The sequence below is a fragment of the Lytechinus pictus genome, chromosome 7, assembly GCF_037042905.1.
Source record: "Lytechinus pictus isolate F3 Inbred chromosome 7, Lp3.0, whole genome shotgun sequence".
In the NCBI taxonomy this organism is placed as follows: domain Eukaryota; kingdom Metazoa; phylum Echinodermata; class Echinoidea; order Temnopleuroida; family Toxopneustidae; genus Lytechinus; species Lytechinus pictus.
In genome coordinates this window covers 25870028-26014206 of record NC_087251.1, presented here as the reverse complement: position 1 = coordinate 26014206, position 144179 = coordinate 25870028, and the positions used below count along the sequence as shown (strand labels likewise).

General features: G+C 36.4%; 5 protein-coding genes and 1 non-coding gene across 7 annotated transcripts; 2 read left to right on the top strand and 4 right to left on the bottom strand.

Moving 5' to 3' along the window:
* Nucleotides 1-3408: 3408 nt before the first annotated feature.
* On the bottom strand, nt 3409-19783 carry LOC129264659 (uncharacterized). 2 transcript variants are annotated; one of them, XM_064102352.1, is made up of 14 exons: nt 19526-19783; nt 18469-18811; nt 13611-13735; nt 12784-12942; nt 11549-11837; nt 10858-11101; nt 10080-10199; nt 8915-9102; nt 8187-8325; nt 7703-7760; nt 7164-7255; nt 6682-6736; nt 6037-6134; nt 3409-5534 (listed from the first exon to the last, which is right to left on the bottom strand). In XM_064102352.1, exons 3-14 carry the CDS (start codon nt 13688-13690, stop codon nt 5302-5304), a joined length of 1755 nt encoding a protein of 584 aa, XP_063958422.1. In that variant the 5' UTR covers nt 13691-13735; nt 18469-18811; nt 19526-19783; the 3' UTR covers nt 3409-5301. The 2 variants fall into 2 exon arrangements, with proteins under 2 accessions (XP_063958422.1, XP_063958421.1); XM_064102351.1 differs by lacking the exon at nt 19526-19783 and adding an exon at nt 19082-19327.
* A 28717-nt stretch (nt 19784-48500) lies between these two features.
* On the top strand, nt 48501-76678 carry LOC129264660 (putative ATP-dependent RNA helicase DHX57). Its single transcript, XM_054902575.2, has 25 exons — nt 48501-49004; nt 49438-49629; nt 50784-50972; nt 51209-51330; nt 53477-54333; nt 54622-54743; nt 55524-55719; nt 56291-56415; nt 57429-57562; nt 58133-58187; nt 58783-58997; nt 59530-59636; nt 60077-60183; nt 60676-60849; nt 61409-61572; nt 61802-61878; nt 62214-62309; nt 64704-64844; nt 65319-65414; nt 68006-68089; nt 68540-68677; nt 70958-71134; nt 71400-71489; nt 72051-72194; nt 72470-76678. Exons 1-25 carry the CDS (start codon nt 48586-48588, stop codon nt 72611-72613), a joined length of 4365 nt encoding a protein of 1454 aa, XP_054758550.2. The 5' UTR covers nt 48501-48585; the 3' UTR covers nt 72614-76678.
* LOC129266075 (U12 minor spliceosomal RNA) lies at nt 49835-49988 on the bottom strand. The gene has a single exon (XR_008585041.2). It is a non-coding gene; the product is annotated as a U12 minor spliceosomal RNA (small nuclear RNA).
* A 5238-nt stretch (nt 76679-81916) lies between the features above and the next one.
* Nucleotides 81917-87258, top strand: LOC129265879 (UDP-glucuronosyltransferase 2C1-like). Its single transcript, XM_054903795.2, has one exon. The coding sequence runs from the start codon at nt 82646-82648 to the stop codon at nt 83702-83704; it is 1059 nt and encodes a 352-aa protein (XP_054759770.2). The 5' UTR covers nt 81917-82645; the 3' UTR covers nt 83705-87258.
* LOC129264661 (gem-associated protein 6-like) lies at nt 86553-91413 on the bottom strand. The gene is made up of 2 exons (XM_054902577.2): nt 91213-91413; nt 86553-89460 (listed from the first exon to the last, which is right to left on the bottom strand). The coding sequence occupies exons 1-2, from the start codon at nt 91383-91385 to the stop codon at nt 89076-89078; spliced, it is 558 nt and encodes a 185-aa protein (XP_054758552.2). The 5' UTR covers nt 91386-91413; the 3' UTR covers nt 86553-89075.
* An 824-nt stretch (nt 91414-92237) lies between these two features.
* Nucleotides 92238-119664, bottom strand: LOC129264662 (uncharacterized). The gene is made up of 16 exons (XM_054902578.2): nt 119508-119664; nt 116956-117100; nt 107842-108084; nt 107058-107273; nt 106373-106582; nt 105340-105576; nt 104973-105148; nt 102181-102370; nt 101604-101813; nt 100573-100782; nt 100133-100346; nt 98998-99146; nt 98294-98430; nt 97078-97258; nt 96545-96756; nt 92238-95943 (listed from the first exon to the last, which is right to left on the bottom strand). The coding sequence occupies exons 1-16, from the start codon at nt 119661-119663 to the stop codon at nt 95857-95859; spliced, it is 2973 nt and encodes a 990-aa protein (XP_054758553.2). The 5' UTR covers nt 119664; the 3' UTR covers nt 92238-95856.
* Between the last annotated feature and the right edge of the window lie 24515 nt (nt 119665-144179).

Here is a 144179-nt window from a genome sequence, read left to right as displayed (position 1 = left end):
GCTCTAAATAGGTGATTTTTTAGGTAAATCTGATAAATATATGTGTCGATATCATGATTTTAACGTTAGGTGGTCGATAAGGGGTAGGTCCAACCATACCTCTAGTCCCATCCCCTACCTTTTGCTGTTTGGCAAATGGTCGGGGATGACGAGTGGGCTTACCTAGACCTTTTAGAATCCAAATGTCATGAACTGATGCCTCGTTCTACACTGTTCTAACACTACTACAGACAGTACAGTGTGCATCCATGCTCCCATAATCGATTATGACATTGGATTGTAAAGTTACTCCAAAATCAGATTCCGATAGACCTAGGCTAAGTAATGATCTAATCATTTTGTCAAAATTGAAAACGTGGTAATTTATTGATCATAATTATTTTCACATGTTACTTAGATCTAACATCGGCCATGTCGGCAGGAAATGGTGTTCCAAACTTCCAACCGAGTTTGCATGCAGTCATTCCTTGGACCTTGGCTTGTGCGATTGATACAAACAAATAAACCTCCTAAACGTATCAGTCGTCAGGTGCAGGTGGATCGGTCCGTGGCTGTGCATCTCTATGTGAGGGTGGTACTTTCTGCTGGCGGAGCTCATCGTCACCTTCCCCGAAGCGCAGGCGACGATGAAAGGTGTGCTCCGCCAAAAATGTACGGATCGACTCGGGGATAGACTTCACGCAGCAGCCGGTCTAATTAAACTCGATTTAAACACATTACAGTCTATTCGCGCAGAATTCTTACCCTGAGTGAATACTGCTGATCCATCTGGTTTAGATATACAACTCTGTGACGATCCAATCGGTCGAGTTTCGATCAAAGATTTATCTTCTTGATTGGAAGTCATTTTTGTGGATTTTCCTCTCCGGCTCCGTCATTCACGTGCGTTCAATCATCATATCGAAATCACTGAATGTTATGGAATGCCATATGTGAATGTTACCAACTCAAACTGGATCTAGATGATATAGATATTACTCTCTATGATCTAGATCTATACAACGACGACGACAACGATCTAGTGACTCAATTGTAAAAATAAAAGATGCACTAACAATTTCTATATACTTTCAGAGTTTTCCAATTTTTTTGATAATGTAAAATTGAAAAGTTACCTGAATAACTTGATTCATTCAAGATCAAAATTTTGATCTCCACCAAATATTCTGTATGATGACACTGACAGCTCTATAAAAAAATAACTTCTGATCATTGCTGTTTTAATAGGCAAACCAGTCAGTGTTTGCTGTTATTGCCTTAATATATATATATATATATATATATATATATATATATATATATATATATATATATATATATATATATATATATATATATATATATATACAAGGGGATACAACATCCAAGTTTGTCTTGCATTATCATCAAGTTGAATATATTCCAGAATCTCATTAGACAGATGAATGAATAAATAAATTCATCATCATTCATTCATCTGTCTGAGATTATGGCATATATTCAACATTCATTCACCATTAATTCATCTGTCTAATAAGATTATGGAATATATTCAACTTGATAATTCATTGATGTGCAAGACAAACTTGGATGTATCCCCTTGTATTTTTCACACCGCTTCTGACGAAGTTTTAATAAAGACGAAAGCTAAGAATGGTTTCCTGCGTCATCTTTTGAGTTGTCCTCATCTCATTATGTTTCATACGCACACCTCAAGGGTGTTAAATGTATATATATATATATATATAGGCATCTTGGTTTTCCACGTATTGGCAATAATAATAATAAGACATCAGAAATGCGAAACAAATTCACGAGTAATGCAGTTTTTGAAGTGCCAACAGTTAAGTTCTTTTATTCAATCTCCAAATTTTCGGTAGACATCTACCTTCTTCAGGGAAGATTCGTGAATATATATATATATATATATATATATATAGGTTCATCAGATTTATTGCAACTCAGAGTTTCACGCAACCTACATGAGTTGCGATCATCAGACAACTGATAAAGCTTTTCATCAATACCATCGAACAACGCATTGAATTGGCATGCCAAGCACGTAACACCATAGCAGCATATGAAATTTTTCAATTAATCAAAAACCACCCATCGCGGAGTATTAATTATTTGAAAAGCATTCAAAATTGATGGAAAAAAAACCTCAGCGTGCACTGGTCACCTGCGCCCACTATGTGCGTTCTATGATGTTACGCACCCATGCTTTGAGCACGCCAATTGATTTGATTTATTTTATTTCCACATTTCAAAACAAAAACAAAGTATATACAAGTATAATAATTTTTTTTTCAATATTACATAATAGGCAAATATTTTTTTAAACAGAATGAATAATGTACATAAATCATTATAAAATATCAACTGTACTGTGAAAATTATATCTATATATACATTTTCTTTAATTACTGAACATATATATAGAGAAATGGTATTGAAAAGCTTTATCAGTTGCCTGATGATTGCACCTCATGTAGGTTGCGTGAAACTGAATAGCAATAAATCTGATGAACCTACAGTCAACCGTGGGAACTTGTATTATTCAAAGCTCTCCCTGCGAAGGACATCGAGCACTCTGTGTATATACACAGTGCTCGATGTCCTTCTGAGACCTTAAAATATATATATATATATATATTTAAAAAAAAAATAAAGATCCATCCACTCACAAAATAATGTGTTTGGATGTATTTTCTTCTATACATTCAAATGAGAGGGCAAGACAACATTATGCTGGATTGTCATCCAAATCCTACATCCACTTTTCTGACAAATCTACTGGTGATTCTATATCCCAAGAGGTGCTTTTATATTTTATTCTGATTCAATGCATTAGATATTTGCAACTTATTTTTCAACATATTAGGGAAACATATCATTTACATATGTATGGAAAATTGAAATGATTTCATGTAATAACACAAGAAAAAGGAAAGTGGGGAAAAGATATCATAAGCCAATCTAATGAATATTCATGATGTGCATATGACTTAAAAAAAAACCCATTGCTTAACTTTAAATTCAATAACTTTGTTAGTTGTTACCAGATTTTGATGACATTTCCAAAATTTTGCTTGGTGAGTTTTACTCCATTTATTTAGATATAATTATTTTCACCCCTTTAAACTGGAACACAAAGTGATCAAGGAAAATAAACCCTTTGAGAACATTCATAAAGTGTTTATAGGTTTTCTGCATGTCTTTAGACTGAAAAGTGTATTGTGCATCAAAAGTTTCAGTAAATTACTTGACTGTTAGGTGGGATATCGCTCTTTTCTTCGTCTCAACTCACTCAAGCCAGAAAATATTATTCTGGCAACAACATGTGACATATCTGGCAACTCGATATCATAGAAAACGTGCTATATGATTGACTCGATACTACAATGAGCACATGGAATATATCACACATTTATTCATCAGTCATTTTATTATTTGCCAAAACCCAATCACAGTTATACAATAAATATACAAAACTATGTCTAAGACATTTTCTTCTGAAAATTTTACAGAGAAAATCGTAACAAACGATTACAAGGATAGTGTGACCAACCACTAATTACATACGACTATTTACAATCTGTGGCAGATATTTACCTCCACAAATAAATAATACCAATGTGGCACTCAATAGTAAATGTGATTTCATTAGAATTATAATTTCATCTGATTCATAATGCTAGATATTAGTTATTACAAACACTTGACATGGAAACTAATGGAATGGTAGATTGCTATAAAATATGTCACCATCTACGGGGGGGGGGGGGGGGGGGGGGATTAGATCTTATGTAATCTGGTGACCTTTTCTTGGTGCCAAATCTAAATCACTTTGAATCTGATATTTCTGTATTGGAATTCTTTCATTTAAAGGCCTGGTCCCACTGGCCGACGGACACGAAACGTATGCATAAAGGATACAATGGACAAGCAAAATTTTGGGCTGGCTCAATCCGTTTTCATCCGCTCCACAAATGGAAAACATTTGGCGAATAATGAAATCACAGTGGACGGATGCTCGATGGATATAGAGCATATGTAACACATATGCAATGAGTACACAACGGATGCATAGCGTTTTCCAACGGATGGCAAGATTTAAAAAAATTTGCATTGCTTTTGCTTTGCATCCGTAAGTGAAGTGGGACCAAGCCTTTAGGGTACATCATTTAGCATAAGAAAAGATCACTATATGTGTAACTTACTAATAGCTTTATGAAACCCTGGGTGCAAGCGTGAATTTCTGATGACAAAGTTGGGGGAGTTTATAAAAAATATATTAAGGTTTACATTTTATTTGTATCATGTAATAATCACTATTACGGATTGATTGGTTGAATAGATATATTAATCTAATCACACAACATATGTACATATTATTTAATGACAACACACATAATGAGGTAAAAACACACAAAACACAATTAGTCAATGCCTGAGTATATACTGATCAAAGTAATGAATATTCATGAATCCGTTTCAATGTGAAAATCTTTGATCATTTTCAAACGAAGGTAGCTACCATTTCACACTTTATAGGCAGGTTATTCTACTCATATGGAATATCACAGCTGTGATGATTCCATACATCTCTCAATGAAGACATACACATAGACAGGTCAATATTAATCACACCAAGCTCATGTCATCCATTCAATGATGCATTGTGGGACATGGTAACTGACACATCAGCATAAAGTGAACAGTATAGGGCAGCATACCTAAATCCAACTGACAGTACTCCTCTATTCTGAGCCTGTACGATATCGCTTTAATAGCACTTGATAGTAGGGTTACCTTTTATGCTTGATAACATTTGTCACTGTTTGCAATCAAACCTGCAAATCATCTGAGTTTTTTTGTATTACAGGCCCAAGATGAGCATTCAATTTTTCTAGACCCAAATCCATGAGAAAAGGCTCATTAAGGCACAAATAGTAGAATAGTACCAATGAATCGACAGCCAATAACAAATCAAGATTTCCAAGGTTAATACTTTACTAATAATGAAAAGTAAATAGTGAAGCTACTTTGATTAAAGTTTTATACAAACTAAATAGTAACACCAGTAAATAATATACAAATGCACAAGTGTAGAATAAGGAAACCACCCATGACTCAAAGAATAACAAAACACTTAATGGAATGTGACAGACAAGGAAAATAGAAAAATCATATACATAACAATGGTAACCAAAACATATGTTGAAAGAGAATGACATTTCAGATGATCAAAAAATAAAAAGGAAAGAAAAAACAAGCAGTTAACAGTGAAATAAACCTGAAAGGTAGACAATAAAGTATTTAGAAATCTAAGAAATTTGAATATGTCCAGCTGAATGGGACCAGATCACCAAAGAAATTATCCTCATTATCACCTCCACCAAAGATAGCAAGAGACTCCACCAAGGGCATATGGTTTTCCTTTTCGTCTTTTGATGCACTCTTGTTACCATGGTAACATGTGATGGCATGGCCTGCTCTGATCCCTACTGGCACACGGGAGTGCAGCTTCACCTCGCTCCAAGTATAGGTATCTTGAAATGGAAAAAGAAAAGGGATATTTCATTAAAAATTTACCTTCAAATGACAATTGAATCCTGAGGTAAAGTCAATTAAAATTACTATAAGGATTACTAGAATCCCTAAAATTACTTGAAATTTTAGGTGATGCCTGGGTACCCAATACTTGAATTATGCAACATTATTTAAGTGCAATTAAGACCCCAAATTGCTTTAAAAACAATGTGATTTCATATACAAATCCAAGGCAAATTCCGGTCCTAGCTCAAATTCATAACTGTTTCATTTTTATTCTTTTACAGATTATAATGAATGAATGTCATGTCATTTATGACATAAACCTTTTCTAAAAGTGTCAATGACAATTCCTAAGGAAAATGTTGATACCAATTATTTCCTTATGTGCATTTTGATCAAAATAACACAAAGACTCTCTATACAAAGGATTAGCAGCTCGGACTTTATTCATGCAAACTGAATTTATATTAATAAGGATAAGGGTGGGTATGTACTCACCAAGGTGAAAGATGAATGAATCAGATAAGGCTTCATTTCCATTGTATCCTCCATGAATAAGAACCTTATTACCAGGTAAAGCAATGGAGGCATGCCAACTTGAAGAGAAAAGAAAGAAAATAATTATTTTTATAACTTACATGTTGATTCATGACACAGAACATAATGTAATAACAAACAAAATTGACTTATGTGTAAATCATACCATAATGATGTACTCCCTTTTATGCTTAACAAAAAAAAAAGGAAACAAAATATAAAGAACCATATTTCTATTATCTATTTATTGGAAATGTGTTGTGCTTTACTATGTCCATATCTCAATAATAAGTCTTGTTGCTGTTACAGAGACAGATATATATAAAAGACAAGAATAGAAAAATTGGAGGCACTCCACAAGGCTTTCAAATATTACAATATACTATCATTTAAATGATACAAAGTCATACTCCATATTTCTGTGAAATTTTCTTTAAATCCTTTTAACAGTGTGGAACAAAAGGATGTCATAATCATCATCTGACTTTATCAAAGTGCTTTATAGACCTATGTACCCCAGTCATTGGATTCAGGCTTGTCTGTACATAGGGAATGCACATTCTCCACCCCCTGTGGAATCATATATTTCTATTTCTATATACTTACCTCCTTGGGGAAGGTGGTGTGCCAATCATCTTTGGGGATGTAAATTCCATTAGACCTGCAAGAAAGAAAGATGCCAACAATGAAGAACTATGCAATCAATGACTGTTGCAATACAATACAAAATGGGTCCATCTCACATAGAATTATTTGATTTGAAAAAATATATATAATACTCTTAAATAGACTTAATCCAATGACAACTAAGTAATTTAATTTGCCAGACTGTGTCAAATGAGGATCCATTTCTTGCCAAAGAACACAAGTGTTATGATAAGGATTGTAACCAGGTCAAATGAGACCCCTTTTATGCTAAATCAAATCTTGAATGTGTCCATTCATGCCAACAATTAGGGTACTGGTATTAAAGACAATGAGCTTTATTTTCAAAGAGTATAAATTCATTAACGGTAAATCATATATCTAAAAGTTCCAAAATAATATACCATCTCATGTTTTAAAATAATCTAGATAAGGGTACTCACAGAGGTCCAATATATGAAGATCATTGTAGCATATAGGAGCATCCCAGCCTCCAAAGATAACCAGCTGATCTCCAAGTAGTGTGGCAGAATGGCTGAAAATAAATTCATATACAAATATAGCTCAAATAAAAAGGAAGGTAAAATGCTATGACATTTTCTTAATTGGGAGCTCTCAGGAGTTCCATATAAAGTAGGCTAATGCATAGAGCATTTTTATTTTATTTAAATACCTTATTAGAAAATAAGGTGTGTGTAATACAATGATGGTTACTTGATCTTTGGGAAAAATGCTATGATGCATACAATGATACTTTTGTTCTGTTGCATATCATCAGTTGTAAATAGTAGAAAAATTCATCATCCAAGAGGGCATTAGACTACACGATACAAAATGTTAGATTCAGGGAAAAGGGTCTGGACCGGTAAGAGTAGTTTCGGAGTGCAAAAAGATGTTGGTATTCAAGATGATTGTGCCATCTTAAAAAAAATTAAAGATGGCATCTGCTTCTGTATGAAATGACAATATGATCTAAACTCACCCTGATCTCTGTTTAGGTTTGGTTCCCATGGTTACTGGCTTATACCAACTCTTTGATTCTACAAAGGAAAAAAAAGACAAACATAAAATTGTAAAATACATCCAACTACAACTCTTATAGCAGGATGTATAATATACAGTGTGTTTGACAAGAATAAAGGGATACCAGAATTTCTGGTTCCTGTTGCATGTGTCTCTCTCTTCTCTTTCACATTGACACTACTTCTCTCTTTATACTCCTCTCTCTATCCACTTTTTATTTTCATTTTACTTAGTATCCTCCCAAACCAAAATCCTTTTCAGGCCTAACCCCACAATATAGTCCATAAACCTCCTTGGCCCTTTGACTACTGAATTCTCATATCGCAATAGGCTTTGAACAGGGACCACTTGGATCTTGTAGGCAGCAGGTTTACATCCTCAGCTTTAAACCTGACAATGATGACAAAAACATTTGTATTCTTTCGTAGTTCTTGTTGAATCACCTGGATTGAAGATGACAACATCATTACTACATCCATCAGGTTGTGGGTCAGGGTTAGGATATACACCGCCAAAGACATAGAGCTCATTGCGGAAGAACGTTGCAGAGTGATATGCTCTGGTAGGGGCTTCACCAGCAGCCTGAGGTAGAGGAGGAAAAGAAGGTATAATTATCAGTTATGGTTCACAACTACATAATTTATACCCTATCCATTTAAAAATAATCCGCTTTTATTTAGCGCTTACTACATCGGAACGACGTGTCTAAGCGCTTTACAGATATATTATTATATTTGTGCAATTTTCAAATTAAAAAAAAAGAACTTGTCTGTCCTGACATATCATTTTAAAACAAAAAGGCTGTTATTAGCATAATATTTGAAACGCGAGGTAAAATATATCTATTCAAAGTAAATATTACTCAATTATCTAATCTATGGATTGGGGAAAAGAGCTATTTTTCACATATTTATGATCTTTCCAATGCACTCAGGCAAGGGATGTCTTGGTTTTCAAGTTCAAGTCACTAATTTATCATAATTTGAGCTTACCTTGACGTCGTAAACAAAAAGAGTAAGGCCCTTACTTTTCTCATAATAATGTGTTCACATTTTAATCATGCAACACCAAAACAGTCAATAAAAGGAATTTTTATGTTGAGCTCTCTGAAGAACAGAATGGATCATTGAAAGTATACATAGTATCATTTAGGCCTTGATTCAAAATGTACCTCAACAAGTGACCACTTCATCGTTGCAAGGTCCAAGATGTGCATGTCACTGAACCACCGAAGGTTCTTGGATCCCCCAAAGACAAACACACTGTTAAGGTCACGGTCAAAGGTCGCAGTGTGACCCATGCGGGAGGGGAACTTGTCAGAAGATGATTCTATCTCTGGCACGGTCCAGCCACCAGTTTCTGTTGGGAAGTAGGTATGAAAATTAGGGATTTGAGGGTCATGCAACACTCATACTATTACATTAATATTAATGGTTTATCGGGCAAATGAAATAAAACACAATATAACAAAGAGGAATCAATCAATCATTTTTAAAATACATAAGTATACATTTCAGAACAATAGTAGGTAATATTATTTCTGCCAAAGCTGCAAGGTATGAACAAATTCAACTTAATAACTGTGGTCTACAGACTTTTTCTCTCACCTGATCAGATTCACTTTGTAATGATAAAATAAAGATTTATACAAAGACAATGGAACAGAAAGAAACAAAAATATTGATAAAAATTAATATATTCAATATATAATCTGAATTTTATGTTAGTTACCATGTGAATAATTATTGTATTACTATTGTTATGACCACTTGGAACATTGCACACACTTATGATTTTTACAATTATCTTACTAATATCATTACTATCATCATCATCATAATCACAATTATATGATTCTGAACTTAAGTTTAGAATACTCAGATATCATTCTTTGTCAAATTCTGAACTCAATTTGTGGCAATGACATAGAGTGTATTTTTTTACTAAATAGTGTAACAATGTTACCACAGTTATTATATTTCAAGTGTGGTTGACAAAAGGCATCACTACAAGGTCATGGGATCAGATGCACTTGAAACTGAGCAAGACACAGCTGCAAAAAATAGGCTTAAATCTTACTATATCTTGTTTACTGCATGGCTATAAAAAAGAAACTGTTTTGGAAATTTAGACTAAAGGTTTTCTGCAACATAATTATGCTCTCTAAATGAAGGAAGACTGTTACCTTTTGGAACCACATTAACTCACTGGTTATAATTCTGGTAAATTTCCCATGGACTCTGACACAAGGATCTCTGTAAGAATTCACCATTTAATCTTAAAATATATTTCTGAATTCACCATTTAATCTTGAAATATATTTCTGTAATAATTACCTGTATTGAGCATCCATATTGCATCCCTGCTGATGGTCTGTCTGTGCCCTTGACCACCAATCAACAAGCACTTGTGGTTGCCTATGTTACACAGGGTATGACCCCATCGGGAACTAGGCTCTGAATAAGGGAAATAATGAATGTGATTAACCCTTTGCGCGCTGATGTTGCAATCTTGCACATTTGTACAATTAAATTCAACAATCGTAATAATTAGTTTTCTCCCCTACCTTCAAATTAAATAAGCTAATAAAAGACAATACTAGTAGTTCTTGGGATAACATTTACATAATAAGTATCAATGGTGCAATATGGAAATCTTGAATTAAAAAAAATAACATGGCAACAATTGTCATTATTATTATCCCCCAAAAATTAATTCAGCATGCAAAGAGTTAACTTGTCAATTACTGAATTGTGCAATTACCCTAGACTTTGTAGTGGGAACACCCAGTTCCAGTAAATGTAGGCGATGCACCCTAACAGAGTAAGCTGGGTCATCCACGCAACAGTTCATGAATGACAATTTTTTTTCAATTTACATCTATTTCATTTTCCATTTGAAAAGTACATATAACAAAATATAAGAAATCATTTATAAGCAAAAGTAAAAAGAAATGCAGTAACTGCACTTTGAAACAATTCCAGGTACAGAAATATTGTAGATATATGGTAGAAATAATGGTGTATTACTACTTGTTCTAAAACGAATTTACCAATTCGGTTCATTATTAAACTTTATAAATAACTTGTGTCATGTGAAAAGATTGAGAAATACCTGTATCACTTTCTTTCTTCACTCCTGGATTCTGAGGACGTTTTGGGTTTGCTGAATTTTGTTTGTCAACTTTAGACGATAGTGGTGATGACATGGGCAGTAATGGCCTCTGCCTTGATGACTGTCGCTTCCTGGTGCTAGGTGGGGTGCCCACATCACTGTCCTCTCCATGTTTTGTTTTCCTCTTCTTGCTAGCGGAGTGGGAGAGGTGAGGAGGGCGGTGTGGAGTTCCTTGAACTTGGAGCTGTTTGGAGTATTAATAAGAGCGCATTAAACCATTGATCACTGAATTCTGTAACTCCCATAGGCCTTTTAAACAAACTTGCTGGTTCCAGGAAGCAATGGGTCAGGAAATAAACGTGAAAATCAGATAAAAAAGAAATTGCAGCCTATCCTAAAATACACTCCAACATGTTTCTCTTAATAGGTTGTGGTGCAAGAAAATACAACTGCAAAAAGAAAATGAAGCATAAGAAATGTAGTGCGAGAAGAATACAATATGATATTGATAGACTGATTGGATTCACAAAATGCCACATGCTTTTCCATAGTTAATTCCTTCACATAATATACATTTATTTAAATATGAATAAAGCAACAATACAAATACAAACAAGAGATGAAAGTAATAAGGGAAAGAAATGAAGTACACTTTCAAGGGCATATATTTTTAAACAGTTTATGCAGTTACCTGAGGAGTCTCCTCATTTTGTTTGGGGTCTTTTAATGATCTTTCAACAAAAGGACTTGAAGATGTTGCCACTGTGGAACACAATCTTTCTGCTTCTGGTTGTGAGTCTGTGACTTCCTGAGATTCTGTAATGTCTTGAGAATCTGTCTGTGAAGACTCCATCTCGGTTTCTTCCTGATCGACTCTCTGATCGGCTTCCTGTTTGGCTGTATCAAGGTGGAGGTGGTAGCTGTGTTCTTCCAGTGGAACGGTGAAGTCTTTGGCTTGGTGTGGTTGCCAGCAGAATGCTCTGAATTGGGTAAACATGGGAGGAAATAAAACCCAAATGAGACCAAAATATTCGCACCAGTAATCTTGATTTCATAAGTCTGGCTATGTTTTTCAAACTAAAGTTAAAATAATTGTAAGGTGGTGGATATGTGTTTAATAACTTTTTTCCCCCCTCACCCCTAGCGGATTTACAATACTAGTTACACCATATATATATATATATATATATATATATATAATTTTTTTTCATATACATTCCTTTTTGGATATATTTATATACATATATACTTATAGATATATATTTACACTTACATTCATCTTTTAGTTTGTATAATGCTTTATCATATATACTTATGTCTTTTGCACTTTATCAGTTGTTCCCCATTCCTTCCCTTTTTTCCCCACTCTTGTGCACCAGTTTATTATGCCTTTCTTTGTAACCTGTTTGACCCACCTCTCACTAATTCTCTTGTTATTCATCTCTTCCTCATACCCCTTTCACTATTTTGTTCCAGATCCTTTTTGCTCTTAGCTTTAGGTCTTTCACTGGCCTTACTTACACTAACTTCCCTTTGTGTCTGCCTACTCCTTTGCTTTTATCCCCTTCTCTAACCTGATTGGTCATCACTACTCTCTAATGCCCTTTTTGTCTCCTTGTTTCTAGTGTTGCTGCTGCATGTCTGTGGTCTATATTTTGGTTGTTCCACTTTGTTTGTCATTTTGCTAGAATCGAAAGCTTAGGCCCCTTTTGACTCTCTAATATCTTAGTCATTAAAAGTTTTTTAAAAAAAACACAAACAACAAAAAGCTTCTTTTTTTTAAATGGGCAGATTGGGGAAACCATTGCTGAAAGTACAAAAAATAAGAAACATTCTCTTTCAGTGTGGCAACAGCTATATAAGCACTCTCAAAAGAAAGAAAAAAAGGGAAAAAACTCAGGGACTCTACCCTTCCTTTATATTTACCTGCTATCCTGTGTGATTGATCCCAGATCAAAACTGTCTGCCGTATTGGCATGATTTACAATTGTTGCCTTTAGGGATAGATCTTCATGCGTTGATTCTGAAGAGATAACAAACACTGCCACCATTTCAGGAAATGGAGAAGGGAGGAGAAGTGCCGAGCTGCATTGAAAATGGGTCAATGGTTAAAATCAACCATAAGCCTAAATGTATTTTTCACAAACAACAAAAATAATATGACATCTACTGTATAAATTGCTCAAAGCACATAGTGAGTTATGAGGAAAATAGAAGTCTTTTTAAGACTCTAAAGGAATCAAAAGAGTTACAACTTATCATGTCTTTCTTCAGGACGAAATTGCACAAAATTATTACTTGTGTCTTTTCCCAAAGCTTACAATATACAGGTAGTTGCGAGTCAACAGGTACATGTACTCGTGTATATACAGGTGTTGCCAATAGTAAAAAGAAATTCATGAATTGCATATTTGGGACCAGTTTATCAACAGATGTACTGAGGTGATGTGTTGTTCTAATGATTCACCATAACCACAATTTATTCAGCTTAGGTAAACATAAGGATGGAACTGGAAGAAAAATAAGTTGGTCAGACTAAAAACTTTTATGATTACTTCGAATGGACTCAGGTGAAATTAGATTTATCATTTTACCCAGTTTCAACAGTCATTTTCATTCAAGCTTGGAATTCATGGAAACAACAAAATAGGCCATGGGGTATTATTAATATTTTTTTATATTAATTTAAAGTAAAATTCTATTTGTTGGAAGTTAGCTTTGAGATATTCCACAACTAAAGTACAGTAGATCACCTTAGATTCACAGGAACTGGCAGGCTCGTAGGTGAATACACTGCAAAACACTCCATCTTTTCGCTTTCAGACTCCATCATCAAGAGCACTGCACTGACTTACAATCACTTGAGCATCAAGAAAATCTGGCAGAAAATAATAATACATACATTTATACTATAGTAAAAATAGCAATCATAGTATTACTACTAATAACAATAATGATAATAAATTAATAATTAAGTACATGTATAATGATATCAACAAAATAATGTGATAATAATAATTAGATCATCATCATCATCGAGCACTTTTAGAAAGGTACGTCGACATAGAGGACTTGTACGAGATGACGTCATTTTTTGGCCTGCCATATGCCTCAGGTCCTCACACACGTCCACTATCAGAATCGAGAACCTCGCCACATCCATTTTGCGGTTCTCCTAAATCATAGTGGACGTGTACGTGAGTGACGTCATTTTAACCGTTCAAGCCCAGCATGAAGATCAACCTTTCCCTTTTAAAACACAGTTTTCAGTGACTTTTCACAAAATTAATGTAAGTTGTACGATGCACTATGTTTATCATATTTGGAATCGCTTTCTGACCTCCAAAATATATATCCTAACTCGCGTAAAAAATAATCAAAGCAAGTGAAAGGGCACGTGCACGTGTGCACAAGTTGCACCTTTGCATCACCCGACCGGGTCGCCAGGCGATAGTACGCCAGATCTTCCGGGTCGGGCAGCGTGTCATGACCTGCTGGTTATCGCGCTGTTTCACGTGGACGTACGTACACGTACAATTAAGTCGAGTGAAATCTTATGTATTCGCATCTGTAGTGAACAAGGGCAGACGACGACGTTGACACAAACGATCAGAAGACTGCTACGTCATTCTCGTTCACTGCTCCTAAAACTCTCCAATATCTCATACAGGATGAACATGAAGGTGTGACTGAGCCTGTAACTCTGACTCAGCTTCTTGTGGGATTATTGCTGCTGAAAATTACTACTTCATGAGCCTGCATGAGGAGTTAAGGAATGGAAGTACTGTACAACTGTATCAATCTCTATATCTTTGAATTTGTCTGTTGACATTGTATCAAGTTTTCAGATAGCTCCTATTCCAGCCATTAATTACTCTCCTACTGAAGGTTCTATCTATATCTAACATCTAATTGGCTATGGGATTTCAGTATTTTCATGGAGTGACCTCTCATTGAGCTACCTACCACTACCAGCTTTAAGTCAGTCAAGGTGCTGGTCTGAGAATTGGGATTGTCCCAGAAAACAAGGATATCCCAATAAACGGAAACAAATCATGTCTTGATAAATTGAGATTATTCTTGTTTATGAGAACAGTTTTTTATCCCTTCTCCGGTGGGACATAGACGTCAATTACTGTGATTAAGAGTGCTTAAAATAAATTAAAAGACCTTAATTCCCAATCCTCCCTCCCCTCAGTTCAAAGTCTAATTTTTTTACTTTCCATCTTCCAACAATCTTTGTGATATGTTTACATATCAGGTTTAATTAGAACTACCTCAGTAGTGTTCTGCTGAATGGATGCATAAGTTCCCCATTCAATATTATTCTAGTAGTTCAACAACTCTCTACAAAGTTTTAATCGACGGTCTCATCAAGAAGTTGCGAGAAGCTAGCCTTGGATGCTCATTAAGAGGACTTTATATGGGAGCCATATAAAGTTTTAACCGATGATGTGGCATTGGTCAGCACCTTCAGGCTATGCTTAATCTCACCTATGAATACTTGTGCGCCTGGCATTACAAGATCGATCCAGACAAAAGTGCTATTGTAGAGAAGGAAGAAGCTGAGATTACACAGTGGAAGTTGGGGGACACTCAAATCAAGGAATGCTCAAACCATCCCCACCTTGGAATCATCATGAATTGTATTTCTCGCATTGACAGTTGACCCCACCAATGACATAATATCTAAAGGCTACAGCGCCTTCTTCCCACTGACAGGAACCAAACAGGGCTCTCAAAGTCTTCTTCCATATATATCTCATTCTGCTCCCATCTGTGGAAAACATTTTGTATTTATAGAATGCTATATGGAGTGCAAGTTCATCGCCTCACCGGTTATACGTTAAATCGTCTAGATCATGCACAAAATCTCTTTTAAGCTGGTCCTAGGCTTGCCCAAAAGATGCTCAAATGAAGCTGTGTACTTACTCCTGGACTTAATTCCTATCAGCAGACAAATAGATCTGGAGATTCTATTTACACTTGGGCAATACCAATGTCTATCATTGGATAGAATGGAAAGAAGGACTGAAGGACACTTGTCAATGCTCTTCCTAGTGGCACTCCCCTTACTGGAAGTTTAACCATGAACTGGACTGTGGGAGAAAACTCTGCAAAAATAATCTTCTAAACCTGAGCATGTGCACAAGTGCCATACCCAGGTTGGAAGGAACAACTTGGCCTATATCAAGTAACTAGGCCAAGTTGTTTCTTCCAACCTGGGTATGGCACTATGAGATATCAGCACTTAGGAGGGTGCACATGCACAGGTTTGGAAGTGGCATCTACAAACAACATCTCTCTTGAAAATGCTAATTGCTGTGGCAAGTAAATCTACTCTGAATCACTAGAGTGGAAGGATTCTGCAAAACAAAACAGATATCATCCTATAATCAGCATAGATGCTGATTAGGAGCCTACTACTAAAAGAGAAGCTGTCTATGATTAATGTTAGATTCTAAGTCCTGTCAAACGTTATACCCAACTAAAGAAAGACTATTTACCAATAGATCTACATGTACCGGTACATCAATTTGGTGAAAATAGTCAAATTGACTGGTTGCGAAATAAAAAGACCACCCCCCCCCATCTGTTTCGCCTTTCATTTCGGACTGTATGTACTAGAATCTACTAATATTGTTAGGCTACTATTAGAAAGCTTATTCTGAATTTCTGGATTTGATCTAATTGTTGTTAATACATGTAAGTCGTTAGTTAGTCAAACCAAGGCCAAGGCTACTGTATATCCAGTTGTGTGTCCGAATTAGGGTATCAATTTTAGTAAGTCATTTGGAAAAATTTAAATGTAAGAAGTTTCATCAATTTTTAGTATAGTGAGACCACCACATATCGACCACCTCTTTTGAAACTGACCACCTTGCGCGCATTAAAATTATTGCGTATTACAAACGATACGCGCAGGAGAGTAGGCGATTATACGAGACAAAAAGAAGGGGAAAAAGGTAAAAATTTAGTAGAATTTATCAAAATTGTTTTGACTAGACCCGAACCCCACCGAAAAACAGTTGTTCATACCAAGAAATCCCATAGGAAACGGCTTTAGAACAAATATCCGTCGAATCATGTGCCGGAGCTCGAAGTGGTAGTGAGACGATCATTTAGCATGTTAAAATCATAGAACTGATTTGGAAGAGTTAAAACATTTCGCCACCACGACAAGAATCGGCCGTAAACTTAGTGTATGGCAGTGTATCCTATTGCCGGACACCTTTATTTCAGTGCTTTAAAAATGACAACTAGAGGAAATACAATCAAGAAAAATTCGCACTTGCTATTCCAAATATTATGAAAATTATTAATATGATAAAATTATTTTATATTTACCAACCATTTTCTTTGCATCGCACTTGCCACATACCCCTCCACGAAAAACAATTATTTTCGTGCGCGACAAATTACATCATGATTCCGGACGCGCCGGACGGGTAAAGATATCCTTGATTATAATGATGTAAGAATAAATTTCTGTGATTTTTTTCTTCTTATATCATATCATGAATAAATTCTAACTTTTTGTTTGCTTTTTTTATATCGAATTTGAGCAGATGTTGGTAATAAATTCGTGTTTGATAACTTAATTTATTTTTTATTTTTTGGTTAGCTGCATGTTTCATGGCACTTTCCAGTGCTCGTTCGTATCGTGACGCTCATCAAGTTCTATCGATGCGCAGCCGATCGTCGACGGCTCTACTCACTGTAAACCTCGCGCACGGTACCTTGAGAACTAGCCGTCGACGATCACCCACAATACACCTCCCCTCATCATTCGATCGAAGGAGCCGACGAGATTGAAATTCGGCAAATCAGGCCCATATTTCCGTTAGAAAATATATCAATTCATTCAATTGTTAATGCAAAACTATGTTATATGATATTTTAAGCATTTTCTGTCATTTTAGAGATAAATAAGGAAGAAATTTGATTTTTTCGCCTTGTTTTTGCAATCTTGTTCTATGTATTGATCTGTGAAAATGAATTGCGGAAGTCTTACGGTACGAAATTGTTTTCGAACGCATTTATATGCGCGTCCGGAATCACAATAGTGTCCGGTAATACAATACGTGACTATATCACGGGTGGTCGGTTTCAAAAGAAGGGTGCAAATGTTAAATGGTTGTATTCGTTGTTCGCTGATATACGCGAATTTAATTGGAGTCACCGATCGAAACATGGGAATCTGATCTGCTCAATTTTCTGCACAAATGAGACGAAAAATAGGTAAAAATGATAAATATTTTCACAGATACGATGCTTAGAAAATCCTAGTTTGGTACTTGGTAAGGGGTTCGGTAGTTCCAACCATACAAAATATTATAAAAACTTATATAGAACAAAATAGAAGATGATTTCAACCACTCATCCCATGAACGAGGTTATACTTCATTACTTGTATTTGTAACTAGGCCCCCTATTGAATTAATAATATTTTTAGTGTGATCCAAAGACAAAACAGAAGGCTTCAAAAATAAAGTGTCCGAACACCCGACCATTGATGCCGACCCCCCCATCCTACACATACTAATAGATCCTAATCAACATGATCAAAGTTCAACATGTTGAGTTAGTTAAAATTGTGAGTTTTCTTACATAATACCGGACGGTATAAACCACAGACTGACGACTGAGCTGAGTGAGATAAGTCTGTTGATGCAGCATGCAGCTGTGTGTGACTGAGTGAGTCTGACTCTGACTGAGGCTCAGAGTCTGAGCTGTGAAACTGGGACGAACACGAACTACGAAGAATGGTTTTGTCAGACTTTGTGACTTGTCTGTCTTTATCTTGAATCGATGACTGTTCTCGGGCTCGACTTTCATCAGCAAATTTAGCTTTTAATTCTGCAGAGCTGACCAGAGCAGAGGCAATGACCAGTGCGGTATAGATCTCCCTCTACTTAGTAGATTTCGACTGAGAGCGCCGGCGAGATGGGACCTGTATATTTTTGTAAGGAGAAAAATAATGGATCATCACAAGATCTCACACGTACGTACGTACGTACACATATTATCACTTTTGTACTTATAACGTTTTTTGGATAGCGCGCGCTAGCGCTACGTTAAACTATTTATACTGTTTTATTAATAAGTGACTTGTAAATAAGTTTAAATATTTTGCGGATATATTTCTATAAAAAATATTTTTTATTACTTTTTTAATATTAAATAAAAAATTTAAAAGATGTCACTGTGAAGTATTATATACTTTAGTTGATAATAAATTTGTCGCATAAGATCGGCAATGCATGACATTACAGTCCCATATGTATGATTTTTTGTGGGTCAACGCTAAATTTGATTGACCGATCGATCAAGCAAGCAACGCTATAGCCTCTTGTCGAGGCCCTGTCGGCTGCTTTCCGAGCAAACATGCAATGCACGGGAGAGAGAGCGAAGCAGAGCGCCGCGAGACAGGGCCTCTGGACATCTGTACCGAATTTCACCGACTTTCTTTTGTTTTTTATTGTTTTTACCAATTCACTGACCAAAAACTGGTCGGTGAAAATCATCCAATGAGAGCGCGAGCTGCTATTACGTCATATTAAATATTCATGAGCTAATTTTGAATGGCGACCCTTAGATTCTTGGCGAAGAGTGACGACGAAATATCAAAGAGCACTGATATGCCTCTAAAATGCTGAATACTGACCGATTTGAGGATTTGCAAGTCGATGAAATTAACTCTGCACTGAAAGGACGAGATGTCTTTGTAAATCTACGGTAGGCACTTATGATCCAAGTTTGAAAGGAGACTCGTAAAATGACGTCAGTCTCGCCGATGAATATTCATTAGATCGTGGTCGTGCGTGTTCAATACACACTGCGTGCATGCAGGCATGCAGATAGTTATATGCGAGGAACTTTGGCTCCAGAGACAAGTTGTCAAATAACGTGTGTGTGTGTGTGCGTGTGTGTACCATCGGCTGGTAGTATGCCATGCTGTCTAAGACTTCAAACGCGTCGGAGAGAGTGCATGGCAATTCGGTAAAACGAAGTTTCCGATATAAAGAGATAATAAAATAACACTATGTACAGTACGCCCGGGGGGGCCACTTATATTGACGAGTGGATACCATGCGCGACCAAAAAAACACGTAAAAAGGATGTCTTTTTCAAGAGAGGGCACGTTACGTATAACGTGATAAGGGTGTCAAAAACACAAAAATATTGAAAAAAGGGTATCTATTTCCAGTACGTTGAGAGGCAAATGTCAGATCAGGGGAGGCAGGAGTACAATCAGGTTTTTTTAAAGGGAAGAATAGTGTAGAATAAAAGGTATTATATATAGCCAAATGATCTAGGTGAGGGAAGTGAACAATGATGTTTTTAAAAAAAAGAATGAATATACCTTATATACCTGAATATTATGGTGAAGCCAATTTAAAAGGAGGTGAGACAAGTTTCAATGGAGGTTTAAAAAAAGAATAAACTGTATTATGGTGAAGCCAGTTTAAAAGGAGGTGAGGCAAGTTTTAATGGAGGTTTTTAAAAAGAATAAACTGTATTATGGTGAAGCCAGTTTAAAAGGAGGTGAGGCAAGTTTCAATGGAGGTTTTTTAAAAGAATAAACTGTACTACAAAATTATGGTGAAGCCAATTCAAAAGGAGGTGAGGCAAGTTTCAATGGAAGTTTTTAAAAAAGAATAAACTGTACTACAAATTTAAAAGGAGGCGACGCAAGTGTCAATGGAGGTTTTTAAAAAGAATAAACTGTACTACAATTATGGTGAAGCCAATTTAAAAGGAGGTGAGGCAAGTTTCAATGGAGGTTTTTAAAAAGAATAAACTGTATTATGGTGAAGCCAATTTAAAAGGAGGTGAGGCAAGTTTCAATGGAGGTTTTTAAAAAGAATAAACTGTACTACAAATTATGGTGAAGCCAATTTAAAAGGAGGTGAGGCAAGTTTCAATTGAGGTTTTTAAAAAGAATAAACTGTACTACAAATTTAAAAGGAGGCGAGGCAAGTTTCAATGGAGGTTTTTAAAAAAGAATAAACTGTACTATAAATTATGGTGAAGCCAATTCAAAAGGAGGTGAGGCAAGTTTCAATGGAGGTTTTAAAAAAAGAATAAACTGTACTACAAATTATGGTGAAGCCGATTTAAAAGAAGGTGAGGCAAGTTTCAATGGAGGTTTTTAAAAAAGAATAAACTGTACTACAACCTATGGTGAAGCCAATTCAAAAGGAGGTGAGGCAAGTTTCAATGGAGGTTTAAAAAAATAAACTGTATTATGGTGAAGCCAATTTAAAAGGAGGTGAGGCAAGTTTCAATTGAGGTTTTTTAAAAGAATAAACTGTACTACAAATTTAAAAGGAGGCGAGGCAAGTTTCAATGGAGGTTTTTAAAAAAGAATGAACTGTACTATAAATTATGGTGAAGCCAATTCAAAAGGAGGTGAGGCAAGTTTCAATGGAGGTTTTAAAAAAAGAATAAACTGTACTACAATGGTGAAGCCGATTTAAAAGGAGGTGAGGCAAGTTTCAATGGAGGTTTTTAAAAAAGAATAAACTGTACTACAAATTATGGTGAAGCCAATTCAAAAGGAGGTGAGGCAAGTTTCAATCGAGGTTTAAAAAAATAAACTGTATTATGGTGAAGCCAATTTAAAAGGAGGTGAGGCAAGTTTCAATTGAGGTTTTTTAAAAGAATAAACTGTACTACAAATTTGAAAGGAGGTGAGGCAAGTTTCAATGGAGGTTTTTTAAAAGAATAAACTGTACTACAAATTTAAAAGGAGGTGAGGCAAGCCTCAATGGAGGTTTTTGAAAAGAATAAACTGTATTATGGTGAAGCCAATTTAAAAGGAGGTGAGGCAAGTTTCAATGGAGGTTTAAAAAAAAAATAAACTGTACTACAAATTTAAAAGGAGGTGAGGCAAGTTTCAATGGAGGTTTATAAATAGAATAAACTGTACTACATCGGGCATCAAAAGTGCGAATCGGCGCATCGGCATGCTCATGGATAATTCATAGCAAGCAGTAAAAGCAAAAATTTATAAGGCTTCGCAACTGAAGTTGCTTGATCTCGCATGTGTCCGCGGGTTTTGCCATTTCTCTTCTTCGTCAAACTAACCTTATTTTAGCCACTACTTGAAGAAGTCATGCTGCCTTGTCAAAAGGCTAGATCTAATAAATAAAGCATTATCTCCTTTGATGATGCGTCACCATTCACATTATGCAAATCCAGGTGAAGATCAATGCTGTGCTGTTTCTTTTTCATATTATAAACAATTTATTTTTTATGTGATAGCAAGATTGGTATTTTTACAAGCATTCTTTATTTTCTTCTTATGAAATTAATTTATACCCTGGGACACTGTTTGTGACTTTTTCTAGTAAATATTCAATGACTATGCAATTTGTGTAAAACAGGTATTTCTTTAAGGCAGTTGGCAGCTTAAAGGTCAAGTCCACCCCAGGAAAATGCTGACTTGAATAAATAGAGAAAATTCAAACTTGCATAATGCTGAAAATTTCATCAAAATCAAACGTAGAATAAGAAAGTTTTGACATTTTAAAGTTTCGCTTATTTTTGACAAAACAGTGATATACACAACAAGGTGAGTCAGTCGATGATGTCAATCACTCACTATTTCGTTTGTTTTTTACTGTTTGAATTATACAATATTTCATTTTCTATAAATTTGACAATAAGGACCAACTTGACTGAACCATATAGTATTAAACAAAGCTAATTCCACATGTTCAGGGAGGAATTAATCGTTGTATCACTTAAAAAATGAGGAGAAAATTAGAATATTTCATATTTCCTATAATAAAATACAAAAGAAATAGTGAGAGGATGACGTCATCAGTCTCCTCAGGTGCATACAGACCAGGATGTGCATATAACTGTTTTTTTTTAATTAAGCAAAACTTTAAAATGTCATAACTTTCTTATTTTACATCCGATTTTGATGAAAATTTCAGTGTTATGCTTGTTGATTTTTTCTCTTTTTATTCAAATCAACTTTTTGTTGGGGTGGACTTGTCCTTTAATGTAATTGTTGCAAAACAGTACTAAATTACTCCATAACAGTATCTCTTGTGAAAAAAATATTTGATTTGTATTAGGTCTACTCTGTGATTGTGTAGTTATACCTTGTTTCAATAAGTTCATTACAAGTTGAACATTAAACTACATCACACCAATGACAAAAGGGGTAGAAGCATAGTTTTGCAACCTTTACTTAAAAGTTCAGCTCTTTCAAGAAAAAGCTAATCTTCACCATACAAAATGTGAATATGGATTGTTTAACAACTATATACAAGATTATGTTCTGCCTTCTTGAAATGGTTGCAGGAGGCTTATTCCAGCTTGTGTGGCTAATTTTATCTCCCGACAACTTAACCTTAACTAGGCCGGGCTTTTAGGGCTGTTCAGTGGCCAGGGGGGGGGGGGGGGGTTGATTCCACCCCCCCCCCCCCAAGACCTCGGTCGCCGATGGCGCGAGTGCCGCAAAAATTTGCACGCTGGTAGTGTGCGATGTGATCTACAAGCCTGTATGATAAAATTTTCAAAAATAATGAGATTTTATTTGATATGAGTTAATTATGCTAATTTATGCATAAATCATACTTTTTGTTCTAATTCACTAAATAAAGCTCCTAGAATGCAAATTTTTTGTAAATTTATTCTTTGTAGCATTCTTAACAATCTCAATTGAAAAAAAATTGTTTTGGAAATCAATTTCTTATGTATTTCATTGTTTTATAAATTTCTTATGAATTTCTTTGTTTTTCAACCTTTTGTTTTTCTTTGTTTTTTTTCACCAGATTTATTGCACAACCTTTTTGAAGCATAATTATGCTAAAATCAATTGATTTCAGCTGTTTAAAGTAAAAATAATCATATCTTTATGACTAAGATGAGAAAACTCAATTCGCATTGACTTTGTATATAAAATCACGTTTAGGAACAATTTTTGGTCAGATATGCACTTACAAAATGTTGCGTAATTTCAGAACCGTGTACATGGGGTCGTAAATTTGGTCTCAAAAGATGCGCAAGACTTTTTTTTGCAAGTGGTGCAGTCAAAAAAATTTGCGCGGCGGAATGATCGCAGAAAATGTTGAGGGGGGAGTTGATTCAACCCCCCCCCCCCCGGCCTGTTTAGGGTTAAGAATAGTTGGTCTAATCAACTTTAGACTTGGTCTAAGTGTGTATAATTGAGTAGAGACGATCTGATCAGATTTTGGGGTTAAAAGTCAATGACTCATCAAATACATAATATATCCTGTTCTTGCCGTAACTCAGTAAAGAATCATGGATGGGATCAACTTCATATTCAAAGTTTAGCTAAGGATCTGATTATATTGCAAGATTACAGATATGCAGTCGTTATATAAATTCAAATAGTTCATTTTCATATTAACTGTACAGTTGTCAATAGGGTGAAATTCAAGCTTGGTTCCTGAATGCACATTTAAGGCAGATAATCTCAGTAAATAGTAGTAGTTCAAGTTCATAGGTCACAGACATCAATATACATGTATACCCAAAATATCTCCTATTCCCAAGTCTTATAGAATCATTTGAGGGTTCTACTTCCAATATGGCTTATCTGTGCATATGACTGGTGAAATGTTAGCCCATGAGGTCAAAGTGCATGGTATAACAGTATGTCCTCAAAAAGCGTATTCTTTCTTCCAAGTGATATTTGTGACTACAGATGTTTTGCATATGTAATGAGCTTGATGAAGACCAAAACACAAGCCACGAGAGGATTAGGATGAATCTGCACTCTGACTGATAACTTTTTAATCTCCTGAATTCTTTGAAAGGATCAATTTGAAAATTACCTCTTGTGTGAGTGAAGATTTTTAGTCAAATTTCTATTGTCAGCAAGGTCATGTTAAAAATGTAAATATATAATATATTCTTGGTCTAGCAAAGGCAGTGCCATAAATTTTGACTGCATGTAGTTGAGAATCCATCTAGTTAGTCATAAAACATCAACGGCTAATTGTATCCATTCAACTTAGGGTTTCTTATTCCTACGATACTTGCTAATGTTAAATCATGGAGAATCACCTGTGTAAATAATGATACATTGTTTGTTAGCATTAATCGGCATTGAGGCTGATAAATTTCTTTGATAACTATTTGATGCAAGATTATATGACCTTTGTGTTTTATTCAGTATTTTTAGACTGTCTCATATCATTTTGAACATAATTTGCGACCATTTTTGCTGCCCACTCAACAGTCTTTGTAGATGTTTGTGCAAAAACTTGATTAGAATGCATGCCGTTATCACACAGTACTTGCTAACTTTTATTATCTTTTATCATGATCCTAGGCCTGCCAGTACTGAAAATAAACGTATTTTAAACTGTATTATAGCGTATATTTTTATTTACTCAAGCTGCAGTTGCTTTCCATGATCATGAATTGGTTTTATAATACTTGCTGTTAACTAATGTAATTGTCACTTGTTTTTTCTAACAGCGAGAATATATTGCTATATGTGTCCAGCCACCCCTATACCAACAATAAATTGATTTAAAGATTATCATTGATCTTGAGCGATCACATCCTAAGCTGTAAAATTATTTATCTTGTTAATATTGATCAATAATATCCCTCGCTAGTACTTCATTGAATGCAGAAGAAGTTTGGTGAGAGCTTCAACAAATAAGAGAACAAGATTTGGGGTTCACTTAAGCATGCGATGTGTAATATGTAGTTCAACTACTTAGCAGTGAGCAAAACACGGATATCAAAGTCTTGTATTTTGTCTTCAACTTTTACAACCTCACATTTTGACAGTATGAAGAAATTTCTTTTTTTTTCGGATAAACCAATATTCTAAATATGCGTTTGGAAAACTGAATTACTATTTTGGTTATTTTCTACGAACCTTCCCTGGCAACTTATTGTTGATATTTGGGTGGCTGGCCACATTTGTTTTGAGAAAAAATATCAAAGAGTATATGAAAAAAATATTTATGTAAAAAAGCTTGCCTAGCTGTTGGTATTTTCTTCTATTGTACTTTGTCATGTAACTCTGGTAGATTTCATTTCGTTACACAAAATGGGGTTCAGTATTCAGAAAAACCATTAACCTTGCCTCAACCACAACAGTACTTGCCAAACTGGATAAATCAACATTATATCAAGCTGTGTAGAAGAACTTAATGATCATGTAGATACCATTAAGTGCATACATATATAATGTCTTTCAAGCTGTATGACAAAGATATTCTTTTCCATCCAACATCGGCTTCTACTATTTTTTAAGGTTAGTTTTTATTGTCATGTTGGCAAATTGTGAAATAGTTCATGTTGAAATATGTTGTATTACCTGTCATGCATTTGTAATGTTATTTTTTAAGAATATATTCTGTCATCATTTTCAGTACATAAAAGTTTATTCAATGTATGCCTTTACCAAAGTTGGCCATAAGCACAGTGGGTACCAACTATCACTGAAGACAACACAACAATTACTCAAAATATATGCATAGCCTTATGAATGTACAAGTCAATAAAATCTACTATGACTACATAGCTTTTTTTTGTGCAACACAGTCATATTTCATTTGGATCAATTCAAAATTGAGTGGTGTTTTGGGGGTAATGCTATGGTAACTGCAGTTCTGTTGTCCCCTGACAGTTGGTGTTGTAAGGATGTGATTGGCAGTGTGTGGACGTCATGTTATAAGAGAAAAAAGAAAGTTAAAGTGAGAGTGTTGGCTTTGAAATGGACTCAACCTATGAAAGTTAAAGTTTGTGCTGCAGAAACTGGTGTGGTAGTGGGATGATAATGATGATGAGGAACAGGGCCGGTATTCAATGCTACTCTTAAAGCCACAATTTCAAGTATATTTTACTCAGTATTTTGCAAAAGTAAAATACTTATCAATCTTTGGTATTCAATTGCATTTTTTTTTGGCTAAATATTTTGCTTAAATGTAAGTCAGCCATCTACTAGACTTAAGTCTACATATACAAAAATGATACGCACAGAAATACATTCACACATTTGGCACTATTTGGCTCAAAATTTATAACATCACAATGGGTATTAGTATTTAGTTCAATTTGGATAAGGTAAATTCTGAGATCTGATCTGCATACAAGTTTAAGCATTTTGATAAGCCAGCCAAATTGCTAAGTAAAATACTTACAAAATAAAAACTTAGAATTTAATAGGCGGCCGAGGTATTATTTTCTTCCAGAGGACATGTACAGATTTCTTGTTGACAAAGGATGACATGATGATTATTTTGCAAATATGGCTTATTAAAAAATATATTATGTATATTCCATTTCAGTGACAATTGCATTTTTGGGGAGGGGATATTACGTATTTGGGAATGGAAAAGTTCAAAATTAATGCAAACTTAACCTATTTACGCAGGGGGGGGGGGGGGGCTCTGAGCTCTGCGATTTAAAAAAAAAGTCTTTTGCATGTTTTGAGACCAGTTTTGCGAAGCCCGGGTACTGGGTTCTGAAAATTACCAAACAATTTGTAAGTGCATATCAGACAAAAATGGCTCAAAATTGTGATATTTGTGTACCACGTCAATGGAATATGCGTTTTCAACCAAAATTCATGAATGCCTAATTGTTTTTAGTTTTGTTGAACTAAACTGATTTATTTTATGCTGTTACGAGAGTCCGAGCATCGTTGAAAAAAAACAATGCAATACAAAGGTAAAAACACAAGAAATACATTATCGAAGAACACCACAAAGAGTTTCTAAACCAAAAATTAGAACATTTGGAGCTTTATTTAGGGAGTTAGAGGAATAGGTATAGTATACTAATTATGCACAAATGAGCATAATCAATTAATAGCAATTTGCATGAAATAAATAACTACACAATTTTGTGGATTATTAAAAGCAATTGCGATCTTTTTCTTCACTATTCATTGTTTTTAGAAACCTCATTGTAGACTTGCCTCATGCACCTCTCAAGATGGCTTCATCATTTGAATTATATTCTACACTTATCATTCTTTAAAAAAATCATTGTAGACATGCCTCACCTCCTCTCAAATTGCCTTCACCATAACTTGTAATACAGTTTATTCTTTTTAAAAACCTCCATTAACTAATTGCCTCACCTCCTTTTAAATTGGCTTCACCATAATTTGTAATACAGTTTATTCTTTTTAAAAACCTCTATTGAAACTTGCGTCGCCTCCTTTTAAATTTGTAATACAGTTTATTCTTTTTTAAAAACCTCCATTGAAACTTGCCTCACCTCCTTTTAAATTGGCTTCACCATAATACAGTTTATTCTTTTTTAAAAACTTCCATTGAAACTTGCCTCACCTCCTTTTAAACTGGCTTCACCATAATACAGTTTATTCTTTTTAAAAACCTCCATTGAAACTTGCCTCACCTCCTTTTAAATTGGCTTCACCATAATTTGTAGTACAGTTTATTCTTTTTAAAAACCTCTATTGAAACTTGCGTCGCCTCCTTTTAAATTTGTAATACAGTTTATTCTTTTTTAAAAACCTCCATTGAAACTTGCCTCACCTCCTTTTAAACTGGCTTCACCATAATACAGTTTATTCTTTTTAAAAACCTCCATTAAAACTTGCCTCACCTCCTTTTAAATTGGCTTCACCATAATACAGTTTATTCTTTTTAAAAACCTCCATTGAAACTTGCCTCACCTCCTTTTAAATTGGCTTCACCATATACAGTAATTTATTCTTTTTAAAAACCTCCATTGAAACTTGCCTCACCTCCTTTCAAATTTGTAGTACAGTTTATTCTTTTTAAAAACCTCCATTGAAATTTGCCTCACCTCCTTTTAAATTGGCTTCACCATAATACAGTTTATTCTTTTTAAAAACCTCCATTGAAACTTGCCTCACCTCCTTTTAAATTGGCTTCACCATATTTATAGTTTATTCTTTTTAAAAACCTCCATTAAAACTTGCCTCACCTCCTTTTAAATTGGCTTCACCATAATACAGTTTATTCTTTTTAAAAACCTCCATTGAAACTTGCCTCACCTCCTTTTAAATTGGCTTCACCATATACAGTAATTTATTCTTTTTAAAAACCTCCATTGAAACTTGCCTCACCTCCTTTCAAATTTGTAGTACAGTTTATTCTTTTTAAAAACCTCCATTGAAATTTGCCTCACCTCCTTTTAAATTGGCTTCACCATAATACAGTTTATTCTTTTTAAAAACCTCCATTGAAACTTGCCTCACCTCCTTTTAAATTGGCTTCACCATATTTATAGTTTATTCTTTTTAAAAACCTCCATTGAAACTTGCCTCACCTCCTTTTAAATTGGCTTCACCATAATACAGTTTATTCTTTTTAAAAACCTCCATTAAAACTTGCCTCACCTCCTTTTAAATTGGCTTCACCATTAAGGTATATTCATTCTTTTTTTAAAAAACATCATTGTTCACTTCCCTCACCTAGATCATTTGGGTATATATAATACCTTTTATTCTACACTATTCTTCCCTTAAAAAAAACCTGATTGTACTCCTGCCTCCCCTGATCTGACATTTGCCTCTCAACGTACTGGAAATAGATACCCTTTTTTCAATATTTTTGTGTTTTTGACACCCTTATCACGTTACGTACGTAACGTGCCCTCTCTTGAAAAAGACATCCTTTTTACGTGTTTTTTTGGTCGCGCATGGTATCCACTCGTCAATGTAAGTGGCACCCCCGGGCGTACTGTACATAGTGTTATTTTATTATCTCTTTATATCGGAAACTTCGTTTTACCGAATTGCCATGCACTCTCTCCGACGCGTTTGAAGTCTTAGACAGCATGGCATACTACCAGCCGATGGTACACACACACGCACACACACACACGTTATTTGAAAACTTGTCTCTGGAGCCAAAGTTCCTCGCATATAACTATCTGCATGCCTGCACGCAGTGTGTATTGAACACGCACGACCACGATCTAATGAATATTCATCGGCGAGACTGACGTCATTTTACGAGTCTCCTTTCAAACTTGGATCATAAGTGCCTACCTAAATCTACCCACAGGATATGGAAAAAATGTAATATTTCATGCGATTCCACCTGTCGATCAGGGGCGTCGATTATCGATCTCCGCTGTGCAGTGCAGTGAGGGAAGCTGGGGTGGAGTTGCTGGGAGTTGACTCGAGTCTGACCAGCGGCTGAGCAGTATCTCCCGGGAAGTTTCGGGGCGGTGATGGGTCTGTTACGGCCAGTAGTAATAGTAGTAGTAGTATATAGTAGTTAGTACCACTAGTTAGTTGTAGCATTTTGCTGGTTATATCCCCTTTAGTGTCCCGCAATTAAATGAATCCCCTGCAGAATAGTGGACTACTACAGTATATAGTATTCCGAACCCAAGACGAAACAGCTCTGACATTTCATTGGTTTACTCGGTGACCGGTAATAATAACTCATGTATATTCATTAGAAAGACGTTCCTCATGAATATATAATTCAGTTCAGATGTCAAGAGGCCCTGGCTCGCGCCAGGCCTAATTCGCTTCGCGAATTAGGAAAGCCCTCGCTTCGCTCGGGAAGCAGCCGCCAGGGCCTCGACAAGAGGCTAGCAACGCTACGGATAGCGAGCGTCTGCCTCGCCGAAACTCCGGGGGTATGGAACGCGGAAAGGCTAAAATTTGATCACTGTCACTTTTGATTTGATGGACCTCCGTACCAGCCATCATCAAATCAAGTGCAGCCATCAGTAAATCAAAAGTGGCCATCATCATATCAATTTTAAGCATCATATCCCTCTGTACCAGCCATCATCAAATCAGTTTCTAACATCAAATCAATGTTGTCCTTTCGGCGTTCCTGATGTGCGCGCCAAAAGGACACCTGTAAGTTGATGGCAGCCACTTTTTATTTGATGACGGTTACTTTTGACTTGATGACGGCCACTTTTTATTTGATGACGGTTACTTTTGACTTGATGACGGCCACTTTTTACTTGCTTTTTATTTGATGACGGTTACTTTTGACTTCATGACGGCCACTTTTGACTTGATGGCGGCTGCTTTTGATTCGATGATGGCTGCTTTTGATTTGATGATGGCTGCTTTTGATTCGATAGTGGCCACTTTTGATTTGATGATGGCTGCTTCTGATTTGATGATGGTTGCTTTTGATTCGATAGTGGCCACTTTTGAACTGATGATGGCCACTTTAGATTTGATGATGGTCACTTTCAATTTTTTTATCGCTTTTCATTTGATGGTCACTTTTTGTTTGATGGTCACTTTTTATTTGATCACTTAATTTGATGGTCACTTTTTATTTGATGGTCACTTTTTATTTGATGGTCACTTTTCATTTGATGGTCACTTTTCATTTGATGGTCGCTTTTAATTTGATGGGCACCTTTTATTTGATGATCACTTATTTGATGGTCACTTTTAATTTGATGGTCACTTTTAATTTGATGGTCACTTTTAATTTGATCATCAATTCTTATTTGATGGTCACTTTTAATTTGATGGTCGCTTTTTATTTAATGGTCACTTTTTATTTGATGGTCACTTTAAATTTGATGGTCACTTTTTATTTGATGGTCATTTTTAATTTGATGCTCAGTTTTTATTTGATGGTCACTTTTAATTTGATGGTCGCTTTTTTGTTGCTCACTTTTTATTTGATGGTCACTTTTAATTTGATGGTCACTTTTTATTTGATCATCACTTTTTATCTGATCATCACTTCTTTGACGGTCACTTTTTATTTGATGGTCACTTTTTATTTGATGCTCACTTTTCATTTTATGCTCATTTTTCATTTGATGCTCACTTTTAATTTGATGATAGATTTTTATTTGATGGTCACTTTTTATTTGATGGTCGCTTTTAATTTGATGGGCACCTTTTATTTGATGATCACTTATTTGATGGTCACTTTTTATTTGATGGTCACTTTTTATTTGATCATCACTTTTTATCTGATCATCACTTCTTTGACAGTCACTTTTTATTTGATGGTCACTTTTTATTTGATGCTCACTTTTCATTTGATGCTCACTTTTTATTTGATGGTCGCTTTTTATTTGATGGTCACTTTTTATTTGATGGTCACTTTTAATTTGATGGTCACTTTTTTGTTGGTCACTTTTTATTTGATGGTCACTTTTTATTTGTTGGTCACTTTTTATTTGATGGTCACTTTTTATTTGATGGTTACTTTATATTTGATGCTCATTTTTTATTTGATGATCACTTTTTATTAGATGATCACTTTTTATTTGATCATCACTTCTTTGACGGTCACTTTTTATTTGATGGTCACTTTTTATTTGATGCTAACTTTTTATTTGATGCTCACTTTTAATTTGATGGTCGCTTTTTATTTGATGGTTATTTTTTATTTGATGGCTACTTTAAATTTGATGATCACTTTTTATTTGATGGTTACTTTTTATTTGATCGTCACTTCTTCTTTGATGGTCACTTTTCTTTTGATCGTCGCTTTTCATTTGATCATCACAATTTAAGTTGATGGTTTCGGCATTCCATACATGGTCGCTTTATATTTGATGGTCGCTTTTCATTTGATCGTCGCTTTTATTTGATCGGCACTTTTCATTTGGTCGTCGCTTTTCATTTGATCATCACTTTTTACAGTACGTGCGCATAAACGTGTCGCAGTGAGCATGCACTGAGCAAATCCTCATGTACGTATAGCTAGCGCGCTCTTTTTGCTTCCGAGAATTGAAGTGCAGGTGCATATATATGAATCTATTGATCGTGAAAAAATAAATCTGGAAAATGGAGGGTATACTTAATAGTTTAGGGATGCCTCAATCAGTTATTAACAACTTTCAACGGGAAGGGGTAAGTTGAAGTTAGAATTTACTTAGATCTAGACCTACGCTTTAGATCTAACTTTGTTTGTCTATTTTGTTGGTGTGAAACGGTACTATAGGCCTTGGCCTAGGCCCTACTCCCTCACAACATTGTCACTGGGGCGTTGCACTGGGGCCTATGCTCTAGTATAGACCGGCTAGGCTAGGGCCCTATATATAAGTGTCACTAGGCCTAGTCACTAATAAGCCTAGACCAACCTGACTCCATTGTTGAGAACTGTGCTAGTAACTTAGTGTTAGAGCCAGAGCTACACACGAAACCCATGCAAATGCAGAAAAAATACAGTTAGTGTTCAGTTCTTAAATATTTTCAGATCTCTAGACCCTAATAATATTAATTTTAGCTGATGATTGGCATTGCCCATTTTGCAAATGCAGCGCGGCGGGGGCAGAGGGAGGGGGTAACACTAACGAGTAACGTTGAGTCTTATCCATTGTAGTTATACACTCAAGCCTAGCGCCTATAACATACAGTTCAATTGTTACTGTTAACCCCCTACCCTCTACTCCTGCCCCCGTTGTGTTGAAGAAAACCTTTTTTTTTTTTTTTTTTTTTTTGCTATAGGCTATTCATATTTATATATATATATATAAACAAGGCCATAGATATGAATAACAACAAACCGAGTCGCCCTTTTCCAAAACTCCCAACCCCCCTCCCCCCAGAAAATTTGTTGCGTCTATTATTGGGCTTATTTTCTTTTTACCCAAAATTAAGGGGGGGGGGGGGGCTGCGTGCGCAACCTCCCAACCCCCTTGGCGACGGTCATGCAGTTGACCCACAGAAATTTAGAAAATTTATATTTTTCTTGCAAAAATGCATAAAATTTACAAAAAATTGTGCAACAAATCCTTCAAGTTCTGCTCGATTGCTTCGCTCCCTCACTTTCGAATAGGGTCTATTTTTGAAAATTGCAAGAGTTTTTAACAATGATGGGATGAGGATGTTTTAAACACTCTATCAAAAGTAGGTTCAATTTTGCACCTTTACCAATGTCACACATGGAACACATTTAATGATGCAAATTTGCACCTTTCAGAAAAATAGGTGCAATTAAGCTGTACCTTTTAAGGTGATTTCTTTTCTGAAAGGTGCAAATTTGCATCATTAAATGTGTTCCATGTGTGACATTGGTAAAGGTGCAAAATTGAACCTACTTTTGATAGAGTGTTTAAAACATCCTCATCCCATCATTGTTAAAAACTCTTGCAATTTTCAAAAATAGACCCTATTCGAAAGTGAGGGAGCGAAGCAATCGAGCAGAACTTGAAGGATTTGTTGCACAATTTTTTGTAAATTTTATGCATTTTTGCAAGAAAAATATAAATTTTCTAAATTTCTGTGGGTCAACTGCATGACCGTCGCCAAGGGGGTTGGGAGGTTGCGCACGCAGCCCCCCCCCTTAATTTTGGGTAAAAAGAAAATAAGCCCAATAATAGACGCAACAAATTTTTATGGGGGGAGGGGGGTTGGGAGTTTTGGAAAAGGGCGACTCGGTTTGTTGTTATTCATATCTATGGCCTTGTTTATATATATATATATAAATATGAATAGCCTATAGCAAAAAAAAAAAAAAAAAAAAAAAGGTTTTCTTCAACACAACGGGGGCAGGAGTAGAGGGTAGGGGGTTAACAGTAACAATTGAACTGTATGTTATAGGCGCTAGGCTTGAGTGTATAACTACAATGGATAAGACTCAACGTTACTCGTTAGTGTTACCCCCTCCCTCTGCCCCCGCCGCGCTGCATTTGCAAAATGGGCAATGCCAATCATCAGCTAAAATTAATATTATTAGGGTCTAGAGATCTGAAAATATTTAAGAACTGAACACTAACTGTATTTTTTCTGCATTTGCATGGGTTTCGTGTGTAGCTCTGGCTCTAACACTAAGTTACTAGCACAGTTCTCAACAATGGAGTCAGGTTGGTCTAGGCTTATTAGTGACTAGGCCTAGTGACACTTATATATAGGGCCCTAGCCTAGCCGGTCTATACTAGAGCATAGGCCCCAGTGCAACGCCCCAGTGACAATGTTGTGAGGGAGTAGGGCCTAGGCCAAGGCCTATAGTACCGTTTCACACCAACAAAATAGACAAACAAAGTTAGATCTAAAGCGTAGGTCTAGATCTAAGTAAATTCTAACTTCAACTTACCCCTTCCCGTTGAAAGTTGTTAATAACTGATTGAGGCATCCCTAAACTATTAAGTATACCCTCCATTTTCCAGATTTATTTTTTCACGATCAATAGATTCATATATATGCACCTGCACTTCAATTCTCGGAAGCAAAAAGAGCGCGCTAGCTATACGTACATGAGGATTTGCTCAGTGCATGCTCACTGCGACACGTTTATGCGCACGTACTGTAAAAAGTGATGATCAAATGAAAAGCGACGACCAAATGAAAAGTGCCGATCAAATAAAAGCGACGATCAAATGAAAAGCGACCATCAAATATAAAGCGACCATGTATGGAATGCCGAAACCATCAACTTAAATTGTGATGATCAAATGAAAAGCGACGATCAAAAGAAAAGTGACCATCAAAGAAGAAGTGACGATCAAATAAAAAGTAACCATCAAATAAAAAGTGATCATCAAATTTAAAGTAGCCATCAAATAAAAAATAACCATCAAATAAAAAGCGACCATCAAATTAAAAGTGAGCATCAAATAAAAAGTTAGCATCAAATAATAAGTGACCATCAAATAAAAAGTGACCGTCAAAGAAGTGATGATCAAATAAAAAGTGATCATCTAATAAAAAGTGATCATCAAATAAAAAATGAGCATCAAATATAAAGTAACCATCAAATAAAAAGTGACCATCAAATAAAAAGTGACCAACAAATAAAAAGTGACCATCAAATAAAAAGTGACCAACAAAAAAGTGACCATCAAATTAAAAGTGACCATCAAATAAAAAGTGACCATCAAATAAAAAGCGACCATCAAATAAAAAGTGAGCATCAAATGAAAAGTGAGCATCAAATAAAAAGTGACCATCAAATAAAAAGTGACTGTCAAAGAAGTGATGATCAGATAAAAAGTGATGATCAAATAAAAAGTGACCATCAAATAAAAAGTGACCATCAAATAAGTGATCATCAAATAAAAGGTGCCCATCAAATTAAAAGCGACCATCAAATAAAAAGTGACCATCAAATAAAAATCTATCATCAAATTAAAAGTGAGCATCAAATGAAAAATGAGCATAAAATGAAAAGTGAGCATCAAATAAAAAGTGACCATCAAATAAAAAGTGACCGTCAAAGAAGTGATGATCAGATAAAAAGTGATGATCAAATAAAAAGTGACCATCAAATTAAAAGTGACCATCAAATAAAAAGTGAGCAACAAAAAAGCGACCATCAAATTAAAAGTGACCATCAAATAAAAACTGAGCATCAAATTAAAAATGACCATCAAATAAAAAGTGACCATCAAATTTAAAGTGACCATCAAATAAAAAGTGACCATTAAATAAAAAGCGACCATCAAATTAAAAGTGACCATCAAATAAGAATTGATGATCAAATTAAAAGTGACCATCAAATTAAAAGTGACCATCAAATTAAAAGTGACCATCAAATAAGTGATCATCAAATAAAAGGTGCCCATCAAATTAAAAGCGACCATCAAATGAAAAGTGACCATCAAATGAAAAGTGACCATCAAATAAAAAGTGACCATCAAATAAAAAGTGACCATCAAATTAAGTGATCAAATAAAAAGTGACCATCAAACAAAAAGTGACCATCAAATGAAAAGCGATAAAAAAATTGAAAGTGACCATCATCAAATCTAAAGTGGCCATCATCAGTTCAAAAGTGGCCACTATCGAATCAAAAGCAACCATCATCAAATCAGAAGCAGCCATCATCAAATCAAAAGTGGCCACTATCGAATCAAAAGCAGCCATCATCAAATCAAAAGCAGCCATCATCGAATCAAAAGCAGCCGCCATCAAGTCAAAAGTGGCCGTCATGAAGTCAAAAGTAACCGTCATCAAATAAAAAGCAAGTAAAAAGTGGCCGTCATCAAGTCAAAAGTAACCGTCATCAAATAAAAAGTGGCCGTCATCAAGTCAAAAGTAACCGTCATCAAATAAAAAGTGGCTGCCATCAACTTACAGGTGTCCTTTTGGCGCGCACATCAGGAACGCCGAAAGGACAACATTGATTTGATGTTAGAAACTGATTTGATGATGGCTGGTACAGAGGGATATGATGCTTAAAATTGATATGATGATGGCCACTTTTGATTTACTGATGGCTGCACTTGATTTGATGATGGCTGGTACGGAGGTCCATCAAATCAAAAGTGACAGTGATCAAATTTTAGCCTTTCCGCGTTCCATACGGGGGCAGCAGATGTGGTGGGGAGGTTAATGGGTATAGCGCAATGGCAATCGGCTGTGTGCGTGTGAAGTTAAGTTAGGCGCTGTTGCAATAACGTCATCAGGGACGCGCAGGGGAGACAGAAATTTAGAAAAAATTAGAAAGGCACCAAGTTAGATCGTAACGTTTAATAATAGACTCTAGTCTAGATCCAAGTCCAGCAAGTACAGTCAGGTACCGACCGTACCGGTAAGTCTAACGTTAGACAGCTGGCAGCCGTCTGTTTCAACTTTCATGTAGTTTTTTTTTTTATTAAAATCATTTTCATTTATTTTTTATTTCTCCCTATCTCCTGACCTTGACATACCGGTACCGGTATGTCATAGGCGGATCCAGGGGGGGCCCGAGGGGCCCGCCCCCCCCTATTGGTGGAGCAAAAAAAAGAAAAAAGGAAAGAAAAAAAAAGGAAAAAGGAGGGAAAAGAGAGGAGAAAAAAGAAGCTCTGCATGGAGGAAGATGAGTAAATAAAACAAGAATTAAGATGAGGGGAAGACTTGGAAAATAAAAAGAATCTTTCATGTCACTATAATATGTAAAATTTTGCTCGAGCTTGGCGCTCGTATTGCCTGTTACTAGTGTTAGGTGATTTTTATATCTTGTTCAATATGGATTATCAGTAGAGGCGCACGGCCAATATGGGAGACTCTCTCCAATAGGGGAGACAATCTCCCTCATTGGAGACTTGCTTTGCAAGAGGACAAAAGAAACAACACCAACAAAAGCATGATTTTTTCCACCCAAAATTTTGTCTCACTGAGGTCAGAAGCCCATTTGTTTTGTGTGTGATTGACAACAAAAATCCTTATCAAAACAAAAGTAGACGGTGAATTTTTAAAGTAGACGGTGAAAAGGGGTAATTTTTTATGAGGAATCTGCTTATCACATTTTTATTTGCCGCCAAGCGGCCAAGGTAATCCTTTTGCAGCAAATGTAAACAAAGGAAATTGGACTCCAAAACTGGAGACTGTCTCTAAAATTGGATACCAAAATTCTTTACAAAAAGTCTCTGATATTGGAGATAATCTCCCACATTGGAGATAGTCTCCAATATTGGCCGTGCGCCTCTACTGATTATAGAGTTTGGAAGTCAATATACAAAACATATTTCATCTCGGAAATCGAACTTTCATTATTTTGTGTGATTTTTAAAAAGTGCTCTGTAAAAATCACTCTAGGCGACACCCCAATACTTACCCGTGCTAATAAACTGGGACTCCACTCACGCGCGTTTGGGCCTCCCTAGCTTAGAACTAAGCACTAATATCACCTTAAAAACTAAATCTACAAGGTATGTATAATCTATTTACAAATTTAATAATGTTTAATCGGTACTCACCGGTTCTTTTGTTGCATTTTCAGACCATTTCTCACAATTCTTCGTAAATATTTGCGGCAAATTTTGTCGCCATAGACAGCTTAGCGTCCATCTTTATTGATAAATGGAGCGCCCTTTACGATAGTTGTTAATGCCGCGGAGAAATCGTTAGGCATTTTGGCCTGTGTTCAAGGCGTTCTTTCTGTTTTATTTTTTATATTGAAGATTGTGCATTTGTTGAATAGCGCCGTCTACGTCAGGTATGAGATCGAGTGTATAAATACACTCTTCCAAAATAATTATGATTCCGACCTGGCGCTGTTTAACTTCAATCTCTTCCACCTAAATTAGCGATGAATGCTAGCATTATAAACGTCTGACGAAAAGAATAACCAACCGATCAGCTGACGAGAACGCGAATCACGTGATCTTCATATCAGCTTCGATCGCGAGTCAGAAGAGAAGAGCAGCTGCCCAGAAAATCAGGAAAAAGCCGTGAAAATGGGGAAATTATAAGATGGCAAATATAGCGATCTTAAACGCTTATATATAAGCGTCGAAATTTGTAGCCATCTCCTTGTATTAGTGTATATTATACGACGTGTCAAATTGTAGCGAACTAGTTCGCTATTTCCAGATCTCCTCTATATATATATACACGACGGGAAATTGTAGCGAACTAGTTCGCTATTTTCCAGATCTCCTGTATATACATACGATGGGAAATTGTAGCGAACTAGTTCGCTATTTTCCAGATCTCCTCTTAACGACGGGAAATTGTAGCGAACTAGTTCGCTATTTCCAAATCTGCTCTATATATATATATACGACGGGAAATTGTAGCGAACTAGTTCGCTATTTTCCAGATCTCCTGTATATACACGACGGGCGGAAATTGTAGCGAACTAGTTCGCTATTTTCCAGATCTCCTGTATATACACGACGGGCGGAAATGGTAGCGAACTAGTTCGCTATTTCCAGATCTCCTCGATATATACACCAGTGGGAATTGTAGCGAACTAGTTCGCTATTTCGGATCTCCTCGATTATAGACGAGGGGCAGGGGCGGATCCAGCTTTCGCCAATAGGGGGGGGCCGAAAAATATTTTTATCAACGTTTTTCTCGATTGGCCGCTATAATCTGATTTTTTCGGTTTTTTAGGGGGTAGTCCTAACGAGAGACTGAAGTTTTAAGTATATGTTAATTTTATTATTATAAACAAGATAAGGTATCTCGTGTGGTCTTAATATATAATGCGAGCGCGAAGCGCGAGCTCAAATTCTTTGATATTTCATGTCCTTAGACCTGAAGATTCTGAGGAGGCGAGAGAGCTCAGTCGGTAGAGCGGGGGACTCGTATTCCGGTAACCCGGGTTCGATTCCCACTTGGTGCGCTAGTGCCCTTTGGTAAGGCATTAATCCTCAGTACCAGGTCCTTCGGAGGGGACCTTAAGCCGTCGGTCCTCTGGTTGCTTGCTTACAAGCATTCATGCTTTCTTAGCAATCAGGTAAAAAAATCACCACCAAAAAAATCACCACCAAGATAATTATAATTATGAAAAAAGATAAGTATCCAACTAAACAACGCGAGCGCGAAGCGCGAGCCTAAATTTTATCATAGTAACGTGAAAAGGGACTCAATTAGGACTGTTTTTAGTGATTAATGAAAAGGATACAAGTATCACCAATTAAATAATGAGAGTGCGAAGTGCGAGCTCAAAATTTTTGATATTCCGACCTGAAAACTGGACAGTCTAAGCGCGTTTTTATTTAAATACAGAAAAAGCTGTGTTTCTCAAATAATTAAATGCGAGCGCGAAGCACGAGCTCATTTTCTTTTATAAACTGACATGATAAAGGAGAATTTTGACATATTTTGGTAAGAATTTCCAGAGGATAGGTACACTGGCGTAAATCCCGGGGGGGATGGGGGGGATATATCCCCCCCACTTTTCGAGGAGGGGGGGATGGCCTGTACAAACATCCCCCCCACTTTTTACGAAAGAAATTAAAAAAAAATCACAAGAGATAATTATTTTATTGGTGAAAATTCTTCCTAAAATACCGCTTAACAAATAAAACAATATTATTGAATCATAAAATGCAAATAAAGAGCCAGTTCACCATTTCCAAACGAAATACTTATGTCCTTATTATAACATTGAAGAGAAACCCCTGTTTCTTCCAATTCATCAATGTTGGGGTCTTTGGGAAGGGATTAAGATGGAATGTCAACATTTTTTTAATGTAATCTCTAATAAAACCATTAAACCATCATGGGGTAAAAAAGATAATAATATTGGAGGGGTATTTGCCATATGGACATACAGTGGCGTAACTACGGGGGGCATGGGGGGCACATCCCCCCCCCCCCCCATCGGCTGACCAAAAAAACAAAACGGGGAAAGGGGAAAGGAGAAAAGAGGGAGAAAGGAAGAGAAATGTAGTGGGAAAGAAGAAAATATTATTCATTATAATGTTATATTATATTATAATTATGTTATGTTACATTACATAAGAAACATATTTATCATAACTTTATGAAACATAATTTGCCCAGGGCCTACGTCTTCATTGTTCCTGGTGCTCGCATTGTCTGTTTAACGTAATATATAATCCTGTTGTACTAAAACATCCCGTTTTCAACTCAATATAAACCAAATATATTTCCTAGCACTTGAGTTATCATTGTTTTATGTAGTGACATATGCTTCTTTTTCACGACTCAAAAAGTGATTGCCCCATGTTAAGGTCTTCGTATATATGAAACATTTCATGTCCGTGATTACGTTCGCATTAGTGGATTGGTGAGATATGTCTGCTTTTCATAAATTCCTTTAAAATCAGCCCTTAAAATGTCCCTTCTGATCGGAATATCAAAAATTTTCAGCTCGCGCTTCGCGCTCGCATCATTTGGTTAATGAAATACGTATGGTCCTAGTTAATTCTTACAAAAAACCTTAGAATGCCCCACTTCAGGTCTGAATTATCTAAATTTTCAACTCGCGCTTCGCGCTCGCATTGTTTACCGAGACAGGTACCTATCATGATTACACAAATTTGATTATAATGTCCCTTTTTAGGTGTGAATATGAAAAAATTTCAGCTCGCGCTTCGCGCTCGCATTATTTGATCAGTGAGATACATATCAATTTAATGACATTGTCCTTAAAATGTCTCTATTAGGTCAGTATAACTGGCAACTGAGCGCGCTCACTAGCGCACTCACTCAGTGATTCAAAATTTTTGCTGGTGCCCCCCCCATGCCGTGACCCATGGTACGCCACCGTGGACATATCAATGGCAATTCCTTGCATATCTAAAAACATGATTGCAAAAAAAATGCCAAAATATTTCAGTCATCCCCCCCTCCCATCAACACGGATTTACGCCAGTGGATAGGTAACTCACAAATCAAACAATGCCAGCGCGCAGCGCGAGCTGAAAACTTTGATATAAACAATTTGTGTAAAACAGACAAAATAATAAAGCTTGATGTGCGAGCTAAAATATTGTGTGCAAAATTGATTTCAGATCTGGATGTATAAGTGCCATTTAATCCTCTTGAATGGGATTCATTACACAATCAATGCGAGCGCGAAGCGCGAGCGAAATTTTTTATATAAAGTTTATTTTCTAATTCTCCCCTTCACCCTTTTATTGTTTCCTTTCGGGGTTGGCCGGCCGTTACGAGGTTGTAAATTACACATCATGGGTATGATACCTCTTTCTTACTTTTCTTTCTGTTTTTCATAGTTTCTATCAAGTTAAAGAGTACACTTTTTCTGCAGGTTGTCAAAAAATAGGGGGGGCCGGGGCCGGCTCGGCCCCCTCCTGGATCCGCGCCTGAGGGGAAATTGTAGCGAACTAGTTCGCTATATCCAGATCTCCTCGATATATACACCAGTGGGAATTGTAGCGAACTAGTTCGCTATTTTTCGGATCTCCTCGATATATACGATTGGAATTTTAGCGAACTAGTTCGCTATTTTGGATCTCCTCGATATATAGACGAGGGGAAATTGTAGCGAACTAGTTCGCTATTTCCAGATCTCCTCGATATATACACCAGTGGGAATTGTAGCGAACTAGTTCGCTATTTTTCGGATCTCCTCGATATATACGATTGGAATTGTAGCGAACTAGTTCGCTATTTTCCAGATCTCCTCTAGGGCCTATATATACGATGGGAATTGTAGCGAACTAGTTCGCTATTTTTTCGGATCCCCCCGATATATAGACGAGGGGGAATTGTAGCGAACTAGTTTGCTATTTTCCAGATCTCCTCTAACAATACGATTGGAATTGTAGCGAACTAGTTCGCTACAATTCCCCATCGTGTATATATCGAGGAGATCCGAAAAATAGCGAACTAGTTCGCTACAATTTCCCGTCGTATGTATATAGAGGAGATCTGGAAAATAGCGAACTAGTTCGCTACAAATTCCCGTCGTATATATCGAGGATATCCGAAAAATAGCGAACTAGTTCGCTACAATTTCCCGTCGTATATATATAGAGGAGATCTGGAAAATAGCGAACTAGTTCGCTACAATTTCCCGTCGTATATATCGAGGATATCCGAAAAATAGCGAACTAGTTCGCTACAATTTCCCGTCGTATATATATAGAGGAGATCTGGAAAATAGCGAACTAGTTCGCTACAATTTCCCATCGTATGTATATAGAGGAGATCTGGAAAATAGCGAACTAGTTCGCTACAATTTCCCGTCGTTAAGAGGAGATCTGGAAAATAGCGAACTAGTTCGCTACAATTTCCCATCGTATGTATATACAGGAGATCTGGAAAATAGCGAACTAGTTCGCTACAATTTCCCGTCGTGTATATATATATAGAGGAGATCTGGAAAATAGCGAACTAGTTCGCTACAATTTCCCATCGTATACATAGAGGAGAATTGGAAAATAGCGATAGGAGATCTGGAAAATAGCGAACTAGTTCGCTACAATTTCCCGTCGTGTATATATATATAGAGGAGATCTGGAAAATAGCGAACTAGTTCGCTACAATTTCCCATCGTATGTATATACAGGAGATCTGGAAAATAGCGAACTAGTTCGCTACAATTTCCCGTCGTGTATATATATATAGAGGAGATCTGGAAAATAGCGAACTAGTTCGCTACAATTTCCCATCGTATACATAGAGGAGAATTGGAAAATAGCGAACTATAGTTCGCTACAATTTCCCATCGTATGTATATAGAGGAGATCTGGAAAATAGCGAACTAGTTCGCTACAATTTCCCGTCGTTAAGAGGAGATCTGGAAAATAGCGAACTAGTTCGCTACAATTTCCCATCGTATGTATATACAGGAGATCTGGAAAATAGCGAACTAGTTCGCTACAATTTCCCGTCGTGTATATATATATAGAGGAGATCTGGAAATAGCGAACTAGTTCGCTACAATTTGACACGTCGTATAATATAGACTAATACAAGGAGATGGCTGTATATAGAGGAGATCTGGAAAATAGCGAACTAGTTCGCTACAATTTCCCGTCGTTAAGAGGAGATCTGGAAAATAGCGAACTAGTTCGCTACAATTTCCCATCGTATGTATATACAGGAGATCTGGAAAATAGCGAACTAGTTCGCTACAATTTCCCGTCGTGTATATATATATAGAGGAGATCTGGAAATAGCGAACTAGTTCGCTACAATTTGACACGTCGTATAATATAGACTAATACAAGGAGATGGCTACAAATTTCGACGCTTATATATAAGCGTTGAAGATCGCTATATTTGCCATCTATAAAATACCGGTGAAAATGTAAGTTCCCCTTCATTTCTTTCATTTTTTGTTGTTGCTAACGATGCATTTACACTATAAAATTATAATTTAAATAAGAGAAAGGAATTATAGCTTGTACTTGTGATATAATGTTTAAATATCCTGTTCTCAGAGATTTCTAACCAAAAATACTACTGATGTCGCCTATGAGGTCCATACATGTAATGTTGGACCTCATTGGTACTAGGAGTGGTAAAAATGTCAGTTTTATGGTCTGAATATTAAAGTTTCTGCTCGCGCTGCGCGCTCGCAAATTTTGATTTATCTTGCAGGTATGGCAGTGAGTCCAAACTTCGCGCGTGTCCATACTTCGCGGACGGTCATTATCTAAAAAACTAGCCAATATCCTTAAAATCTGACATCAACGTGAAAAGCGACCTAAAATTACCCTTTGGTGTAATTTTCTTTAGGATGAGTTCAGTATTCATGAAAAGATCGTCAAATTTGTCACGTTTAGCGCCCGTTTTGAAGAAATCTGATATTCTCAACAAGCATCACGATATCACCATTTTGCAAGCAGAAATCATCAAAAATGTGAGTTAAAATGTGGTACTAACCGATTCTATAGCATTTTGCCATCAATCTGATATAAATATTTCACTTTTTTAGCTTGAGTTTTTGTTTAAATGTCCGCAAAAACTTTGGTCCGCGAAGTTAGGTCACACTTTTTCTGAACGGTTATCCAGCACAGCGCGCATTCGCCGATCGGAATAGAATTTTGAGATCGCGATACTGGCGAATCCCCTTGACCTACTTTACGTTTTCGTCCATGATTTTATAGTTTACGATCTTGCCGTCAATGTGGTAACTATTTTTTTAATTGGTTTTGTATAAATTATGAATATTTTGTGAAAAAAATTTAAGCCTGATGAATATTTTTGAAAAGTGCGCGAAGTTTGGACACCCCATCATACCTTTTATTTTCGTGTATTCCCTAAAATTTTCAAAATATCGCTCTTCAGGTCTCATTGTAAAAACGTATCAGCTCGCGCTGCACGCTTGCATTTTGATTGGCGAGTTGTCAGGTTGTGTTGTCTCAATATTGATTATACAACAAACTACTTAAAGGACAAGTCCACCCCAACAAAAAGTTGATTTATATAAAAAGAGAAAAATCCAACAAGCATAACACTGAAAATTTCATCAAAATCGGATGTAAAAAAAGAAAGTTCTGACATTTTAAAGTTTTGCTTAATTTCACAAAACAGTTATATGCACATCCTGGCTGGTATGCAAATGAGGAGACTATGACGTCATCCACTCACTATTTCTTTTGTATTTTATTGTATGAAATATGATATATTCTAATTTTCTCCTCATTGTCAAGTGATACAACGATTAATTACTCCCTGAACATGTAGAATTAGCATTGTTTTATACTATATGGTTCAGTCAAGTTGGTCCTTATTGTTAAATCTATAAAAAATGAAATATTGTATAATTTCAACAATAAAAAACAAAAGAAATAGTGAGTGATGGACATCATTGACTGACTCACCTAGTCGTGCATATCACTGTTTTGTGAAAAATAAGCGAAACTTTAAAATGTCATAACTTTCTTATTTTACATCCGATTTTGATGAAATTTTCAGCATTATGCTAGTTTGATTTTTCTCTATTTGTTCAAGTCAGCATTTTCCTGGGGTGGACTTGACCTTTAAAATCCCCTTTTCATGACAGTGTATAAAAAAATAGGCTCACAATTTGCGCTCGCTTTAATGATTTAAATATATTAACTTGCATCCTATTTATAATTACAAAAGTGCTTGGAATGTCCAGTTTTCAGGCCATAATATCATCAGATTTCGTGCCCTCATTAGGCATTAATGAATAAGATATCAATTAAATAATCAAATTGTCCCTTTTAATTGTTTCATCTCGCGCTTAGCAAGAGGAATAGGAAGACAGTCAATATTTTCATAAGATGACATGTCCTAAGGATGTCCCAGTCCTATAAAAAACTCTTTTCAGATCGGAATATCAAATAGTTTAAGCTCGCGCTCACTTTGATTTTCATGATAAAAGATTATTTAGAATGCCTAGATTTTAGGTCTAAATATGAAACACGCGCGTATGTTTATTCAGATACTCAACTTGTTCTCTTAATTTAAATCATTTTCCAGTTTAAAATCACAATATCAAAAATTTTCTGCTCGCGCTTTGTGCTCGCATTATTAATGTACGAAGATCCCCTATTACTCATTCTTTTCATGATTTACAAAACGTGAATAGAGTGTCCCGTTTTTAGGTCTAAATCTCGATTTTTTTTCCGCTCGCGCTTCGCGCTCGCATCGCGCTCGCATCAAATTATACATGGTTTAGTTATATAGCTATCCTGTTCACGATTACGAAAATTGATTAAAATTTCCATTCTTTACGTAGAAATGTCCACAAAATCAGCCATTTTGAAGCATGTTTGCCAATTTGAGAATCCCCATATCCATATAGGCATAGAAAGTATACCCAGTCTGCCAGTTGTGTGTCCGGACAGGTTGTGTGTTCGGACGATCAATTTTAGAAAGTCATTTGGAAAAATTTACAAGCAAAGTTTCATCATTTTTTAGTACAAAATGTTAGGAAATTAGAGAACAAAATAGAAGATGATTACAACTATTGAATTCTTTTTTTTTTCATGTAATCCAAAGACAAAAAAAGGCTTCAAAAATATAAAGTGTCCGGACACCCGACCCCCCATCCTACAAGTAGATTTTTCAAAATTCCATAACTAGCTGATTTCATAACCGATTTTGATGAACTCATTTTACTATTTCCAATAAGATTGCTTCTCTTCTTGGGTTTTGGTTTCCTTTAAAAGGGAAGTTCATGGTTAACCCTGATAAAAAGTTTATTGTAAAACTATAAAATCAAAGAAAAAGTAATGAAAAATATTGGTGAAGGTTTAAGTTAAATCCATCAACAGATCAAAAAAAGTTATTGTCTCACCTGCATAGCAGAGTAAGACTATATGCGCCGCTTTTCCGACGGCGGCGGCGTCAACACCAAATCTTAACCGAAGGTTAAGTTTTTGAAATGACAGCATAACTTAGAAAGTATATGGACCTAGTTCATGAAACTTGGCCATAAGGTTAATCAAGTATTACTAAACATCCTGCCTGAGTTTCAAGTCACATGACAAAGGTCATTTAGGGTCAATGAACTTTGGCCAAATTGGGGGTATCTGTTGAATTACCATCATAACTTTAAAAGTTTATGGATCTGATTCATGAAACTTAGACATAAGAGTAATCAAGTATCACTGAACATCCTGTGTGAGTTTCAGGTCACATGATCAAGGTCAAAGGTCATGTAAGGTCAATGAACTTTGGCCAAGTTGGGGGTATTTGTTTAATTACCATCATAACTTTGAAAGTTTATTGGTCTAGTTCATAAAACTTGGACATAAGAGTAATCAAGTATCACTGAACATCCTTTGCGAATTTCAGGTCACATGACCAACGTCAAATGTCAATGAACTTTGGCAATATGGGGGGTATCTGATGAATTACCATAATAACTTTGAAAGTTTATGGATTTGATTCATGAAACTTGGACATAAGAGAAATCAAGATCCCATCAAAGTTTCAGGTCACATGACCAATGTCAAAGGTCATTTAAGTTCATTGAACTTTGGCCATTTTAGAGGTAATCATTAGATTGCTGTCATAACTTTCAGAGTTTATAGATATAGTGTATAAAATGTGGATATAGGGGTAATCAAGTATCACTGACAAGTTTTAGGTCACATGATCAAGGTCAAATGTCAATGAACGTAGTATTGTATCATTATATGAATGGTGTTTTTTGTGAATAATTATTTTATAGTAGTTTTGAAAGTCAGCACTGCTAATATATTGAATCGAGTGATGCAGGTCAGGTGAGACCGCCAGAGGCATTCCACTTGTTTTATAAGTTTTTAAAGTTAAAATGAGTGATGTGCAGATGGGGGGGGGGGTGCTTGCCCCCTCCTCAATTTTTTCTCGACCAAGAAAAAGGAACAGGAAAGAGAGAAGGGTGAAATATGATATTATTCTTAAAATATTATGTCAACATCTGTTACAAAATTGGATTTTTGTAATTAAAATGTTAGATATCTTCGCTCGCTCACTTCATTCACTTGTAAGTTTTCAATAATTTTTCCCGATACACCATATCTGGCCCCCTCAAGATTTTTTGCACATTACACCACTGGTTAAATTCATAAGGGAATGTATTTTTTTTCTGAATTCTGATTAATTATTAATATATCTTTATATTACATAGATTCGCCTTGTCAAGGATATACTAGATGATCATGCACCCTAAACTCTCTACAGTGCTTTGACTTCAGTAAGCCTAACACGGTTACACCATGAGCCAACCATCAGGAGCAGTGAGAAGGGGTGGCAAGCCGAACAGGGGAGGAGGCAGGGCCAACCGTGGAGGAAGGGGAGGAAGAGGCGGAGGAGAAGGGAGAGGAGGAGAAGGGAGAGGAGGAGAAGGGAGAGGAGGAGAAGGGAGAGGAGGAGGAGGGAGAGGAGGAGGAAGAGGTAGAGGAGGAGGAGGTAGAGGTGGAGAAGGGAGAGGACGAGGAGGAAGAGGTAGTGGCCGTGGTGGAAGAGGAGGAGGAGCTAGAGGTGGTGGAGGCCAGCAGCCAGGGTCAAACCTAAAGCCCTATGGACCGGTGGCAGACACAGGAGCCAGGAAGTGCAAGAGTGTATCCATGTCCTATGACTATGATGATGATGACTTTGTACTCATGCCCAAACAGGACAAGCAGAAGACATCCAGGTAGTGTTGGAAAATATTATCCAATAGTTGTTTTGCAATACATGTATAAACTTGATTGACAATTGCTATTTGATTGAGTGATCTATCTTATATTTTAAATGAATTTCATCTAATTTTGGAGGTTTATTAGAATAATATGAAGATTCATATTGATTGTTTGAAATTTTGTGAAACAACTTTGATTGGACGTTAAACATTCAATATTAAAACAATTATATACAAAAATGAGATTGGATAGAATACAAAAATGAGATTGGATAGAATTTTGGATAGAATAAGTGAAGTTACTTTTTTGTGTATGTTTGATTATTTCTTATGCAGATCTGCAATTTCAACTTAAAATAATTCAGTCAATTTCAAATTAAATAAATGAAATTGAAGTGATTCATTACAATTTACACATTACTTCCATTGTGTTTTTCTTTTGTCACAGCTACCAGGCACCTCAAACTCACCAACCAAAGGCCTACCAATCTTATCAATCCAATGCTCCTAGTCGCAGGAGAGGCAACTATCAACCCTCCAAGGTCAAGATGCAGTCCCTCCATATGAGTGATGAAAACCAGGAACTAGTCAAGGATATCTTGAGGGAACTACATGGAGCAGACCTGGACCTAGACATGGGGTAGGATTACAGGCTAGGTGTGCGTGATACCTGGTCCCGATTAGAGCTATGCTGTGCCCCCACTACACTCATTGGAGTGTAGTGGGGCACAGTACACCATGTATTATTTTGTGGGCATATGATTGTCTATTACACCCTTCTTTTACACTATGGAAACCTTAAGAGTTTACAACCTATCCTGACTTTTGATTATATTTTGGGGACGAGGGAAGATCACCAATCATGGGCATCCCACCGAAGTATGGTAGGCCACACCAAGGGCAACCTGTCCCCTTAAAGAAATTCCTCACAGACTAATAAGCTGTGGAACCTAGGGCTACCTAGGCTCGTTATTTTCCTTACTCATTAGTTTAAGGCATGGTACATGAAGGGATGCCTCACATCTATGAAATTTCACCATATTTTTGTGTGGTGGTTAGTGAAATATAAATCACTATTTTTTGCTTGATTTATATGAATAAAAAAACAAAATCATCTTTATGTCCATTTTAGATAACTTTTGAAGATAGTGAGATCAGTTCTGTAATGGGATGTGTTTCTAAAGTGTCCATATCATGTAAAAAATTGAAGTTTGCATACATAATGAGATATGCAAATGAGGTGATGCATATTCATGATGTGTAGTTTGTGCACACAGAAAACTTGTTGTTGTTGTTTTTTAGGGGGATGGGGGATCTTATTAAATTTTTGTCTAGGTGATAAGTGAGATATTTGAGATGTGCCAATTTATTGTTCTGCAAATTTGAGGATAATAACAATAGAACTAAGACAAAAAACATAAACATCCAATAAATTGGAAGTTTCTAGCAACGCTCCAATATTTTTTATTCCCATTCTTTTTCTTATTTTTCTTTCCGTCTATGTTTATTTTGTTGACAAATCCTATTGAGAGGGGGAGAGGACGAGGAAGAAAGGGGAAGGAAGAGGGAGGAGGGTAATACATTTTAATGATATCACAGGGTATGTAAGATTAGTTATACTCGGTGACAGCCTGGCATTGTTAGCAACTACAATGTTTCTCGATGGAGAACACTCTGTAGAATGTATGAAAATCAAGGATGCAATATCCATGATCTAAGTACCCTGTTTACACACAGTCAGTAGAATATCCTGTACTTGAAATAATCACTGTCCCTTAATCTCATGCTTTGCAGACTAGAAGACTACGAAGAGCTTGATTATGATACCAATCGTCACTTCTGGACTGATGACAACTCCCTGAAGGTAGAGGCATCTGGTTCAAGCTTTACCCCTCTCGGTGTCTGGCATGAGGAAGAGGATGATAGAGAAAACAAAGATGATACCCAAAAGATCAGTAAATATGCTGTGGAGAAACTTATCAGGTTAGTTTATCATAGCAACACGACTCTTCTAATACCACTACATTTAACTTTATCTTCTGTGTACCAATCAGAGGTCAGAGTTCATGCTGTTTGTTCCTTTTAGCTTCTGTATACTTGTATTTGATTTGGTTAATTCTGGTCTTTGCTTCTTAATACATGTAGATGCAAGTAAAAAAAAATCAAGCATGTCTTTACTTGGCAACATTTGATATCTTTTATTTGTTGTTGGTGTTTAGGTGTGGATACCCTAAGAAAGACAGTCTGCAAGCATTAGAGGATAATGATGCAGATGCAGGTTTAGCATTGGAACAACTCTACAAAGATTTTTTGAAAAATCACTCGATATTGTCAGAACAAGGTGAGTCTGAAGAAATTCACTTGTGAGATTGTGGAAATGAATAAATCTTTAGTATTTCTTATCCTTTCAATATTCTTAATGATACATGCATGAGTTTCAATGTACGATTTGCTGTTTTGTTCAGGGTGCTACATAACTTTTTAGAAGCACTTGCCCGGTCGGGCAAGTGAATTTCTAAATAGTTGGAAAATACTTGCCCGAAAATACATTTACCGCTGCAAAAGAGAGTAATATGATTTTATATACCATTGCCCCTTTCCTCTCTTTAAACGTGAACTATTGTACTTTGTAATTTTTTTTTCAAGGAAGGAAGAAAGAAAGAAAGATAAAGGGAAGGTGAAAGAATGGGTGAAGGAAAGATTGAAGGAGAGAAAAAAATGAAAAACAAGAGATGAATGGAGAAAAAAGGAAGAATAAAGGAAAGAAAAAAAGGTTTCCTTCATTCTTTGAATTAATAAAGAAAAAGGGAAAGAAAAGAACAGGAAAGGAAGGGAAAATTAATTAATGGGTGAAAGAAAGAATGGAAAGAAATAAAAAAGGGGGTAAGAAAGTAAGAAAAAGGAATGAAAGAGAGAATGAAGGAAAAAAGATTTTCTTCATTTTTTTAAAGAAAGAAAGAAAAGGAAGAAGGAAGGAAGGACGGACGGAAAGAAAGAAAGGGGAAAACAGGAAGGAAATAGAAAAAAAGGAGAGAAAGAATAAGGAAAAAGAGAAGGAAAGAAGAAAATAAAGATTGAAAGAAAGGATGAAAAGAATGAAGTGAAGAGAGAATAAAAAAAAGAAAAATAATGGAAGAAGGAAGGAAAGAAAGAAAAAAAAAGGAACAAAGTCAGGAAGGGAGAAGGAAGCAAAGAAAAAATAGAGGAAAGAAAAATGAAGAAATTTTTTTAAAAGAAGGAAAGTACATGTACATACATGTAAGAAAATGAAGGACAGAGAAAAATGAACAGAGAGAGAGAAAAAAAAGATCAGGAAAGAAAGCTAGGAAAGATTAAAAAGAAAGATAGATGGAACAAAAAAGGCAAGCGGGAAAGATAGAAGAAAGGATGAAGAAAGGATAGAAAAGAAAGAAAGAAAGAAAGAAGGAAGGTAGCAAGTAAGGATTACTTACGGAAGGAAGGAAGAAAAAGAAAGAAAGAAAGAGGAAGAAAGCTCAAATTTTGAAACAAAACAAAAATGCAATCATCTAACAAAAATCTTGCTGATATTTCTTTTTTGTTTAAAATATATTTTAAAAATTGTTGGAAAAATAAACGTTTTAGAAATGAATAAAATTTCACAGAGAAACATTGACAAACTTAAAAATCAAATGAATCATTGTGGCATCGTGGACTTGCACGCATCTTTTTTCCCACTACACTGATCACAACAACACTCAAAACAACGACTAAAACAAGTAATGAAAACTCAATAACTTGCTCCTCCGATCACATCACCAAATCAGTAATCTGAGAATCCATATAAGTATAAAAAATTTCCCGCCGATTTTGTGATTATTTTGTTGGAAAAACTATTTTTCATGTGAGCTTGTTCACTTTGATTCGGAGTTTGATCGAGGATAGTACAGGTATGCACAGCAGCACGGAGATCCATGCATGCCTGTCACACAGGCTGGAGGCTGGGCGCACCAGCCACATGTATGTATGCTGACTGTGTGTGTGTTTTTGTGTGTAGATCACAAAAAATGTCGCAAACTGGCTTGCAATTTGAATTGAGGGAAGTTGTTAACTTCGTTTTTTTTTCTCTCTCTCCTTTATTTTTACATGTGAAGTATGGGGAAACTTTGTAAAATTTCATTTCACAGTGAGAATGTTGCTTGCCCGATTCGGGCAAGTAGTTTTTGTCTTTACTTCAAAACACTTGCCCGACTCTAACTTTTACTTGCCCCGGGCAATCGGGCAAGCGCTTATGTCGCACCCTGTTGTTATCCTGTGTGTGGAACATGTCTGGAAAGTTTGATTTTTATTTCAAGTTGAAAAAAATTCTGATTTATCAATTTGAGAAAACAATTTAAATGTGCAGTGTAAGAAAAAAAAACAGTTGTTAGATAATTTCATCCCGTTCTTCACATATAAATTAGGCTGTATACTTAAGTTTTACTTAAATTTATTTGCTTTTGGTTGGATTTATATTCCTTTCACCCCAGATGCTGCTGATGACAGTGTCACTAAAGAGTCTCTCATAGACCAGAGACAGGAAGAAGCTTTTGCTTTGAGCTCAATATATGAATCAGACTTCTCTGAGCGAATACCTAATCACGTCTGGACATTGAGACTAAAGCTCTCTCACATCGATAAATCCCTCAAGGAAGCACAAAAGAATGAAAAGAAGAAGTCAGCTGAGAAGGAGAGGGAAAATCGTAGGAGAAAACAGAATCTTTGCCATTTCTATCAGGAAGGTAGCTGTAGGTTTGGATCTCGATGCAAGTTCGTTCACGAGGCCCCTTGGGACACTGAGGATACAGAGTTTGATAAGTTTATGGATGAGGACAACACCAAGTGGTACCAGTTGGAGGTGCGGTTTCCTAGTGATAACTTGTACCCATGGCAACCACCGATTATCGCATTTTCATCCACCCATCCCGACTTCCAGTCAGCGAAGTGCCTGAACGTGACCAAGCGGCTGGCCGAGGAGTCCTTGGAGCATGCATCGAGTGGGAGCCCAGCTGTGTTTAGCCTTGTTGGTGTCCTGGAGGATGAACAGGAGATGAGGATATTACTAGATGGCAAGCCTCTGCCGTTTCAGGCTAGGAAACTGCCTGCAAGGAGTAAACTTGTTGTAGAGGATATAGAAGAAGAATCTCCTGATGGAGAAACACTGCTCAATGAACAGTCTGACTCGGCTTCAGGAGCTACAGCGGGTGATGCAAAGGAAGCAGAGGTGTTGACTGGAAGAGAAGGAGCTAAGAATCTTGGAAGAACTTTGTATGTTCCACCAAAGAGGAGTAAACGAGATGAAGAAAGAGACAATAGAAGGCTGAAGGAGCAATTCAAGAAGGCCCAAGTAATATATAATTTATTGAAAATGTTTTCTTTTCAATACTATATCACTTGAATTAGATAGGGTTTGGGAGCTTTATGAGGAGTGTTTATATATTTTCCTATGAACCAGTAATAAAATTCTGGGTCCTGTATCACAATAACTTGTGATCAGTCACAAATACTCATTGATTGATTGTAGGTATATCTCACATCATAGTTTTGCATGTTCAGAATTCTTTTTTCTCTGGATGAAGTATCCTTGGTCCCCCATATATTTCTTGAATGTGTCTTTACTTATATTCATGTACAGACAAGCAATGCTTACAAGTCAATGCTGGAGAGGAGAGAGGCTTTACCTGCCTGGAAAGAACAGGATAACATCCTAGGCACCTTGAGCAAGTACCAGGTTCTTGTAGTGAGTGGAGCTACAGGGTAAGATACAACACGGTGATGTAACAAAAGAAATAAGTTTATGTTTACAATATTTATAATTGATTGTTACTAGTGTACATGGGGGCATCGTGGTCTAGTGATAATGACTCTTGTCTTTCAAAGGGACGTGGGTTCAAATCCCAGCCATGGCGTGTTTTCCTTCAGTAAGAAATTTACCCACATTGTACTGCACTCGACCCAGATGAGGTAAATGGGTACCCGGTAGGATTTATTCCTTGAATGCTTTAGCGCCTATACGATGGCTCAGCTACAGCCAAAGTAATGATATGATACCAAGTGTCAAGCGCAGTAGAGTATATGCAATTATAGAAGCTGCGCTATACGAATGGAACATATTAGTATTATTATAAACTTACAGTTATGATTTGTATAAGATTATTCTGCAAATTTATACTTTCTGACCTGAATTCTGAACTCTGCTTTAACCAAACCCTAACTACTCTGGTAATTTTATGAGATCATATGGCTGCCCCCTCCCCCCTTGAGATCCTCTCATTAAATGTTTTACTATGAGCCCCCCCCCTCCCCTCCCCCCCCCCCCCACTCAATATGATCTCACAAAATACCATGGCCTAGTGAAAGTTAAGTTGAAGAGATCTCAACATTTGGTAATGTAGATGTTTGAAGTATGTGGTTGATATTCAATACATTTTATAATTCAGAAATTTCATTGTACCTGTGAGACCTGAGGCAGGGCTGTATTTCATTGATGCCTCTTTCAATGGCCTTTCTATCATTGTTTATATATTTTCACTTTAGGTGCGGAAAGACAACCCAAGTGCCTCAGTTTATCCTTGATGCCTCCCTTCAAGGTAAAGGTTTGGATGTAAGTAACATCATCTGTACCCAACCCAGGAGGATCTCGGCCACAGCAGTAGCTGACAGGGTGGCCAAGGAGAGGACCACCAGGCTAGGAGATGTTGTGGGTTACCAGATCAGGCTAGAAAATAAACAGGTATGTCTGTATGGATCTACTCAATTTCCAGTAGCACATTGTTTATGGAGAACTAGATCTACATAATATAGCTAAGGATTGCTTTGTTTTCTCTGTTTTTCTAACTGATTAGAATTTATGAGAATTATGAATAGAAATGTCTGCTGCAAATGATTGCTTTTCACATGCCCTCACATAAATATGTCACCCAAACCAGAGCGATGTTTGGGCTGAGCATTTTGTGTAATCCATATTTCTATGTACAATTCATGTGACTCGCAGCAAACTAAAAGATGCTTTCTGATAATTGTAATGATTATGAAAATAATATAAAAATGTTACAGTGGACACTAGTTCTTGATAACCAACTTTTCCCAACCACTTATGAGACTGTTCTTTCTTTGGATCACTCTAATGACCAGGGGTCCGTTGCAGAAAGAGTTGCAATCAAACGCAACTCTAAAAATCATGCGCAACTTGATTTTCAACCAATCAATAGCGCGCATTTTGGACTTGCGATTGATTTTTTGACTTGCGTTTAAACGCAACTCTTTCTGCAACGGACCTCAGAACTCGTCTTTATTTTTTATAGTCTTCTTCGACTCGGCTGATGTTCTGTACGACGGGAATCTTACTCAGAAGGTTGGAGAGTGACCCTGTCCTCAACGGAGTCTCCCATATCATAGTGGATGAAGTCCATGAGAGAAGTGAAGAGAGGTATGATATTGAGAATGTAAATGGCTAATGAAAGACCTGTACTGGCTGCATATAAACATTGTTAGCACTAATAATGTACTAACAGAGGCCCTGTTACAACTGATAATATTGCAGCGATGCTTCATGTCACAACACATTATTTTGGATCATCATTCGACATCACAATCCGAAAGATGGGACTGGTTCTACTGTAAGTACTCTGTTAGCACTAACAATGTATCTGTGCAGCCGGTACAGGGGTGTTATCACCTAAATCACATTTGATTGTCTGTCTTACGGGATGCTGAAAGAACCCAGGGGACCCCTTTCGTAAGGGCATTCAACTATTGTAACCACCGTGGTATCCTTGATTGTGATTTGCTTCTGAGTCCTGCTACCATGGCAGTTGCCATAATGGTAAAGTTACAAAACTTTGAATGGGCTCCCAGATGTTTTGAAATTGTAGGAGAAAAATTAGCAGAGGGGTGGAGAGGAAGGGGTAGAATATTCAAGAAAGAAATGTGAGAGCATTGGTAAGAAGTCAGATGACACATACACACTAATCCATAGACAGACTGCCTACTGTCCTGATTAGTTTTTACAACTTTCAAAATGGCCCACAATTAGAACATCCTGATTTCTGAAATTTCATGTGAGAAAATTAAAAGGGCAGAAAAATTGCCATAGACCCATTCATGCCCCCAAGTCCTCAGTACATCTTGAAAAGACCGGTCCTGTTAGGGTTCAGTTTCTAAAATATATGAATTTCAGGGGGAACCCTGTGGGAGCTTAGTCGGCCCCGTGGCCATTGGTTTTACAGATTTTGTATTTCTAAATGTTGGCAGGTGTGCATCGACCATTAATTACTAGTAGTACTGTATATATCTAATATGAAGGACATTTACGTTCTTATCGAGAAAGGGTAAACTTATTTCAATCAATTGATATTTGAAGCCTTATTCCATCATATTTTCTTTAATTGGCTAGATAGATGTTTGAGGTATATCTCACAAACTTGTCTATTTCTAATCCAGTGATTTCTTAATGATGGTTCTAAGAGACATGTTGCCTCAGCGACCTGACCTCCGCATCATTCTCATGAGTGCTACCCTCAATGCTGATCTATTCTCCAGCTATTTCTTTGATTGTCCTGTCATTAACATCCCTGGTAAGTTAACAAGCTTCATCACTCTGAGTTACATTGCTATCTACAGACTTTTCCCTTTTTTCGAAAGTGCTAATTATGTTTCATAGAAAATACTGAATTTTCCTCATAATTTTTCCTCAGAAATGTATTAACTCAGTTTTTTTCTTAAATACTCCAATTATGTTAAAAGGTATGATCTTGCAGAAAGTAAAACAGCGTGAAAAATGAATGAAATTAAATTAGCTAAACAATGAAAAATAATATGAGTTATTTGATTTGAAATGTACTATCAGAAAATTTATGAAATGCTAAAATCTTATATGCAGGCAAATAATTACCAAATGCCTTTTTTTATTTATTGAGCATTTACTCATTTTCCACCAGAATTGTTTGGCACATAATTCATTCTTAAATAGAAATACTTGGTCAATATGACAGATTCTCTCAAACATAAATTTTAGGATCATTGGCCCAACTAAGTTCATATTTAACACTGCCATTTATTTTCAGACTTGAATATTTTTCCAAAATGTTTATACTAGCTGTAATATTTTGATGTATTTCCAATTGTAATTTTGTATTTTTGTCTAGGTAAAACCTTTCCAGTAGATCAATACTTCTTGGAAGATGCAATTGAATATACTGGGTAAGAAGGGTGATTTTGAATTGCACTCTGTTACATTAATTCAGCTGTAGTGTAAAGTATTAAATCAAAACCAAAAATATATCAGCTTACAATAGTGAATAAAAATGTCCTGTATAGAATATGAAGTAGCAGTAATCATGCATTTATGAGAATGCATATTAACTTTTAATGGTCATTTTCAAACATTAATTTATGTATTATGATTGTTATTGCTATATCTTCTCTGTTGCCAAATTCACAGATACTGTCTTTCTTTTTGGGTATAATGAGAACATTGCCAAATAATTTACTTGATGTAAAATGTGATTATTTAGTTGAAGCCAAGTACAAGCTGTTACTACCCATATTTTCAAATTAAGACCTAGGTCCAATTCAGTATGTAGATCATTCCTGTAGAAAAGATCTGGGTGGCATAACACAAAGGTTAGTGACTAATCATACAATTGATTTTCATGATTGATTTTACATTGCAATTAATGCAATCAACAACAAAAATGTTTTATAATCAATTGCTAAGCATTGTGTTACAGGGCCTGCAATACTAAAAATCATCATTATTTCTTATCAACCATCTTTAATGTCTGTACTCCTAAAGGTATGTCCTAGATGAGAACTCACCCCTAGCCCGGCCTATCAAGAAAAGCAATGCGGTACCTTCTGAGGCTTCGGCCAGAGCTATGAGCAAGGTCAGGTATGACAACCTGGATGAGGAGATAGCAGAAGCCTTCGCTTCAACTACCTTTAACCCTGCCAAAGATAACGTGAAAGATGCTAATTTGACGCTGCAGCAGATGGCACTCAGATATAAAGGTAAGACCCCTCCCCACTTATAAAAATAATGATAGAGTTATAATTTGTTTTCTTTGCCTTCAATCAAAATCAAATATACCTGTGACCAAGCACATCAATACCTGAAAGGTGTATTTTTAGTTAAAGACTAATTCTGAAAGATATGGATTCTCAGCTTTAGATTGATATCCATCCTTATACCAATGGGGGAGTCCAAACCAAAGGTTCAAAGAGTACCAGTATAATGTCCAATCTATCAGCATGTTACTTTTATAAAAGAAAAAAAGAGTTCACAATTTGGAGTTATCCAAGCATTGACCATAGTGGATTTTATTTTAAAGTGAATCTCTATGACGGGGAATAGAGTGAAAAGGGGAGGGGGGAGGGGGAGATGACTCAAATTGACACAATTAAAGCATATTGATCATTTATAGTTATATGATTCAATATTCTCATTGGGATACTTTCTTCTCACATGGTTGCATCCATGTTTTATAAAATGGTCCCAGGGTTTGATGAAAACTCCTCGTTTACATTTTGTAATTTTGTTTAGATTATGAGATGTCTACCATCAAGACATTAGCTACTATTGACCCTGAGAAGATTAACAATGACCTGATTGAAGATCTAGTCAAATGGGTAGTTGATGGAGATCATGATGTAAGTACACTTATTTGGACTCTCTTGGCTTTTCAACAAAGTATTTCAGGGATGGTTTGTCTTTCAAACTTTTTTACATTCTCAATTAAAATCCTGACTTCTTAATATTATTTTAACTCATTGCTTCCTGAATCAGGTTATTATTTTACAATGTCTATTGGACTTACCTTTTTGTATATGGCCATTTTAAAAGGAAACAATGATTGAATTCACATTTAATAATCTGCCTCGAGGGCTCGAGAGAGTGCATTTGGCCTATTATTATAATCACACTTTGAGTATACAAAGTTTTGAACATTGTTTATGCAGTGATTTTGTAGTCCATAGTGCTGTCCATGCAAGATGAAGTTGTATTTTGCATTTTACAATGTAATGTAGGGTTTACACAAGTAGGTTCTATGCTTATAGTGGATTTCTTTTGTTTAAATTCTTATTTTCAGTACCCCAAGGATGGTGCCATCTTGATATTTCTACCAGGACTGGGTGAAATCACTGATCTCTATGAGCAGCTTCAAAGCTCACTCTGTGGACCTAGAAAACCTAAAAAGTAAGAATTTTATTCTATCCTTATTCGGGAGGTGGTTGGGCAAGGGGGCCTACCATAGGTCAGAGAGAAAGCTCAACATGTGTTTACTAAATAAAAACAAAAAAATATATTGCACTTCACTGCAAACCCTGATAGTTGTATATGTATTTTGGATGGTGATGAGACTTCCTATCTCATATTTGGGTAAGGTAAATTCAATTTTTAGTGACTACTAGAATATAATTCATCAAGTAATCTGATTAAATACAAGCTCTCTACCTCAAATAATGAAGCCATTTTGCCAAAGTGTTATGGTAACCATATGTTTTACACTGTAGCACTTTGAAAAAAATTAGGTTTGTCCTCCCAACATTATTGAGCTAGGCAGGCTATTCAAAACTATGAAATAAATGGCTAAAATATTTTATAAAGGTTATGAAATAAACCCAATCTTTTGTTACCATAACTAGGACTGATTATTCAGTTGGCTTTGTTTTAATTGCTCCCTCTCAGGTACAAGCTGATACCCCTCCACTCATCCCTCTCGAGCGAAGACCAAAATGCAGCCTTTGATAAACCAAAGGAAGGCATCACTAAGATCGTCATAGCAACCAACATAGCCGAGACATCTATCACCATTGATGACATTGTCTTTGTTATTGATGCTGGTAGAATGAAAGAGAAGCGGTGAGTGAATTATCAAGATGAATTTGTTTATTTGGCCTCTTATCTATCAAAACGCTGATACATTAAAAAACATTTACAATTTTTAACCCCTATATATGATGACTGTATCATAATGAGAGAATCTTAAATCTGCATAAATGGCTACACATCTATTACTATGAAACATAAAATGATATATTCAGGTCCTCTTTCATTTAGAACAAACTGATTACATTTTGATATATGGCCAAATATCTTCTAATGTTGCGTCCAAAATGATACAAAATACATGAGAATGAAATCAAATCATACTTTTTCTCTTTTGTGAAGTTAATAATCACTGAATTCCCAATATTTGTCATGTGATTGGATGTCAAAATCACTATTTCTCAATGCAGTTTGACAAATTTCTAATTTTGAAGCATACCCTTTATCAGTATCAATTCATTTAAAAAACTTTGAAAAAGGGAAAGTGCAGTAATAAAAGAATGATGCCTCTGCCAATTTGAAGAACCAAAACTGATCAGATCTGGCCTCAAATAATTAAGCATGTATACATTTCTATTCTTTATAAAATCAGATATGACTCTGGAAAGAGAATGGAGTCGTTAGAGACCGTCTGGGTGTCTAGAGCCAATGCCATGCAGCGTAGAGGTCGAGCAGGGCGTGTGACGGCCGGAGTCTGTTTCCACCTCTTCTCCAAACACACCTTTGAGCATGTACTCAGGGAACAACAGTTACCAGGTATGGATGGCTTTTGGGAAAGCATTAAATTTGGAAACAAAAGTGTTTATGATGCATTCATATTTGCTATCTCTTTGTCTCTCTTTTGGATCAGAACATATTCTTATGATCATGACTGATACATGGGTAACTTATGCTATATTTTTTATTTGAATTTGGAGTTTCATGTACACATTGAAAATTAATTGAATGGATTCAAATATATCTTCCTTTTTTGTTTCATGTGCAGAGATCCAGCGTATTCCATTGGAGCAGCTTGTACTAAGGATTAAAATCCTAGATGTCTTTCAAGGATACCATGTCAAGGTCAGAAATATAATCTAGCACTAGGGGGTGTAGCAAGAAACTTGTTTGGAATTAATATCAATTCTAAATCTAAATCACAGATGTCTTTCAAGAATACTATGACAAGTTCTTAGGGGTATTGTTAAGGGAAGTTGCAGGAAACTTTTTGAAATTAGTATCAATCATGAATATGTCTGATTAATTGATCCTTTCATAGCAATGAGATTAGTATTCAATGGTAAACTTTCAACTAACTGGAAGACATATGATTGATTTTAGGAATACAGACTAAAGTTGATTCTGGGACTCTGTGATTAACTTGCAATTGATTGCAATTTTCACTTTTTATTTTGTAGGAAGTGTTGAACAAGTTACTAGAGCCTCCCAAGACAGAGAATATTGATGATGCTGTTCAGAGGCTGCAAGACTTAGGAGCTCTTACAATAGATCAGGTTTTTCAAACATTTCATAGTAAACTTAAAATTTCCCATTTTTCATCACTGTTGCATACAAGATTAAAATCTAATTATCTTGTTTGATCAACTGAAACTGTCTTTGTGTGGTGAAGATGAACTAGATGAAAACTTTATTTCATATATGTAATCAAGTTGCATTATGTTTCAAGATTCAAGTCTTTGTTTTCATTTCCATTCAAACATAATACAAATTAATATAAATCAAATACAAATTAACAGATGAACATAATATCAATCAGTGATTGCAAGACAGATTTAAGAATATAAATAAAAAAGCATTGTAAAATAAAGCATATGGACATGGAATTGAGGGGGTCAACTATAGAAAGCAATGTTTGTGTGATTCTCCAACATGATATGGTCCATCTTAACCTTTATACAATATTGCTGTTTTTTTGTCTCCATTGGCTGTAGGCACTGCAGTGAATTATAGTAGCCAATGTTTTGGGGGAACCGAATCTCTCAGAAATTGCTGTTGTGCTTATTTTCACACCTTTAATCAGGTTCTTTAATAGCTGAATCCAAAAGCACCTAATTGTGTGTCAAAATCATTGTCTTTCCCCTTTGTCATTGGGAAAGATGAGCTGATCAGATTTTCATGGATGGTAGGATTTGACCTGCACCAAATGTTGTTGAGTCTTCATATGACTCCCAATGTCCTTCACCTCAAAGATATGACTGAAGGTCTTGGTCAAGATTGCCTTTCTATGAAGACTGGCATCATCATTGGTATGATAATTATAATGTTTTGCATTTAGAGTGCACCTCCTATTGTCCTATTTAGAGGCGTAGAGGGAATCCTTACAGGGAAGGCGGGGTTGGGTTATTTGAAATGTGATTAAAATAAATGTCTTAAGGCTGGATTTGAATGACAATAGACTTGGTATTGCATATTGTTGAAGGGAGTGCATTCCACAAAGTGGGAGCATTATTAGCAAAAGCTTTTTCACCATATGATCATTTGAATCTATGAGGTGTCAAATTTTGTCCGGGCATCCCTCCTCCCATTGGGGTGAGTCGAGCTGATCAGATTTTCATGGATGGGAGGTTTTGACCTGCACCAAATGTTGCTGAGTGTCATCTGACTACCAATGTCCTTCATTTCTAAGATACATTGTCTGAAGGTGCTGGTCCATATTGCCTTCTTATGAAGATGAGCATCAAAATTGGTAGAATGGAATTCTTATTCTGTCCAAGGCATCCACGAGAAAAAAGTCCTCTCTTTTGATGGCATTTTTTTTCAGCCCACATGGGCATTGTTTTAATTTGATTTGATTTTAGTCAAATTTGTCTGATTGATTTGATTCTATATGATTCTAGGATTGATCAAAAACAAAATATGCAAATACACGTGGCATAGTAGCAGCTATCGAGATGCTTTGTTGAGAGGAACTAACAACATGGCATTGCCAATCAATACTAGCCCACTTCTCAAATCTGTTTGATTTGCAAGGATGGGGCAATACTAAAGATGCCATGAGTGGCCTCCCTGTGATAGGTAGCAAGTTCTTTCCATTTGTTGTCTGCCATTTTTTTGATAGATGATTTATTCTGTTGGCCTATGAAGAATGCTCAGTTCAAAGAAGAAAGAACTCTTTCTCCCCTATCATGAGATGCATAGGAAAGCTTCCGAGATCCCTTCTACTGTAATCATATTTCCAACCATGTAGGAATTGACATTCTGATGCATGCTTCAACAGATGTTTGTTATGTTTTAATTTGTTTTCATAACACTATGTATCAAGAGATTTGAACTCTGAGAGAAATCACATTCATGACAAGCATGACATGATTTGCATTTTGGTAAAGATTTTCTGGAATGTCTTTAAAGTACAGTGGTGTTTATCCTCATGTTATTCTGATGCCAGCATCTTGGGGACGTCTAGGGATTTTTTTTTAATAGAAGATCCCAGTACTAGACTTTAATACAGTCAGCTGTGTTCTGTGGCAAGGCTTTAGTATATACATAGCAAAAATGCAAGCATCTATCAAATGGGTCAAATTATTGTAGTTGTAGTCCCATGTGTGTGCTTAGTAAAAAAAAAAAATTGAATGTACAATTAAGCATGACTGTACTTTGTTAGCCTATGGCAAACCATGCACAAAAAAACTACTGTTAATGGAACATATTGATTGTATCTCTCTATGTTGCACATTTTTGGTGTGAGCATGAATTGTGATAAAATAATAAAATAAAAATATCAGCCAACAAAATAGAAATATTGATATAGGCCTAAATGAAATTTGTCACCCTCATCATCATTGTTTAAATACTGTGTCTATTATGTACAACATCAACAATGTCTCATGATATGCACTTGTATCCTTACCCAAGCCATCAAAATGTTACCGTCTTTCTCTTTCTTTTAGGATCTGACATCTCTGGGCTACCATCTTGCATCTCTTCCGGTAGATGTTAGGATCGGTAAGCTGATGCTCTTTGGAGCCATCTTCCAGTGCCTTGACCCAGTCCTAACCATCGCAGCAAGTCTCAGCTTTAGATCACCATTCGTAAGTGTATTCAACAGTTATTTTTCACATGATCACCCCACCTCTCTCTATTCCCTTTTGTATATTTGATTTCAATACTTGGAACTCTCTGCTGGGTCCCCAATATTCTTTATTTTCCCCCTGAAGATGGCAAGAATATACTTTGCCATATCATTGAGTTTTGGTGGTCCATTTCAGGACCAAACACATCCCTGTGAAAGATATATGTTGTACTGAGAAGCCTCTATGTTGATTCTTTTTATTGTTCATATATTTTTTTGTGCATACCAATGATTTTATTTTCATTATGAGAATAGGAAATAAATGAAATTAAAAATATAATACACTCCTATAACAAAGTGAAGGTAGCATAATTTCAGTTATCATTATTGATTACTGAAATATGTGTTCGAATTAAGGCTAATTGTATAGATTGTAATATGTGCATTTCCTCATCACTTCACATTATTATCTTTGTCTTTAATTTCCATTTAGATGGCACCATTTGACAAACGAGACCAGGCAGATAAAAAGCGACAAGAGTTTGCTATTGGTAATAGTGATCACCTGACACTGTTAAGGGCTTACAAGGTAAGAGAAACTAACTCCTCAGAGCTCCATTGCATCATCTGACAATGAAATGGTAATTTTTGTTTCGCCTGCATAGCAGAGCGAGACTATAGGCGCCGCTTTTCCGACGGCAACGGCGGCGGCGTCAACATCAAATCTTAACCTAAGGTTAAGTTTTTGAAATGACATCATAACTTAGAAAGTATATGGACCTAGTTCATGAAACATGGGCATAAGGTTAATCAAGTATTAGTGAACATCCTGCTTGAGTTTCAGGTCACGTGACCAAGGTCAAAGGTCATTTAGGGTCAATGAACTTTGGTCAAGTTGGGGGTATTTGTTGAATTACTATCATAACTTTTAAAATTTATGGATCTAGTTCATGAAACTTGGACATAAGGTTAATCAAGTATGAGTGAACATCCTGCCTGAGTTTCAGGTCACATGACCAAGGTCAAAGGTCATTTAGGGTCAATGAACTTTGGCCAAGTTGGGGGTATTTGTTGAATTACCATCATAACTTTGAAAATTTATGGATCTAGTTCATGAAACTTGGACATTAGGTTAATCAAGTACCACTGAATATCCTGTGCGAGTTTCAGGTCACATGACCATGGTCAATGGCCATTTAAGGTCAATGAACTTTGGGCGTGTTGGGGGTATTTGTTAAATTACCATCCTAACTCTGAAAGTTTATAGATCTAGTTCATAAAACTTGGACATAAGAGTAATCAAGTATCACTGAACATCCTGTACGAGTTTCAGGTCACATGACCATGGTCAAAGGTCATTAAAGGTCAATGAACTTTGGCCATGTTGGGGGTATTTGTTGAATTACCATCATAACTCTGAAAGTTTATAGATCTAGTTCATAAAACTTGGGATATAAGAGTAATCAAGTATAACTGAACATCCCCTGTGAGTTTCAGGTCACAAAACCAAGGTCAAAGGTCAGTTAAGGTCAATAAACTTAGGCCATGTTGGGGTAATTGTTGAATTGCCATCATAACTTTGAAGTTTATGGATAGAGTGAATGAAATGTGGACATGGGTGTAGTTGACAAGTCTTAAGTCACCGTTCAAATGTCATTTATGGTCAATGAACGTGGTATTATGTCATTATATGAATGGTGTTTTTGTGAATGATTATTTTATTGTAGTTTTCAAAGTTAGCACTGCTGCTATATTAAATCGCGTAATGCAGGCGAGACTGCCAGAGGCGTTCCACTTGTTAACTTTAGGGTCTGATGCATAATGGTTACCTTAGATTTAATTTACTACCATTGGTTATTTCATGTTATCCTAGAAGTTGCCATAAATGGGATTTACTTAGCAGTATGATTTTTGCAACAGGTTTTGGGGGGCTGTTTCACAAACAGTTGAGTGTGTCCTAAAGTTTTGCATTGCCTTCAATGTGCAGGTGATAGAAAAATATAAATAAACTTACCGGCCTTTGAGTGCTTGATATAGAAATAGTTGATCAGTCCTCCAACTGGCAAAGGAGTTCAGTGATTTAAATTACATCCAGAGCCCACCCAAGGGTTCATTACATGCCGCCGCGCACAGAAAAATCAAGCCATAGAAGTCGTGTGCTGTGGACACCAGAAGTGAGATCCCAGCACGCGCGACCCACTAGTTAGAAATCCACTGCCAAACGCGGTTCATGGTGCTAGGTTAGTAAACTAATAGTAACCTCGCAATACGTGTGAGTGTCCAGAGCCTGATGGCACGGTGTCCATTAACAAGAGAAGTGCAAAATATATTTTAAAATATATGGAGGTGATACTGCAATGATGACTGCACCTGCAAGACCTTGTCAAAGTGTGTTGTGATGAAGATGAGTGAAGTGTTCTCCAAACACAATATTGCACTCCCACTTGGAAATCACAACTGATGCATATTTACAGATGGAAATCTACAGGATGCAACTAAAAGATGGTTCACCTGATGATAGTATGACTGTAGAAAACCCAATGTGTAATAATCCACAACTCATTAAAACCTTGCCGAGTTAAGAGCAAATGAGGATGACTCATAGAAATTGCACATGTCTCCACTAGGTATAAACTTTCTACTGAGTGCAGTGAAGTATGGTTATTAATAATGAGGTTTCTCTCATACTTCATCCTAACTGGCTGGCTGTTGCTTAGTGACGAAAACATCTAGGAGCACAAGCAGAAGAAATAGAAGTTGAACATTCCTTTGGTATATAAATGTACATGAATGAAAGGAATTCTTGGCTGCTACGTAAACAGTGAAGTCTAGACCAGTGGTTGTACAAAAGAATCAGGTTGAATACAACAAAAGCAATAGATTTGGATCACCTGTCATGGCATGATAAAAAATAGACAAAGTGGTGATCAAGCTCTGATCAAAGGTGTTCAATGATTTAAAAATTACAGCTATTCGCTACAACTTATTTTGAAATAATCCAAGTATGATACTTTTAATTGAAGTTTTAAATCATCAATAATTTTCACATTGAAATATGTTACAAATATGGTTGTGGAGGGGGATGAGTGACTCTAAAATTGTTTTTTCCATGCCGACTTTGATTATTAGTAAAAGATTTATTTCAATGAATATTACTTTCAAATATCTTTCTTGTTTCAGGGTTGGACCACAGCAGTTGAAAGAAGCAACTACTTCAGCTACAGGTTCTGTCATGAGAACTTTCTTTCAGTCAAAACGCTGCAGGTAATGTTCCAGAACAAATCATTTAATCAATTTGATGTTTATGCCACTACAACCATTTCCCTTGAGTCTGATAGCTATAAATTTATATTCCTTGGGGTCTGTCACCTACCCTGCACAAGGGATTTCATATGAGCTTCACCAGATCTCCATATTGACCCTTATCAATGTAATAGACATAAAAAATGATCCACACTCACCCTATTCAGTTGATGGAAAGGTAAAATAAGACTCTTCAAAATACCATTGGATTTGTGGAATTTAAGATTTAGGGCCTGCAAAAGATTGAGACTATTGAATATTTCGTTTGTTAATGTCACAAATGTTTATGACAACTTTAAACTTCAAATTAATGACAGATTGCAAAAGCAGAGAGTGAGGAATCCTGCCAAAATCTTGCAACATTAGATAACAAACGGAATCGCAATTGTTGATTTGACTCATTTTGTGCAGATGATTGCCAGCATGAAGCATCAGTTTGCAGAGCTCCTTGGAGGCATTGGTTTCGTTGGCCTTGATATGACTGGACGTCAGATGGACAGGAGGTCGAATGGTTACGGAGATATGATCATCAAGGCATGTGACCCTCAGGTAAGCAAAGACACGGCCTGTCGCATTGATAGCGTAGAATCGCTTTTAGAAGCACATTTTCATGCATGGTATTAGTGCACAAAGAATCTCAGCAGCGCATCATTCTGCAGCTCAGTGCTAAGAATGCTGACACTTCGGTTGAAATGGTGGAGCCAATGGCATTGATGTGGTGATGAGATGACAAAATATAAAGTGTAGTTGGAATGACAGTGGCTGATTCAGTGGATGTTTAAGGATTTGAAATGGGGTTGTATGATATTGTGATAATCAGGCATGGGCCAACTATTGTGCACAAATGATGTTATCCCTGAAATGGTATTGTATCCTACAGGGAGGATCCGCCACTGGGATAATGATAATAGGCATTTATATAACACCTTGTAAATTATGGAATATATTTTTCTGAGGCACAAAGTAATATTATTGGACCATCTTTAGATCAAGCTGCCATTTCCAGCATGGCCAAAGACTCATTATTTCCTAGGGACATACCTGCCAACCATTCCGATTTTGGCGGAATTATACCGATTTTTGGACCTCCATTCCGAATTCCGAATTTTAAAACCAAAATTCCGATTTTGGGGTTACCCGGTAATCAATTTAGTGTTGAAATTATTGAAACGGCTGTATGATGCGACTAACGCATGCACGGCTGTAAGATGCGACTAACACATAAACGACTGGAGCGCACGGCTACGCAAATACACAGTAAACGGCGCGCAAACACTGCTAAGTGCGCAGTTCCATTGCAAATGCATGTGAAAATAACGAGCGTACACGCTATTCTTCGATGTTATCGTTGACTTCCGGAAAAAAATGGCGGCTGATATCGGCTCGCGAAAGTGCCAGTTTTTAGTGAGGACATGTTTTCACAATCCACGAACATCGGAAAAACCGTGAAAATTTCACTTTTTTAGACCCCTTGTTTCCTAACTACGATGTTAAGAATCACCGATGGTGATATTTTTTATGCGAAATATGGTGATTTAGGTAAGAAGAAATCACTTTATTTCAAGTATTGCCCATGTCGCCGGATGATTTTGTAGTGTGGGAGTGAGTTAGAGAATGTGTAGTGTACATGTCTAGAGTGTGTTGGTGATTTCGGTGGTATATTGCTTGTCTGCTGGGCTGCGCTGAAGTAATGGCCGCACACCGACGCAGTTACTCTAACTTTTAGATCTATCCCAACGCAATTTTAACATTGATCTGTACTTTATTTTCTCATAGAATTGTCAAATTTTCGAGGAAGAAAGGAGATTTTCAACTTTTGATCTCAATTTAGCCTTCGAAGTCAAACACCAAATCTACTTGCTTCGCTTGCCTAAACTCCCGGCGCCCGCCGAGTTGCTGCGCCTCAGCCTTCCCGTCTCGCCGGCGCACCGCAAGTGCTGTGGTGGGTGCGGGTCGGGCGCATGCAGCCGTTAGTTTCAGCTCCGTTTTTATCATGGTTGAAAATCTGCTTTCTTATACCAACAAACACTTATCCATTGTAGTTTATGATAGAAACTTGTCCTCAGTCAGTAACCCCTGTGTGGTGAAATAAGATTGTCAATGTTTGGCTTATTTCCTCTTGACTTGATGCATGATTGCATGATGATGTAGGTTGGATAAATAGATGTTTGATTTTTTGGCACATCAATTTTTAATAAAGTAGGGCTAACTTAAATCTAAATTTATCATAAAAAATATGCCCTGGCCCAAAATTCAATTGAATTCTTGAAATAATTTTTTTTCTAATTGAAAAGAGAATCTGCATCAATCTCTTTCCACCAATAGAGGGCCTCACAAAAATATGCTTAAAATTAAAGTTTTTGAGAGATCTGGTGAACAAGAAAAATTATTCCTTACAGATTTAGATGAAAACAAATCACACCTGAATGAAATTAGGTGGGTTTTTGTCACAAAAGTGATATTTAAAATACCTTTTCTAAATTTTTAATTGATAAATTAAGGTCGACTACATGTAGGTCATCCTCTGGTGTGGTAATGAGGGTAAATTTGCTTTAAAAGGTGTAGGGAAATGCTACTTTTACATGGTGTAAATGCAAAGAGTCCTTACCGTTGGAGCGGGCCGGACACCCGCTCGGTGCCGTCGTAGCTTTGATACTGATTTTTTATTATCAAAGGTTGGCAGGTATGTAGGGAGGAAAGAATACATACAAGTGAGGGAGATGAATTTAAGGGATTTTTTTTTTGTTGCTTTTACTTTTGACTTAAAATTGTAGAATTTGATGCACCCTTTAATAGACATACATTTTACTAATGCTTTAATTCTGACAGATCAACGTGAATGCCAGCAATGACCGGCTGGTCGTAGCGGTTCTTTGTGCTGCCCTCTATCCTAATGTAGTCCAGGTCCTGACCCCAGAGGCCAAATACACCCAGTCCAGTGCAGGAGCTGTTCCTTTGAATCCCAAGGCCCAGGAACTCAAATTCAAGACCAAAGATGATGGATATGTAAGATATGCCTGTAATCAGTTTCCCTCAAGACCTTAAGATCATAGATCTTACATAGCCTTTAGATCTCATCAGGGGGAAATAAAACATTATACTTTCTATACATGAGCTACACCAGTTGTCAAAGAGCTCATGAGGCTTCAAGCTGTGTTTTTTCTTTGAACCCTGGCAATTGCTCAAGTTCAGAACTGAATTAAACTGAAAATAAAATAAAATGAACTTGTAACAATACAAATAAAGGGAAACTGTTGATTTGTTTTTACAGGTGAGTGTTCATCCAAAATCTGTCAACTTCCAAGTGAGGTACTTTGAGAGCCCATATCTTGTCTTCTTGGAGAAAATCAAAACATCAAAGGTATGAATTTAATGAGCTTCATAATCATGTAAAATAAGATTAGTTGAGTAAAATGTGCAAGGCCTTTATTAAGCTGTAATGTACTTTCAATATATCCAGTTGTATCGTTAAAAATTCCTATAGGTCTTGATTTTTAGGGGAGAGGGGTTGCATGATTTTGTTATAGATTGTCTAAGGATATATTTTTACACATGATTTACAGATGTATGTCACCTATCCAATCTATTCACAGTAAGTTTTGGAAGATATATTAATATTAGATATTCATAGATCCTTAATTCCTGCAGTCAACCTGATTTGCTTTGTAGAAAAACTTTATGCCAAATTCATGGGGGCAGATTCGGACTATCAACTATTTTTTCCTCTTGAATAAGATGTCTTATTTCCTTTTCTGTTATCTAGAGCGTATCAAAAGATAAATAATAATTGCCTATGATGATCGCAAGCATAGATCCAGTGTTTGCGTCTTGACATTGGATTATTATCATTGGCAAAAATTCATTTCATATATCTTGCAGTGCACAGATGATATCTACCAACTGGCTTGTTTTTCTTCTCTAGGTATACATACGTGATTGCAGCATGGTGTCTGTCTACCCGTTGCTCCTGTTTGGGGGATGTGAACTCAACATTGACCTCAAGGGAGGAGAGTTCATCATATCACTTGACAATGGATGGATTCAGTTCCGGGTCAAGTCTATTGAGGTGAGCTTGGAACTGTAATTAGTGATTCTATTATTATTAGTGATTCTATTATTAACAGCAACTGTGGCCTAATGCATAAAGAGTTCAATCACAAAATCATAAATCTAATGTGATTTGATTATTATTCAGTCATAAGTGTGCATTTGGAAATATGCTGCATTTTGAACAATAAAGCAGTAAGCCAGATATATTAAGTGTCCCCCCTCTCATTCTGCATTTGAGACTGCCCTTGGTACATGTCTCATTTCAGTCTAACTCATTTGTCTTCAACATAGGTAGGTGAGCTGATGAGAGAGCTTCGGAGAGAACTTGATCAGCTTTTGGCCGATAAGATTCAACAGCCTGATATGGATCTAGGAACTTGCCCAAGAGGAAGCCGAATAATTGCAGCTATCGTTCAACTCATCAGCACACAATGAAGGATATGTCCCCATCAAAATAAGATCCAATAAGCCGATATGGATATAGGAACCTGCTGTAGAGAAACTGGACAGCAGGTATTGTTCAATTCATCAACACACAGTGAAGATATGTCCCCATGTCATAGAAAACCTGATATGGATCTAGGAACTTGCCCAAGAAGATGCAGAATAATTGCAGCTATTGTTTAACTCATCAGCACACAATAAGGATATGTCCTCATCACATAAGAACAAACAACCTGACATGGATCTAAGAACTTGCCCCAGAAGAAGCCACATCATAGAAGCTATTGTTCAACAACTTCAACTCATCAGCGCACAGGAGGGATATGTCCTCATTTCATAAGAACAAAGAACCTGATATGGATCTAGGAACTTGCCCTAGAATAACAACTTCAACTCATCAGTGCACAGTAGGGATATGTATAAATCATGCCAACAGTACATATTTATAGCATCAGTTCCATGGATTATGGATTTCAAACTTTGACACTGTATTGCATGTATTAGTAAATCATGTTAAATGGATACCTATTATAGGCAAAAGAAAATGTAGTATGCCTAGCAATTTTATTGTCGGAGCTCTTGTTATATGCTCCCAAGGGAGGGAGTGGAAGTGTGTAGATATTGTGCGGCAAGCCAAAATCTGATGGCCAGTCAATGTCCAACACCACAACGTGCAAGAAATCGACTTCTATAAATAATGATGATTGTCCATGTTCTTGATGGATGAGAGCATTTGGTTATTCATAATGAAATTCATTGCCATAAAATCATGCCTTATTTATGTTCTAATCATTTTGTCAATGATAAATGTTCACCTTTAAGAGGACTTGTGGAGGAGAGAGATCATGAAAGTTATTTGGAAACTATTTTCATTTTTGCTCCCCCCCTAAAAAAAAATAATGAAAGAATAAAAAGATATCAATAATAGAATTTAAAAAATTGCACTTTACAATGAATTCTATTTGTAATATTTCAGATTTATATCTGCATGGGTCATGATGTTTGTGACCTGAATATTTCTATGAATGAAAATGATCACAAATCTGTTATTTATGCTGAGTAAACTGCTTGGAGAGTATTATGCCAAAGAATGAAGTATCATCTTGCACAAGTTGTGTCCATTGTACCTTTATTTTGTTCAAAAGTTGTACTTAAATATATTGATGTTGAATAGATATAATCATATGGTTATTGTAGAAGGCTGGTGATTTTCAATCTAAGAGAAAATAGGTGAAGAGGTTTACGGTTTCATGATGTTGGTGAAGTAGTTCTGAAAAGTGAATGCTCCGAAGAGAACTGTCTGGGGCATGATGTTTCAAGCGGTATTTCTGCAGGGATGTATTTGATAAGTTCTCTGCTACAACAGATAAGTCATGGGAACATACATGTTCAGGTCTCCCATGTAAGATAGCTTAGCAAAAGTCACATCTATGGCTTCACAGCATGTAGGATTTAAAGCAGCTTTCTGATCGCCCCCCCCCTCGTGTTGTATTTTGATTTTTAAGTTTCAAGTTTATTTTATTGATTACATATCCAAAATATGAAGGATTACAATCAGAGAAAATGAAACATTTTTTTAATGACCAAACAAAGAGTTGCATTGATAAAAGAACATTTATTTTTTTACCATGAACAAAATGGCAAATTAAACAAAACGAAACATAGAAAAAAAACATTACTACTTGCTGTCAAAAACATATTACTCTTGATTAAGTGTCATTTTGCAAGGCATAATTCATAAAATCAGGTACATATATATAGCTTATTGCAAACTAGATCACACCATTTTGTAGTATACACGTAGAGTGAGGGATTGGTAATTGTGTCTAAGATTTAATTTGAGGCCATGCTTCTAACATACAACTTGGATTTCAATTAATTTTATTTATTCCAGTAATGCATATTTTACTTACCCCGGTATATCCATTTCTTTGGGCGCCAATAGGAACTAAAATTTTCTACATCATTGTATTTAAGGTAATCTGGTATTACGTCTGTAATCTTGTATATGCAGAGATTGAAAGATATTGGAAACGGAAAGATGCTGACAGTAATACAGCTGGAAGATGTGGCTAATGTGACTTTTGTTAGGGTACTTGGGCCCTGTAATATAAACATACAATTAATTATATTAGGTGTAACTCTTCCACGTCAAACTATATGAAACAAGGTACATTTCATTAATCGTATCCCTTTATGCTACAAGACTTTAATCTGATTGTCAAGTCAAAACTTTCAGAATCAAGTGCCCTTGGGCCTACTATCTATGCATGCAGCCAATGTCAATATGTGTAGTCAGTATTGTTGAGGAATTAAAGGATGAAAAGGTTTATTTTGGCAAATTCATTGTTTCACATTATTGTTATTCTCAACATTTCTTACCTATTACTTGGAAATACTTAAATACTCCATTTGAGTATGAGCAGTATAAATATACAGTACAGGTATACTAGAAAAGCGAGTATTGCCATATTACTGCTGTTGGTTTATGATACTGTATATATGCAGTGCATGCTGGGGCTGTGCAGTAGTTGTGCATAGTATGTTTGTCAGTGCAATATCTGTACATGCTAGTTGTGATAAGCTCAGCTTTCATATTAAGCACCTATTCAAAATTTTTAGTTATTTTCAATTTTGCATATTAAAGGATGTGATGCTTCTTTGTAATACAGACTTCGCAAAGTGCTCATTAATCATAATATTAAGTGCTGGATTTATTAAGCGCTTTTTGCCTGAGGATACAAAGTGCTGCTATTATTACCCCCTGCTTTAGCTGTGCTGCCATACAGGCAATAAAGCATTCAAGGAATTTTTCTACTGGATATCCATTCACCTCACCTGGGTTGAGTTCAGCACAATGTTGGTAAATTTCTTGCTGAAAAAAACATGTCATGGCTGGGAATCGAACCCACGTCCCTCAGATTGACAGACGAGAATCATAACCACCAGACCACGATGCCCCCACAAACCCTAAATCAGAGAGATAATCCTTGCAAAACAGTACAGTAATTAATCTTTGACTCCATGTACATAAATCAATGATGTCATGTAAGGATTTTGTTACTTAGAAGTAGACTCTGGTATTGGGTCACAGGGCTACCTTTGCTTCATGAATTTATTTGAAAAAGAATAGTGCTCAAGCCCAGGGGTCTAGTCAAATGTATTGCTGGACACACGCGTGGCCAAATTATTTCCAAACACACCCTAAACAAGTTTTTCTCTGTTTGCAAAATAACCCCCTGAACAAGTTTTTCGCAGGCTTTATTTACACATTTTGGCCCCTAAACAAGTTGCCAGAATATGACCCCGGGGAAAAAGCTTGGGGAAAAAAACATCCCCTAAACACATTTGGCTAGTCTTAAAAAAAAAGCTTTGGGAAAAAAAATACCCTAAGTTTGACCTTGCGATTGGCCATTGACCAGTCTTTCAAAACTACCTCCTTTTTTTGAAAATCTGTGTTTTTGATACCCTTAACGAGTGCAGCGTGGCCCACGTCCAAAACTAAAAAACATCCCTTTAAATGTGTTTTTAGGTCACGCGTGTGTACAGCAATATATTCGACTGCCCCCCCCCCCCCCGGGTGCTCAAGATCAATTTGAGTTCATTCTTGTTATTAAAGGAAGGTCCAAATTAGCTGTGACTTTTGATCATTGTTGCTTCTTTGCTTTGCTATTTATATGGGCGGTAATCAGTGAAGTAAGGGTTTTATTCTTGAGGAAAGATTTACAAATTGAAGACTTAAGTTCTTTACAAATATTTATTTAAAAAAAAATTAAGGTGGGGCTACCCCATTAAATTAATTTGATGTTATTCAGGTCATGTAGCATTTACGTAATAGTTATCTTTTAAAGATTAAAATGCTTTATGGCTTCCAAGATGAACATGAGGATGTATATGCCAATGTGCCTTTATCGTTAACATGCTTTATGAAGCAAGGATAAATTATTGTGGTGCAATATTGGCTAAATTGAAATTGATAAAATTTAGATAATGAATGAAACATAAACTTGTGGAATGTATAACTAATAAAATAAAGGCATTAATTTATGCAAATAATTGAGGTGTGTGTATTCTTCAGTTTGTTATGAGTAAAGGCAAATCATTTTGATATGATTATTATATGAAAATCTCTGGTAGATGTTAATATAGCATTGTAAAATGTATGGTATCCCAAAATACACCAATGAAATTCAAAAGACCAGTTTAACAAAGACACCCATTCACTATTTTTTTCTCCTACACTTACATCCCAACTCTCAAAATTGATGTTACATTTACTACTCGGTACCCTGACATCAAAGTATCCTTGTAACAGCTACATCAATATCCTGCTTCATAAAGATTCCTGACCATGGTAATTTTTCATTTTGGAAACTACAATGGGATCCTTGATTTTGATTGGCTGTTCAACCTTGTTACCATGGTACATTAGTTACCATAACTGCAAAGTTATTTTGAAACGGGGCCTAAATAATACTTAACCATGTGTTTCAAATTACAAATATTATTGACTACTGAATTCGTTCAGGTCTCATTCTCCACTCCTGCTCTGTTCTCAGGCGTGGATCCATGGAGAGGGTGAAAGGGCCTTGCCCCCACTCCCACAAAAAAGGAGAAGGGAAAGGAAGAGGGGAGAAAGAAGAAAGAAAGAGAAAAGGAAATAAATATCAGTTAACTTTTTACACAAAATTGTGAATCTAGGAGCCTTAAACCCCTGTCCGGCCTCCTCTCGTGCAAAATTAATAGAAAATGAAAGGAAAGGATAAAATATAGGTGGATCAAGGGGGCTGCAGCGGCCGCGGCCCTCTAATGGCGGCACGAAAAGGAGAAGGTAAAGGAAGAAGGGGAAAATAGAAAAAGAGAAGGAAAATAATTAAGAGAGAAGGAAGGGGGAAATTACAGACAAAGAGAGGGAAAATAAAGGGAAGGGAAGGAGAGAGGAAGCGAAGCAAATACTAGGAAAGGAAAGCAAAAGAAAGAAAGGGAAGGGATAGGTTGATATAAAGGGCAGTGCTTACCGGGGGCGATGGAGAGTTACCCCATCCTCGGCCCGTAAATAAAGGAGAGATAAACGAAGTGGAAATGAAAATGAAAAGGAATAAAAATGAAGAGGGGAAGAAAGAGGCCGTACCGAAACGGCCCTACACGGCTAAACCCCCTCCCCCACGAAAAAGAGCGAAGGGGGATTTAAAGAGGAAAGCGTCGGGGGCCAAACAGCCTTAGCTTTATGCTGCTGGCTCACCCCTCTCAGTAATGAAGAGATTAACAAAGAATATAAATAAAGGATGGATGAAGGGGAAGAAGGGAAGGGAATTAAAGACCGAAAGAAAGAGGTGGATCTAGGGTTCCCTAAACAAACAAAAGAGAGAGAGATGGAATCAAACTCCGACCCCTCTTCTGAGCTCAACGTCGTTGGGTCAAACCAACTGGTCAAACCCACTCCCCCACTCTTAGCAAAAGTCTCGATCCGCCCCTCGATTAGATGCCGCTCCAAATCAGATATCCCGTTTTAACTCAGTATATGCGGTGCTCCACTATCTCTAGCAAGTTCATGGAAATTTAGCTCAAATCACCAAATAACGCGCGAGAGCTCAGGCTGGGAGCCAAATTGGCGCGCTATTTGAGAGAAAAGTCCGTTCGGGCTAATTCATCGGATCGCTAATAGCAAGCCAGTGCAGACTGTGCACCACCGTGTATGACCACGTCGCACTTTGAAAACAAAATATAAATGAAGGCATGACATCACAGAGGTTTCACACAACTTTTAACCAATCAGGATCGATGCTTGTACCACCTACGAACACGTTGGAATTGTTGAGCTGTTCATTTTTTTCAAAGATCAGGCGTCAAATATTTGGTTCATGTCGCGGGACACATTTGAATTGGGAATTTTGAGTATACATGGGTGTCGATCAGTATTCTTGGTTGGGGGGGATGATGACACAAAAGTTCTTGTGGATGGGGATCTTTCAACATTACCCCCACTAAAATCACAAGTTAGGACATTTGGGAGTGATTGATATGCATGGTGTTCTTGGAAATTCCTTCATTGTTGTAGTGTACTGTACTTATATAATTTTTTTTTTAATTCAATTTGTGTTACAAGTAAGCCTATTCTAAACTCATACGAAAGAAAAAATGACAAAAATTATCTGGAACATGTACATAGTGATCTGTTGATTGAGCATGATGTATACACAGGGGCATCGATCCATTTTTCAGATTGGGGGGGGGGGCAAAATCATGAATCAACGTTCCAAAGACGCTCGTTCATATAAAACGAACAAACTCACCCACACACCCCTACACATAGGCCTATATTTTATATATATATATATATATATATGAATCATGAGAAAGAGACACATATCTCAACCTCACCAACAATGCGAGCGCGAAGCGCGAGCTGAAAATTTTTAGTATGACATGAAAACAGGAAAAATGTACCTGTTTAGGTTTGCTTGTAGTAACTCATGAGGAGCATAGATACATGTATCTCACTAGAGAGCGAGCTAAAATTTCTTTATATTCTGACGTGAAAGCTTGATATTCTAAGCACTTTTGGTACCAATGATTAAGATGGGTACCTAGAAGAACAATAGATGCGAGCGCAAAGCGTCAGCTGAAAATTGTAATATTTCGATCTGGACAAAAAGACAATTTAATGGACGCTTTTAATAAAGAACAAGATATATATCCAACAAAAGATTATTGCAAATCGAAGCGGGAGTTCTTTTGAGGTATAGAACTGAAAACGGGACATTCTATTCACCTATTTAATCATGAAAAGTATGGGGTTTTGGTACAGAAATGATGCGAGCGCGAAGCGCGAGCTGAAAAATTTTATATTCCGATCTGAAAAGCAGACATTTTGAGCACGATTTTAGATCAAAATCGAGTTGGTATCTTAATCTCGCTTGCTGGTTTCAGTGTAGCATTACAATCTTATTTTATTTTTAGTTGCACATGCGGAATTATTGGGAGGGGGGCAAAACGATATGTTCCCCCCAAATATTTTCATTGGTGGGGCTATTACTCTAATAGCTATATGGTCATTCCTTAGACGATTTATCTTGCCACCCTTTTACTCCCGTTTGTTTTTCCACCCTTTTGAATTAATTGATTTATTAAAATTAATTCATTCACCACTGGTGGGATGGAACACCCTATCAACAAAAGTTGTTTTTCGTTGGGGTCCTTTTATGTCATGTGTTAAAAAATATCATATACATAAACATTTCATTCTTTTTCATCTTGAACTTCCACCCATCTGTTTAATAGTCCTGAAAAAGAATGTTTTCATTTAATAACAATATACACAAATTGCGAGGGAAACAAACTGATTGATGGCATAGTATAATCATCACTATAATCATCATGATCAAACTTTTCATTTTTTCATCATCATTATTATAATTTTTCTACCCTAAATTATTGGGGGGGATGATAATACAGGCCATCCCCCCCACTTGAAATATTGGGGGGGATATATCCCCCCCATCCCCCCCGTGATCGACACCCATGAGATACTCGATGCTTCTTTTTGATATATTATGTTAAAAGTATTTGCGGAGCAATTACCATCGCATTCGGGGGGGGGGGGTGGGAGGGGGGCACGGTCCAGTGTAGAAATACGACGACGAAATTAAAAGTTTTGTGTTTATTTTTCCACAGATATTTTCCTCGTCTATCATTCGTACAATGTGTGTGTGTCTCTTGTAAGCAAATTAAACTACAACCCAAAAAGTATTGAGAGATGTGATACCGTTTGGGAGCCGTCAACCGGCGTACACGGACCATATTTGTTCAATCATGTTCCCCTTCTCACCCCCATCATTCCAAAGAAGTGGCGTAATTAGCCAAAGAAAAGAGGATCAGATATGGCGGATTGAGCAAAAATTTAGACCTTTATATACAAAAAAAAAATCAAAGTTTCAGATATTATGTTCACAAAATAATACCACATTTCACGCTTCCCCTTCCTGTTCTCTTTTTTTTTTCATATTGGTCGTGAAACTTTTGGGATGGGGGGCATGCCCCCAACTGTATGCCAGTGTTCCGAAGTTACGCAACATCAATCAAGCAGTGAATTCAATGCTCCATTTATAATCGCCCGCGCAATTTGAGTAAAAATTTCTGAAGAGTTTAACTACAAAAATAAATGAACCAAATACTTTCTTGTAAAATTCTAAATACAGTAAACATTGTAAAGGGCGTCGGAATGAAAGTAGGCCAACTGGAGACGCATGCTCTTAAAACTTTTGGAAAGAACTGATGTTTTGGAAACTAGAACGGGAACAGATTAAGCTTATAATATGTCTAATAAGAATATCTGCTATTTGCAATTTAATGTTGTACAGTGCGCCATGATGCTAAGATTCACCATTTGAAATTATCTTGCTCACATACAAATGTATGAAATGAAGTCTAAAGTTTGAAAGGCAACACGGCATAAACCCCGATATCTTAGTGAGAAAATGCAAAGTTTCACAGTATATTGCGGCAAATTATCTTGCTCGGTCGCTACGCTCACTAGCATGAAACTAAATGACATTTATTTCTGAGAGGAGGACTTTAAATCCCCTTCAATGCTATTGCATACAGGTTTAAAAGTCCCAAGTTTCTCCCCAAACAATATTAATATGTAGCTCATCAACACGGCTACTGAATATTAGTCAGATCTGACAACTTCATTAAAATTGTACCCACGTGCAAAAAGCAGGTTGATTGGCAGAATTGTATACCACGTGCACTTGTCTCCTCCTCCCACACTGATGATGTAGGCCTATGTCATATGCCACTTAAAAATGATGTGTGTTTTGTGCCCTCATTTATGCAACAATCACATCAACGAAACCGATGGTATATTATTACAAGAAACTTAGCTTGGTCGGTCTTGAGTTAGTTTACGAGTATGACATGGTATAACAGTATTCACCAATTTTAAAATTCGAAACAGAGCTTGGAGGTACACATGTTTATGATGGTTCCCGCCCCAGCTCCCCTAGCTATCCATCATTCATTTCCTGATGACCCTGTTTCTACGCCTACATATCGTTACCATGGTTACCATAAGCAGTCATCATAATGTTGGGGGGGGGATGAATAATAAATATGTGCATCAAACATCGGAGATTTCTACATGATTTTTCCTCTATCATAATTCATAAGCAGCCAAGGTGAACGCTCTATACCAGATGGTCAATCGATAAGGAAGAAAGCGATTCCTGTCTGACCTGCAAACCGGATGCGTTTTCTTTATAAACAAGTTATTATAAAACTTCAGATATTTTCAGACATCGCGCTTCTTTCATTAATGGATAGTAAAAATAACGCTATTGAATATGTCTCTGAGTGGTTTATAAAGACAGATCTCCGGATGATATGTGTGAAAATGGAAAAATCAAATTAGTTTCTTGTCGAGCCAGGACTATTTTACAATATCACAAACCTGATGCTCAATGCACAGAAAAGCAACATCGATCGAGATTGCAGTTCCATTTACGAAACAAACCCTATGACATTATACGCACAATGGCTCTGAAAGACTACTTCGTGTTTCTTGTATGTCTATTGGTTGGAAGTTTCACATTCTGCGATAGTGCCAAAGTTTTGTTCATCGGGTTTTATGGAGCGCCTAGTCACATGACGGCCCTGATTCCTATAGGAAGAAGCCTTGTTGGTCGTGGTCATGAGGTGACGTTTCTAATCAATGATATTATGAGTGATAACTACGATCAGACGGAATACACGGAATATTTCAAGTTTGAACGCTACATTTATCAAAATCTGGATCGAGAATTAGTTCACTTGAACAAACAAGTAAATGATTTGGTTTTCGCCGATGGCCACCTTAGTCAAATGATTGTTTTGGTATCGTTGTTTGCGAATCTAAATCGTCAGATTTGCGAGGCAATATTTAGCGACAAGAAGCTCATGAAACGATTGGAAAAGATGGACGTCGTTGTTGGTGATGTGTTTTGGCCATGCGGGATCTATGTTAAGTCGTTCCTCTCGAAATAAATGAACAAACAAGTTCACGGAGTCCTTGTTTCACCGACTGCGACGAACGTATACGTACAGCAGCTTGCTGGATCACCAGTTCACCTTTCATATCAACCTATGTCTAACACAAGACTGTCCTGTAACATGACGTTCTTGGAACGCGTCATCAATACTATGGCCTACCTGGTAGGTAACTTATTTAGTCATATCTTGGTTGAGAGGCCCTATTACGAAATAGCAGACACATACAGCCTGGATCAGAGTATAAAAAGCTCTATTAAGGATGAAGTCAATCTTTATCTCATCAACACCGAATTCGCAGTTGAGTTCCCGTATTCCTTAACGCCAAACATCATCCCTGTCGGTGGGTTAACGACAAGAGCAGCTAGACCTTTGAATGATGAATTGGAAAACTTAATGCAAAGTTCTGGAGAGCGAGGAGTCGTTGTCTTCTCTCTTGGTTCAAGTTTCACACAGCTAACTAAGTCTAAACCTGAGCTCACTCAAGTTTTCCTGGAGGCATTTGGTCGTTTGCCTCACAAGGTGTTGGTTCATCTAGAAGCAGATTCCCTAGAGGAAAAACCTGAAAACATCAAAGTGCTGCCATGGCTTCCCCTCCAGGATATTCTTGGTCACCCTAAGACTCGTCTCTTGGTCTATCACGGTGGCAACAATGGCTTCCTCGAAGCAGTCTATCATGGTGTTCCTCTCGTCATCATGCCCCTAGTTGGTGACCAGATCGACATCTCCATAAAGGTCAAGACAATGAGACTAGGTACCACCCTTGACAAGATGCAGTTGAGCGCTAACTACATCTACCAAACCCTGACAGAAGCTCTGCAGAATCCAGAGTACAGTAAGAACGTGAAGCGTGCCTCGGCTATTTTCAAAGACCGGCCAATGACAGCCCCTGATCGAGCAGCTTTTTGGATTGAGCACGTCATCAAACATGGTGCTAAGCTACATGCGATCCCCTGCCCACGACTTATCGTTTATTCAGTATTATTTATTAGATGTGATTTTGGTGATAACTTCTTTAATTTTGACAATAATGTATCTCGTTTACAAACTGCTTAGATTGTGCTTGCCTCCATATTACTGTAAAAGGAAAAATCAAGAATGACTAGATTGTTCATTAATGTTTTTCATTCCTTTTTTTTTAGAATGGACTCAACATGTTAAAGATGAGCAACTTTCATAGTCTATATACAATCTGCCTTACAAGTCTATCATCATATGCGGCTCCTTTTCGGATCATTTGGACCCATATCTCTCAATCATTATGCCATTCTCCCGGTCTCATCTCCTTGTCTTTCTTTTGTGCTTTATGTACTTCTATTATGCAAATAAATCAGGTTTTTATTATGATTCTATTCAGGATATAACTGTCCAAATGTTAGGCCCGTTCTTCACACAAGGGAATATTAATGTAGGGCCTACCTCAGAAATGCAATTGTGCTACATATTCCAATACATATATAAAAGAGCAGGGATCTGCATCTTTTCACAGGATAATAAATTTGTAAATTAGACACTGATGTATATAGCATATCACACATGGCAAACGTAATTGATTTATTTAAACGCGCCAGAGTAGAAGACAATCGTCGATCAGAATAGGGGCCCGTTTCTACTTCATGCAAATAAACTTGCAATGAGTTACTCTAAGAGGAGGATAGACAATCACAAAAAATAGGTATTTTCTTACGTATCGATTAATTGCAGGCAAACAAAAAGTATCTTTGTCTAATGAACCCCCAAATGGTTCCAGTAGTCACAATATTATTACTGTTTATGTTTTGATTGTGTCGTGTTTTCTCACATTCATGGGAATAACGGGCATAAATACAACTTCAAAGTGTGCATACAATGTGAAATAAAACGAGTCAGCTGGATGCTGAAGTCAAGTTATTACGTATCTAATCACTTTTTTTAGTTTGAATAAGATTAGCTGATTAAGACTTCAGTGAAAAACAAGAGAACCATCCAACATAATTACTTTTACGGTTTGGCTTTAAAAAAAATTTATTCTCAAACTAACAAAACGGTGCGGTAAGGACACATGGTATGTATTAAGTCTTAATTGTTGACAGGGACAAATTTATGGCAGAGAATATTTTGTCAGAGGAATTATCATTGGAAAGGATATGCCAAAGTACTATTGACATGAACTGTTTCATTTTGCAAACTGCAATCGACTGACGACTAATCAAAGAAAATAATTCTGCAACATGGAAATAGAAGGATTAGGTTGAGGATGATGGAATGTGCAGTGGATCGGGCAAGAGGTTAGGGCGTTTGCTAGAGTTAACATGAATCAAGCTATAATCACCAAGGGACAAACCCGAAGTCAATTCTTCAGACATTTCTAATAAGATTGTTGAAAGATCTTTTTGGATACACATCAATGTTCACAAAGACATTTACAAGAACCATCAGCTAAAGAGAGTATCTGAAAGTATCTACAAAACCCCCACAGCTTACGAGATGAACCAAGTAAAAACAGAGGCACAGAAAATTATTGTTTACGGATATTGACCGTATTTTATCTAAAGTAGCCCCCCCCCCCTACATGTAAATAAAACATACCTAAAAGATATCAAAGATTCCATGAGGAGTCCTGATGTATCTCAATGCCATGTAGTATCATGGTTTGCATTGTTTTGTTATGCCTTGCTCTTCTGGCCTTGGCTGTGGTCAAATACTCTTACCCCATCATAGTCTCAGATAGAAATGACGAATACAAAACAAAGGTAAAATCTGTATCACTGGACTTTAGTCCTTCGGTCTATGAGCAGTGGTTATAAGTACCATTAAAACACTGCTAGATTCCAACCGATTGTGATCATTATCTTGCCTTTAACACCTTATCAATGTCTACGTCATTGTGTCTCTGACAAAAACGAATTATATCCCACCGCTGCCACCATTATAATGGAGCCTTCATTGAAAATTATGTGAGGTTGACTTAATCACCCATACCTCTACAACTCTACCAATACATATATCGCCTCTGCCATCCAAGTGGAGGAGGCTTTTGTAATTTTTCAGTCTGAGCAAGCATTTACCACTTTAATAAACTAGTCTACAAAAATATTATATGATCCTTGTCTGTTTCTGATCCTGTTGAAGTATTTCCCAAGGGCACTCGGCAGAGCTGCGTTCCACCGCATCAATGCTAAGCTGGTATATAACCAATTACATAGGAAACATTTTACCTGTAAGTTGATCAGTCATAGCGGCTGACCTTATAGACGACAGAAAACAAATTCTCCGACCTTTATGGTTATAATTAGAGACAATGGCCGAGCTGAGATTCAAACTCATAACCTCACAATCATGCCTCCATATCATTAAACTTCTACATCACACATCTATTCAAAGGCCCCCTCAAAACATACAGACTTCCACCACAACTTGATCCTACCACTGCCACCTACCTTTATTGTGGACTTTTTTTTAGTCAGGTTGACTCTTCATAATCTTCTCTCACCATCTTTGCCAAGCCACCCTCCACAACACATCCCACTGCTGCCACAATTATATGACACACACGCATTTCTTATGATCTAATAAAATTGTCCCTTTATTACCCTAATCACCACTTAACTAATGCCTTCACCACATAGATGTTACATTTCATTGGCCTCCATCACATCCCAACACTGCCTCCATATATACAGAGGAGGCATTGATAAAGGCATGACATACCAAAAAATAACAAAGCAGATGATATGAACAGATATTATCATACGTAAAAGGTTCTCCACACTCACCTACTTCTTTTCTCTCTAATCAAATAAAAATAAATGTCTCACATTCCCTCTTGATATTCTGAATCCTCACACTCCAGAAAAAAACATTTAGAATGATCAAATGGATTATCAATATACAGTACTTCGAATCAATAGATAACTATCCAAAGTTTTTATGCTATTCATGGAATACTGTTTATTGAGACAGCAATATCAATAAAGAGAAGGAATCTAATCCATTCTAGATATAGATTAAATTCTACTGGTTACACTTTGGATAATCGGGTATTCAAATATACAAGTACAAATGAGAAAAAAACATAGCAAAATGGGTTTCATTGTAAACATGTGGGGGTAAGAACTTGTGCAACTATCTTGAGATTTGGTCATTTTGTAATTCCATGTGATTGACAATGGCTCTTTGCAGTTGCTGTGTACAACTATAGAATTAAAACATTTTATTAACAAGAGGAAATCAAGAGAAAAAAATAATAGGGAAACACAGAGAGGGGAAGAATGGGAGAAAGTTAAATGGGGGTGGGGTGGGAGAGAAAAGATAAAATAGAGAGTAATGTAGTGACAATATTGAGCTTTCTTAATGGGTAAGTCCATCAAACAGAAACATGATATGAATAAATGAATCAATTTTTTATGTAAATTAGAGTAAAACCATTTTTATATTTTGCTTGATTTTATGAAAACAGTTATACATGTACATCATGGTTGGTATGGAAATGAGGAAACAGATGACATCACCCACCCACCATTTTCTTTTTGTTTATTATTATGAAACATGGAGTATTTTTATTTCTCCTCATAATAATGTGCAACAAATTTGCTTTGTAAGCATGTGGCATTTCCACTCTTTTAACTTATCGTGATTCTATGAAAATATTCCTCATTGTCAAATCTGCAAAATGTCAAATATTCACTTAATAAAATACAAAAGAAATACAGAGTGTGTCATCATATTTCTCAAAGTATATATTACTTTGTTGTGCATACATTTTTTGTGAAAAATATGCATAATTGTCAAATGTCACTACTTTCTAACTCAATATCCGAGTTTTATAAAGCTTTCATGCATATTTGACATAAATTTTCTTCTTATCTCGACAGACTTTTTGTTGGGGTGGACTTCCTCTTTAAACAAAAGAATAAATTGCTTCATGAATGGAGATTTGAAATTGATACTTGCTGACAATATTGTCAATATACTGTAATGTTTAACTGTAATGTCAAGGTTCTACTTTATTTCTACAAACAATTCCTAAATCCTACACTCTTCTTAAATTAAAAAAAAATATTGTTTCTCTATTTTTAAGATGTTAAAAATTGTTTATATTCCTTCACATTGATGAAAAATATATATTTTCTTTATTTACAAGATGAAATCTTAGCTTTTAAAAATCGCATCCAAAAGAAGGGCTAGAAGTTGTATAGCATTTAATTTAGCCATAACTATCATGGTATGGTAACAATTTCAGATGTTTGATTCTTCATTATATTTTCATTTTCTGTCAAATTTTCCCTAAAATGATCAAAACATGATTCTGTTTCTGATAAAGTGTACAGAAGTGTATACTTCCATTTTCCTGTAAGTATATATTGTTTGTAATGTTTCATTTTGTCCCTTTTTAAAATGAAATATCAAATTACAGAAACTCTTCAAGCCAATGAAATTTTAAATAGGTCATGAAAACAAAAATATTTTCATTCTAATACATGTAGATAACAAAGTTATCCACTGACAACTCAGAAATGGTAGCATCAGTTTCCAAATACTCGTCTACAGTTTTATATAATGGAAACTTCTAGTTTTTTGTCAAGTTAGAAGTACATTTTTCCTCAAGTTTTTTTTTATCAATACCCGTCTACAGTTTTATATAATGGAGACTTCTGGTTTTTTGTCAAGTTACAAGTACATTTTTTCCTCAAGTTTTTTTTATCAATACCTGTCTACAGTTCTATAAAGTGGAGACTTCTGGGTTTTTTTGGTCACGTTTCCAGTACATTTTTTCCCTCAAATTTTCTTTATCAAGATGCTTCACAAAATCTGGAAACTTTGGAAATACAAGAACAGCATTTGAGAAAAATAATAAAACAAATAATTACTTTCAGTGAGAGTGATGGGACAAACTATCAATTCTGTGGAAATTTGGATATCCCTAGCTTTCCAGAGTGAAGCCGAGAAAAGATTGTGTAAACAATCATATCGCATACAAGTGATAGTTTGTCTCATTCACTGAAATGAAAAGATTATTATTGTCTTTATGATATTCAACAGCGAAAACACATAAGAAACGATCAAATTATAGAAAGAAAAGGGAGTATATCTCTCAATTTACCCATCATCTTGCCGATAAACACAGACTTCTGGTGGTTTGTATGGGTGGCTAGTTCTTATAGTCAATGTCCTGCTGCAGACTTGCCAGTCTCTTGAACCCAGTTCTGCAATTATAAAACTTCTGGTACATGAAGTTCAATTACAGTCAATATCTTTTACAGGTGACACACTAATATAATAACTTCCATGTGCCAGTCCTTCAAATACAGTTCTACAAACATTGCTAAATTTATTTCAGGAAATGTCCTGACCAAGGTGTCACATTCATGTAAAAGAACAATACAATTTCAAGTCCAGCAAACAAAATTCAAGACCCGAGGAACACGAGAAATCCAATTATCCAATGTCATGATGCATCACCCATGTTCCTAATGAGAGCCTGCACACGAGCCAAAATGATCTCATTCTTGCACAGGCAGTTGTCAGGTTCATACGGAGGCTCAATCACCAGCACATCTGAAATATTCAAGGAGTTATTGTCCTCTCCGCATTCTTTCACTGGTACTCTATTAAGTTTCAACCACTCCTTTAGTTTTTCCTTCTGGTTTGCAAGTTCACCCGCGGACAGGGACTGTGTCTGGGTGTTGTCTTTGAAGAGTTTATCAAGTAAAGCTTTGTGCTTGGTTGTGTCATTGTCCAGAACAGTGATGTCTGTGATGCTGTGTCCCATGACGACAGATAGAGGGAGCTTTCCATCAGGCGAGCAGTTTTCACATTGGGCCAAGATGATGCTGTGATGGAAAACAAATCCACAAAGGAATAGAAAAAAATTCTTCAAAGTACAAACATAAGATAGACTGCATATACATGGTGCATCTTAATTCAGTGGAAGATCCAGGTGGGGTGTTTTGGAGGAGCTGTCCTTGCCACTTGTCACATTACTTGAGTTTACTTAATAACTTACTTTGATTCATTACTTTCTTATTCCTTGTCCTATTTCTTCTAAACTTTCACCAATCTGTCCCATTTTCCTCTACCATAAATCTATTTAAATACCAAGATTGGATTCCCCTTTACTCCATTGACAACAACATTATAACAGAAGTATGGACTAGTATGGAGTAATTGTGCAGAAAAATCCAGCTTTGACTAACTCACACTAATGCATGGTTAGTATACTTTGACTTACTAAATAAAAAGTAAATATATCATATGAAACAAGACATAAATTATCAATCCTAGATACATTATCTCACATTACTGATTAGTAATACTAACCTCTCACATCACATTTGCTCTAGCAGGTTACAATAGGCGGTAGCTGGTGATATTGCTCATGCGCTAATACTATGTAATTATGATTCATGCCATGATAATAACTGAAAATTCAGGTGAAATAAGTTGGTATTTATATTTTGTTATATAAGCTTATCGGCAACATTAGCTAACATGCCCAGTAATCCTCAAATAGGCAAGGATATTGAAAGATTACAGAGCAACGTGCGGAGGTATAGACTTTTATAGAGCAGAACTATGAAGCCTTTGAGCAGTGTGGCTCACGCCTGTAATCCACGCGGCATTGAAGATGATAAAAGTTTGAGATTTGGGCTGGGCCTGGTCACATCTTGCGGATGGTGAGAAGAAAGGTCAGACCCGGACGTAAAAAATCGTATCTGATTGACTATGATAAATGTGAAATACACACACACAATTAGACCAAAAGCTTCAGTCTCTGTTATATTGATTGTTCCGCTGAACTCCGTTGGCTCCACTCCACAATTACAGAGACTGAAGTTCTAACTCGATAAGTACAGGGACTCAATGGCCATATGTTTATGTATTAAGTTCGGATAAACCAGGGAAGTGGTAGTTGCACGACAACCGAATTGAGTCACTGTTTTTTCTTTTAAGTTTATTTTTTCCTGTTTTGGTGCATTTCAGGCCAAAACGGAATAAGAATCTTTAGGTCCAGTTCTTTTTACATACTTTTATGAAATAAAGACAAAAATTGATGAACCCCATTGGGGGGATTTTGCATTGTTAACCCCCTAATGGCGGCTGCACAATCGCGAGCCATCTTTGAACGAGGAGAAATTAAAAAATATTTAAAATGTTAAAAAACTCCTCGAAACAATCGGCTGCCAGCTATCTAACACACAATTTGCTGGCAATTACTTGTGGTCAGAATCAAGTCAGAGCTCTAAGCCTGTACAAACTTGCCTTGACTATGTCTAATCTGACTGAATCTTTAAGTCTGACGTTGACGCCAGATCGATTTTTTTTTTGTGGGCGGATGGCCGACGGACAATTAATTACCAAATGATTAAAACGAACTTGCCCACATATTTGAGAATGAGATCACCACCAGTGCCAGTAAAGTCTTTTGTCAAGATCGGACAATGCTGATACAAAATTGAATTATTCATGAGATTATTGCACTTCTACATTTACTAAAAGTTACAATAAAAAGCTGAAATGAAATTGTAAATTCCAACTCTTTTTTCGATATATGGGACTGTTATAAAAATGGCAATTCGACTTACCTAAGTGAAACTGGATCTATCGTGTAAATCCATCCCTCATGCTCATACTCATTGGCCGCACAAATTTTTACACGTTTATAAACCATATTCTTGAAACGAATGGGGTCCATTTGCCTGAATTCATCTCCCGTCACCACGTCCACGCTCACGTTTTCCTCACAGGGCGCTGCCATTTTGATGTGATATTTTACGAACAAAGTTGTTGCGCCAGCTACGATGGAGAAAAGCGAATCTGTGGATTTTATTTTTCTTAATTTTTCTGTTTTAAAACTAATACAGTGAGAGTTCCTTGTGAAATGCAGAGTCCGTGGAAGCGGGGGGGGGGGGGGGGGGCTTCAGGCTCCCACTTTTTTCCAAAACCGTGTACATAAACATAAAAATGACAATCGGATTGTGAATTTTTGCATGGTCAGCCCCCCCCCCCCACTTTGAAAATCGCTCCGCAGCCCCTGAATGGATACCAAAATTTATTACCTAATAAAAATCTGACTTTATATTATCATGATCATTATTATCTCCATCATCATCATCATCATCATGGTCATCGATCATCATGGTCATCATCATCATGGTCATCATCATCATAGTCATCATCATCATCCCATCATTATCATCATCATCATCACCATCTTCATCATCATCATCATCACAAAACATTCACATAGCCTAACACACATCACTCATATCACCATCCTCCAGTAGCGTCATGTTAATGAAGCAAAGATTTTGAGGGGGGGGGGTGAAATTTATAAAAAGCTGTGAGCGAGCAAAAAAATTGACCCTTCTTACAACAATTTTTTTTTCTTAAATAGAATTGGAGGTAATATTCTGAAATTGGTCAAATATTTTAAACTTTTTCTTTCTTTTTTATCCTTTTCTTCTTAGTCGAGAACATTTTGGAAGGTTAAGGGGCCCCCCAAGCCCCTCCCCTGTATTTGTACACCAGTGCCATCATAATTATCATCCACATTATTATTGCTATCAAATACTTGTTAAAGAATAATTGACAAAAAACAATATAATCATTAATAGACCATAATCTATTAAGTTTATGGCTTGGGATGAATTTACAATCAAAGCAGAACAATTTACAGAGTGGAGTGTATATTACAAAGTTTGCATTTGAACATACAGTATCTAAAAATATCTTCTATTAGCATTCAATATTGCATTAACTTCATATCATGAAACATGTAATATCTAAATAACATGATTTTCAAGCATGAGTAGCATGAACAGTATCGTAGACTTTCATTACATCTTTTCAAAATGAAATAATTCAACATTCAATAATACTATCAAATTTGAGAAATAATAAATTATAAACAAGGATTGTTTTGTCACAAAGGATATAAATAAACAATGTAAAATCAAAGTAAGCCAATTCATATCATAATCAAGGCAAGTTCTTTTTATTAGTAACTTTTTAAGTCAAACTCTCAATAATCTTTCAAATCAAAAGTACTCTAAAACAGAAAAAAAAAATTCTATTTTAATAACGCACCCCCCCCCCCCAAAGAAAAAAAAGTAGAAACATATTATGTTTTGTTCAGATAGTGGGTTTAGTGATATTGAAAGAATATCGAAATATATTTTTGAAAAGTAAATACGAATTGGGGCTTAAGAAAAAGGTTATAGGTTTAAATAATTTGGTCTTAATAGATTGCGGCCAGAACAAGGTGACTATTTTTTTAATCGATAAACAATGTATGTTTCTTTAAGGATTGAGGGATGAATTACTAAAACAAATATTCAACGTTCATGCATAATGAAATGTACCAAACAAAAATCATTGAAACTCTTTGCAAACTACTATTATCTTCTTTCTCATTACATATTTTTTTATCAATTTTATCTGCAGGAATACATTAATTTGTAAGGACTGAATCGACAGCTGTGAGCAGTGAGAAGAAGTTACGCTAAAGTTATATTTTAAAAGCAATATAGATGATCAAAGTATCTTGTTTCATGGAAGATTTCCAATCAGCCATGTACTATATATTAATATTAGCTTAGTAACCTTTTCTCTATAACATTTCTCTTTTTTCTCTCATTATCTGCCTTTAATAATAAATAAGGAATATAGTCTATGCTATTGAATAGCTGCATGGTAGAAGGAAAAAATCAATATCAAAATTTTTAAATGTTAAACATTAAATAGTTAAAAACAGCCATAGGCAAAGGCAAGGCCAGTGCAGTCTAATGCAAGTATATTTCGATTTGAAGACATAATTTGTCATGTAAACAATAATAAAAACAAACAAACTCTAAACAAGTTTTTTAATACATTGACATCACCATCATTCTCTGAGGTGCATATCACAAAATATTAATTATAATTTAGACCGGCTAAATATATTCTTAGAGATGTTCTCAATATAAAATCATCCAGAAATAAAAACTAAGAATTGATAAAACAGTTCTCAGATTTATCCCTTCTGGGATGTTGAAAATAATATAATCTAATAAAGTGGCTTGAGAAATTCTATTAAATAAGGGCAAGAAAATAACTTTGAATATTTTTAAAGTATAGAATATACAAAGTGTGTTTCAACTTAATTTTTATTGGTTGAAATATTCATACAAGAGATGGTATTTCTTTCATCAAATTTTTCATAAGTCAATTCAGTCAGAACTTAGTTAGTACTGATATACAGTGCGTATCAAAAAAAAGTTTACACTTTGAAAAAAGCCCTGGGAATTACAAAATATACAACATGTGGGTAATTTTTTCACATATAATCTTGGGTTTGGGTCTCATCTATCCAATGAAAGAAGAAGTTTTGACAGAATGTTACACTTGAGTGAGCAGTGTCCATGTTTGTAAAGCTCGCAGAAATCTGTTTGCGAAGAAATGCTTGTTTTCACGCTGTGTCAAGAGAAAAGGGCGAAATCAAACTTACCCTGCAAAACATTTCTCATACTTTTCCCTTGCACTTTTAGTCAATTAAAATAAAAAGATACATTCAAGCACTTTTTAAACAATTTTGCCACCCGAATTGAAATTTCAACACATAGTAAGCACGTACCCTTTTTGTGCCAGCTGGATCTGAGGACAACTGAATCTGAACAAAAGTTTATATCAGACATCTCCTGCATTTTGTCACTAAGTTTTTATCATTTAAAGTGGGTTTACATTTTTCATTTATTACTTGTTTCTCCACACTTCTTCCAAGCTTGACAATGATTAACAAAATGAAAATCAAGCCTAAGTCATTTCATGTAAATCACAGCTCAGTGTAAAGCAAATATCGTCACGATGGCCTCGGTGTGTGGGGGAGTAGGGTGGGGCACAATGCACTCTGCGAAGTGTTTTGGGCAAGGAAACAAGTTAAAAAAGGTAAAGGATATCTTCAAATCAATTGCACTAGCTAAATCCCACATGTTCTTCATGATTAAGGTCTACTTTTATTCGAATAACTATTTCAAAGTTCTGCGCAAATCATTTTTCACTAACTTATCAGAAGTAAGTGTTGCTCACTCAAGTGGAAATATTTTTCGTTATTTGCTTAAATGGATCTGTACCAATGTTAAAATGTGGAAAAATCTTCAGGATAATACAAATGTATAATTTTACAGGATTTTTTCTAAGTGTAAACTTTTTTTTGATACGCACTGTATACTAAAGATTTTTACATGGCTCCAGGACAAAAGTCAATGATTATTTCAATTCATATTAGCAAGACATCTAGGAAAAACATTACACGGGCAAGGGCAGATTGGCACTCCCTTCAGACAGCACCCCCCTTGAATACCTAACATTGTAGAAAGTATTTCAATCACATCCCATCCCAAGTTTCTTTGCCAGTAGTTTCTACTTTGGAGGGTCTGTTTTTAAGTGTTTTTCTTTTTAAACAAGCCTTTATTGCACTCCATCTGACAGTAGCCAGGGGGCATCCTTTGCCAAAATGATAACCCAAGGTATGCAAAAATCCAAAGCCTTTGATATGAATAAAACGTTGCATATATACATTTCATGTTGGTCATCGCTATCAATGAATTTTCTTTGCTTTTTTTCATTAATCAATTACACTTGTTTTACTTTAGAAATTGCCTTAAAAATAGAAATGAATCAATCTGCTGCAGTTAAGCAGTGTTGGAAATAAATAAATAAACAAAGATATTTATAATATGTGAATTCTATTATGTCCTTCTGAATTGTTATTTGGCAATCATATCATCCCAAACAGACATTTATTTTCAAGGGTGGTATTTCATAAAGCTGTTCATAAGAGACCCATGACTGGTGACATTTTGGGCTATCAAATCAGATTCTCAATTTATTTGATTCCCATGAAATAGCATGAAATTCGGTCTTCATCTCTTCAAATTCTTGTAAACAAGCACAGTTTCAATGCAAAGTTTATCATCAGTCAATATTTGATTAGGAAAATCACTCACATTTCATTAGACAGGACACATTTTAAGAAGTTCATGTATCATAAGAAGAGGGCCACATTATATACAAGTTACTAATATGGTTACTTCCAAGGCATCTTTAATTTTAATTGGCTATATAATGAGCACCATCACCCTCATAATTACCATTATAGTAATTGTTATGCAATGGCACACAGGTCAACATAGTCATGCTTAACGTATTAGGAACAGCTTTATGAAACGCCCCCTGTGGTGAAGATCCATTCAAATGTCCAATAGTTCAGCTTCACTGTCTCTTCTACCACTTTCTAACAGACCTGCATCGCTGAACCGTCTTTCGCTGTGCTGTTCCTGAATGAGAAATGAAACATAAGAGAGAAATGTGATAAATGATTAATCAAAATCATGAATTTATAAGGCCCAGAAATAACATATGGAATATGTGATCGATAAACAGAAATATCCAAGGTTTATACCTCAATTAATTATAAGAAAAGAAAGAAGACAACTGTTATCTAACTTGACTTTACTAGACTTAAAGTATATATTTTTTCATTAGAATTCTTCAATACCTTACCATCAATTTTCATAAATATACAATGCCTCATGCAGCATTGAGAATGATTTGAAACAGAATATTGCAGCCCATCTGAAAAAAATATTAATAATTGTAGTAAACAAATGTAATCGGAGGGGAGAATGAATGATAACAACTCAACTGAATTAAGAATTTGGACCAATTCATGTTCCTTTTTTAACCAAATAATAAGCAGCTGACCTCAAAATACTAGAACTCTAATTCTGATCCATTGATAAATTAGTAATTCTTTGATGGATTTTTGCCAAATATTTGTTAATATGTTTATGTTTATCTCCTTTTATAATTACCAACTTAATGTTGGGGTGAATTCCCCCTTTAAAGAGAAATATTAAAACTAACATAGAGACTTACATCATTTTCGTGTGTCCCTTCATAGACGTGTTCATAGTTGGATGGTCTGAAGTTAATCGTTGCATTTCTGCCATACACATCATACCTCTCTGAATGTCTCTTCTTAATCCTCATATAGATGAAAGCAATAACGACCACCAGGAAGACACAGAGGGCGATGATCGTACCGATAATCGCTGACATGGGCGATGATAGTCCTCGTTTATGCTGAGCTGCAGAAAAATGTTAATAATGGTGGGAGAAAATTAGACTTGACTATGTATGAACCAGATATTGATTCCCGTACATAGGGTTTGTTTGTAAAAAAAAAAAAAATCTGTACTTTTACTTGGGAATGAAAATTATTATTATCTTTTGGAAAACGTCAAATGATTTTTGCATCATCAAAGAAAAGCAAAAATTTATAAAAGTGAGGAAACAAACTTAGATAATTTCACAAGGCATAGGCAAAGAAAAAAGAAAGAACAAACAACTTGAAATTCAGTTGCTGCTCATATGTGAATGCTACAAATAAATGATATCAAATGACTTACTATTAAACAGTTTGTGGGTGGTAATTGATACAGTCTTGGATCGTACTTCTCGAGTGACAGTGTCATTGTCCCAAAGACCAAGGAGCTGTATGTGATATGTTTCGCCCTCTGTCAAGTTGCGAATTATGTATGACAGAGCTGAACGTTCTACTATCTCAGATTCCAATACTCGGCTTTCGTCCTAGTGTGGGAAAGAAATATGTGGTTTCAAGTTCAGGTTATATTTCCAATATATCACAAGATAAAATACACTTTTCTTTTTCTTTGGTAACCATTTGGTTGAAGATGATGACATTCTGGTGTAACAGGATTGTTATCCAATTAAAACTTACTCACACACCCACACCCACACATGTACCCCCACTGACATTCATGCACTCATGCATGCTCACACTCGATTTATTCACACCCATAAACACCATCCCTAATGACTATTAACCACCCTCACACACTCCATATATTCATACACTTGTTACTACCATTCACAATGCCAAACGTACAGTTTCATATGATGCAATTTATTATAAAAGAGTATTGTAGATGAAAAGCCTTGTTCAAGGGCCCTAGTTTTGGGGACTGAACCCTGGACTTTCATGTGATGGATCAGGTATAAAGACCACCTGACCATGGCAGTTCCACTGCTCATTGAGTGATTGATGACAGACGATTTACAAAAAAAAACCACACCCTCACCCACTCACACATTTTGAAGAGAACTTGTACTAATCAATATAAAAAATACATTTGAAATTGGTGGATAAATAATATTAAACTATCATGTATTACAGAATATAAATACAATAAATATAATACATTACTTAATGTGAGAGATCGATCCTTAAACCACCAAAAGATAAAACATATATGATCCAAAACTTTAAAATGTGTCTTACTCTTTCATACTAATGTGATACTACGAATCAAAGATGTTTAATAAAGGGTGGAAAGAGATGAGAAACTTATAAAATGCAATAAAATATTTTTTAAAAGAAATAAGAAAATGATTATGGCACAGTTTTCTTATTTTCAAGTCACAAAAACATATGAAAAGCAAAATAAATCAGAAGATGGAAACAAATATTAAATGGATATATGCATTCATGTATAGACACAGCTGAAGTAAAAACTGTATCAAACTAAAAACCTCAACAGTATCCCACACCTATTGAAATGAATGTATCCATAATATTGTTATACACTTGAATATTCCAATTACCTTTGATACAACCATGAGTCGCCAGCCAACTATGTGAGAAATGATTTCCCTTGGTAATGCCGACCACCTAATGGATGCTGTGGTCATTGTGACTTCATAGATCTCAATGTCAAATGCATCTCCTGGGTATGGGATGGCTGAGGAAAGAATAAGAATGAATTTAGATCTAAAATAAATGAATCTGGGAAAAATGGTGGAAACAAGGAAATTTGTCCCATCATTTGAACATTATCTTACGATTAAAACTGTAGTGTATTACTGTATGAATACATAAAATGGTGCATATATTGGATTGAATTATTATTATAATAGCTTTTTAATCTTTAAAATCTTTACGATAATACATGTAGTATGCAATAATAATCTGAATCTTGAATATTTTGTTACATACATTTTTGAATTAACAAATATTATTATCCTTCAATTTAAAATATTAACATTGAGTGGTTCCATAAACTGTGTATAAAGTATAGTGAAAACAGTTACAATACCTATTTATTTACAATAACAACATTATAAAATGAGTAACACATATAAAATATCATCAAGTCAAAAGGTCTATCCCCTTGTTCACAAATAGGGTATAAATACATTAGTATTAAATGAGTAGAACAATGTTAGGAGAGTTGACTATCCTACTTTTATAAAATCTTGACAAAATACAGTTTTCCCCTTTTAATGCTGAAGTAGTAGTGATCACTTACATGGTAGCCAGAGTGTATCGACTTCAATTTTACTCGTCTGTAGATGGATGCCGACCTGAGCACTTGATGAGCCAACCAAAACAACAAGCTGTACAACATAGCTCCTAGCTGGACGTAAGTCTAAGATGGTATACTTTCGCAGCTCAGGCCTAAACAAAATTGAGGCAATAATTTTTTTAAAATTTATTGGATTTCATTGAAATTTCTTTTCTTGTCATTAATGCACCATATTTCACTTACCATTACTTTAAGACAGAATGCAACTTTCATTCAACCTGAAAATCACCCAGCCTTCATTTCCCCATAAAACAGTATTCTTGGTGCTCCTCAATCCTCATAATAATTAGTATCTGAGATTATGCAATCAGTGGTCAAAGTAAAGGGTGTCCAAAACTTGTGGTCGAAGCTGCTGTTAGTGAAGCAATAGCTTTCAAGATCATGATATCAAGGTAACTGGTGATACAGCTAGTGCCTGAATGACACAATAAAAGCAACAGTGGTCAGAGCACTGACTGTCTGCAAACTTGTGTGGTGAAGTTTCTATGGCCAGAACATTTGACCAGCAAGATATTGTGGCTTTAGTAACAGTGGTAAGAGCACTTGGTGCTCAACCTATTGTGGTAGCAGCAACAATAATCTATATGTTGGTGCTCATGGCAGCCAGTGTCTGATACTATGTGGTCAGATAATATAAGGGTCAAAGCATTTGATGTCAAAGAATGTTTGTTCACAGTAAAATGTTATTGTAGCAAATTAAGTTCATGGCATTTGCCATAAGAGCAGCTAGGATGGGAGCAATTGATGGCAAAATGTTGTGGCTGCAGACACTAGACTTGATGCAATTTTTTTTTACAGTAAAATTGTCACTGGAACAATTTGTGGAGGGCATCATGAAATAAAACATGTACTAATTAACCATCCAAGACGATCCAGTCAAATTAACATTTCTTGGATTAATCCATGATTGAGATTTTGAGGTTGTAAAGAATGTGAAAAAACTTATTCACGTCTGTGATATGTGGTTGATGTAATATTTTTGTTCAACAGCATTTTCGCTCAATATTCTCTTTAAATTCTTTTGTGTTTTGATGTGCAAACTATCCTAGAGCGTAAGGTTGCAAAACCCATACTTTACCTGAAAGACACTGTACTGTTCCATGGTTTGCCACCATAGGTAAGCTCTCTGTACTTGAGTCGGAACTGTCCGATATACTGTCTCTGCAGATCTGTCAGTCCAGGCCACCTAATAGTCGCACTTCTAGCTGATGTGTTGGTTACAGAAATGTTGATTAGGAAAAACGAAAGTGGCAGAGGGAGAGGCTTGCTGGCTAAGTTGTTGCTTGGAGGAACTGTAATATGAATGATACCAGTTAAAAGAATAATAGATTTGGAACAAGAAATGATGGGTGGCTGTGTAGTTCAAAATCAATTTCTGCAACTTTCTAAACACAAGTGATTTTCTGGCTGGTATGCCAGAATGCAAGCAATTTTCAAATACGATTGAAAAATCTATAAAAAAGTGTATTGGCAAATATATAGGATAATTTTTTGGGACAATTCTTTGAATTTACTCACAATCATAGCACACCCATTCCAGGCAACAGGTATCTGCTACACGGACCTGTACAGGGTATGGACACTCAAGCTGTTTGGGCATGGTTGTTGTGCTGTTACACACGTTGCGACACGAAACTGTCCCATCATGACAGCGACATCTGAGGTCGCATCCTTCCCTCCATTCCATTCCATTCTGATAGATCTTGTTGCTATGGCTGCAATCACCATCTAAAAAAATGCAGGATTATGATTAAGATGTACTTTTGGGTAATTGTATATTTGCATGGTAATATAAGTCAGTTACAAACTTTTTTAGTGTTTGTATGCTGTTTGTACCCAGCTTTTCTCCCTTACCATTTTATGCTCGAAAATATATCTGCTTTATAAATCTTTCATTAAAAAACAACTTACATGCAGGATATAATAAGTAATGGAATTACAAGGGAAATTACCGGAATTACCAGTGTAATTTCCACAAAACAAAAATGTCTTAAAAAGTAAGACTTGCTTTATACCAATACTGGCTCTTATGACATAATTTCTATTCATATTAACTATGTATATTCCAATGATATTGGTATTCTATCAATATGATTGTTTTCACTATTAATATGACGTTACACTCTTTCTCATATAGAATTTCCATTTTAAATCCCAGGTGCTATACATTGATAGAACAAGTTAACTTTAAAGAGTCAACATCATCTCTTATCTTTAAACTCTTATACTAGAAGTCACTTGTCAGGATAAGTTATAACCCGCACAACTAAGGCATTTTATTGTATTACATCTTTATCAGCTAAAATTTCAACCAAGAAAATTAATTAATGGGTGCTCAGATGAGAGGAATTTAATCACATGCCTAAATATGATATTTCCCCCTTTTTGCTTTCAATCTGAAATAATTCGTTTTTGGGGTTTACATTTTGAAAAGTTTTAATAGCCTTATAGCAAAACTTTCTTTCACTTGGCATATGATTACTCTGATTTGAATAAGTGTTAATTTCAATTTTTTACTGAAACAGTACCAGAAAATATGAACTACCTACCATTTGGAAAACATTGCCACTCTGGACAGCATTCACCCTTGATGATAACCTGTCTAGGGTTTGGGCATAGTTCAGATGCAATTACTTCTGTCTTGGGGCAGAGTTCACGGCAGATAGTTCTTCCAGCTCGGCACTCACAGGCAGACTCACATCCATCGTTAAAATGCTCACCATGTTGGTAAACAATACCCTTATAAGTACATGGTTGAGCTGTAATAAGAATAGGAAAGCAAAGTATGTTATTTCAAATTTTCAAGCATGGTTAGACAAAGATAAAGTCATTTCAGATTAAACAAAGTGATTCTATATGCAGGAATGAATGACAATTGATGGGCCAATGACTGTATATTAATGTTGATGTAAATACAATGCAACATTTAAAGCATTGGAGGAAGAGGAAAACAGATCATTACATCAAATACCACCTTGAATATGACAGTTTTTCATAAGTATTCTGATTTTAGTGACAATTTATATGTAAATTATGCTCATAAGACAGCTTTTACCACTCTGTGATTTGCAGTGCCATACTGGTTTGTGACCATATCTCCTCATTGCCAGATGTGAGTATACTTACGTGCATTTTCAGATGTAGTGACAAGGAAGATATCAGTACTTGGTAGAGTGTTGGGCCATCGTGGGGCCGGCTGGGAGTCCATATTATCCGGTATACTAACTCTGATCTTTAGGTAATATGTTGTCTCTTGCAACAGGTTATTTATCTCCATCATGATGTGGCCACGAATCTCAACACCGAGGGGAAAATCCTGAGAAGAAAAAGAACAAATAAAACATTCATTTCAGTACCTCCTAAACAGGTATCCTACTGATATGTTGAATGCATTTTGAAATTGAAAATGTATGCTAAGGAGTTGTCACATCGTTCCATGCAATCCTTGTGAGTGAGTTATGGGTGATTGCACGCAATTCATCCTTAACAAAGTTTTGAGCATGTTCAAACCTTTCCTGCATGCAAATCAGATTCTGTGCGCTTCTGTGGGAAACTGCATTTGAGATACGTGCGAGATACTGACAATGCAGGTGACCTGCGGGCGACTTGCGGGTACCAGCAAATATAGTTACCCGCAAGTCACATGCAAGACTTGCACGGAATGATGTGACAGGGCCTTTATAACCACATTTAACAGTTGGACATCACTTCATTTCATTACTATAATGTATGATATATTTTATCACCTTAACTGATCCTTTTATTACTAATATGGTTGCAGAAGTGGGATAGAACTCAAACCATCGAAATGACTAGAGATCCTTTCAATACTATTATGGTGGCAGTGGTGGGATACAACAATCACCATCTAAATAACAGAGATCCATATATTCATTACTAATATGGTGGCAGCAGTGGGATACAACCCAAACATCTAAACGATAGAGATCCTTTCATTACTAATATGGTGGCAGCAGTGGGATACAACCCAACCATCTAAATGAGAGATCCTTTCATTACTAATAGGGTGGCAGATGTGAATACTAAAACAAACCATCTAAATGACTAGAGATCCCTTCATTCCTAATATGGTGGCAGTGGTGGGATACAACCCAAAACATCTAAATAATAGAGATCCTTTCATTATATGGTGGCAGCAGTGGGATACAATCTAAACCATCTAAACGATAGAGATCCTTTCATTACTAATATGGTGGCAGCAGTGGGATACAACCCAAATCATCTAAATGAGAGATCCTTTCATTACTAATAGGGTGGCAGATGTGAATACTAAAACAAACCATCTAAATGACTAGAGATCCCTTCATTACTAATATGGTGGCAGTGGTGGGATACAACCCAAAACATCTAAATAATAGAGATCCTTTCATTATATGGTGGCAGCAGTGGGATACAATCCAAACCATCTAAATAATAGAGATCCTTTCATTACTAATATGGTGGCAGCAGAGGAATACAACCCAAATCATCTATATACCAGAGATCCTTTCATTACTAATATGGTGGCAGCAGTGGGATACTTACACAAACCATTTGAATGACTAAAGATGCTTTCATAAATATGGTGGCAGCAGTGGGATACAACCCAAACATCTAAATGATAGAGATCCTTTCATTACTAATATGGTGGCAGCAGTGGGATACAATCCAAACCATCTAAATGAGATATCCTTTCATTACTAATAGGTTGGCAGATGTGAATACTAAAACAAACCATCTAAATGACTAGAGATCCTTTCATTACTAATATGGTGGCAGTGGTGGGATACAACCCAAAACATCTAAATAATAGAAATCCTTTCATTATATGGTGGCAGCAGTGGGATACAATCCAAACCATCTAAATGACTAGATATGCTTTTATTAATATTGTGGCAGCAGTGGGATACAACCCAAACAATCTAAATGAATAGAGATCCTTTCATTACTAATATGGAGGCAGCAGAGGAATACAACCCAAATCATCTTAATAATAGAGATCCTTTCATTACTAATATGGTGGCAGCAGCGGGATACAACCCAAACCATCTAAATACCAGAGATCCTTTAATTACTAATATGGTGGCAGCAGTGGGTTACAACCCAAAATCATCTAAATGACTAGAGATGCTTTCATTAATATGGTGGCAGCAGTGTGATACAACCCAAAACCATCTAAATGACTAGAGATGCTTTCATTAATATGGTGGCAGCAGTGGGATACAACCCAAATCATCTAAATAATAGAGATCCTTTCATTACTAATATGATGGCAGCAGTGTGATACAACCCAAACCATCTAAATGACTAGAGATGCTTTCATTAATATGGTGGCAGCAGTGGGATACAACCCAAATCATCTAAATGACAAGAGATGCTTTCATTAATATGGTTGCAGCAGTGGGATACTAACACAAACCATCTAAATGACTAGAGATGCTTTCATTAATATGGTGGCAGCAGTGGGATACAACCCAAATCATCTAAATAATAGAGATCCTTTCATTACTAATATGATGGCAGCAGTGTGATACAACCCAAACCATCTAAATGACTAGAGGTGCTTTCATTCATATGGTGGCAACAGTTGGATACAACCCAAATCATCTAAATGACTAAAGAACCTTTCATTACTAATATGGTGGCAGCAGTGGGATACTAACACAAACCATCTAAATGACTGGAGATCCTTTCCTCATATGATGGCAGTGGAGGGATACTTACACAAACCATTTGAATGACTAGAGATCCTTTCATTACTAATATGGTGGCAGTGGTGGGATACAACCTGAACATCTAAATGACTAGGTCCTTTCACTACTAATATGGTTGCCATAATCTCTAATGCCCCTGATAATCATTGATGTTAAGTTAATAAGGAGAGTGTCCATTTAACAGACAATTTCACCTTAACGTACCTTTCTCAGTGCTGTCCAATCATCAAGCGTGACATTTTCTGATCTATTGGTGTAGTAGATGATGTATCCATCAGTCATTGCCCTCAGGTCAGTGTTGGCAGGTGGTGTGAACCCAACTGTAATGGCTGTCATGTTGAAGGCCAGAACTGAGACATCCTGGACCACATTAGGACTCTCTGCAGGGAGAAGAATATTTGATACATTAAAAAACAAAACCAAACAACAATTTGTTGATTCAAAACAATTTGCTGCATTGGAAATGCTTGAATCGATAACTACTAATTCACAATGGACTTAGAGGTTGTTTGCAAAGCAACACCTTATATTTGAGGCACGGCTTGCCAAAGATATGGGGCCTGAAACATACCTCCTTTTGGGTCATGACAAGCAATCACCCGACAGCAGTCTGTTTCTCTCAGCTTGGTAACTACAGGATGAGGACAAAGTGGAGTTGGTGATGGTGGTGATGGTTCAGCACACATTGGCATACACATCAGGGTACCTCGGTCACAGAGGCAACGGCTGTCACAGTCTTCATTTATCCAGTCACCATCGACCATGCTGATGTTCCCTGAGGCACCATGGTACAGGCATCCAGGAGCCGCTGATTTCCGAATGAGGACATTCAAAAGCCACAGAAAAGAAAACAATATTCAAATACAGAGAGGAAATCAATTGAGCAATTATTCTATTCAAACCCTGAAATTCAACTCATCAAACCAATAGCTCCATGATCAAACCATCAATATAATATGACTAACAATATCCATCACAAACCATTTAAATTTTATTGCTTAACACTGATCCATAAATAAACCCTTACATTGAATATTTTCAAGATTTAGTTGTGTCTGCACCTACAGTTGCAACTTTTGAGAAACTTCTGAGAGCTCTTTCCTTTGGAGTTGAGGCCTAATCTACCAAGTAGGCCTATAAAGAGTAAGTGTTGTAGTGAAATAAACATATTGAAGTTGAATTCCTAAGACATTCATAAACTATCAATGTAATAAATGGCTCTGATACTTTAGAATGACAATGAATTTAATTCAATTTTCAAGAGCATAACATTATAATAAAGGATTTGTATAGCGCACGTATCCACCTTGCTAGGTGCTCAAGGCGCTCCTATATTACCCCGGATAAGCTAGTCTACCGATTCTGGTGCGCATAGCTTTGTGTGATTAAGAAGTAATCACACATTTTATCCGGTCTGCCGTATATAAATATATATGAATCCCACCGCTGCCACCATGAAATACAAAAGGGTATTAAGAATACCATATCTTTGATGTAGTGATTACATGTTGTTGGTAATAACAACTCAAGCATACACAACATGCCATGGTATTTGATCGGTCAAACAAAAAATTGATTAATCTTTTAAAGTAATTCATTACTACCTGGCTGTTCACATTCCCACTGCAGACAGCACTCCCCTGGTAGCTGAACCATCTTTGGATTCGGACAGTTCAATGTGGAAACAGCAAAGCTGACCGGACATCGAGGGACACATCGAACACTACCGCTAAGACATTGACATCGCATGCTGCAATCGACGTCAAAAAACTCGCCATCTTCATAGGTGTTGCCGTTCAGTTCACATGAGTTTGCTAAATTTTTAAAAGGAAAACATATTATTTTTTCTCAATTATAGCTACTGAAATATTTCATCAAATGCATCAATGGAGCATTAGATAAGTAATGTCATATTGCTACATAATCAAGCATGGAAATTTACCTAAATTTTTCATTCAAAAAGACTCTAGTGCAGTACAAGTTTTCAAAGGCATCTTTGGATCTACGTGCAGTGGTTTCGAAATGTAAAAATAGCATACTTATTCATAATTACTTTAAATGATGCTGATATACACTTTGGAAAAACTTTATGAGATAGTTTTACAAGTAATCCTTTAATTGATGAATTTACAGATTTGGACAAAATTAAATCAATCCTAAAAGAATTTTAGATTTGACTTATTTTTTAGATAAGAAGCTATAGATTATCACATCTATTTGTAATCTAACTTCAAGCTTTATTTTCCCATGGAGCTTTCAGTCAAGGAATGTACTTTCTGTTCTACTTACGAGGAGGTGGACATGACCAATGGGGGCAGCATTCTCCCTCTGGTGGTTCCAGGAGTGTAGGGTGTGGGCATGTCTGGAGGTCTGGAATCATCTGGCCTGGGTCAGGGCACCTACGGGTGCAGTCTGATACCCCATTGTCACAGAAGCACACTTCGTCACAGCCACGGTAGTAGGTCTCCCCATGGACTCGGAGCACACCACCATCAATGCAGTCAGCTGGTGGGTTGAATTAATTGGGAAACATTGAAATGAAATGTACATGAGTGATGCCATACATACGATTATGAATGTTCAGAAACATAAGGAATCATCAGAGATGAAAGATAGATGGATTATCAAGTGTGCAAAGTTAATATCATTGCCTCCATCCTAGCTGGGTAGATGTTCACCCACAAGTAAATCAGACAAGACCAAAGTTTCATTTTTGGCCAAATAATGAAGCTATCTAGAGAAAAAGCATTCTTACATATTCCATGACCTCAGTGGTACAGAAACCAGTAATGAATTCTGTACTTGAAAAAAAAAGATATACTAATGCAATGGGTGATATATTGTAAAATAAAGTATTCTTATGTTTATAGGTATCGCTTCTCTGACATTTTTGTTAAAGAGCATTGAACTTAGTAAAATTGTTCAATCCATATCAGACACAATCATTTCATGTACAATATCTTTGTAGTTCCACTTATGAAACTTTTAGCCAACTTTCAGGGAAAGAGAAAATCTTCTTTATTTATCAGTTGATTGTTTAAATGTGTGCAGCATGAACTTGCTAATTTCCTACCTGGTTGTATGGAGTCGTTTGAACCCTCATCACACTTGATCATGGTGCAACACTCTGGGTCGTCTGGGTGGGGTTCCTCTCTGCAGTTAACAGGGCTGATACGTACATCGGGTGCAGGAGGACAACCCCTTGGTCTGCAGATCCATGAACCCAGAAGACAATCACAGACCGAGTCACAGGATTGATGGATGGTCATACCTTCATCATAGTGTCTGTTGTCATGTTCACAGCCACCAAGAGGAGCTGGATGTGTATTGTGAAAAGGGTGGACCAGACCAAGGGTAAAAAAAATGTCGGTTTTCTGATTTAAACTAAGTTGGCTCATTGGAAAACATTGATCTCATAACTGGATGACATGGATTGGGAATAAAGTCATCGGATGCACTCAGTATTCTTTTAAAAGGCATTATCCTATAACATCTTTCTGAAGATAACTGTTGGTCTCTCTGGTGTGCTTAATCAATGAACCTCTTAATTGCCAAATCAAGAGCAGTGAGGTAAACACCAATGACATTTGGTCATATGAACCTTTGGGAATATCAAGTGGTCATAATAGTAAACCGAAAGGAGTGTATAAAGCAACCTGAATTACTTTTTAAAAACATAATATCATGTTTTTTGGTGAATATTTTAGTTCAATGCTCTGGTAGCTTTCATTTCAATTTAAAACATCTATCAATCGAAACTTTTAGCTCAAGATGGCTGTCTTCTGGAGTTCTGTCAAGACTTTATGTCTATGTTTTTCTGAGCAACATATCAATACCAAAACTGTAATGGTAAATGATTGAGATATATGACATGAAATGCAGACATAAAACATACAAAATAAAATAAAATGAGTAGTTGTGATAATTGCAAGAATGTGTATTGATACTAGCTCAACTTAAAAAATAATTACAGTGTTCAAAGTCTGTGAGTGACTTTAAGCACAATTTCTACATTGTCTGAACAATCATTGCAAAAAAAAGAGAAGAAACAAGATCGGAAAGTTTGTTTAAGGTGGTATAGAATTAAGAGTCAATTTGCTGGAGATTTTTGGTGAAACCAAAATACAACTTTAAATTTGCTTGACGTGTTGATGTAACCAAAAAATAGTAGTAAAGATAAAAATGTCTAAGGGAGTGAGGGCTTACATGAGTAAGGCAACAATAAACATAATAAAACGCAAAAAAAAAACCACATCAATTCTTTACAAGATTGCATGGGATATCGCACCGTGGGCCTATAATCGTTAAAATAATTTTACACATCGCTCTGATATCACAAGGCATAACTTAAGAAAAGAAAACTAGGGTGCCTCAATCAGTACAAGTCTTGAAAATAATGATCATCTTCATCGCACCAATGACCAGTAGTCACCATTTGCACCACATTTGCCGGTCGGTAAGCAGACCCACATGCCAGGCTAGCCCCATTGACAGACCACCAGAGGCATTCACAGCAGGAATAACTGACCCAAACGTTTCAGATTTTAGCCCTGGACTTGAGGTCAGTGAGAACGTCCAATCATTGACCATGATCCTACAGCCTCGAGACAGACACACAAGAACGCAAGATGATTGGTTTCTCTATGGCAAGCAGTCGATGACATAAATTTTAAGATATATACATGTGTCAAAGTCATGAATTGGAACAGGTCGAACTTATTCACAAAAGAAAGGGAGTTCCCTAGCCCTCTAACATTTTAGAACAACGTTTATACCCATCTCACAATGATCTTTCCTATTCCGATGTACCCCCTTCTCGCCCTTTTCATCTCATCTCTTCCTCTTTTTTTCTTCATATTCTTCTATTTCCCCATTTTTTCCCCTTTCTCCCTTTTCCCTTTTGTTCCTCTTTTCTCAAAGTTTTCTTTCTTTCTTCTTATCCCTCTTCCTCCTCCTCTTTTTCTTTTCTTCTTCTTCATTTTCTTCTTCTTCTCCTCCTTCTTCCTCTCCCTTTTGTTCCTCTATATTCTCCTTCTCGTTGTTAGTCCTCACTTTATCATTATTCATCTATTCTTCTTTTTCTTTTCCGTCTTCTTCTACTGCTTTTCTCCTTCCTCATCTACTACTTTAGTAGACTTGTTAAGAGGTTAAACGCTGCATTTTTTAGTACAAATGTCCCACTTGGCACAAATGTTCCTTGAGTCAAAAGAAAAAGATTCATCCAAAGAGACACGCTGTATCTATGCAAATAAGCAATTAATTTGCATAAATTTGCATATTATGTCGATATAGTGAAAACAGGTATTTAAGAATATATATTTAACCAGAACTGCCCTAAAATTGGAAATAAACACTCAGGGTAAGAAAAGGAAGAAAACTGACATAAAATGATTGGGATATCATTGTTTATTATTACCTAATTTACATAAATTATGCAAATTATAATTTAAAACAGAGTATTTTTTCATGAATTCTGAACTGTTTTATAAATAACAGCAATTAATACGCAATGTCAACATTCTACATGAAAGAGAATATATTAGCGAAAACATCGATATGCTTCATGACAGTATTAGCGTCTTAATTTGCTTAGAAAGAGGGCAAATATGTCAAAATGTATGACGTGATATTGCGCTAAAACGAGACCAAAACAACCTCTATGTCACAGTCACACTCACGAATCGGACAATAAAGCGATCAATGGTATGTCATTCGAGATAACACAATACCTTCCATCGTTTTCTCGTATCGCTTTTGTTGGTGTGTCTGCCACACCGTAATCCATGTAATCTATGATACATATGGACAAAATGCATTTCGGTATCGGTAAAACACTATTAATTTTTTTTTATTTGTTTCTAATTTGTTTCTCTTGGAAAATTTACAGGAGACATTATTTTGCAGGTTACTGCTTTAATGAAACTCTGGCACATGAATCATGACGAATGTATCCTACCTCAATCCATATTTTAACTTTATTAAAATATATATCTTTTGGAGACCCCGAAGTGGCAAAACTGCATCCCCCGGCATTCCCGCCACTTTACAAAACCAGTTTGACTTGTATAATCGACTTGGAAAAGACAGATGTATGAGACATCGGTTAACATGTTTCCTGAAGAATTTTTTTTTTGTTTATTTAAGCCTACGCCCACGGGAGCCCTCCGAATTTACCCTATCCCATCTCCGTATTTCGACTTTAAATAAAAAAATATCGTGTTTTAAAGCCATCGGCAAGGCAAATTGCGTTTTTGGTGTAATAAAGCAACTTTTATATCTATATTTTTATATTTACATTCATCATTATTGATATTATTATGAATATTATTATTATTATTGCTATTATTATTATTATTATTATTATTATTATTGTTCTGCCGTTTGTAGTAGTGCTCTAGCACAGTAAAGGCTATAACCCAACAGGAGCATGCCTAGGATACCCTTTCCCTTTTTGGTTTAATGTATTAAAAATAGTTTATTGTCTTTAGAACTCTTAAAAGATTACTTTTGTTTGTATTGATATCTTGGAATAGATTGAGGAGAAAATACTCTACAACTGACATGTAGAGGAGTTGTGGTACATTGGAGAACAGCCACACAGCCCTTTATTGATTCCACTCCATGTTAAATTTAAATATTTTTAGAACCCAATCGGAAGAAAGATGTATTTCTACTACACACAGTAAAGCATCTTTGCGTTCTCCTCTTGAAAAAAACCCAAACAAACATAGAATGCATTGTTTTATATCTCATAAAATAAGTTCATGTACGTGACGGTGGCTTGTCGAAGTTGCCCAATCGTTCATTTTTTACGACAATATATATTTAGAATATCGTCTAAATGAAGCCCTCATCTGGAAAAAGGGCACTTATTAAAGGCAGCATCTACATTATATAGAGGAGGCCCTGGCACTGGGAAGAGGGGGCTGAAGCTTGTTAAATTTCTTGGGACCAAAATTTTACATTGAACCTTTTTTGCTTTTCAAATTTACATCAAGAAATTTAACAAGCAAATAAACAAAATGATTTTGTTTTTGGTAACGTTTCTTTTTTTCGTTTTGTCACATCTGCCGGAATTCCAGGGGGTGCTGTCTATGGAGAATAACACACGCAGCACACCCCCCCTTCCGGAAAATCTTGCGGGTGCTTCAGCCCCCGCTTCCAAGTACCAGGGCCTCTTCTATATAATGTAGATGCTGCCTTTGATAAGTGCCCTTTTCCAGATGAGGGCTTCATTTAGACGATATTCTAAATATATATTGTCAAAACAAAATAAAGGGTTGGGCAACTTCGACAGGCCATCACCATGTACACGAACTTATTTTTTATATGTCAAAATGTACAATGCAAACTGTATTTGTTGAAAATGGAAATAAACGAAATGAATGAATGTACACGAACTTATTTTATGCGATATAAAACAATGCCTTCTTTGGTTTTTTTTAAAGTGGAGAAAGTATAGAGGCTTTACTGTGTGTAGTAAAAATGTATCTTTCTTCCAAATGGGCTCTAAAATTATTTAAATTTAACATAGAGTGGAATCAATAAAGGGGTTTGAGTATTTTAGAGCTTACGTGTGGCTTTTCTTCTATGTACCACAGCTCTTCTACATGTCAATTGTAGAGTATTTTCTCCTCAATTTATTCCAAGATATCAATACAAACAAAAGTAATCTTTTAAGAGTTCTAAAGACAATAAACTATTTTTGAATACATAAAACCAAAAGGGGAAAGGGTATCCTAGGCATGCTCCTGTTGGGTTATAGCCTTTACTGTGCTAGAACATTTTTACAAACTGCAGAACAATGACAATAATAATAATAATAATAATAATAAATATAATAATAATGATAAAAATATTAATATAGATAAATATGAAATATAGATATAAAAGTTGCTTTATTATACCAAAATCGCAATTTGCCTTGCCGGTGGCAATAAAACAAGATATAGTTTTATTTAGTGCCGAAATACAGAGAGGGATGGGGTAAATTCGGAGGGCTCCCGTGGACGTAGGCTTAAATGAAATAAAAAAAAAACTATCTTCAGGAAACATGTTAACTGATGTCTCATACATCTGTCTTTTCGAAGTCGATAGTACAAGTCAAACTGGTTTTGTAAAGTAGCGGGAATGCCGCGGGGAATGCAGTTTTGCCACTTCGGGGTCTCCAAAAGAAATATATTTTAATAAAGTTAAAATATGGATTGAAGTGGGGTACATTCGTCATGATTCATGTGCCAGAGCTTCATTAAAGCAGTAACCTGCAAAGAAATGTCTCCTGTAAATTTTCCAAGAGACACAAATTAGAAACAAATAAAACAAAATTAATAGTGTTTTACCGATACCGAAATGCATTTTGCCCGTATATACCATTACGGTGTGGCAGACACACCAACAAAAGCGATACGAGAAAACGATGGAAGCTATAGTGTTGAGATTGTGATATCTCGAATGACATACCATTGATCGCTTTATTGTCCGATTCGTGAGTGTGACTGTGACATAGAGGTTGTTTTGGTCTCGTTTTAGCGCAATATCGCGTCATACATTTTGACATATTTGCCCTCTTTCTAAGCAAATTAAGACACTGATACTGTCATGAAGCATATCGATGTTTTCGCTAATATATTCTCTTTCATGTAGAATGTTGACATTGTGTCTTAATTGCTGTTATTTATAAAACAGTTCAGGATTCATGAAAAAATACTCTGTTTTAAATTATAATTTGTATAATTTATGTAAATTAGGTAATAATAAACAAGGATATCCCAATCATTTTATGTCAGTTTTCTTCCTTTTCTTACCCTGAGTGTTTATTTCCAATTTTAGGGCAGTTCTGGTCAAATATATATTCTTAAATACTTGTTTTCACTATATCGACATAATATGCAAATTTATGCAAATTAATTGCTTATTTGCATAGATACAGCGTGTCTCTTTGGATGAATCTTTTTCTTTTGACTCAAGGAACATTTGTGCCAAGTGGGACATTTGTACTCAAAAATGCAGCGTTCACCCCTTTTTTTGCAGTTAACAAGTCTACTACTTGTATGTCTTCATCTTCCTACTTTCCTTTCAACTTTGACTATACTTTCTTCTTCTGTATCCCCTTTAATTCTTTTTTGAAAAAAAATGAAAATCAACAAATCACCAAAACAAAAGTAAATAATATATTTATTTCTTCCAACATTACTTATCATTTTCGAACTTTTCCCAATTCTTTTCCCGATTCTTCAAAATGAGGTCAATTCTTCGCGTAAGTATGGCATGTATCGCTCGCCATAACGGCCATGGGTACGAATTACATATCAAGAGCTTTTTGATCTTGAACGCAAATCCCAAGACTCTCAGAGGGTATAACTTGACCGATGTAGGTCACGACTTTTCCTGTCATAACTTTTTAATGAACCTGTCTCGACCACTGACAGCATCTTGGTCACAAAGTGGCGTAACCTGGGTCAATTTTGTGGGGTATATTTCTTGTTTAAAGTATAGGCATTCTTGCCAATCCCATACCTGGGCCCAGTTTCACACTTACTTTCATTGTACCTATATATTTTGGAAATCTTGATTTTGATTGGCTGCAAAGACCTGTTACCTACATACCTTAGGAGTATCGATAGTAAGTTCTTTCTGGGAACAGCTTCAATTATTCTAACTTTGACCTAATGGTAGTTATGACGGAAATCTCGATTCAAATTGGCTTCAAAGCTCCAATCTATCATGGTTACATTTTTTAAATTTATAGTAAAGGCAAAATTAACAGACGTAATGAATCGTATAGGTACGTTTTTTTGCAATATTATATGCCCTGTCCAATATTTTTAATCATCCTCAGTCATACAATTTTTTCATACCAAAATTGAATATGGACAAAATAGAAGGCCTAAATGAAATGGTGCTATGCCTGTCAAAGAACCAATCTTACACCAAAAAATGGCCCGTTGAAAAGAGAGTCCAGATAAAAACTGAAAAATACAAATCAATTGAAAACTTGATTTTCAACTTATGAAACACGCGTATTAGTAATTATTATTATTTCCTGAGTTGCGTTTAAACGCAAACTCTTTCCCCAATTAATTACAATTACTTACAAATAATAATTAACTATTCAAATCTCAACTGGTTGAGAGCAAGCCATGGTCAGTGTAACAAAAACTAAGAACAACCTTTAACACAAGCCCCTGTTGCCTCATCTGGCCTATGACACATGCCCCCATCATAATTCAGGATTGACATATTGTAAAGAAAACAAAAATAATCGAAACTTTTTTTTTTTCAGGAATGAAATGCACCTGCCCATTCGTATCGTGTGTTGGCCCTGCTCTCCATCGAAAAGATTAAGTTTAGCACCCATCAAGCAATAAATGTCTTAAGGGTATTATTAGGATTTGGGGATGGAAAAACGTAAAGACCACGCATTCTGGGTCAAAAAATTACAGGATTCGAAAGTTGACCCGCTTGAGGTATACCTTGCCTTACCCAGATGACAGTTACAACAAATACCAAACTGCTTGAATTGCTTCGTAATCCAGAATCACTGCTATCAATGATTGGCAAGATTAATCTACACTTACCTCTTTCTAGACTGACATTGATCATGTTGATACCAGTTAACATCGTATACTGTATTTTTTTTTCAGCAGGGGTAATATAGCAGTATAAATAAAATTGATTGTACACCTTGGTTATTTCGCGCGCGCACACATGCCACACATCCAAAGACGTTATAATACACCCACAACCCCCCTCCCGACACAAACACACACCCACATCCGCACGCACACACCCATACACAAACAACCACGCCAATACGCAAAAAAATACTTGACAGCTCATCCCAAAAAGTTTTTGCAGCCTTGTTTCTCAAACTCGTCGTGATTATGCCTACCACTTATTCTGATGATCTTGACAATCGATGGATAGACCAAGTTTTAAAATAAATGGTCTAAGCTTGGGTCTAAGTATTATTACAACAGTCAAAAGCATCGTGTGATTGTTGAGAATGATTTATGGGGGAATAACTTCACCAGTGAATAATCATGTTAGAATGTATACATTATGCTAAGATCAGTGGCGTACCTAGGATTTTCCACAGGGGGGGCAAATTCGTCCGCCCAAAAATTTGACAAGCAAAAAAAAAAAAAGGTCTTCAACCACAAATAAAGGATCTCGTCCGCCAAAAAATTTAACAAGCAAAAAAAAAGAGAGAAAAAAAAGGTCTTTAATCACAAATAAAGGATTTCGTACCAGAAAAAAATTGACAAGCAAGCAAAAAAATAAAAATAAAAAAAAGGTCTTCAAAAATCGTAAGGGGGGCAGGGATATGTCCCTTGCATGGGTTGTGATTCGTCAGGGGGGGGCAGTCTGCCCCCTCTGCCCCCCGTAGGTACACTAGTGACTAAGATGAAGATTAAGAAGGCCTATCAATGAGCAGAAACCAAAATTAATAACAAGGTTTTTTAAGAGCAAAACGATGTAAACCAACGGAGTATCTACTTATCGTGTTACATCGGTCCAATACGTGCCTAATCGCCGGACACTACAAAATACATCCACAAAAACAGAAGAAGAATAAAGAACCTAAAAATGCACTTACCTTTACCAATAATCCAGACTTATAATTAAAGATACTTTTAGAAACCACTCCTGCCATAATTTCCGATTTTATGGAAACCTTATTTACTCTGTCAGACTACTATAATGAGAATTAAGATATATCCTAACAATAATGAGGATTAAGATATATCCTAAGTAAAACTTGCGTATTCTCTAACTAGATGGTCATAATTATTGTAATTACGTTAGCCAAACTTCATATCTAAATAAGACAAGCTTTTTTTTTGTCTATTTATTCATTTACCCATGCAGCATTTTTCGAATATTTCATCTTCCAAAAGATACTCATGAGATTTGAAGAATGCATCTGATAAATACTCAAAAGAAAAGAAAATTCCCTTTTGCACTTCGGAAAAGGATGATTTGGGGCTCTTCTGTGTGTACAGGCGGTATTTCTTGGAAAGGCACTGAAAGGGAACGCCAAGGCCAAAACTGGCCGTAAATTCTAATTACCTTTTGTCATATTTTGTATTTTACTGTATAGCGACAATTTCAAGATCTATAAATACGGCATAGATAGTAAAGGCATAGGTGAAATAACCCGAAGATTGACCCAATAATATCTCACCAGGTGTTCCTGTCCGATGTAATGCTACTTCCGAAAGATGCCCTTCGAATCTTACACCACGCCCTGGAATGTGATAGCTCACCCGGAAATAATAGTCTGTGCTCTCTTTCAAATTTCTGATGGATGTCTGTGTCTTGTTTCCAGCCTGGATCAGGAAAAAAAGATTTTTTTTTTTTTTTTTTAGAATATAAAAATCAAAAGAGGTATTTTGATCTATAAAATCCATTAATATTTTAAGAGATAGTCAAAGAATAGGAACATAATTATCATGACTTTTACAAACCATGCCCATACCCAACCAGTGCAGGAGTTAAAATGAAGGAGGGGGGGGGGGGGGGTCAATGTCATATCCGAAAGATAGCCAGTTTCACAAGACAGTGCCTTCCAAAGGTAAACAGTGTGGGTGAACACTTCAAAAACTGCTGTGTTAATTTAACACCAGTCCGGAATCTATGTATGACCACATCAGAGAAGTGTTAAAACAACATCGGTTTGGTTTTGGACTAATTCCAGATAGTCGTTTATACAACACCAATTTGTGTTAAAACAGCATCGATTTAATTTCAAATCGGTGTTGTTTTAACACTTCTCTGGTGTGGTCATATATATAGATTCCGGACTGGTCTTAAATTAACACCGAAGTTTTCGCAGTGAACAGTGTGGGTGTGTGTGTTTGTTTGTGAGTGTGCGAGCGGGTATGGAGGGGTGGGAGGGGCAATATGTATATATATATATATAGTAATGCCCATAAATCAATACATTTCTATAGTAATTTGGTTTGCGTAGAAAAATTCAATTTTTAGTGATTATGACATTGTTAGAGATTCACATGCTTCCTAAGATACCTCGGCCCTATACGTCGGGTACAATGTATTAAGCAGTCGCAGTCACAATTTTATATCAATACCGTTTTAATGACGTCATGATCAGTCGTGAGGATTGGGAGGGGGTAGCCTAACTTTATAGAGTACAGAGAAGGAAATAATCTGAGAGGTAATGTGAATAGATAAATATGAAACTGGCAAACAATTATTATTATGTGTCACCTGTTGGTTCTTTTAACATCGGGATGGTGAATAGAATCAAGTGACCATCACACGCTTATCATTCGCGCGCTTTCATCTCGTCAATCACGATCGCATTTCTGAAAGTACGACAGCGCGCACCGTGGAAGCAATAAGCAGAAATGTGGTAAGAGAGTAGAGATCGACACTTCAAGTGGCATGGGAAGAGACAATTCTTTGGGATACTTTGAAGGCTCACATATCCCGACACCTTAGGGAGGAAAATTAACACAGAACGCATGGACTGGGACACGCTGGATGAAATAAGAGTACCAACAGGGTGTATTGACGATGATTGAAAAATTAACTCTCTCGTCGTTGATTCTCCATTTTGTCGCGACCTCTGCATGCTCGCAATGACCCTTATTTCATGTGAAACCCACATTGGGTGCCTGGTATGCGGCAACTCAATCTTGTTTCAAATCGCCGGTGCTAGGCTTTTTTGCTTGAAAACGAAGGCCTATATTTTTAGTCAATCGTCCAAAATTAAGGGGTGTGACCAAACATGTTTTTCCCTGGGTATATTCATTGATATTATCTTTATAAAAATTAATGAAACGTTTTAACCATAAGCAAGATGATACAGCCACATAATGCTTGCAACTATTTCTAGTACTGCGACTACTACTACTACTACAACGACTACTAGTACTTCTACCTCTATACTGCAGCTACTACTAATACTACAACGACTACTACTACCTGTACCTCTACTACTGCTACTACTACTACTACTACTACTACTACTACTACTACTACTACTACTTCTACCACTTCTACTACTACTACTACTACTACTTCTTCTTCTTCTACTACTGCTTCTACTACTACTACTACTACTACTATACAGCGGCGGCGATGACTACAGCCACTACGACGACAACGACTACTACTACTACTACTACTATTACTACTACTACTACTTCTACCACTACTACTACTACTACTACTTCTACTTCTTCTTCTTCTACTACTGCTTCTACTACTACTACTACTACTACTATACAGCGGCGGCGATGACTACAGCCACTACGACGACAACGACTACTACTACTACTACTACTACTACTACTACTCACTAGCGTACCTACGGGGGGGGCAGAGGGGGCAGTCTGCCCCCCCCCCCCTGACGAGCCACAAACCATGCAAAGGACGTATCCCTGACCCCCTGACGAGCTTGAAGACTTTTTTTTTTTTTTTTTTTTTGCTTGTCAAATTTTTTTCTGGTACGAAATCCTTCATTTGTGATTGAAGACCTTTTTTTTTTGCTTGTCAAATTTTTTTGGCGGACGGTTTTGCCCCCCCCCTGTGAAAAATCCCAGGTACGCCACTGCTACTTCTACTACTACTACTACTACTTCTACTACTTCTACTACTACTACTACTACTTCTACTACTACTACTACTACTTCAATCGATCACTGCTTTACTTAAACTTAATGCTTTAGTTTCAAGAATAAGAAAAATATTGACATTGTTTCAACAAACCTCTATTTGGCCCGGCCAACTCTGGATATGATTTGAGAATGTTGTCGTATAATAGACCACATAATGGCCTTGTGTGGATGATCCAACCATCGGAAGAAATGAGTTCCAGCTCAGATTGATGGAATTGGCCGTTGAACTCCGAACTTGCAGATTCATTTTACCTACAATTTAAAAAGAAAACAAAGAGCGGACATGTTAGAAAACATGGAGGAATTTTTTTGAAATATATTTAATACTAGAGAGATAATTAAAGTCACATGGAGACACAGAGACAGAGACCAGAAGAGTGAGAGGGGGTAGAGAGAGGGGGGGGGGTAGAGAGAGAGGGGGAGAGAGGGGAGGGGGAAGGGGGAATGGAGTGTTAAAAATGTAAAAACTTGGAATAAACTTCACCTTACTAAATATTTTCACTCTCTGCATGGGCAAAAATTTTCTAGAGCGCAAATACATTAATTGACATACTGTTCATAATAAAATAAATGAAACGCAGGTATTGTCGTATTTCAAAAATACATTTTCCCAAAGGGGAGATACTTATGATCGACAAGAATCGTTATGATGACAGTCGTAATGATGGCAGCATCGGTGAAGGACTTTACTCAATTTCCCCCAAAATCATCGCGAGAAAATATTTTAAGGTAAGTTATCTTATTAAATCAATACACATTTTCACGCCGAAGCGGTTTATGCTAATTTTGCTTCTCCATCAAACATATCACACCGACCATGGCTCATGCAACCAAGAGAATGATTTAATTGACTGTTCGCCATCGACTACGTCATGGTTGGCCTACGGTGGGCAGCCTTGAACGCTGTCTTCTAACCTCACATTCGGGCGTTCCGCTCCGCAGTCGACAGACGTTAAAGCCACCATGCGCTATCGATAATGCAATGTTTAAGGAGCCAATAATGGCGCGAAAAATTGAGCAAGGGCAGCCTCGAGATAATATTCATACAATATCATGAATTTCTCTTTATCTGCGGTTTATAGGCCTATTAGTGCATTCCAAACAAGCTACAAGAACACGTACCACTTAACGTTAGAGGTCAATCAATCCTATGTGGTTTCATCGTAATGGTCAATCAATTACTGAATGCATAATAATTGCCCCTCAATCTTTATTGAGACATTTTAGGGACATCGTGCATACCAGAAAATGCATAGTAACGACCTCACGATCCTCAGTCCCGTCGCATAAAACTTGCTGTTACTTTGCGAATATGGTAAGTACGAACATCAGCAAGATGGCTCTGCAGCTAAACAACTTACTCAAGGTTTTCATGTCAGTTATCACAATGAAAATTTGGTAAATTTGTAAGATACATCGCAATATAATATTTCATCTTGAAAGACATTTCAAACATCTACTTTCTCATCACCACAATAATCCTCTTCAATGTAAGTTTTTATGACGTCACAAGTTTGACCATGAATCTCGGATCTTTGCTCGTTACCATCTATGGGCAGTGTCAAGAGAAAACGGGTCAAGGAATATTATCACTCCGAGGTTGGTAGTGACCCTTTTCTTGTGTTTCATGAAAGCTCTTCAAGCAGTTCCATATTAATTTATGAACGACTGGAACTATCCCGGGAACTGTGACCAGACTGGAATATACACAACGGGTTTCTGTAATCATTTTATTCCATTTGCTGGAACACTCCCGTCTTTGCGATAGATTCAAATGAGATTGATCTCAAATTCCCATCTCTTACCTAGACGATTTAAGATCAATGGCAGTTTGAGATTGATTTGAATTTGTCGCAACTCTTCGTATGACAGAGCCCTGATGTCATCAACATGCAATCCTTGACACATGCTTGGTTAAAATGTACTCTTTGCCACAAATCTGATCAAATCTAATTAGATCATGGAAATTGTAAACTGTCATTACGTCCACGAAATTATGAGAAATAAAAGCACATTTTGTTAGATGACAGTTGGGGAAAAAAGGGTTAATATTTTGGAACTCCAAATTCATGTATTTATTTTTATACTCAAAGTTAAAATCATTCGTAACGTCACAAACAGTTTTATGAAAGAGGACCCTGGATATACCGGGGTACATCCGTCCATGTCTCAAGGACCGAGTCGAGCATGACAAGCCTTGTCATCAAAAGCTTCTTGAGATTGGGATAGAATCGTGATTAATCTATGTCCCACTGCCATGGTTTAGCAAAGGCACGGGGGAAGAGTAGTAGAGGAGAACAGAATGGGAGGGGTGACGAAACGGCTGATAGTGTATTTGGAATTCTCCCAAAAATGAGTAGATGATCTCTTAACTTAGATAAGATATTATATCGACAGAAAGGATGAATTTTAATCTGCTCTTAGAGACATTTATAAAAATACATATATATATATCCATTCAACAAAGTAGACTCGTTGTTTATTCTTAGGTATACACTAAGTAATATGATACAAACAATGATTACTAATTGTGACTGCCGAGTAATAGTTTATAGTAGAACCCAAATGGCGTAGTCTGGTACCCCACCCACTCCCATGAGAGGTTAATGGTACTCACTATCAGAAGAGGCGCCAAGAGAGGGGTAGACGACGAATAACAGTGGTGATGTAGAGTTAGACGAATTGGATCTATCGTTTTTATACTCTCATTTCTTTTTAATTTTCAAAATTTCGAGGGCTTCACCCCTATCTGTTTTGCAATTAATACCATTAGAATCAACTGATCACTGAAGGGACTTTTCTGTAGCATATACAGATAAAATTCACTATAGTCTTTTTAAAGACAAAATATGTCTATATCCTCATTGATAGAGATCCTTGATTTGACTCTCGTTTAGTGCAAAAAGGAGAAAATCACCTTTATTATGGGAGAGCAGGGAGCTGATGTTGTCGTCCTTCTAGAGCCCAGGTGCCCGGAGCACAGGGGGTCGTGCCTCTTCGTAATGAGAGGGGGTGTTGGCTTTTGAATTAAAATTGAGATAATATGCATAGTTTTCAAAGAAAGTAACAGATTTTTAAATGTCCAACCCTGAAGTAGGCTCGCCTTCATAGTAAAAATTACACTCTTGAAAATGTTGGGCAACATACTGTCCACACATCACACAACAATAATGGTTAAAATTTATCAAATTCTGGGTAGTTTTAAACCAATGTGTGCTTTGGGTGAAATCTACCCAGAGTTTGGATGAATTTTTTTACCAATGGTTGTGTGGACAGTATGTTGCCGAACGTTTTAAGAGTGTACCTCAAACAAAAGTTGTGTTTTAGACAGTAACATATAAATGAAAACCACATTCTTATAAGAATGTTAACCTATGTTTGGGGAGAGGATGCTTCCATTGTGGTGCAACCCTCCCCCCCCCCCCCATTTACAGGGTCTGGTGGGCATTTTCAATGTCCCACGCATAAATTTTCATAATGTATTTTTTCAATAACAGAATTTCAAAAACAAAGGATCCACCAAAATAGAATTAGATAATTGTCACTTTTAAATTATGAAAAAGGCCCCAATGGTCAGCTAAGCCGCTTTGCTCACTCACGTATAACTTTTGAAAATTATTACTATGATGACTGCAACATGTGATAAATGAAATATTTAACAATGCAAGTACAAAGAAGAATGGGAATGAACTCAACAACTTGAATCCCTACTTCGCAACATCACGCGATGGTTGTAGCTCAATGGACGTAACCATTTACGATCTGTTTTTTACATTTTCCCCTCATTATACCACCTTCTCCAAACATTTGATCAATTCAATACACACACATGGAACCTTATCCCTCGATCCAGAAACCGGCCCGTATTTCCACTTGGCCGCATTGTCCATATGATTTGAATTATAGACAGACCCGGCTGTGACGCAGTACCAAACATATCACAGGGTTTACTTGGTGTGGCATCTGTGGAAGGAGTTTGGTTGGATACCAGGGATCGCGACCCCCTTGTGATGCGGATTAGAGCCAAATTGATTCGATTAGCTTTGTTGAAGTCATGATGGTTATGTTGGTCCATGACGCGGGGCCAATCAGGGCTAATTTGGGGGTACATGCCGAGGGGGCGAGGGTTAAGGCGTAGGCGTGGCGCAGCCCCGCGAACTTGACGCGAAGAAACCTTGCAACTGATTGAATGAGGGGATACATATTTAGAGATGTTAAATCGATGGAACATGCAGACAGGTGAACATGCAGTGAAAACGAATCAATGACAACCTTACACGTGACGATGTCTTAGTGGAAAAAAAATGCTGAGTATCTGTAAAGATTCAGAAATCAAATTTTGAGTTCGAAATCAGCATAAGATATGAAACTACAATAAAAAAAGGTGATTAGAATGAATATGAAAAAAAAAGGGGCGGGGTATGTCAAGTGAAAGAGATTCTGGTCGATATGTGCCTTTCACATAATTTGCATCCAAATCTCATTATTATACATATTTTCTTCATTTATATCACACTGTGGATAAGATTATGACGATAGTATCTTAAAAGTTTTCTTCACACGAGAGCTTCATTCACAGTCGTAACGGGAGAAGGTGTACAACTCACAGTACCGAACACAGACGTCTTCTTATAGTCATTATTTCGCACAACATGCTAGGATCATCCCAGCTTTTCGTGGCCTGTGGGCATGTATTCGGCGCCACAGACAAGGGCACAAGGAGTACAGTGATCTTCTGCAACCACACACCATTTTCACGTTTGGAGGGTATATTTCGATCGATAAACCACCTCTAATGACATGTTTATAAATACAAAGTGCCATGTGCTTTATGAACAAACGGAATGATATTTAAAAAATCGACTCAAGTCCAATTTGAAAATGCACTTGGCTCGTTTTTCAATTCATAATTTAATTATTTCAATAAGTTTTTTTTTATTTGATATGAATTCCATAAGTGCAAACTTGATCAATTATGCAATGATTATGATGGTCAATGAAATTGAAATGTTATAGCAATTTTTTATACCAGTGGACGATAGAAGATTTGCAATCTGGAAATGAATCATGATGGATCGTCTTTAATCGTTTGCTGAGGTGATTTAAAATCGAGGAATGTATTTTAAATTATACTAAGCCTATAAGGAATAAATAATAAGTGCCGCCGATCTTTGGCACATCTGTTCCGTCTATAGAGGCATCTCATTTTTTACAGCGAGGATCCATCTTAACTCCAGATAGGTTTATCGTATACATGTATAAAGACAAGCTTCACGTGGTAACTATATCACAAAATCGATTCTTACAAGATCAAATAGAATGGCCTCTAAACGCGTATGATTATATTCGAAATGGTGCTGGGAAGAGTAACTGGTCAATTGCACCAAATTAGGCAAGAATTTAGACAGGTCTTTTTCAACAAGCTCAACATGATGATCAATGCACCAACACAAATCATATAACATCGTGTTAGCAATTTTAAGAGTTCAATGTATTCATACGTTTGTCTTGCTTACATCGTGTCTTGTACTACTTAGTATTCGTCCTTCTTCGTTTACGCTATACCATGTATACATTTCGAACTACTGTATTGCTCAGCACATGACCACTCGAGTTGGCTTTAAGATGTAAACCTAAAGAGAAAGAAATAACATAACATGCCCCATATCTGGCATACCAGTAACCAACGGGACGGCATCATTGCACCCGACAGAGACCAGACCAGGATATTTATAGATCCTAGTAATTCCTATGGATGGTTGGGGTTGAACCTAAAATAGAAATGATTAACCTTTTTAACTCCCAATGAATATTCCGTGCTTGATAGTTACGAATGTGTGACGAGACGGTTTTGCGGATTCTCCGCCGATTTTTTTTCCCTAGGTCTGATCAGATTATCATAATCAGGTGTGATGATCCTTATCAAATAGGTTTATCACATTCTTTTTTCCTAATAGCTCAGTAAGAGAGCAAAACGACCGAGCGAGAAAAATGTGGCAACTTCAAACTGAATGTTGAGCAACTTGCTGAACACAATGGGTGGAAATGTGGTAACTTAAAAAAAAAATTGGGGGACGTATCAGGGCCAACCGCCCCTCTTCTAGAGCCATGCACAGGGGCAAATGTCATATCTTATACATTAATTTATAAACACCTTCTTTTCTCGTTGCGGTCGACTCGTAATCGAGAGTATTTATAAAATCACAATACATAAAGCTTGCTGTAATTGATTGAATAAAAAGCCAGATGGAAAAGGGATTTGTTGTCACCAAAACCCACGCATTGGGTGTATATCTGAAGATTATCATTCTTAACGATTCTTTACAAGTTTACCGCCAAAGAATTACAAGTCTTCTCTTTCCTTGCAAATCGCTTCCAAATTTGTTTTTACCCTGATTGATGGGTGGAATAAAAAGATTGTTTGATGGATGTAACATATTTTATGTTTCTTTTTATAGCTAAACTATGAATAGTCTAAACGCTTTTGTTTTCAGACAATTCCTGCGAAACCTTGACACTTTGGAAATCATCACTGTGAAAGATATGAGATTTAGAGTCCCAGTGTAGTTTATTTAAATACTCAACTTCGAATGTACGATTGCATGTTAATATTTGTATAACATGATCAAGTATTCATGATATCAAAAATTTGTCAACTAAAATACAGTCCATGAAATAATACATATTAGGGATCGGGTGGGTCCTTTCACTAAAAGAAATATTAGTGGCTACATCGACTGCAAGTTTAAAACCCAATACACAACAAAATTCCAAATTCTTGCGTCCTTTTATTGACTCTAGTAAAATAGAAAAATGGCCCCCGCCGAGAGGAATTCAATTTTCTGCTCGTGTTAAGTGCAGCTAAAAAACAAAAAGATATTCCACCATTACATCCGTGGTGCCAACATAAATATTGTTCGTATTTAGATAGAGTTAGAGAATGGAAAGCGAGAAAGTCAATACGACTAAAAAGGCATCGTTTGAGTGAAAACGGTCTTTGAATTTGTTTTTTTACTATTTCGTTAGTACAGAAATCATTACTTCGCTGCCATGGGTGGCCCCAAAGGAGGGGCATCCATAGTAATATAAACAAACATAAAAGAAATTAAATAAAGGTGGATTAAAAGAAGGAAGAGTGAATGATATGAGAGGGTTGAAAACCATGATATCTAAATTTATCATTAAGGGGAAAAAATGTGTCTAACCCCCCCCCCCCCCTCCCCTATCCCTCACCAAGACCATAGCACTGTCCGTTTTTGGTACAGTCAACTAAATATTTGACTTAGTAGGTCTATGGCGTGAGGTAAATCACCATCGACAGATCGATCAAACTATTTAAACTCCTCCTTTTACCAATGACGTCATAAAACCACATCCCCTTCATCTAAAACCGATCGAGTTCGATACCGACAAGGAGTGGGTGGGGGAGACTAATTGGGCAGGCTTGGTCGAGGAACGCAGGCACGCGTGGAGCATTTCCGGTTGCCGTTTGTGCCTTGCCCATCATAACTCCATTGAGAAATCCCTTTCATCTGTGTGGTGTACGTAGCGGTGGCGGTGGCGCAGGGCGGGGTGTGGTAGACGAGCCAGAAAAAGAAGAAAAAGACAGAAGTGGGGCAAGAGAGGGGACCAAAATGACCTAAAGGTGGTGTGTTTCTTTTTTTGTCTAAATAAAAATGAAGTAGAGGTTTAAGACCTTAATAACTAATTCCTCTCTTTTAGCCCTCTTCTCATTTTTCTTCCCTTTCCCTTATTTTCTGTTTTATCAGAAAAAATGAGGGCCAGTTCTCCCTGCCGCCCTTTGTCGCGCTGCTCTGAAGATGATGACGCGTTCTATTCAGAACTGTGTGATATGTTGATGATCTGGCCATTGCCTTGGTAGCTAGGTGGGCAGAAGACCAGAAATGAGAGGAGGTGCATGGGTGGACGGTCCAAAATATTTCTCAAGGTGAAGAAAACACTTCTTAAAATCATGATAGATAAATTTAAATGGTATATATTATGACGTTGGATCATATTTTTCTTACAAAGAACCTGATTCGATTGTCTGAGAGCATTAATTAAAAATCATAGAAAAATAAATACTGCAAAAACCCGATAGATAAACGAAAAGACACACATTTGTGGTTTCATCTCGAACATCCCTAAGTTCTGAATGCCAAGAGATGACATTTTGTTAGTTTTGAGCAAGACAATTATAAAGATGATTTTTTTTTCTCTCTCTCATTCATATCAGGAGTATTATAGAGTTGGAAGTCCCAACCTCTCATCAAGCTCATTGTATGATCCTTTTTTTTTCTTTTCTTCCTCTTTCCCCTTTACTCCTATTTAATCATTTCATACTTGAAAATCATAAAGGGTGCTCGCCCCTGACCCCCACACCCTGAGTCGCCGCTCCTTTACGCCATCAGTTCCTCCTGGTTGCATGCATGCAGAGATTGGTGTGGGAAATCGAGTTTGGGAATAGGAAACACATTAGAACATTCAAGAACCACACACGTTTGTCCAAAACATTACGAAGACATGGAAACCATAACTCGTATTGATTAATCAAATCCCATGTGTTCTTTCGTAGAATTAACATCATACCAACGGGAAGAGATGATTAAAGTATGGTTTTATTTAAAATTTCAATTCCAGAAGAGGCAGCGGGAGAAGGAGATGAGTAGAAGAAAAAAAAAGAAAAGAAGGACGGGAACAAGGAAAAAAGGAGGAAAAAGAAAAAAGGGTGATAAAGAAAAAATAATAGTTATACCTGTTCATATTGGGGTCGAGGGAAGGGCGCAGTGCAACATGATACATAATTGTTATTGTGCTTCAACAACTATATTCTTGATTAAAGTCATTGCGGAATTTGAATATGTTTCCCCTGAAAGGAAGAGGGTTTGCCTATTTGGCGAAGATCTGGTATCGAAGAAATCTAAAATTCTGATAATATTTAATTGCTAACACAAATAATGTCACTGCTGACTTTTCAGCCCGTCAAAAATATCCAACCCTCCTGCGGAAAATGCTGGATGTAGTGGATCCACCGCCCGCTCCATCGATGCCGAAATCATCCATGAATTTCCCCTTAAAACGGGCAAATTTTACGCCACCGCGATCACGTAAGTCATAAACACACATGCCCCTTTGTTGCTTCGTGAGAGAATGTGCGGCGTTCCATAATACACCCCTTTTCTTTGCTGATTGATGTGCATTTAAACATCGGAAATGAAACAGCCTCGTCAACAACATACCACAATGTTGATCTTTAGGCACAGACAGACCTATCATTTTCTTATAAAAAATGGAGGTGAATCGGGTGGGGGAGGGGGCATTAAAATGTTTTTCGTCTGACGAGGAAGGGAGTGTGCATACATTTTCTCCCATAAATTTTAAGACAAACATGCTTGAGAGCATAAACATACAGAAACTGTATGGGGAAAAATGAAATCAACTTAATGGTCCGATTCGGCTTAACACCCCCCCCCCCCTCTTTTGTGACTTTGGAGCCATGTCTTTGTTTACCCATATCTTTTAAATGCTAATGTACACATTCTAGTTCTTTTTATAATCAAGATCCTTTATTCCCGCTATCAATATGATATTACAAAATCCTTTATTTCCACTATCAATATGATATTTACATACAATTCAAAGAAGGAAAGAAAGAAGAATAAACAAGAAATTGCGACCACATTCAAAATTGGACATAACATGATAAAACCGAAATGAAGACAAAACAAAGGTCTTGGTCCGCCTTCTCTAAAGACGGTCGCTTTGTGTGAAAGGTCGAGCGGAAAATAAGCAAAGAAACATAATTTTCACTTTAAGAAGAAATGATTTCCATGCTTCTAATTTGACGGGTAGCTCAGAATATCTGGATAAGCCATTATTTCTAATTTGGAAGTAAAATCTAGAAGTCCATGACTCATCTGTCTTTAGATTACTGATGAGTAACCGAGAACTTGATGTTTCTTAAAGATAACCAATATCCAAGGTCGTTAATAACTGACGTTTGATCAAGAAAACACCACAAACCACAATATTAAAAGACAATTCATGACATTTGTTTTGGTCTCTGCGTATTTCATCAAAACACCTTTTTTTGTTTTTAAAGTTTTCATTGACTACAAACAATACTTAAAGCCCCCATCACACTTATTCCGAATCAAGCAGAATTGGCCTGAATGAAAGGACTTTTGTTTGACCACCAGTTGGTCATTTAAATCTACTTCGAACACCGTTCGAAAATATCCCTCGAATGTTTTGAACATGATCAAAACCTTCGGGACGGCCAAAAGAAATGACAAAAATATTTCGAATGCACTCAGAATGCAGTCAGGATATTTAGAATGTCCAAGAACGTAGCACGAATTATCAATCTGACTCCATTGCGGTTCATTTTGACTGGTGTATGATGATACACCTGGTCAATTTACTGAATTTCAACTCCAGTTTGGTGAATTCATAAGTTACTCCAAAAAATTTCTAGATTTTTTAAATATTTTTTTCTTTCCAGCTTCTGCTTGATTCCTGCTGATTCCGAATAAGTGTGATGGGGGCTTATAGCCGAAACTTATCTGGTGGAATATTCAAAAACCCCTCCCCTATATGAATGTGTCAATACCTATATAATTATATTAACATGATGAAGTATAAATTTTATTCTAATTATATTCCATTCATCAAAACACAAGATCTTCTACTATAAACCACAGGCTCATATGAATTGTATCTAGAATATTGACTAGAATATACTGAAAATGACCTGAAAATTCTTCGAATAGATCTTGAGACGTTACTGCAGCAATGCATCTCGCCAGTCAGACACTATCGTCTACCACGCGACCTCTATATTCCACCATGCATGTTTCGTGGTCGACCTCCGCGCCGTTCACGTCTTCGAGATCGGTGACAAGAAACTTTTTAAGCGTGACAATAACTTTGAAGTGGACAATGAGAGAAGATGATGTGGATGTTCGGTGTTTTGATGTGGTCTTGGTATATTGGCGACGTGTGGGTGTTGAATGTCCTTAATGGTTTCCGGTAAAAAGCAATTTGCGTTCATTTTGGTGCCATAATGATCACGATCATGGTGACCGTCCTAACGACCTCTGAAAACAATTCAATTTATATGAAATGAATGCTTCTCAGTATGGGTACTGGCGCGAAATTTATACGGCGGTTTCCGTAGACATCAAAAACGTTTGGTCACATTTTCTTCTTCATACCTCAGTCACATTTATCCTACGGCGGCCGTACGATTCGGAAACAGTCGTTTTATTCATCTTTATTCAAACCACACATTATGTAGCTGGTACAAAAAAATGTTAAAACGGCTCTTTTCGACTCGACGTGCGGCCGCCGTATAGGGGAAATGTGACTGAGGTAAGGCTAGCCAGTGCACGAATAGCATATAATGTTTTGAAGGATTACCCCCATCAAAATAATAAATCTCATGAGGGGCAATGATAATGGGTCAGTTATAATCATGGAGGTTAAAAATGTACTTGCTTTTATTTGACCATTACACATTAATTCCAGTGACTTCAAGGGGATGTTGTTTCTTATCAGATGTTTATGGTCGACATGAGTTTATTTAAATTGAATAATATCATAAATAACAATCTAATACTATTTTCATCCTTATGAATGAGAGACGTTATAAAAGATGGAAAACCTGACAATACACACAATCTAATAAGGTTTATTATGTAGGGTGGAACATGCAGTTTTGTTAGTTAAAATATCACCAAACACTCTGTATTTCATGAATCTTATAATGTTGTTTACTTTTTGCCTATATAAAGCATGCTTTTTATTTAATATACATCCCACTAAACAAACATGCATTTTCATTTTTACCCAGTTTGAAGAGAGCAAAAACAAGGAAGTTTATAGACTTTTACCTCTTTCTATCTGCCTGCTTTACGTTGCATGTTGCAGTAAGCATAATAATAATAATATAGAGTATTTATAAAGCGCCAAATCCACATTGATTATGTGCTCAAGGCGCTGAAATATACTTGGTATATTATTATTACCCCGGCTGTAGCTGAGCGGCCATATAGGCGCTAAAGCATTCAAGGAATAAATCCTACCGGGTACCCATTCACCTCACCTGGGTCGAGTGCAGCACAATGTGGATAAATTTCTTGCCGAAGGAAATTACGCCATGGCTGGGATTCGAACCCACGACCCTCTGTTTCAAAGTCCGAAGACTAATCCACTGGGCCACAACGCTCCACAAGCATGGTTAGAGGCGCCACTTTTATAAAGAGCGCCACGCTATACAGTGCGTATCAAAAAAAGTTTACACTTAGAAAAAATCCTGTAAAATTATACATTGGTAATATCCTGGTGATATTTTCACATTTTAACATTATTGGTAGACATCAATTTAAGCAAATGACGATATAACTGTCGAAAAATATTTCCGCTTGAGTGAGCACCACTTACTTTTGAAAAGTTAGTGAAAAATGATTTGCGCAGAACTTTGAAATAGTTATGCGAATAAAAGTAGACCTTAATCAGGAAGAACACGTGGAATTTAGCTAGTAAAATTGATTTGAAGATATCTTTTACCTGTTTAACTTGTTTCGTTGCTCAAAACACTTTGAAGAGTGCATTGCGCCCCACCCCGCTCCCCCACACACCGAGGCCATCAGATCCAGCTGGCACAAAAAGGGTAAAGGTTGTGCTTACTAAGTGTTGAAATTTCAGTTTGGGTGGCAAAATTGTTATAAAATGCTTGAATGTATTCGTTTTATTTCAATTGACTAAAGGGGCAAGGGAAACGTATGAGAAATGTTTCGCAGGGTAAGTTTGATTTCGCCCTTTCCCCTTGACACAGCGTGAAAACGAGCATTTCTGCGCAAACAGATTTCTGCGAGCTTTACAAAAATGGACAGTGCTCACTCAAGTGTAACATTCTGTCAAAACTTTTACTTCCATTGGATAGATGAGACCCAAACCCAAGAATATATGTGAAAAAATTACCCACATGTTGTATATTTTTCAATTCCCAGGTCTTTTTCAAAGTGTAAACCTTTTTTTTTTATCCGCACTGTATATAGCACGTGGTCTTTCATGATTTTGGAACGAAGACCATGGCGCCAATAAAAATGAGCTAATCAAGACTGATCAAAGACAGAAAATAACACTTATGCCTCGACACGTTTTAAAAAAAAGTGGGGAAAAGAAACCAAATGGGAATGTTTAAAGGAAAGGAAATGGCTCGACAGTGATCTAAAAGCTAGCGATGATAAAATGACAATCGGTGATAAGCCCTGTCAAAATGATGCCATGTACTATCAGCTCATTCATTATCACGAAATGATTCGTAGAAATTGGAATTCTACATGTATTAAAGCCACGGTGATTTTTTATCATTAAAGGGGAGTTTGATGATTGACTATCAATGTTATTTGCCGATTCGTAACATTATAGACCTACCTACCTCATTACAGGCCTATCGATATGCAAAGAGCAAGACAGTCGTAGTTTGCTCCTACAATGTTTTATCAATTCTAAAAAAAAAATTCCGAGTGAAAATCAGTTAGAGGGTATTTCGATTGAAGTACGGAAGATTTCGGGGGGGGGGTATGTATGGCCGTCATCAGCTTTTTATAAGGGGGTGCTTTGGGAGGGAAGAGACAAAAATTACTAAGTCCGATGTCAGGCAGTGCTGCTGGTGGCCATTGGAACTACTTTTTAGCAGGGTGTGCTGGTTTAAATAATTTGACAAGAAAAAAAGGGGGTTCACTACCAACACGAAGGTCATTTTGGTTCCAAGAAATTTGACAGCAAAAAAAAATAAAAAAAATAAAATTAAGGTCTGATAGGGGGGGGTGCGTTCGCACCGTCCGCACCCCCCCCCCCCAGGTGACGGCCATGGGTTATGAATGAGGGGAAAAGTGTTGAAGAACATCATGTGCAAGCGAGGAAGCAAATCAATCTAGCAGACGATGGAAGGTGGTGTATTTAGCATTGTCATGCATGATAGCGGGTCTGGGGCGACATGATCGGGTGACAAATGGTGCAAGAATAAAAATGACTCATTTTGATTTCAATATTGTTGACGATCTATCAGTTGTATATCATAATTCATTTAATATCATGACATTATTATCATTATCTTCAAAACAATTTTTAAACATTTATTTATTCGTCTTTTATTACCGTATTATACCAACGCTGAAGTTGCCTCCTACCATGACTACTCTTGATGAAACAGCATTCATAACTAATGCTCACAAATTATGAAAAATATATTCCCTAACCAGGTTTTCCCTGACGTTAAAAATTAAATAAATGCCACATATATATCCCAAATACACTTCTCATGTTAATTTATTATTGAAAAGTTATCAACATTACTGCAGCTGCTATTTCATATTACACTGTATTATAGGCTTAAGTGATGAACTGTTAGCGTTCCCTCCAACAAACTACATTGAAAAAGAGGTCATGTGTGAAATTACAAAATAATATGCTTGTCTATCATGATTTATTGAATATTAAATTATGCGTAATCCCAAAGTTTAGAGAAATTATTCATTTTACTAAATTCGACAAAGCGTGAAATTATTCATTATATCGTTGCCCTAATGCAGAATGCGGAAAATATACGATTTAGTTCCTCATTGGCCCCGTGTGACACAAAGTGTCCAGATCAATTGCTTATTAAACAACAAAGTTTATTGGATCCTAGCCACACCTGTGAACAAACTACACATACCATGTATACACTGCAAAATATGGTGTTAGTTATGAGAGGATCACAAACGCAACATGGAGACTGATCACAAATTCACAACACCGAATACTGTTAGAATAATAATTATGATGACACCAATAGGTATTGTATAACGAATTTAACACTGGTGCAAAATGCTTGATGGGATTCTCTTTTGCACGTCCTCCATCCAAGACCAATGTGTGTGCCAAGTTTCGTGAGTATTGGGCGGAAACTGAGGAAGCAGTTCCCTTATACATTGGTCATTTTGGTGGTGTAATTTTAACACCGTTGTTTTTTTATTTCAGTGTAATTCTCTTGATTGAGCTCTGCCAGTTTCACGATTGATCAGTATACTTGTGTGTTACAAAACCCTAAAGGATATCTGTACCAAAATGTCGACAATAAATTTTAACACATCGCAACTTTAACACCATTTAACTGAATTAGAATTTTCTGCTCCTGAGTTGAGTCTGTATTGCGTATAAAAGGAAATTTAACGAAGCAGTAGACATAATAGGCCCTTGTGTAGAAAAAAGACATGATAATGAAGAAAATATTGCAAAGTGCGATATTGCATATGGCTTTTGTTGACGAGGTCAATGCCAGAGGTTAGCTGAACGACTCGTTCTAAAAGAGCAAAATGCAATTATTTTCTCAGCTTGATTCTAATACGAACATTACTTCAGAGAAACCTCAACAAAACGTTAAAGGAGCCATATGCAGCGCATTTTATTTCTAGATTGCGGTATATTGCGAGGGAAAAAGATATCTTTATGGATGTAGGGTAGGGACAGGATAAGCACAGGGCCAGGGGTGTTGTCCACTGAAGACATACTGTTGGACTTCAGTGAATTTTGAACATCTATGTAAAATATTAACATTTTGATTTCATTCTTTAAAATCAGGCAGTGATGAGGGACGGGCTGCAGCCCCTGCCACCTGATCTCCATTCCACTGCATTTACAATGATGACCAGATACAATTGGACGTAATCCAAGCCTTAAACGTGTTTAAGATCATGAATAGATAGAAGGAACTGGTTTAAACCTCTTAACATCCTTTAATGGAAAAAGGGCAAAATAATCGACATTATATGATCTTGACTATTTGAGTCAATTCCAGATTATTTCAAATGTTAATTACAAATCCCACATGAATCTTAGTTTAATGAATACTTTAGTCAACATTATTCAATATATTTTACAGGAAGACGGTATCAAATATGAGCCTGTGCATCACATCTCTGATTATAAGTAATTCCCAACAAAAAACAAAATTATAACTCGGATTAAGATTACCAATACCATTGTCATGTTTACAAGGAACAAAACGAGAGGGAACTCTATAACTGGCAGGTAGCCATATCATACGGCATACATGTGAAACCACTTAACACCATGGCCAAGTTTATCACTTATCTGAAAATATTTGGAGAATACACCTTTGCGTCCAATATCAATACTCATTGTACATTTATAAATACACAGTTTTCGTCAGTGGCCTACCGTGGGTGCATTGGGGGCACCAGCAAACATTTTGAGTCACTTACGAGCGAAGCGCGCTCAATTGCCAGGTACTGACCCAATCATGCCAATAGAGATATTTTAAGGGCTGTGCCATTAAACGGAAATGTATATCACTTATCAAATAATGCGAGTGCGAAGCGCGAGCTGATTTTTTTTATATTCAGGCCTAGTAAAGTGACATTGTAAGCAATTTTCTGTAATCATGATACTTACCTGTCTCACTAAACAATGTGAACACGAAGCGCAAGCTGGAATTTTTGTATATATTGACCCCAAACAGGAACAATTTAAGGATTATTTTTTGAAAAGGAATTCACGAAGAACATACATATCTCATCTTAGTCATCTAATGCGATCACCAAGTGCTTGCTGATTTTGTTAGAATTACACCTAAACACATGAAACACTTTTTGTAGTAATTGTAATCATGAACAAGATACGTATCTCACTTATCATATATTACGAGAGCGAAGAGCGAGCTGAAATTTTTTTATATTCAGACCAGAAAAGGGGACATTTTAAGGATTGTTTTGAGGAATTCATGAATAGCAGACATATCTCACCAATCCACTAATGCGAACGTAAGCATGGACTGCAAATGTTTCATATTCAGACCTTAAAAAGGGGCAATCACTTTAAGTAGTCATGAAAAAGAAGCATATGTCACTACATAAAAAATGATATATATTTACTTGAAAACGGGATGGTCTAGTACAACAAGATTGTATATCTCCTTAAACAGACAATGCGAGCACCAAGAATGATGAACACATAGGCCCTAAGCAAATTATGTTTCATAAAGTTATGAACAAAATTTCTTATATAATATAATAGAATATAATACAATATAATATGATATACAATATAATATAATTTAATATATGATATAACAAAATGAAATTTAATATACCATAATTCCTTCTGCCCCACTACGTTTATTTCTTCCTCACTCTTTCCTCCACTGGTTTTCGTAACAAGACGAGAAAAAACAGAGGGGATCCTGCATGGGAATTAAAAGGCTAAGATGAATTATCATTGATTGGTTGATTGGTGTTTATTTTAACGGCGTTTGTATTCTAAAAGAATATTTACGTTTTAGTCTTAATTCAATATTATAGATATCATTAATTTTTCATATCCTCTGCATGTATGATCGGAATTATATTAATATCTTACTAATGAAACAAAAACTTTGTTATCAAAGTGACGTGTCGTGATTACAATGGTGAAGTTAAGTGTCGTGAAGTGTCAGAAAGGGCCTGTTATGGTAAAATGTATATGAACAATTCTTTAATGGAATACTGATTTTCAAATTACTATATTTTCATAAATACGTCAATCTTACACGTGGGATATACCATATTCTATATACATTCATGTTCAAAACAGTTCCTTTAAATTGCCAGAATGTTCGGTATGCTATCCACTCTCCCCGTAGAGCCTTTCAATTCATTTGGGGAATACAGGGTGCTGAAACATTCTGTATCAGAAAATTAAATTCTACTTCCCATCTGACTCTGATTTACATTCAGGAAGGTGATTCCCTTACAGCTAAAATCAATATTGGGTTCCGTCTAACAATCAGATCTAAAGAATAGGTTTCGTCTTTCTTAGAATTTATTTTAGTTATGAATCAATGAAGTTATCATTTTGGCTGTTATTAATTCCAAGGTATCGGGTAGATTTTTTTTTCTTAATTCTTCTGTGAACCCATGATCCCTTCTTTATGTAGGAATAGTTGGTTAAAAATTACCTTGTTGATCATTATATGAATCAACTGAAATTGGTAATTGTATCGCAATTGTGAATTGTCCAAAAGAGTGAACGCAATTCATATGAAACTAAAATATATTTAAGCTCTTTAAATGGTTTATTTAAAGTGATCCTGGCAGGGGGTATATTCTTGGAAGGGGGATATCATTCCGTTTCTCATCGTTTATTTTTTTTGCAACTATTTATATTCCCCTTCGCCCTCTTTTCGCTCTATAATTTCTTAATAGCGGGAGGTGGACTCCCTCCATTGGCATTACCCCCTCCCCTAAATATGTTCAAAGGGATGCTCTGGGCTGAAAATAATATGGTTTAAACAGATAACGAAAAATCAGACAAATAAAACACTGAAAATTTGATCAAAATCGGACAAGAAATAACAAAGTTATGGCATTTTAAAGACTTGCATTATTCCGGTGAAACAGTTCTCGGCATGTCTTCATGAATATTCAATGAGCAAATTGATGATATCATATCCCCACTTCTTCTTCTGTATTTTATTATATGAAATTATGTTTATTCAATTTTTTTCTACCAAGAACTGAAAATATTGGATTGACAAGTGATTTGGATATTCATTGCTGCAACTTATTTCATTATAAGGAGACACATTATTCACACATGTATGAAAAAATTAAACAATTATTATGATTTCATGTAATAACATAAGAAAAGGGAAAGTGGGGATGTGACTTCATCAGTAGAACTAATTAATTTTCATGATGACGTGCATATAACTATTTTCACAAAATATTGCTAAATTTTAAAATTCAATAACTTTGTAATTTGTAATCCGATTTTGATGAAATTTTCAGCAATTTGCTATGTGAATTTTACTCTATTTATTTAGATATAAATATTTTCAGCCCGAAGTATTAATTCCTTTAAGGATGCGGTTGATCTTCGTGTTTCTCCACTTTCTCTTTTTCACCTGCTTTTTTTTCTCCTGATATCGCTTCCCTTTTCTCAAAATCAACCTCCTAACAAAATTCCATTACCTCCCCGTCTTGCCAGAGGAAGGGGGGGGGGGCTCCGCTGGTGTTACCCGTGAAATTATGTTTAATGCTGCTGTTGATCTTCTCGTTTATCCTACTTCTCTTCTTCCCCTATTTTCTTTCTCCCGATACCGTCTTCCCTTTCTCAAAATCACTCTCCCAACAAAATTTCACTCACGGGTCTCTAGCTCGTCTTCATTGTTTTTATTTCGGAAAAGATCTATTGTAAGAACCTTCTCAGGTGATCTCATGGTGCATTACGCGCTCAGTCTGCTGCTATCCGACACTCTCCCGTGCTCTGAGGGAGGTCTATCGGTGAAGGTATATAGAGACATGGGGGCACCCCCAAAATAAGGATACCGAAAATTATACCGGAAAAGTGAAAATACATTTTCTTGCAAATGTACTTTTGTCTTCTTAATATTTTAATGTTTACTTAATTAAGCTTGTGTAAGGTGTGTGGCAGCGTGTGTGTCGTCGGGGGGGGGGGGGGGGCTATCATTATTATTGATGTTACTACGAGCCTCTTTGTTTCTTCTTTCGGCTCTTATTAACAATATGTCTTGCTTTATGGCTGCTTGTATGAATTGTTTTAATGATATACTGATTTATCTTTGTTTCTTTGGATTTTTAAGCCAACTATAAGTCATGTAGGCCTAAATGGCGACCAATCGATCAACATAGGGAAAACTGGGGTGGGGAAAATTGAACAATAATGTGATGTGGCCATCCCATTACAAATACAAGGAACAAACTGCATGGTAATCCACCCCAAAATTAAATAAAGAATAAATGGGCCCTCGTAACTTGTTATGGGGTTTAATGTATGAAGAATAAATCATAATATACACAATCAGTGGCGTAACTACGGGGAGGGGGCACGGGGACCCCCCATCGGCTGGCAAAAAAAAAAACAGGGGAGAAAAGAGAAAGAAAGAAAGACGTAGTGGGGGACAAATAAATTATTGTATCGTATATTATATTATTTTATTGTAGGCGTATTACACAAGAAATATTTTTTTCAGAACTTTATGAAACATAATTTGCTTAGGGCCTATGTGTTCATCATTTTTTGTGCTCGCATTGTCTGTTTAATGAGATATATAATCCTGTCGTGCTAAAAAATCCCGTTTTCAAGTCAATATGTTTACCAAATATATTTCCTCGCACTTCGAGTGATTGTTTTATGTAGTGACATATGCTTCATTTTCACGACTTAAAGCGCTTTCCTTCTTTTAAGGCCTGAATAGAAAGCACTTCCATTCCGTGCTTACGTTCGCATTAGTGGATTGGGGAGATATATCTGCTTTTCAAGAATTCCTAAAAACAGTCTTTAAAATGTCCCTTTTTGGTCTGACTATCAAAAATTTTCAGCTCGCGCTTCGCGCTCGCATCATTTGATTAGTGCAATACGTATGGTCTCAGTGAATTCCTACAAACAAGCCTTAGAATGCCCCTCTTTAGATCTGGCGCTCGCAATATTTGATTAGTGAGACAGGTACGTATCATGATTACAAAAATTTGCTTATATGGTGCCCTTTTTAGGTTTGAATATCAAAAATTTTCAGCTCGTGCTTCGCGCTCGCATTATTTGATCAGTGAGATACATATTCGTCTAAAGGCACAGTCCTTAAGATATCCCTATTAGGTCAGTATACCTGGCTATTGAGCGCACTTAGTGCGCCCAAGAGACTCAAAAATTTTGCAGGTGCCCCCCCCCCCAATGCCGTGACCCACGGTACGCCACTGTACACAATACTTTTTCGATTACGTGACTCTTTAAAATTTGTTTTAAAAATCAAACTGAGCACAAAGCAAATTGTCTGAATATAATTATTTTATTCTTTAAACAAAAAATAATTCTAACCAACTTTCCACTCCAATGAGATTCATGATTTCGAACAACTCTGTTCCTCTGAGATCTTATTTAGACCAGGACATCTAACCATTTATTTTTTTAAAGTGTTTTTAAAAATTTACCAATTTCATTTTCATTTCAAATTTTCAACAACAAAAACAACAACTACGATGATGACGACGGCGTGTTATTGTATAATGGTGAAACTGTATATGAATTGCAAATGTGGTGCGTACAGCAAGCCTAATTATGACCGTTTTCTATAATCATGATCCATCATCTTTTGTTTCTTTAAACCACTCCAAGTAATCAGATTCCTACAAAGTATATTCCGTCAAAGCTCTGGCAAAATTGTCACTTGTCGTCGCAAACGAATCTCGTTTCCCTTTATGGGTGTGTATCTTCACCAAAACGAAGTGGTTTCTCTAACTGGCTTCGAATTATCATCGCTTGCTTCTAGCTTCTTCAACACCGGGTGCCAATTAGATTTCATTATAGTTGATGTGGCCACGCCCTGATTCCTATTTCAGTGAATATCACTCCTCGCGACCTTATAACACGGAATCACTCAACTTCATCTCCTGATAAATACTACTCCGGTAGAATAATATTCCAATATATGCCAAGATGAAATTATCTCTTTCCGAGTTGGAAATGCCACTATGATACACACACCATGGACATGATGGACCTACTACTCAGGTCCATGGATACACTGATGCTTTGCAATTATTTAAAAGGGCTCAAATATTTAAAGTGGACCCATTTAGAAGCTGGGGAGCGGACTTAAATCGCTTCACTTCACTTCCCTCCTCCTTCCTCCATTCACGCCTAGAAGTTGCTCCCTCTTTATTAGGGCAAAACAATTGGACTTTTAATATTTTTAAGAGATATCACAATCGAGTATATGAACCACAGTCGTCTTTATACTCTTATTGCAATGTGCAAACCTCGCATATTCTCATCTATCTATCAGCCACTTACAAAGAAGACGATCACATCTATCAACAATTTAACATGTCATTCACATTTCCACGCAAATAAACTCAGCGTGAAAAATAAACTCTTAAAAATATTACCGCAAAAACAGAAAATAATGTTTCCATGTTACTCGCCGCAAACTCGGTCAACGTCCGGCTTGCATGAAGTATCTCAATAACAGTGGTTTCATTGCTTTGTTATCCTCATTTCATTCTGCACATTCTTCCCAGATTTTTACAGTTATGTGCAAGATTCACAAAACTGACAAACATTGTCATTTTTATATTAAACTTAAAGTCTGTTTATTCATGCTGTAAACATGCCGATTATTGAAACTAAAAATTATTGTATTTGTCCTAAGCTAAACAGGGTCAAAGGTATATTGATAGCGGAACAAGACAACGTAAGCTGACGACATTTTTATCAAGCAAAAACGTAGAGTAACAAAACAGTTCTTTTTTAATGTGAAAATGATTCATTCTTCCTTCGTTTTCTATATACCTCTTTTCAACCTCCTTTTCCCCACCCCTTTCCAATACTTAAAAAATCATTGGGGAAAGTCACCCTTGTCCCCTGTCACGCCGCCCCTGGATATCATCCTCGACTTTTTGAGACATACCGATTTAGGTGGGATGCAATTCAAAGTGCCCAAAAAGTGAAGTATATAAAATGACCTTAAAGCAACATGCGTAATCTGGTAATAGGTCCATGCTTTGACGAAAGGGTATATACATCAGTCCAAAGCCGGATGTTAGTGGATAGGGATGTAGGTTATGGGTGGTTGATGGCGACCCATTAAGGACCCAGCTTCAGCTGATCTTTTTTTCAATCCCCAGTCTTAGATAAACAGCTTTATGCATGTTGGTCAAACAAAGAGAAATTGGTTTTTTTGTGTGTATTTATTTATTTTTAAACAATGAAAACAAAATAAAATCCATCATTTTTGTGATAATTTATGTTTATCATATTATTCCAAAAGGACCGTATCTGACTAGGCTTGAAACTACTACTCTGCGATGTCTTCGATAAAGTCCCCTCAAAAATTAAAAGTCTTTAACATGTTTAAGCAGCTTCAAGAGATTTAAAACGTTCGATCTTTTGAAGACTTTGGACTTTGCTTCCAGTTTCAGAGACGCTTTCGCGACGTCTCCATCAGTTGGGACTTGGGAGATTATTCTGTTTTTGAATCCCGCCAAGACGATTCTATAACTATAAAGGAGACGTCTCAGAGACTTCACCGCAACTGACCTGACGTCCCCGAGACGTCGCTGGACCCGAGGAAACGTCTCCACCGATTGGGGAGATTATTCTGTTTCTGAAATATCACGGAGACGATGCTGTAACTACAGGAGACATCTCAGAGACTTCGCCGCAACTGATTTGACGTCTCCGAGACGTTGCTGCAACTGACGAGACGCCTCGACGACGTCTGCGACTACAATAGAATTTATTCAAGCATTTACACACAGGTAATTTTCACACGCAATGTAAACAAAGGTTGTGTTGCCTCGTCCCACACAAACAGAAAGGCTATTTTATCTAAATTTACGCCATGAAAAAGTAAAATAATCGTTGAGCATTGGAAGGGGAATCGATTTTGTTGATCAGATTTACTTTTCCGTCATTTATCGAAAGCTCTCTAATCGCTAATATTTAAAAGTTGTATTACGTTTATCCACCGAAAAGCATATAACATGTCTCATATTCTACTGACTGTGAATAGGGGAGGAGGGGTGGACGCCGGGGGGGGGGGGGTGGATTTCAGGGGGCAATAACTCATTGGCCATGACGAAGCCGTACATATTTTCCAGTCCAAAGAAATTCCCTTACTGCAGGATTAAGGCCAGGTGAGATTATATAGGGCAGGTGAAAAGAATGACGTTATTGGAAAAGTATTCCACTAAGTACGACCGGATTTGCATACATAATCATCACAAGTTTTCACTTCCGAGTGGTAAGCCAATGCATGGTTTATCAGGGCCAGGAGAAGATATATTTCTACTCATGCATATGATATAAAGTGACTCGAGAGTAGAGAGGTGAAAAGGATCTTGCTTATATTAAAATAAAGACAGGACTGAAAAGCTGATAGCTCGTAAAGTCCGTGAAGAAGCAGAACAAAAACTTACACAGGGGCCGCGGAAGCGGGGGGCTGGGGGGCTTCAGCCCCCGACACTTTTTTCCAAAACCATAACACAAAAACGTAAAAATGACCATACGATTATGATTTTTTGCATGGTCAGCCCCCCACTTTTGGCCCAGCTCCCCCCCCCCCACTTTGAAAACCGTTCCGCGGCCCCTGTTACAGGTGTAAAATAATTCATTATACTCGAAAGTCTTTCAAAGAAATATCGTATACACTTTCCGTCACTTTGTCGTTTGTCACTTTTTGACATGTTGTTATGTATTCATTCATTCACTTCACTTCACAACAATGCTAATAAATACGAATGTCATTGTTCATGAAGTTCATGACTCCATGATCTTTCTGTTGATTTACCAGAGAAGGTTAGCGACACATAGACATACCTGACTTACAATGGAATGCCGATGATCACCGACAAGAAAGGCTCCTAGATAATAGACAGACTGTCATCACAAGTAAATGACAATACCGAAAACCTGCGATTTTGAACTTGTATGAATTCCATAAAATGAAAGAAATCGATCGTGTCTGGACTTTTGAACTTTTGATAATAAACAATCATGCCTGAATATGAATTCCATCTGTTTACAACAATAAAAAATAATAATTTGGCGACTGCTTTGCATTTTTTGTCTATTTAACAATATCTCCCGGTCTATCTTCGCGTTAAGCTTTATAAGGTAAAAAGAAAGAAATAGAAAACGTTTTTCATTTAGTAAAATCATAGGGAACAGAAGAAAAAGAGAGAAAATGAAAAAATGA

Bases quoted from the DNA above. Each gene is read 5' to 3' on its own strand.
- LOC129265879 (XM_054903795.2), top strand. From the start codon at position 82,646: ATGAACAAACAAGTTCACGGAGTCCTTGTTTCACCGACTGCGACGAAC.
- LOC129264661 (XM_054902577.2), bottom strand. From the start codon at position 91,385: ATGGCAGCGCCCTGTGAGGAAAACGTGAGCGTGGACGTGGTGACGGGA. The intron at 89,461-91,212 runs GTAAGTCGAATT...TTTCCATCACAG, and splicing joins ATAGATCCAGTTTCACTTAG to CATCATCTTGGCCCAATGTG.
- LOC129264660 (XM_054902575.2), top strand. From the start codon at position 48,586: ATGAGCCAACCATCAGGAGCAGTGAGAAGGGGTGGCAAGCCGAACAGG. The intron at 54,334-54,621 runs GTAATATATAAT...ATTCATGTACAG, and splicing joins AGCAATTCAAGAAGGCCCAA to ACAAGCAATGCTTACAAGTC. The intron at 64,845-65,318 runs GTAAGTGTATTC...ATTTCCATTTAG, and splicing joins TCAGCTTTAGATCACCATTC to ATGGCACCATTTGACAAACG.
- LOC129264662 (XM_054902578.2), bottom strand. From the start codon at position 119,663: ATGAATCTGCAAGTTCGGAGTTCAACGGCCAATTCCATCAATCTGAGC. The intron at 102,371-104,972 runs GTACGTTAAGGT...TTTTCTTCTCAG, and splicing joins ATTGGACAGCACTGAGAAAG to GATTTTCCCCTCGGTGTTGA. The intron at 99,147-100,132 runs GTAAAGTATGGG...AATTTTGTTTAG, and splicing joins AACAGTACAGTGTCTTTCAG to GCCTGAGCTGCGAAAGTATA.
- LOC129264659 (XM_064102352.1), bottom strand. From the start codon at position 13,690: ATGATGGAGTCTGAAAGCGAAAAGATGGAGTGTTTTGCAGTGTATTCA. The intron at 11,838-12,783 runs GTAAATATAAAG...TACCCAATTCAG, and splicing joins TCAATCACACAGGATAGCAG to AGCATTCTGCTGGCAACCAC. The intron at 6,135-6,681 runs GTAAGTATATAG...TTTCTCTTCAAG, and splicing joins ACACCACCTTCCCCAAGGAG to TTGGCATGCCTCCATTGCTT.